This window comes from Tinamus guttatus, unplaced genomic scaffold (assembly GCF_059628265.1).
Source record: "Tinamus guttatus ecotype Peru unplaced genomic scaffold, ASM5962826v1 Tinamus_guttatus_pri_ptg000197l, whole genome shotgun sequence".
NCBI classification, from domain to species: domain Eukaryota; kingdom Metazoa; phylum Chordata; class Aves; order Tinamiformes; family Tinamidae; genus Tinamus; species Tinamus guttatus.
In genome coordinates this window covers 5,862,301-6,006,479 of record NW_028288731.1, presented here as the reverse complement: position 1 = coordinate 6,006,479, position 144,179 = coordinate 5,862,301, and the positions used below count along the sequence as shown (strand labels likewise).

General features: G+C 44.0%; 2 protein-coding genes across 2 annotated transcripts; both read left to right on the top strand.

Moving 5' to 3' along the window:
• Nucleotides 1-48,474: 48,474 nt before the first annotated feature.
• Nucleotides 48,475-119,942, top strand: TMEFF2 (transmembrane protein with EGF like and two follistatin like domains 2). Its single transcript, XM_088523794.1, has 11 exons — nt 48,475-48,649; nt 49,568-49,677; nt 52,533-52,662; nt 54,720-54,746; nt 96,431-96,527; nt 104,023-104,171; nt 104,897-104,956; nt 116,399-116,522; nt 117,252-117,410; nt 119,326-119,412; nt 119,817-119,942. Exons 1-11 carry the CDS (start codon nt 48,475-48,477, stop codon nt 119,911-119,913), a joined length of 1,215 nt encoding a protein of 404 aa, XP_088379920.1. The 3' UTR covers nt 119,914-119,942.
• A 4,751-nt stretch (nt 119,943-124,693) lies between these two features.
• On the top strand, nt 124,694-128,281 carry CAVIN2 (caveolae associated protein 2). Its single transcript, XM_088523793.1, has 2 exons — nt 124,694-125,056; nt 127,437-128,281. Exons 1-2 carry the CDS (start codon nt 124,694-124,696, stop codon nt 128,220-128,222), a joined length of 1,149 nt encoding a protein of 382 aa, XP_088379919.1. The 3' UTR covers nt 128,223-128,281.
• Nucleotides 128,282-144,179: the final 15,898 nt, after the last annotated feature.

Sequence of the window (144,179 nt, the reverse complement as noted above, 5' to 3'; positions counted from 1 at the left end):
ACTACCTGCGTATGCTCCTTGCTTTTTAAATAGCCCTCCCATAAGATGCCGTTGCTGGATGCTCTTATTAAACAGTACACAGCTAATGCTACTCTTTTTATATAGTCACTCTTTTTTTTCAAGACCTTATTATTATCATTATTGAATTTTGTTTATGATGACAGTGTCAACCAAGACAGCCAGCCAACCAAATCTGTGCAAAGTAGGGTAAAGGCAGGACTGGAATACAGAAGCAGGCAATAATTTAAAAAATGTGGAACAAAAGTGGCTTTGGATATTCATTATTAAAAGAATTGTCCTGCTTAGTTTTGGGAGAGTGTCAGCATCAGCTTCCACTTAATTTGTCTCCTGACTTTCCACAAATACAGTCATCTGCAAGCAGGAGGAAGAGTATGGCCCCGCATCTTCTGCAACGTCACCCCAGCAGTCAGTGATTAGCAGACAATTATTCTGCAATATTTGCTTTGACGTAAGTTCAGTACAATAAACTACCACAAGGTTAAAGACATCAGGGGTGTGATGGACCTGTCAAATCGTATAAGGAATTTGGGTAATACTGTACTCAACCCATCTCATGTGTTGGCAGTAAACCTGCCATTTCTGCAGCAGGAAGTTTAGTGGGCTGGAGGCTAACTTGGGTGAAATTTAAACTCTTGCTGTATGTTTGTTCCTGTTATTTTGAATATTCTTGACCAGTCAGTGATAGGAAAACTTAAATGACTTAATATGTATTGTCTTGGAAAATAAATTCTCACCCCATTAGTATTCTGAGCTTTGTCCATTCCGAACTGGGATGAACGGCAAAACCTTCCACTTTTCATGGCATAGAAACCTTGCAGTGTTTTCCTGGCAGCTGAAATGAAGGAGGTGTCTAAAGAGGAAGATTGAGATCTGTTATTCTGCTGTGGGATAATCTTTTCAGGTGAGCGAATGCTGCAATGAAGCCACGTCAGTGGCAGCGCATGGGCCGTGACCGTGCCGTGCACAAGGAGTCTGAGTCCCCAGGTTGTCACTCAGAGCCCTTTATCAGCTCTTTCGTTTCGGGGAGTGGAAAGGGACAGTAAAGAGCAAATTATCTCTCTCTAAATTGCTGAGCTGTCATAGCAAAAGTGCTGCCCAGGCGAGCCAAGAGGCAGATATCTCCAAAAGATAGGGTGTTTTTTCCTATTTTGAAAATTGTTTGACAATCTCTGCAGAGCTATGCTGTTCTCTGTCTGACGTTGCTCAAGATGCCAGCCTTGCTTGAGCTGTTTCATGTAGTCTTTGGGACAAAATGAAGTGAATCGAGTTCAAATCGAAACATAACTTTCTGTAACTTGGTGCAGAGTTTCTTCCTGATTTAACTGCAGTAGAAATTGTTGCTAAAAGGCAAAAATTTCTGAGGGCTTCTTTCCAGTAAGACTATCTTGGGTGCTTGGCACATCAGCGAGTCATTGCATGCACGTGCCAAGACGACTGCTGCAATCACGTTGGGAATGCAAACGTCCCTCAAATATCCTGTGCGTCTCCAGAATTGCAGAAGAGCAATAAAAATGTGGCCCAGAGGGGAGTCATTCAATACCTACCTATCTATGAGAGCACTCCTGTAGAATTTACAGTCAGTGTTGCTGTTTCTCTGCCGTTTTCTCAACTTTCTCATCTTCTCGCAAACTAACTGCGAGTAGCCATTGAGAACTGCTGTGGTTAGAAGGAATTCTTTGGAGAAGCAACTGCATTATACAAGCCAATATAATATAAAGACCTCTAACACAAACATTTGTGAGCTTTATGCTGAAATTTGTCTGAAAAAAGCTGATACCTGATTTTCGAACGGATCGTTTTATTTAGTTAATTACGTATTTATTTCTTTTTCTGTTGGAAGAAGGTGAATCTCTGTCCTCTTTCCTTTTGCCCTGTGTACTACTATTCTTTTTTCGTCTTCTACGCTTTCCTTTATTTAAAGGAAATCTGTCTGTCAGTGCTTTTAAATCAATATCATTAAAAAGTTCTGTTTGAAGGTAGGTGGTGTCAAGAGTCTTGCCTGCCATGTGCCACAATTACATCATGCGCTAAGTGAGCGAAACCTTCAAAGATATTGAAGGCTTCTGGGTTGGTTGTTTTTTTGTTGTTGTTGTTGCTTCCATTTTGCTAGATGACATCCAGTGATAATGGACCTTACATGATACCTTAACATGACGGGAAATTAATTGAGAGAGCATTTCTCCACTGCCCTAATATTATCGCCCATCCTAGTGCGGCGATTAGCAGGAATCCGTATCCCCACGGGTGTTTGGAGGGAATCTGTTTCGGATGAGGTTATATGCTTAGCTCCTTCCATCAGCGGGGTGTCAAGTCATCATCAGAAAGAAATGCTGGGTGCATTTATATTTTTGCTGCTTTTTTTTTTGCGTTGAGATGATTTGCAGTGAACCTTTGGGGAGAGAAGAGTGCCGGTGACCACTTAAGGCTTCTCTCTGAAGGTACTTAGGAGACCCATTACATGTTAACACAGATGTATCTGGTCTAATGTCCATTATAAAGCAGCGTAAGGCAATTATGCTTCCTGATCTGTTGGGTTGGAGCAGGAGAGTGATAAAATGTTCATCTTCCAGTGGATATTTTTTAAACTGTGTTGGCTGAACTCGATGCTGCCCGACACAAAGTAGGATTTCTTCAATCCGTAGTGACAAACTTGCCTGCCTAAGTTCGTAACCATGACAGCTTAAAATAATTTACTTTTTTTCAGAGCCTGCTTGTTTCATAGTCCTGATTTATTTATTGCTTTATTTTAATATGCTAAGCCAATTTATAAAAGTCTGTCTTTGGGGGGAAAAAAATTGCTTAATTTTCCCACTGCAGTGGGCTAATGGGACTCTGAGCACACACAGGATGCACTTTGATCGTATGAAATTGCAGCTTTTTCTAGATCTGCTCTTCAGAGAAGAATCGTGGCTTAACTGTCACCCTGAAGATGTCCCTTTCCCCCTCGCCGCTTTCTTCCGTGTGGCATTTTCTCTCTGGGTGAAACCCCATTTCCTCTCTTTAGGTTCCCTTGTGGTCTTTCCTTTTGATTCCTGCAGTAGTAGAAGGAGATATTTTGACAAGTAATTTGTAAAACGCCCATGAGGAGAGCTTGCTTTCACTCCCCTGCCGTGGAGGAAGAGGAGTGATGCTGTTGTGATCCTTCCACCCAAGATTCAGAATCTGTAGGGCCGGCATAAATGTAAGTAAAAGAGAAGAGCCAGCACAGTGGAACTAGTTAAATAAGCTCTAGAAGAGCAGAGTTTAAGAAGTCATCTGAGTGAATTGACATGACAAAGTGTGGGACTAATGGGAGACCAAGTAGCTCCAGGACATGAACCTCAGCCATGGGTGCATTGCTCGAGTCAGACCTTTCCACTAAGATCCCTTGGAAAGAAGAGCAAACCTGTGTTTTGTCCTAAGGATGCAAAATACCTAAATTCCCATGTTCTTTATTTGCAATGTATTTATGAGGTTCCGAATTTGTTGCTTTCAGAATTGCCTCTTGCTCTGTCAGCTCTTTTTTACAGGGTTTTCCTAGGGGGAAACCCAGCTTTGTATCCACGCTTGCATGTTGCAGGATGAATAGGACCTGCCTCACTCCAATCGACATGTAGGGAATATCGGCAAATAACCATGGAATATAATTGGCTTCAGTTTCTCCTGTTGTGTCACTAAATGCTGCCTCATCCTCATAGAACCTGATTTAAGAAACAAGGACATGTTTTAAATTCCAACAATTAAGTCACTGCCTTAAAGAGTTTTGGTAGAGCTCAAATCTCATTGCTGAAGGAAAACTCCCGTTCTTTCAGTATAATCAGCATTTTCAATGGTGGTTGTGGTGCTCACTTTGCCATTTTGTCTTAAGATGTGAAAACAGTGACAATTTTGATAGGGACATCTGGCTTGCAAGTAATATCCACTGAGTTTTATGCCTAACACTATCTGACCTGCAAGGGGTAGTTACTACAGTGCTTCTAATAAAAGTAATAAAAAAGAAGAGGGGAAATGCCCTTTTAGTCCTTTTTCATAATAGGGTCTATTATTGCCTTTATTGTTTAAGCATTAAACATATGTTTGAATGTGATCTTCCAGATTTCATGGCTTTTGGGTTAAGAACACGAAGAGCGTGCCCCCGTCCTGATTAGCTAGTCTTGTACAGTATGCAAAGAAAAAAAAAAGGCAGAAACGGTAATTTCTCAGTTCATTACGTGCATATTCATCTTAATGGGGCATCAAAGTTAAAAACCCTAATGCCTTCCTCCCATTTAATACTCCAGAGAGCATCCACAGTAACCGCACGAAAGCAGAAAGGTGGACGGAGAAGAGGGGGCGCTACTGCTGGTCCTTACCTCTAAATAAGATTACAGGTAATATTTTAAATCTGGAGTTTGTGAACATTTAGTGGCACTGAAAATGCACAGGATAAGGATTCACAGGACCTGAATACAGAGAGCCCGTATTACGGTGGCAAACCCTGGGTGCCTGGGAGCAGACCGAGTTTCTCCTCCAGATTGCTGAAGTTTGTGTTTTCTTTCAGTTGTCATCACCTGTTTTTAGGAATTATGAAAGCCCACCTGGTTCTTTCTCCAGTACATCTTCTTTACTCAGGGCATAAAAGGAGAAATTCTATATAGAACTATACTCCATGGCTGTGTTTTGTTCAAAACGTGAATTTTGTGAATGTAATTCTGCAAGACATTCATGTAAGAATATAACTTGAGTAAAATAAAAGAAAATTCCACATAATTGAGAAAAACATTTATGGAACAGTAGAGGAATGAAAGAAATGGAGAGGTTTAGGACAGGAAATTCTGAGGTGGCTGCAAGGAGGGGAGGCCCTCCCGAAACAGGGCAGGGGAAGGAAGTTCTCCTTTGGAAAAAGAAAAGTTCCCCTTCCAAAAGGAGAAATCAAGCTGCCAGCTCTAAATTCCTAAAACAATTGCTTATGATGGTGCAGTTTTCATGGAGCAACCCTTCAGAGCAGACTGGAACCAATTCTACTGGTTTCCTTTGCTTCCTGGTGGAAGGATCCCTGGGTGAAACCCAGCTCGCTCTGCCATGGAGGAGGTCAGTCTAGACCTACGTATCAGTGCCTTGGTCCATTATATTTGCTGCGTAGCTACAGGAATAAATGTATTCCATCCCATCCCTCCATCAGTGCAATTAGGGCAAGAGGTGCTTCTAACTCCATGTTTGCTAGAGAAATCAAAGCATAAAAGAAAGAAACTCTGTATGTTGGGTTTTTACCTGCTGGGTTTAGTGTTTAAGTGTGACTTTCCACTTCCCTTTTTTTGTCTGACTATGGTTTTGGAGATGAAAAGGGTGAATTGTCCTTGTTCCAAGGACCCTTCTCCAAGATAATCAATTTTTTCAAGCCGCTGCGTATTTCTGATAATGATTTTAGACAGTATGAGACGTACAGATGTGCTTGCTTCACACTCATGTTTGATTCACGCAGAACTTTAAAGCTTAAATATTTGCAGAAGTTTCTTCTTTACTTTGATGTTGCTACAGGACTAATCATGCTGGTCTTCAGGTTTGCCTTTGTGTTGCGAGATGTAAAATGTGTAGTTTTTTTTGAGGCTGTTTAACCCAAGTCAGCACTAATTATGCACAGCCTGAATCAATATGGTCTGGGGAGAGTTTTGGGAGGAAGTGAAGGGCACGATGTTGAATAAAACAGGAGCTGGACCTCTAACTTTGTGCATCTACATAAGGCGCTGGTTTGCTGAGAAGCAAATATTTAGAGCTGGAAATATTTAGAGCTGGAATACCTAGGAGCTGGTGCTGGTCGGAGACAGCGGCCTTGGCCTCTTTCGAGGGATTCCTAAAGCATTTCTCCAACCAAACACTTTAATTATCATCTTTTCATTCTAACTGTCGGCTTAATTCAATTCCCAATAAAAAGAGGGAAAATGCTGTTTTTCAGAAAGTGCTGCTCTTGGCCAATGTATTGTTCTTCCCTTAATTTCAACCTACCTCTCTCTCCTAATCAGAATTCAGTTTATTTTCTCTGAGTTTCCCATAGACAAAAGATGAGTTTTCCCATTCTCTAGACTAAATTGGATTTAAAAAAACAGAACACCCTGCCTTTTTTTTTTTTTGTCTAATAGGATTTATTATACTATTTTGTATAATCACCATAATTAGGAATCATGTACCACTATTTTAACAAAGCTTTCAATCAGAAACACCAAAAATGTTATACTGCTTATTTGTTATGAAAGGAACCTAGTTGTTTGAGCCATAATCTCTACTTAGACATAGCAATAGTTCAGGCTGCCTTTTTCTTTCTTTCTTTCTTTCTTTCTTTCTTTCTTTCTTTCTTTCTTTCTTTCTTTCTTTCTTTCTTTCTTTCTTTCTTTCTTTCTTTCTTTCTTTCTTTCTTTCTTTCTTTCTTTCTTTCTTTCTGTCTTTCTTTCTGTCTTTCTTTCTGTCTTTCTGTCTTTCTTTCTGTCTTTCTTTCTGTCTTTCTTTCTGTCTTTCTGTCTTTCTTTCTGTCTTTCTTTCTGTCTTTCTGTCTTTCTGTCTGTCTTTCTGTCTTTCTGTCTTTCTGTCTGTCTTTCTGTCTTTCTTTCTGTCTTTCTGTCTTTCTGTCTTTCTGTCTTTCTTTTTCCCTACAAGCGATGTATTGGTTGCCCATACTAAATTAGAACCTCTCGCTTCTTACAGAGATTTAAATAAGATCATTGCTCGGTGCAATGAGTAAAAGCAGGTTGGCTGAGATTGTAAACATGTTAGTGCTTATTCCAAAATGCTTCACAGCCAGCTGTTTTCACCAGGTGTGATGCCATTAAGAAAGGTATTTGGGCTGATGACAGAGGTTTCAGCTTATTTCAGCTGTGCCACTAGCAGCCACAGTTTTCAGAGCTTGCAAGGGCAGCTTTTGAATGGTAAACAAAATATGTATATGCCATTCATAAACAGTGATTCCCTTATATGCAGTTATTCCTTTTATTTTTAGAGATGGATGGCTCGCACATACACCTATTTCAGAATGTCTATACCCTTTATATGCATTACAGCATCAATACAAATTTTAAAATATAGTTATGGTACAATATCATGAATCTGCTTTGCAGTTATTCCTGTTTTTATTGTTTTACTTTCCCATGTATGATGACCGAGGTCATGAAATTCAGAAACCTTTCCAGAGCTCATGTGGCTCTTAAGCAAAGATCTTCCATATATCTCTGATTTCATTCCAGCTAGTAGGTAAGCTTTGATTCTAAGTAGATTGAATTAGAACAAGACAAGAAAGAAAAAGAAAAAAAAAAAGAGGGGAAAAAAAAAGACCTAAAATGGAAAAGGATGGTCTTAAACTAGTACTCTTCTAAGATAGTTGAAATAACTTCTGCCCTTTGGTAGCCACAGTTGTGTAAAGTAGTTTTCACCTCTAGGTCGGTAGCAGAATTAGTTCTGCGCTTTGCTTCTATTGGAAATTGATATTCAGAAAATTGGGTTCATGGTCTCATATTAAAAATGCACTTATTTTTCTGCTGAAGATCTATCCTGAGTTTCATGGCTCTATGGTTTAATTAATGAATGTAGAAAGCTAGATATGAGTGGTTATCCTTCAATGAACAGACCCACTGGTAACGAGGCAGATAACTTGTATGTCATTTTTCTTGTTTATTAGATTTATGAAAACCTTGCCGATCATCTTCAGATAGGTAGTTTAAAACCTGAAAAGCTTAGGATCTCTGAATATGGAAAGTAAATTTCTCCATTTGTATATATATTTATATATATTTGTTTCAGAATCCTTTTTTTTTTTTTTTTTTTTTTGGTTTGGCAAGATTGATAGGACTTTTAATTTCAAAAATTAAGTCATAGGAATTTAGACTAAATTAAATTTAGTCATAGGACTAAAGGCCCACTGTACCTTCACACACGCTATTTTAAGCCAAGTCTGCAATGAGTTTGTGCCTTGCAAACCAAGTAGTGGAATATCATTAAAAAGAAGTATTATGAGAGAGCATCAGCTTGCTTAGATAAAGAGCTCTTTCAACTCTTACAACGACAGAAGCGTTTGCAAGTTGAGTTGTCTTTATCCATGTGATCCTAATGGAAATCCAAAATGGACATCAGAAATTGTGAAGAACAAAACGTGATGGATTAGAAACAGGCAGCAAGAAGTGACACAGAGCTTACAGTTCATGTAAGCTATGGGGAGGAAACGAGTGGGCTTGTGTTTATTCTGTGAGCAAACTCCAACTCCCTTAATGTATCCAGTAGGAGGGGGATTTGGTGGTTGTTATATCACACCGTTTTGTGCTTTATAAAGAAATGGAGAGGACACAGAGATGAGCAATAAAACAAAACAAGAAAAAAATAAAAAGGAGGAAGAGGAGGGAAAAAAATAAGTTTAAATATTTATCACCTAGATATTTATCACCTAGAGAGTGACAGTTCTGGTTCTGATTCAAGAAAGCACTTAAGTAAATGTTTAAGTGCTGCTCTGAAGGCAGCGGCTTTCTTGAGTTGAAAAGAAAAGGAACGGGTGGCAGCCCAAGTATCCAGCATGATGTCTACAGTGTCCCTGATGCAGGCAAGGAGTTACTTGGAAGATGTAAATATTAAAAGAGCTCTGCTTCATCTATGCAGAATAGGAGTTTTGCCATTTCCAGGGAAGCGTTTCTTGGCATATTTAAAGGTAACAAAATGTGATAGTAGTAAACATTTTGTTGGGAATAGTTCCAACTTGGCAGAGAATTCGATTCACTGACCCCAGAGTCAGTTTCTTGTTTTTTTGTGCTTTTGGTACATTTCTGTTTGTTTTTAAAAAAATATGGATGATAAACATGGAATTCGCAGATATGTCAACCCACTCCTCTCCAGTGTGAACTTTCCTGTAATGACCGTTGAAGTCGATTGAGTGAAACCCTCCCTCTTTCCTTCCTCCCTCCTATTATCCTTAATATATTATTATCCATTTTAACTCTCCTGCCAAGGGAATCTTATGTGCTCTGATCTCTGCTGTAAAAGGAATGAAAAAAGCACAGGTAAGCCCTCAAAGCCTGGAGAAGAAAACTACACCAGGTTCATGCATAATGTAGCCATCACATCATCTCTTCTTTTAATATTACTGAATTCATGTGATATTCACTGCTCAAGACAGAAGTGATAGAGACATATCTATTCTTATGGTTATTATTTCTACCTTAATGAATTCTCTTTCTGTTAGCAGAGAAAAATTCAGGAGACGGGGGATTCCTCCTATATCAGGTTCTCTTGATTATGAAGTATTTTTGCCTAATTACCAATAAATTATAAGAATATGGTTGTCCTAGAAAATAATTTTTAAAATTATAAAATTACATACCACGTTATAATGCTTTTTAATATTTCAACTTTCACTAAGTAGCATTTCATATTAAAAAAAAAAAGGCAACTGGAAACAAATTTAATTACAAAGCCAGTTCGCTTCAGTGGCATAAAAAATTAATCTTATGTAACTTTAAAATGTATTTCTACTGCAGCAAGTCCCAAGGCAGGATAATATTGAAAACTATGAAGTTGGCTGATTTTTGTCACGTGGGAAGAGTTGACACAAACTTTGCGGAGCACTTACTGCTCTAAGCAACGTTTGCTGAGGTATCGTTGCATGCGGTTCCTATGGACAGATGAGGTATGAAGAATTAATAGGGGAGAATCTACAAGGAGATCAGGGCTGTGGCTTTAAAACGAAGGAGTCGGGCAGGAGGGGAACTGAGGAGCCTCTTACACAGGGGAAAACACAGGGCAAAGAAGGGGAGAAATGATTTCTTTATGGAAAGATCAGGTGAACGTAACAGCAGCCTTGTAAAATACTCATTCCAGAGCGGAGCAGATATGCAGGTATTTACAAAACACGCAATTTTTTTGAGTTCTTCGTGGTGGTCTTACCTAGAAACAACCAACTCCAAGATTTCTCAGTGGAAAATGTCACAACCCCATTCCAAAGAGACAAAGGCTCCAAACTAGCTTTTTTTTTTTTTTTTTCCCCAAAAAAAGCTAGAGATTGGTGTTCAGTGGTCCAGTTCTGATAGAGTTTTTGTAGGGCTTTGGATAAGATGTTGAACTTGGTACTGTGCTAGCAATGTTTATGAAGCGCTATCAGAATATACAGACTATCAGGATATATCTAAATATCAGAATTTGCAGGTTTCCAGGAAAGTCACTGTAAGCAGGAAGCAACTGCTATTCCAAACTCACACCAAGGGAAGAGTCACTAATCTGGGTCTTAAGTGACTTAAGGGAACTGATGCCAATTCAGAGACGCCTGTGGGCACCACCTCAGAAAAGAGGCCTCAGTGATTCTGAGGTTAATAAAATAAATTGCTTTTACCAGAATTCACCACAAAACTCCCTGTCCATGCCGTCCAACAGCCTTTCCGCATCCCTTCAATGTCTACAGAGCAGCAATTTGGAGAAAAAAGCTCTTTGGTGCTTTGGAGGAAGGGATGTGCATCCCTGGCATCGGGGAGGTGGCAGCTCCTTGCTGGCCCACAAAGAGCGAGCGGATGTCGGTAATTATTAACTGCTAAGAGCGAGAAAAACCATTAGGTTTCTTTATGGCTAATTGTGGGATGAACTTACTTTGGCAGGAGATTGTCACATCTGCTGTGGAGAAAGATGACACATAGGGAAATGGGGTAAATGCAGTTGCTGTTCCTTTATCCCTGGGTGATGGAGTTGTTTAGAAATAATAATAATATTTTTTATGCTAGCGCTGGCGTTTGGGTGCCCACTTGTGTTTCTGGGTCGTGGAAAAGTGACCCTGCTGCAACATTATTCTGGCAACAAAGTGAACCCAGGAAATGGTTTAGTGTTTAGAATAAATGCAAAAAGCCTAAAATACTAAGAGAGAGGGAGCTATGGAGCACTGAGAGGTGTTAGGTAGAGGCTATGGAGGGGAAAAATGCATCCCAGAAGTAGCATCTTTGTGCACACTGTGACTTTTGGTTTATATTTCTAGCTTCTGGTTGGTGTTTCTTCAAAAACTCATGTCTTTTCCATCCCCGTATCCAGAAATGTTCTGGGATTGAACATAGCTCCATTGCTTTTGTCAGCACCATGATGACGTTTGGAAAAGAGAAGGAATGTGGACAATGCAATATGAAAATGTTGGGTTTTTTTTTTTTTCAGTCTTTAACCTGTTACCAGTTTCCAGCTCTTCTGTATATTAAATCTAATTGCTAATTATTTCTACATTTATGTCCTGAGCTCCAGCATTGTAGCGGGTTTTCCCTAGAGTTCTTCTCAATTCGAGGGAATACTCTGTTTTATTCAGCTCCGTGAAGCTGATCTGTAGCTCTTGGTTCTTTATACTGCAAGAGGAACAATACCTTAATGGGCCAAATTTTGCATCCATGTGCCCTTTAGTGAATTAGGGGAATAAAAGAGAGGAAAGAAGGGGGAAAGGTTTGAAGAGAGAAATTTTATCCTTATTTTCTCTGAACTGTTACAATCTATACACAGGATTTGGATTTTTATGTTTTTATTTAGATGTGGAAAGAAAATGATAATCTTATAACATTAATCATCACATGTTTTGAGAACCAAGTTATAGAGTAGATTCATGTTATCTCTTAAAGAGGAGGTAAGTGAGAACACACACAATTGGTATATCCCATTTTTTTAATGATGATTCTGATACAGTTGTGCTTAAAACTAGATTTACAGTCCTCAATCCAGCAGAATTCAGGTTAATGGGAATTTTGGCTAAGACAAGAGCAGTATTATTATCAGAACATTGTTCTGTAATGTAATTACTTCTCAAAACTCTCCGTGAAGAGCACAGGCAGTACTTTCAGAAATACCTGTTGATGACAAGATATGTCTATTTTTTATGATTAAAGTATGGAGGTTTTTTTTTTTTTCCTGATACGTGGTGCTTTATAAACTATATATAACATATGAAGGCTAATGACAGAAAATCCAAGCAAACTTGGGAATTCTTTGCCAAGTTGCTTGGGAGATGTGACCAATCTTTTATTTAGATCTCCTCCAGCAAGAGTCGTGTCTTCAAACACGTGTCTTTGTCATGTCAGTCCCTCTTTTCAGTACCAATTGCCTGATGTGTCAGGCGGTTTGTGTTGCCCAAAGTCACGTTTGCACAATCCTCTTGTCAGCTTGACTGGGATAAATGCAGAAAGTGACAGGCGGGTTAATGGTCCCGTAACGGTGTCATCACAGCACTTGAGGAAATGGCATCAACATGCAATCGTGGTGTATAATGTCCTAATGGCATCAACATGCAATCGTGGCGTATAATGTCCTATCGCGGCCCGTTTGCCATCAGTGCCGTTTCGGAGAGTCAATGGGTGTCCCGTGGTTCAGGATGTGGAGCTGGCCATTCTGTGGAGCTGAGCAAAAATCAGAGCTTCACTTTTTCTGCCAGTTTTAGTTTAGTTTCAGTTCAGAAAATGGAAGCAAGCTAGAAAAAAAAAGGGAAAAAAGAGGAGAAGAGGGAATGGAAGAGGGAGAGGGAAGAGAGACAAGAGAAGAACGAAGCCAAGACCATCCCAATCCCCAGACCACTTTTATCCAGGCACCAGAAGCATCTTTGCAATTATAATAGCAGTTGCTTGGTAGAATTTGTATTTTTGCAACTTCCCATGCCCCCAGTGTCCTTGGCTTCAGTGTGCACTTACCAGCCAGCAAAGGAGTCTCTTATAAGCTCTCGTTCTCTGTCTTAAAAAAATCCACAATAGAGTGCTTTGGTATACTCTAACTTTTGTGAATAGCAAGGTATTGCTGTGAAAATGCATTCTAAAATGAAATTGTGTTGCATTGTATAGGAGTCATGATATAACATTTGCTGGAGGAAGCAATTATTTGCTCAACAATGTCCACAACATTCAGTTCTTCAGCTTATTGGGCAACCTTGTAAGTGCAGAGGAGTATGTTTCTTCATCAAATAATTTCATTTTAATTTTAATCTTCTTTCACCAGCATGAAAACTATAGAAAACTGCAGTCTCATCATGATCATAAGAAAGGTGGACTTTTCTCGTTTGATTTATTGCGGACAAATATATTTCCTGCTTCTTTTCAAAATGGTTATCTCTAGATGTAGATGGCCAACCAAATTAGACTCCTATTGCAATCACGCATACATTGGTACACAGGATTGAGAGAAGACAAGCTGCACAAGTTATTTTGTGGCAGAGCAGCATTATCGCATGATTCCTTAAATGATGCTTTGACACTCAGGCGTGTGTACAGCAGAGCTGAGGAGTCTGCTTTCTCTCTTGCTTCTTTTATGTCACTTTGGCAACCCAAAATGTATCCTAATTAAATCTTGTCGGAGTGATCTTGGGCAACCCTGCGCTTGCTTTCGCACGGCGGGTTCAGGCGAGTGCGATACCGTTCTTGTTTTTCCTTCTGTCAGAAAGGTGGAAGGAAAGTGCAAGCAGTTATACAAATGTTTCTCTCTTAGTGAAATAATGGCTTTCTAACAGGATCCATGTGGAACTTGCCTTCGGCAGAGTCAGCTGGACATTTTAATAGTCTCTCGGTTGAGCTCTGATAAACTGAGACCAAAAAAAAAATCAATATTTATGTTAAGTGAGTGATGGCCAGCAAGTAGACGGGGAAATGTCCAAAGTTAAATGTAATTGACCTGTATAATACACAGGTGGAAAAACAGAACTGTGGAAACTGTTTTTCAGGGTCTCAGACTCAGAGCAGGGAATACATGACTGTGGGCCAAACTCGTAGCTCTGTATTTATATGTCTCACCTTTCTTGATGAACTGTCCTATTGCTGTTTTGAATTTACCAAATTCAGACCGTGTGGGAGCCTCAGCACAGAGTTATTTTCCTTTCCATGTTACTGCATTAACCATCACATACCAAAACCCCTTTCAAGGACTTTTTTAACTCAAGCTCAGCTTGCTCAGCTCAAATATATTCAACAAAGAAATTATCTTCTTTAATCCATTCATATAAATAATTTTCTTATAGGGTAATCTGCCAAAGCAGTAAACATACATATAATTTATAGGTTATATTTATACACGTGTTTGGTTCATGTTTCCATATCCAGAATTTCCCTTCATTTAAGAACCCTATTTACAAAGCTTAGTTTCCATTTAGATTGTTAAATGTATGAATTTTCCAAGTTCATTCTTGCTTGTTCAATCTATGAGAAGACGTTACAGTCAGTGTGCATAGGAATGCCTGGGAGAAAGCAAAAGCATCCTGTTGTTTTATGTTTTGACCTAATTCTCTCAGATATATCTCCTGAAAAGAAGCCCAACAAAACCTTTTAAGTCAAACTATTCAAAACCAAGGATGGAAAAGTGCTTGGTATTGACACTTTACTGAAGTGTATACATTGCCCTCTCTAAAAATAGATGATAGACCAAAAATTGGCAGGGTGCTCCCTGAGGTCTAAACAGCGTAATGTCCTGTAGCCTGTAATTGCACGGATAGTTGTCACTGCATCAAGGATGCACACTATGCCAACTCGTGTAAATGTGTTGTCTTGCTTTTTGGGTGTGATGGGTGAGTTCAGGCTGAGACTTTCTCTTTTCTTCCCTGAATTCATTAGAGGAGGCCACCTGATTCTTCATGAATTACATAATAGTGTCTGCCATGAAGTACGCAAGTGCTTCATTATTATAGCACACACCTAATTTGACGGGTTCCTTGACAAATTTGTTAAATGAGTTTCTCTTTACCCCCTGTAGGCTATTCTGAGCTCATAGGAGGTCGGCTGCCCATCCAGGAGGAGCACCTCATTTGCCATCTCACTCACGCCTCTCAACATTTCTGAGATGAATTATTTATCAAAGATACTTCTGTCAAAAGTTTGGACAATAGATGTCTTCTTTAATTATGCCCAATTTTTCTTTTTTTTTTCCCCAGAGCAGCACGTGGCAAGTTTCTTGAGGAGCATAAGCATGCTTAGTTTTCAGGGGAACAAAGTGAAGGAAAATGTTGTTCTCCTTGCTTGCCTTCACCTCTTTGAAAGACCAGTGTGAGGTTTTCTGGTATTTAAGTGTTCAGAATAAGACTTAGGTGACATCGACTGCATGCTATCTCTCAGCGAAGGAGTCAAACAGCCTGCGTTTACAGGCAACAGCAGGTAAAAATACCACAACACGAGCATTTTAAGTCTATTTTTAGATTAATTTAATCTACAGTAATTAAAACTGCCCGTGGCTATTTGCACGAGGGATATGTTGTTTAAAGGAATGCTTCTTTTTGGACCTAAATGTAAAAATGGAAATAAATGCATATTCGAAGAAGCCCCACCATTGAGGTGCTCCCACAAACATCCTTAAATACCTCTGTGACAAACCAGCACCATGGCACATGCTTTGTAACCACTGCAGAGAGATTATTTGGGCCCAAAACACTGCAAACCTGGAACTTGAGGCACTGCATAGCTATTGATTTGGAAATGACAATTGCAAAAAATACACCATGGTAAAACACCAACAGCACTTGCATTCAGGGTCTAATTTATCAGAATAAACCCAACATTTCTCACTTAGGTCTAAAATATGCCTTTAGGTTTTGACTTAAGCTTATTTCTTTTCAGGAAATTGAAACTATGTAAATGCTTGATATTCCTTGGCTGAATAAATAAGAAAGGCAGACTGGAGAGGAAGGGAGAAAAAAACACATAACCGAAAGATGAAGACTGAGGGGAAGGAAAAGAAAACAGCTAGATGAGGAGAGCTGTAGTTTTTTCTCTGCTGAATACATTGAGAGACCGATCTCTGAAAATCTGAAGATGCGTGTGTGGAGGGTGCTTGTCTTTTAATATATTAGAATTATTTCTTCTTTCCAAGTTTTCACCTGCAAAGTTCCAGCACTAACTTACTCGTGCCACTTATGTCCCCCAGTTGCCTCTGGTTGTGTGCAAGCTTTGCATTAGCCCCAGGTGGGCTGCGAGGGCTTAAAAACAAGCAGCAGCCGCTGAGGTCAGGCTGCTCCTGTTGAGTTAAGTGGAAGAAAAAAGATTTTGCAAGAGCAAAGAGCAGCTTTTCTCTCTCTGCAAAAGGGTAAGCAGCTGGGTGTTGTATGAACTAAGAAAGAACAAAATAAGCAGCACCAAAATTGCATGTATGCCCTTTTATATTGGCTGAGATCCTGCTTTGCTTGCCCATTTGGGTCAGTGCTGCATAGGTGTGTAAAGGGGAAAGAAACGATGGGATGGGTCTTCCCTGTCCTCATTTGCTGCCTCCTTTTTCAGAATGTTATCTTATTTCCTTTTCCAATAAATTAAAAAAAAATGTGGAAGCTTGTGGGTACTGGGATGCTTGAAATATGGTTACAAAATGGGACCAAAACATCCTTCACCATTTTTTATTTCTAAAAGCTGCTTGGTCAAAGTCACTGTGTCCTGGAGCACAGACTCGAACCCAGGTTTCAAGAGCTACAGAGGTGACTGCTGCCCCTCTGCCACCTCCACGATGCGACACCAGCCCCAGCTGCTCTACCTGGGCGTGCAGCTTCATTAAGCTCCGTTATAGTCCACCCTGTCGCCGCATAAATGTATTACAGCATGCAATGAAAAGGTTTTGTGCTTTTTAATTAAAGAGCACGCATTTACTTCTTGGGAACTGTAAAACTGTAAGTAGAAAGGCCAACGTAAAAACACTGAGAAGTAATTAATTACAAATGGTCTTGCCAGCACATAAGGAGAGGTTTTCATTTTCATGTTAATATACCAAGGATATGATTAAAATGCATCAGAGGCGGGGGGGGGGAACTGTCTTAAGTGGTTCATTTGAACTGTATTGGATATGAATAGCATTTTCACACTTTTTCGAAGGAATAGAGTTACCTGTCATTTAAAATGTGTGCCCCTCAATGTCTGTCTCTGAAACACGGGATAGCATGTTCTGGTAAATCATCATTTGGTGCACACAATATGAGGGGGTTTGCTGCTACATTTCTTTTAAATCCCAACAACAGTGATTGTCCTTTGAAATACAGGAATATCTGTTTATGCCCCAGTGTCCTTTTCCTCTCGGGGGTTGGAAACAGGTGAGAAAACCTCTATGCTTTTATATTCTAGACCCAAATTTTGCATGGGGCCCGAATTCAGTCAAAATATAGAAATGACTGAATAGGATGTTTGCTTCGTTTTACAGTAGCATCTCTGAGAAGTCACATTTTGAAGACTACTTTAAACAACTCAGTCTCTTGGTGGGAAAATCTAAGGCTGAAAGTAGTACATTAATTAGTGGAGCAGCAAGTCAATAAATGTATCGCTGCGCTCTCATCTACTGTCCAAATAAACGAGTTCAGTATTTTATATCTACACTTCCCCTTCTCCCAGGATGAAGAATTTTAGGCGTTTGGTGTCATTTGCGGTTTTACAAAGGACGAAGTAGAAATTGTTGCTTTCTGTGAATACAACAAGTTGATATACTATGAATTTTTTTCTCCAAATGGCTTACATTGGCACAGCCAGATGAAATAATTTATTTTAGATATGTCTTTGCAAGTAGCTCCCATTGAAAAGGCTGACTGCTAAGGCTGTTTGAAATGAATCTTCCTTTAGAAATGTGCTTAAAGCTTTAAGTTTAGCCCTGGACGTCCATCTTCACAAGCTTTTGGACTTCAAGAAATGAGCTTAACTAGCCTCCAGAACTACATGAAAGGTACTACAGTGTCCAGAACGTCCAGTGAAAAAGCCTCTAATATCTCAGAGTGCCCACTTTGTCTCTGGATTTAACTTTAAAACTGGTGGAATTTTTAAATAAGAAAGTTCTTCCAAAGTGTAATCACAAGCTGCTCTATCACAGGGCTCTGAACCGCCGGGGACAGATTTGGTTTCTTACATCTGTCTTTGCAGCGAGATACCCGGCTTGAGGGAATGATGTATTGCTGCTGTCTGAAGGAGCTGCAGTCTCTCTTGCAGCATTGTTAGAGGCTGAGTCTAAAGGGATTAGTAGATTTTAAGCTTAAGCTTTTTAGTGCATCATTTGGATAATTTACAGTACTTCTTTTAGTGGCTGCGGAAATGCTGGTCTGCCTTGGCATATGGGAACACCGGTACTCTTCTGTAGAGTTGTAATTGCTTTACAACTAGGATTTTTAACCCTCTTCTAGCCCCTTCTCCTTTCTATGCTTTTCAGAGTGAGGTCCCCAGCTGTTGGACTCTGCTACAGCCACATTCTTTGGGGTGATACAAATGCCCTCGAGATCTGGATGCGAACAAGGGGGTGTGCTGGAGATTAATGGCAAATGTTTTCCTTCCTCCCATCCATGCCTTTGGGACTGAAGGCGTCAGGAAAGCGGAGAGGACTTGCCAAGATGTGGCCTTGTCTGCATGGAGGTGGCGGTTGTCAGGGTTTTATACTGTTTTAATTTGCTTGGAGGAAAAGAAAGAGAGTAGATGAGCTTCCCTTCATATATCACAGCAGCTCTAAAGTCAGCCCGTTCTCTACCAAAGTTGTTAAGAGGGAATGGTGGATTTAGTTTTTCATTGGCTTTCATTCAGTTTTTGGTGTAGGTGTTCTCAAGATCCATACAGCAGAATCTACCCGTGTTTTCTCTAAATAGGGAATTTCCACACAATATATGAAAACGACCATCCCAGATTTTGTTGTTAGCAGCTGTTCTCTCAAATCAGCTCAAAAAACCCAGTCTCTCAAAACTGAATGTTTTCCAGTTTTTCTCTTGTCCCGGCACTTAATCTTTCACATGTTCATAGTGTGCTTTTCATGCCCTACGCCACCTGGGCCCTTATAGGGGGTTATGAAGATGGTATTTTGGATCTTGTTTTTCTCTGGAAATGTTACAAATTTTTGTACAAGAACATTCGTATCAAATGGCTGCATCTTTCCTTATCGTAATAGGCTGTTGGTGGGTTTCATTTCCTCTTCATAGTCTGCAATGAAAATACAGTTTATCATGATATGCTTTATCGGGAATCACATTAAAAGACTTTAATACATTTTTTTCCAGGAGCAAAAATACTATTTATAAGGTTTTGGTGAATGGGTTTCAGGGTAGGGCTGCCCTTATATCAAGGAGGGGAAACAAGGCTCTTGATCAGTTGATGGATTATTTCCAAATTGCCTTTGTCCTTAACGTTACAGTTGCTAATAATGATTCATAATGCTTAGCCATTTCTCCTCCTTTAGGAATACATTTTTATAAATTGCTGTATTTGGTTCTTCTTTGCCTAAAAATGATTGGATTTGTTTCTATTTTGTTCTGCACCAGGTAGAACAGCATCTTATGTGGAATAACCTTGATGGCTCAAGTGCACAGATGATTGTGAGTGTATTTGTATAAACAGAGGAGGCTTCAATGTAGTTAATTATTACATTATTTCCTATTAGGAAATATTACCTTGATACTCAAAACAGTGTCATAAATAATAGTTTCAATGGATAGTAGAGACTGTTTTCTATTGGGTTTTTATCAGCTAAAATAACAAAAGTGCTCGGGCACATAAGCACTTAAATGCACGATTGAATCCTGTATTTTTTTTCTTTAAGGCTAGACAAGCTAATCCCTTATTTTTAAGGATGTTCTCAACTGTTGTAGATACCGAACAGTGAGTTTTTAACACTAGAATAAATACTGAAGCCTTGAAGATGTGGGTGCTATCTTGACAGATGCACCCGATCACCCCAAATAATTTTCTGTCCACTTTTAATAATTTGACAGGTTGATGAGGAGGGTGGGACTGTTTTGTCTCAGTTACTGTGCCCAGCTATTCTAATTAATCTCCACTTAATTTTAAAAAATTACTTACTGTATCTGATAATGAGTTAATCTGTAATTCAATTAACAGCGCCGTTTGTGAGCATTTAATGTGAACAAAACCACCTGCTGAGCTGCTTATACCTGGGAAAGGACATCTCCTCTGGCATGCCAGGCTGGGCACCACCGGCTTAAGGAGCTGTCCACCAAGAGAGACTGTTGCCACCTGCCTCAAATCCCATGGGAATTTTACTCCTATGTACTGTAGCAGTAGCCACTAGCTGATTCTTAAGGCAAGAGCTTTAAAATGGAGTGAAACGGGTGATGAGACTTTCTCTGCTTTACTCCCAATTTAAGGCTGCAGCCTGGGACTGTATACATTCAGAACGCTAAGAAAGGTTTCAAGGTGGCATGTGGACATGCACTAGCCAACTTCAATCATTAGTTGCAGATAAATGCGCTGTTAAATTTAGGATTTTTTTTTTCTAATTTTTCCTAGAGCAGGAGAGATTGCAAAGTTAAATCAGCTTTATTCAATTAAGGAAACTGAGTCTCATGGTTGAACTGAAAATCTCAGGAATGAGAACATTCAGCAAAGGCATGTGCATAACCTAAATGTTGTTCTTTGCCAACACCATGCATTAACTACATGTGTGTGGTTAAAGGAGTTTGGTTTGGGTTGGGTTAGCTGCAGTTTTGACTCATGCAAGCAGCATTTTTGTTGGTGTTGTATGTTTTGGGGGGGGGCTTTTTTGTCACTCGTTTCCATCTCTATAGGGCAGAGTTGAGGCCACTTGGATGCCCATCACCTGTTATTAGGTGTAATTGTAAGAGACTTCCCCAGTGTTTACATAATATAATATATTGCATCTTAACTTCATTGGCTCTAAGGTGCTTTGGATCAGGCCCAGCATACATGTGTTGCTGAAGCTGTTAAATGCTTTGGGATACTTGAGATAAAAGGCACGGTGATAGGTGGATCTGGAGCATCCTTGGACATGTTGGTAGGATAAGCTGTGCTCCCTTAAGGACGAGTCTATCCTGCAATGCATGAGGTTGTTCAACATGTGAAGCTTTGTACAAAATAACCATATTAAAATGAGGATGACCACAATGCTGAATATTACTCACCCAAGTGTTACCAAAGCATAGCCATTTTTGGACAGTAGAACAAATGTGTGTGGGGAGGAAGGGTTTTATATAAAAATGAGATAATGCCAAAATGGCCATTGACTTTATCAGAGATGGAAAGCATCAAAAAGGAACTTGAGGGAGAGGGCATTTCCTCCAAAGACTTGGCCCTCGGCTACCACAGCAAATATAATCTACTTACAAAAGGGGCTTTTTTTTTGTGCCAGTAAAGCAATTTATTTAGAATAACAGACGTATCAATCTGAGGTAATTACAAACTGCAGGAGGAAAATTAAAGCAAGTGCCTCAGAGGCCCTTGTTGTGGAAGGAATTTTCCAGGAGAGGCGCGCTGGGTGGAAAAACACAATCCGTATTGTTTCTGTCCGCCGTCAAGATGAGTTGCCACATTAATGTGGGCTAATGTACGTTTATGCACTCCTGCTAAACATACCCAGAGCCCTTTGAAGTAAATAAAGACTCTCGCTGTTGCAGCTAGTCCTGTTGCACAAAGCACAGCGCTAATCGAGCGAGTTATCAGGGCAATTAGGGGATAGAAACCACCAGGGGCATCCGGCATTATGATTTGTGTCTGCTTGCTTTCTAAGAGCCTGAGATGCAAATAGGTAATAAAAAAAGAAGCAATATACTGCTAACAAAATATATTATTATGATTTTAGGTTGAAATTAGTACGTGGCAGACACCTGGGTGGCACATGCTGGTAGAAACCGCCAGCTTCTTTCCTCCTCCCTCCCGTCCCGCGTGATGTGGTATTAAAGCACCTAACCCTTTTTCCTTGCCAGGAAGACAAGAATGGGGCCTCTGTGCTCTCCCAGATGTTTCTCTCGGCCGCGCAGTGCAGCGAGGGAGCCGGGAAGCGGGCGCCTCCGTGCGAAATGCCGAGGCCGGTGCCGAGGCCGGGGGAGGCGCCGGGTGCCACAGAGGGAGAACGGGCTCATTTTGCACCTCGCCAGCCGGCTGGTCCCCAAACGGTGCCTTCCCTCGTGCGCCCCAAACCCCGCTGGGAACCGCGTCCAGTTAAGGGGGTCCACGCAAACTCAATAGCGGTGCGTGTCGGCACTTACTGCATGCAGGAATAGAAGGGCAATGCGGGCTGAACTAAGAAAGCTTACATTTGTTTATTTATTTTTAAGCAACGCTTAACTACCAGGAGAAACTCATTCAAACGTCCTTAAAGCAGCCTGTTCCTCAGACTGAGCCTGTGCAGCACTGGAGTGGAAAGATGCTGATTTAGATCTTGCATCCTAATGGGAAGATTAACTTGGGTCAAAGGAGGCTGCTGTTGGAGAGAATTGCTGTGAAGGCTGTGTCACTCTTCTTCGTTAATATTCCCAGAATTTGGGTTTCTAAGAGAATATGCCATTATTATATAGTCATAGTAAAAGTTTGAAATGGAGACTGCATCAGTTAATGACTGGATTTTATTTTATTTTTTGAAATATTAGTGAGTGGAGATATGAAGTCCTCTTTTGAAGACCTAGAGCAAAGCAGCTGTGCAAGCAAAGAAGGATCTGGCCACTGGTGCTGTTAACTTCAAGTCTGGCTTATCCAAGAAGGTAGTAGAAATAGTATCAATAGTTCAAACCCTCTGCATATGGAGGGATTTCTTTCCTAAAAATAAATAATTTCAAATAATATTAATTTAAAATTAAGCTAAAATTAAAAAAATAAATTAATAACTAATTTCAAAGATGGAATACCTCACGCAGACATATCGACAGGTCTCCCTATATTTGAATACACTTTATTTTCTCCAAATTGCTTGCTCATCTCCAAAGGATTTAAGCTAGGCTCGTGGTTTGGGGGTGAGTGTTCCTGGAAACGTGGTGTTCAGACCTACTTGTCAGAGTGTTCAAATAAAGTGGATTTTCTCAGTCTTTTGGTAGTGAATGAATTGGTGCTTTTGATCATAAGGGACGGTGAAGGCGTTACAAAATTTTCATAACTGGGATACCACAGTGCATCATCAGTAACTTCTCTCAGCATCTCTTCCACTATTTGAGAATGTTAAATTAATGTTTATTAATTTATAAATAATAATCTGAATTGCAGGCTGTTCGGAAAGAGAAAAGACTTTCCACTTAACAATATTTTCCTCCTAGAAGTCTTTTTGTTTGTTTGTTTTTGAGGGAGAAAGGTGAAAAATGCTTGTGTTACTTGTATTGGAGCGAATTACCTGTTTTGCTGTGGATTTGGTGGGTGCACAGATGCTAAAAAAGAAACCATGCTAGAGCAATGCTAAGAATTCATATTTTTTCCATTATACATGTAGTTTCATCTACCATATCAGCAAATTATTAGTATATTGTTACTGTGAATGTATGTAACAGAAGATTTTTATTCTAAACAAAGCTGTGATTTCTCAAGAGCTGTGAAACTACCTGTTAGACAAGGTTAATGTGGGAACCTCAATTTTGCTGCCTTGTGGAGGCATTTCATAGCTGCCTCCATGCTTCACTTTTATCCCCCAAAGCAAACAAGCACCTGGAGAAAGCCAAGGAGTCATCCCTGATGATCTGGAGTCCCTCACTGGGTGCACTGAGGTCCTGATTTGGCAAAACATTGAAGCAGGGGTAAAAATCTGCTTGTTTTGGGCTGGCTGCAGGCTGATTTAGGAAAGGCCCCAGCTGGGTGAACTCGTTGTGCCCATGCTTGGTTTCAGTAGGTGGTTCTTCCTTCAGCTCGGATCCTAAAGCATGTGGAGCGCTGATTAAACTCGCCTGCGGAAGGGAAGATTAATTTTAGTTGATGGTATCTTTAGCAGCTTCTGTCTCCTCTGTACCTTCCTGCACTCCTTTGAACAACGCACTAGAAGAATGTGGTTTTATACCCCTGAGGAAAATGAGTTTTAGTTTCTGTGGAAACATTACCCTAGTGCTCAGGCAGAACCTGGAGCAGCTGGTGTGATCAGCGGTGTGTTCACACACGCTGCTCCGTGTGATCAGGGTCGGGTCCTATTCCCCCCTAATAAGGGAGCACAAGTAAATAAAGGAATTACCGCATTCTACAAATTGCTGATAGCTAAAAGCTACTGTATGAAGCATCGTGTCAGTGTTTTATTATACAATCTATATGATTACCTGTACCGCGCTGCGCTGTTGCGGAGGCTGATGCACCCTCCAAGCTCTCTGCTTTGATGCAACAGAAATGCAGGATAGGCACAACTACCCCCTGGTATGGACAGAATAAAATCCTGCCCCTGAAGAGGATTGTGGATAGACTCATTCATTCATTTATTTATTTATTTATTTTTATTCAACCACCAATTTCCTTGACCTTGTTCTAGCTGGAGCAGCTTGCAAGGTAGCTCATTACTCACTTTCTAGTAGTATGCAAATAAGTAAGGGCTTCCCCTCATCTTTGACTTTTAAATGAGTTGTGAGTGAGTGTTGGTACAAAAAAAAGGGCCTGGAGAAGACAGAAATTGAGATTCATTTCTCCAACTCAAGAAATGATGACCCTTTTTGGGCAGTTATAGGTGACATGATGATAACCTCAGCTGACCTGCTTTCCTATCTCCTGTTAACATCCTAAGAAAAATAGTGCCTCCTGAAAGCTTAAAAATCTCTTTAATCAAGCTGTCACTGCTAGTTACAGTAGCTGATCCGTTGCTTAGATTAACCTCTGTAGCTGCTGCAACCTGCACATCTTTTAAAACAGGGCCTTTCTCATTGGAGTGTGTTTTGATGACACGGTCATAGGATGCTTTAAGAGATCTCTTCATCAAGCATGGTCTACTAAGTTGTTGACTTTGATTATTTCCTGGAAAAACATGTATATGAACAGCAATGGGAGATGATGTTGCCGTCCTGGTTTGCTAGGAAGGAGGTTGGCTGTGAAGGACTTGGCTGAGTGGTAACGGTCTCCAGAGGCCATGCGGGTTTCCTGAGGTCGGAGGTCCCCTCTCTCCCCCAGTTTGTGCTTAGGGACAGCCTGGATGCACAAGGGCAGCCATATCCTCAGGTTTGGGAAACTTTAACAGGAGACTTAAGCTGCCCACTGGTTTCTGGCCTTATTTCTTCAGGCCTTCCTGCGTAATATTCCTGAACAGACAGCACAGGATTTGCAAGGCAATGCCAAAGGACATCGGAGAGGCTGGTCCCAAACAAAGACAGATGAATGTATGATAGATACCAAAAGGTCAAATTCTACGCTGACATTTACAGAGATGTCTCTGTAGGTCTTGGTATTTTTTCTATTATCCCTGTGCTTACATTTTATATTCATGTTCTCTAGATCTACAATTCACCGTACTTGTCTTCAAGCAGACCTCTTATTTTAACCATCTCTTTGTAGCCGTTCTTCCCCGTGCTTATCAATTAAACTAAAAACTCTCTCTGCGTAGAATCTAATATATTTATACCACATAGTTTTTTCTTAGGGATGGTGCCAAGCGCCACAAATGTAATATAATGTGTTTATAGAAGACCAGCTAAAACCCCACTTTTCTCACCAGGCATAAAAAGACGAAGGATCCCGAAGCTTGGGCTGGATGGTAGCATTTTACAACAACTTCCTTGGAGCACTTAGTTCGCCTACAGGCAAACAGCAAAGACGGAGGTTAGTTACGAAAAATGGTGAATAATGTTGTTTTGCAGATACTACAGTGTTGCACGAAGTCTCAAAGCATTCTCAGTCTAGCAACGTTAATCACATTATGATTAGTAAGTGCAAATTAAGTAGTTGAGTAGTAGGGAAATCATTAAACTGTGTAGAAGTTGATATTAGGAGCATTAAGTGCCTGAGAAACAAGTCTCATATTAGAGGAGCAAATGGATTCTCTAATCGGAGACCTGTCTTGCATAGTTTAGCCTCAAAAAGCAGCTCTTCACTTGTAGGAGAGGCAGAACCTCTAAATGCTGAGAATGGAGCAGGAACTTCCCTTGCCTGTCCGTGCAAGGGGAAGGCAACTGTGGAAGAGATTAGAAATAAATAAAAGAATATTGAAGTGTCGGTGATGACAAAGTATGATCCGATTCTACTTTTGGGCTCCTTAAATAGGATGAAAAACTGAATTTGTATGTGGAAAGTAACTTGCCCATACTTATTTCTTTTCTTCTTACCGTGCTTTTCAAAAGTGTATGATGCCAAATAACTCCTTCCACTGTTGTGTTCTCCTTTAGAGGTGAGATTTGATCAGAACTAAGCTACTTAATGTTAGTTAAAATTTATCCTCTTTCATTCAAACTCTAGAAAAAGGCTGCAAGAAGCTTTTGAGGGATGCAAATAGGCACGTGATCTTTGCCACAAAAGCAGCCTAACTTTCATTTACTGCTTTATTTTTAGAGATAGTCTGAGATGTTATTGAATTAGCTCTGCTGACTGCTGCTTCCTGAATCTTTTATCTTTGCTATTCCCATGCCCACTATTTTTGCCTGTTTCATGGCCAGGTTATCCTCAAATAGGATTTTATTTGGCATCATCCCCCAAATAGTGCAAAAGAAAGAGGGGGACTGGTATCACATTCCATGTGAAACAAAAAAGTATAATGTAACAAAGGAAAAAAAAATAGTGTACCTGAAAGGACTTCACATTGAAGAGATGGAGGAATATTCCTGCCGAGAATTAGATTTGCTAACAAAACATTACGGTTGTGATAGTGGGACACAAAAGCACTGATGGTTTTACAAGCATAAGCATCTGTGCAGGAGATGTTAGGGGATCTCGCTGCTCGGCCAATTCCCAAATTTGGAGCAGACACCGCTGGGAAATAGTTTTCCGGCGAGAATGGGGCTCATCTGGCCTGTCTGAATAAGCGCAGTTGCTTTGCTGTCTCTCTCGTTGGTCTCCCTGTGTGTCCAGTAGCAATTTCACCAGCACTGAGGGTGTTTATGGAGTAGATATGTGCTAGATATTGGTTGTTTCAATTGCAGGACGTTGCTCCTTGCCAAAGCTTACCATAGCAGATGTCTCATTTCACAATACAGTCCTGAATTCTCCCTGACATCTGAATTTTCAGCATGTAAATACTCTCCAGCCTTCCTGTGAAGGCAAACTGAATTAATGCGCTCTGCTGTGAGTGGAGGAAAGGAGAACTGAGCCTTTTCTAATTTTATTTTTGGTGATTGGATAAACCATAGCAAAGCCCCAGATTTTGGATGTCGATGCTACTGCTTTTTATTATGACTATTTGATTTTTTAGTAGCCTGCTTTGCATGTTTTTGTGCTTTCACAGCACTTTTCCCAGTCCTGAGAGGTGGCTGCGTGTGATGAGAGGCAGGTGTAGTGCGTAGGAGGACCGTGGAAGAGCCTCCAGCACTTTATTTATGAGAACATCCTTTATCTCTGTCTCCCTACAGTGGAAGTGACGTGGCAAAACTGTCTTTTCAGAAGTGGATCCAGCAATGTTACCAACCTGTTCTTCTCATCTCCAATGTGTCCTTCTCCATCCATTGCAAGCCATTTATTTTGGACTCTGAGGAAAGTTGAGAAATGAACTTTTCTAGCGACTTGATTTCAATGGACATTCTTTTACTTCAAGTTAATTGCTAGGCAGAGCGTGATTGCTTTTATATAAACTGATCTATAGTGCTGTGAAACTAGTGCAGAGGCAAAGGATGCTCCTTAGTGGCAGCACAGTTGCTCCTTTATACGAATGGTATGGATTATTAGATGTGACTTTCAGATTGCAGTTCTCTTCCGCGAAGACCCATTTATGCCAATCCTCAGAGCAACTAAATATACGACAGATTAGGCACAGAACTACAATGTTTTTTTGTTCTGAAATGTAATATCTAGAGTCATCAGAAGTTTGCCAAGTACTGCTTTAGCTCTTATATATCTATAGAGAGGTTATCTCAACTGTCTCGACAGCACCATGGCCTTACTGAGACGTACCTAGAAGCTGAGTCCAGACCTGGACTGTCCTTTCCATAAGGTTATTCTGTTCTGCGTTTGGGTCCATCTGTGTCCGCACTGAAATCAGTGGCACGACTCCCGATGAGCAGAACGAGTGTTGGACTCGCAGAGCCGTCTGTTTGCTGAGGACACACGTTCTGGAGATGGAGAGAAGTGGAAAAGCATCAGATGTGCTGTCGGCAACGTGCGGTTGGCTGCGTGACCGCTGCTGCGTGGGGAGCCGCAGCGAGGAGCACCAGGCCCTTGGCTTGCTGTGGGTCAGGCATTGCTCTTCTGAGCTCAGCCCTGTAAAGACTGGAATAGACTTTCCAAGACAAATGTGCAGAAAGAAGCACAGTAACTAGGATCAGCTGTAGCCATGAATTTTATGAATGGTTTGTTGGAAAGAGCACTAAATGGTCCCATCAGTCCAAGTAGGAGGTCTGCATTGTTCCTGTTCCAAGCCTGCAGATGGGTAATCCGCTATGTAAGTGGTTTTCATGGCCAATGTTTCAAGCATTCTTATTTGCCTTGGATCAGCTTTCTTTAAAAACAGAAAATCTTTTTTTTTCTTTTTTTTGGAGGGTATCAGGAAGTTTTTATTTTCATTGGAAAATTCGTGTGGAACCAAAGAAAAAATATTGCCTAAGGAATTTTTTTTTTTTTTTGCACCTCTCCTTTTGTGAGTGATAAAACGAAGAAGGAAACTAGTTACTGAAAATCCATCAGTAAAATCCATTGCCCTGACTCATGGCAACAGTCTGGTTAGAAACATTCAACCTTACTGCACTCAGTCGTGCTTCTGTCATTGATTTTGGCTTTCTTTTGTAATTCAGCAAGGTGCTTCCACTGAAACTCGGATGACTCCGAAGCTGATGAAGAGGCCTCGTGTGCACGTTCAACACACACAGGCGTGTGTGCACCTTGCTCGCTGCAACAGAATTGCATCGTGAGATCTGGGGGATTTTTTCCCTTTTCCGCCCGCCCAGAGGGAAGCAAAACTGCTGTCACTTCTAAATATCTGTATGTAAATCAGTTTGGAGTGTTCTCATAATTAACATTTTAAATTTATTCTTGTGAATTAATTTTCTCACCTATGCCCACCAAACGCCGGGGCTGAGGTGGATGGGTGACATTCGTAGCGCTGCAATTTCCATGGGTGCGATTCTCCGCTGTGAGAGAATCCGTGTCCGTGGAAGTCGAGGATGCGCCGGATGTGCCATGAGCGTTTTCCCCTAAAACCTGCAGGTGGGCTGGGTTCTTGGTTGGGTTTGTTTTTGACAAAAAGGCTAATATTTTTGCCTTGTGGTTTGTCCCACATCATCGTTGGTAAAGTTTAGAGGTTGCTGCCCCTCTCAACTGTGGCCTCCAAATGCGAAAATGCAGCATTGCCATGGTAACCGGCGGCTCCTGCCATCCCGAAAAGCAAAGGGCCAGCGATTCGCTCCCAACGATAACATCTCATGTTTAACTGCCTCGAGCAGTGCTGACAGGGTCAATCCTTGTTGCAATAGTTTGTTATTCTTGGGCAAACAAAGGAAAAAGTACCTGCTAAAACAGACTGTAAGGGATGCAATCGGAAATTTTTAACTGATTTTTTTCTTCCTTCCTCCCTCCCTCCCTGCTTCCTTCCCTTCCTCCTTCCTTCCTTCCTTTTTTTGGATACACTTGGATGGATATCAGTTTGATTTTTTTTGTTGTTGTTTTTTTATCGATACAGATTCTGATGTACAGACATGCAGAGCTTGGGATGGACTCAGTAAATCATAGTAATAGCACTTTATGCTAAATATTCATTATGGAGCCTGGCGCTGTGGTGGAATGTAAGTAATCTACACTCCTGAAGCCTATTGCCCATACTGCATACAAGCTAGGCATAAATATACCTTTACCCAGGGATCACTACTAGTGTGACTTTCTCAAAGGCACAAATTATAGCTAATTTTGGTATGAAACTCCATCAGTCTTCGGGAGAGAAGAAGGTCAAACCAGGCATGCAAGCTATAGGTGTCTTGACATGTTTGTGGAGGTGAGGAAAAAGGAGTAAGGGAGAATGACCGGATCATATCTTGAACTTTAGGGCTTCTTGTAAAGAGGAAGTCATTAAAAATGAATATTTAGCTGTCTCTCTGAATGTGTCAGTGTAGTACAAGGCAGTAGAAAAATAATTTTGCTCTTTGGATCTTATTTAAAAGTGAGTCATTTTCCAAGACTACGGGATAAGCAAAACACCAGGGTTTGTCTTGGGCATCCTAGGGGGCTTCTGGACCTCTAACCTGGGGCTTCTGTGTTTCTGTGCTTTAGACTTTTCTCTGCTTTAGACTAGGCAGATTTCTTTCCCCTTCCTCACATGCCTGGGTTAAAACAAAAAGGAAAATAAAGATAATGAAAGGACTTTTAGAAAATGCTAAAAAAAAAAAAAAAGTTTTCCTGTCCATATTAAACAAGTAATAATTTATGGACTTTTAACTGGACTGGGCCTTTTTACATAGCAGTAAACATTGATGCTAATATCTGACCATTGGTTTATGTTTTAAAGTAGTGCCCATTTAATTGTAGGCCCCATTTAGAAGGGAATCTCTTCACAGAGCACACGTGCATTACTGGAAGGGATGTTGTGGTGTAGGAGAGAGGCGATGGTAGCCATCCAGCTGGTGGTCCTACCTGAGCTTAATGGATGCTAATGCATCTGGTGTCACGTGTGATGATAAATTAGCAGCACTAATAGGTCCATATGCCATAACAGGCGACCACTGCTCCAGTAAGTTCCTCTTTTGTATGAAAAATAGCTTGCGTATGGGGGAAGAGGTTGACAGGTAAATTGCTCCATGCTGCCCTCCTTGATGAACTACGCCTTCAGCAAAAGAACTATTAAGTCCAAGCCTGTTAAAGGAACTGCAGGAGGGGGAAATAGAGAAGAGAATCTCGCTTTAGGTTGCATGTGTCTGCCCCGAATGAGCGGAGGGAAGTAGCTTTGCCCTCCCAAAACCCTACGTGGAGAGAGAGGGCCTTCCGTGCTCTTTTTAAGAAACTATTCTCTTAACTACAGTTATTGCCTGATTCTGCTGGTTTTTCAAGCATGTCAGAAGTGCTTTTTCTTAACGCAGAATTACAGCGGGGAGAGGGGAATATTTTATGACGCTTCAAAAAGTAAAAATACAAGAAGATTAGTTGTCCTGCGCAGGCAAAGCTGATGGCAATACAGTTTCCGTGGCTACTGGAGAGAGGTGGGGGGGGGGGGGGAAGAAAAAAAAAGTGAATGTTTGCATTGTTTTGCATAGGAAATTTGTCTGACAGGCAGAAAAACTGGTGGAAAGTGGCGGTTGCGTGGTTTAGCTGTTTAAGAAAGCAGTGGAAGAATATGCCTTTAAAAAACAAGGCTTTTCTGCTTGTTTTGCCAGTCGAGGAGGTTGTTTTCTTCTGACTCAAAATAGAAATCGGTCTGAGTTCATTCTGTTGGAAGGAGAGCTCAGATTAGTTTACGTTTGGGCTCTGTCTCCCCTGGCGCACTACCCGGGAGAAGCAATGTCGTGGCAGTGGAGTCCAAGATGGATCTGCGAGGAGCCTGGTGAGGTCTTGATGTGCTGCCTTGGTCTAGCACTTAGTCACACTAATGTGTCTATCCGAAGTGCAGATGTGACATCTACAGGACCATGTCAGTTGTAGGTAATAACAACTATTCATCTCCAAAACGAGCGAGCGTCCCTGCATGCTGATGATTTGAGCCTATATTGTGAGAGCAAATGCTAAAGGCTTGGGGTGGTGTTAGCAAAGGTGACATGACTGCGGGTGGCTCTACTGGCTGTGGGGAGTATCAGTTGGGTAATATGAGTAACTACGAAAAAAAAAGGGGGGCCAATTCTTGAATAGATGTTTATTGCTTGCAGTTTTCCTGTGTTTGCAAATTATCTTTAAAGCCTATACCTAGCAGTGCAGTCTATATGCAATACATATACACCCAGCAACAAGAGTTTTGCGGTAGTTAGCAGATGAATTAAAACAGTGATAGGAAAGTTATCTTTTTCTGAACGATCTCTTTAGTATCTGTGTGCAGGGGGACACAAGTCCCCAGCATAAATAAATAGCATGAATGTAAAACTCGGCCTTCATCGCTGCAAAGATGCTGTAGCACTTCTCTCTTCATGCGTAAAAGAGAGAAAATGGACAATTGCAAGCCAACTTCTGCCTAAAATCGCCTCTTCTAGGGTCATGGAGAAAATCCAATTAACTTCAGCAAGTGCTAGGTCAGGCCCGTGTTTTGTCCAGTATGTTATGGGTAGAGTCTATCCCAGTACTACTCAACAAGTGGGGCAAAGCAATTATCAGTGGCAAACAGCAGGGCTATATTTAAAAAAAAAAAAAAAAAAGCCTCTACTAACATCAGGACTAAATACGGTCCCTTTTTTGCTGGTGCAGAAACATATGGCATCCTTCAAGCCTTCACTGTGTTCCTTTCTTGCAGAGCTGATCAAAAAATTTTGTAAGGTTGTTTGGGGGGAAAAATGCATATGGTACTTGAAGTATTTCATCTCTCCAGTTTATCATACCTAGTAAGTGATAGGCGGAAATGCAGAGGGAAATGGAAGAATATGCATGTTGGGTTTTTTTTTTCTTTCCCGGCAACTTAAGCAATGCATTAGCACTGATCAGATATCTCCAATGTGAGCACATTTATTCTCTCCTGGGGCCAATGAAATGGAACCCTTAAATCAGCTTGAGGATTGGGAAACCGGTAACTGAAAACTCTGCAAGCAGCATAACTATTTATTTATTTATTTTTATTACTATTGATATTACAATAGTGCTGAGGCCACAACACATTAGATACGATGCAAACAGATGCCTGGGGGCAGACGCAGCTCCTGGGTACGCTCTGCACTGGCTTGGGTACCAAATAGCATTTTGTTACAATAATGTGAAGTCTCCTAGCGTTTTCTGCTTGGATCCAAGGTTTCTTGGTGTGAATCAGGGATGCCAACTCAATGATGGTTTGCCAGGCAAAACGGTGTGCAAAGAATGGTGTCCATCTTGGATCAAACAGAAGAATTCAGGGGAAAACACATTTAAAACATTTAAAAAGAAATTTTGCTGTGTTCCTGGTTATGCCAAAAACTACATAATTGTTCAACTTTATTTGTGAATATAAAGATGGAAGTGTTATCCCTGTGGTCATTTTTGGAAGGAAAATGCAGAAAATATTTGTCAACCATAAACAACTAATTCTAATGGGAAGTGAAGACTCAGAACTGATGGAGACATGAGCATGAGATAGGAGCTTATCAATAAATTGCAGGGGATTCTGCCTCAGGCAGCAGATAGAAATAACTAATTTCACACAGTCGTTGCTCGCTAGAACAAACTGATTTAAAGAGAAAAAAAGACTTTGACATGAAGATGTCTTAGCAGTGTTTCCTTGGCTGTCTGGCTTTCAAGGAGGGCTGTCCTTCTTCGGCCTTCACTTGCACTGGATTTCAGGAGTTTGCTCGTGACAGCCTCCTTCAGGCTAATGGAGCTGCTAGACACCAATATTCAGAATATCCTGAGAAGAGTTTTTGGATTGGCAGCTTATCTCTCTGCGATCTTTCTCTCTAAAAGCTGCTTTTCATGGAAGCAAAGAAATGCTGTCGAGGTACAGAGGATCCCATTTTATCCTCTGTTTTATTTATCTATTTATTTATCCTCTCTTTTAAAAGTCTCTCAAGCTGTGTGAGACACTTGCAGTCATTAAATAGTATTTAAGGTTCTATTTTAATAGACTTAAATGTCTCGCTAAAATGGTAACTTATGTATCCATTCTTTTGGCTTCCATATGAGTAAGGCCAAGATTGTGGTGTTCTCCATTGATTTTCTTGGGAAAGAGCGCAGATTGGATGCAGCTGGAGAATGAGAGCTACAGTGCTGCATCCGGAGCAGAACTGCATCCTGGAGATACCTGTATGATAAAAAAAACCTTGGAGATATGGAGGGGGAAAAAAAAATAAGGCTTACTATTTAAAATAGCATAATTTTATGTTGTGGGGTCCTAGCCAGGGATCAACAGTATCATGACGCTGCAGAACTGGAAGACCTTGTTCATCTTTCCAACCCCTTCTCCAAAACGAACAGCTTCTCATTGCAGAAATCTTTATCTAGTCTCTTTTTAAGCTCTTTCCTGGGCACCTTTCACCCGTGAGGGTTGCATCCATCACACGCTGGAGGTGGCATGAGGCGTCCAATGGCTGTGGCCGTCGGGGAGCAGCGCGAGCCCGACGTGGCCCACGGGCGCCCACCCGGGCCGAGGGCTCTGATCTCCCTCGGCTTTGAAATATTCAATTAAAAGAGGCGTAAAGGCTTGATAAGACCTGCTGAAAGAGGCCGAGTGTTTCAAAGGAGAGAACTTGTCACGCTGGGCTGAGGGGTGTGGGAATCTACATAGGAGGGCAGAGGGAAAAAGATTTTCAGTTATGAAATATTCAGGACTCTCGGCTCAGCTGGAGGAGGATAGGAGGCTGCTGCTGCCAGAAGAGAAGGCTTGCGAGAAGAGTATTTCAAATTTAAACATGTCTGTATTATTCATCCTAGCTCGGAAGACATCAGGCAGAGACTCTGTGTTTGGGGACGCTTATTTTCATTTTGAAAACCCTTGTATTAAGTGACGCCGCTGTAGCCCCCTTCCCACCAGGTTGTTCTTGGGTGGGAGCAGAGCTGCTTCATGTCACAAAGGTGAATACATATCCCATATCAACGGTTGCTTTTGTGCTCCTTTAATTCCTTCCTCGAGGAAGGAAATTGGGAATGATACTCAGCCTTTAGTTACTCTTGTCACAAATTTGAAGTTCAGAATTCCCTCCGTGCTGGTAACGAACCATTTAGAGACTTGCAGCTTTTTGAGCACGCTGACAATTCCCTGAAACGACAAGAATTGCGAATTTACAATCAGCGTGTTCCTCCATTTGAATATCCGGTCTCCTGGTATTGCTTCCCTATCCTCAAAACGGTTATTTGTCGGTTCCTTGCAGCAGGAGCTGCTCTGATGTTCTGTAAAGGACATGTAATGAATTAACGTGAAAGAGGAATGAGGACTAACTGGCAAATCCCTCCGGAGCTGCTAGTGAGAGGATCCAGGAATGCAGCACAGAGATGTTTAGGAAGAGCTTGAGTACGAGGATGGTGGCTGCAATACACTTGCCTGTGTGTGCAAGATATTTGAGGGTTTTTTTCCTAGCATCTTTGCAAATTTCCTGAAAGAGCAGTAGGAAAAAATACTGATACTTCTTCCGTTTTTTTTTCCACTAGAAGCTGCAAGCAAAGGACTTTTTATCCATCTTTTCACTCGACATCTACATCTAGGAGTTCACACGTGTTGACTTGTCACGGACACCCAGCAGGACGCAGAGGAAGGTGACAGCCGGTCACGTTCTCAAGCTCAAGGTGGAATTTGGTGGCTGCTCTTATTGACGTCAGTGTTTCTGTGCACAATCCGGCATGGAAGGTCTCCCTTATCGCATCAGTCTGGCACAGGAGAGCAGGTTTGTGCTGGGATTGTGCCTAGCTGTTGCCCAGGATGAAGAAGGCTCTGCTCTGGGCTGATGGAATTGGCTTAGCTCCACCAAAGCAAGTAGATATGTTGATCTAGATGCTCTGACTTTAAGAAATTACGAGTCCGCTCCCAAATCCAGCATCATCAGTAGACTTGGGCTTAGGACATACGTCCCCGAGAGCACAATTTCATAACGCACAGTGATTTCCATAATGGTAGATTCCCCGTAAAGGAGCAGCTTGTTCTGTTTCCGTTAGAACCACCCTTGTGTTAAGTGTGTTTTAGTAATAGCAAGTTAGAAAGGTCTTTGCAGCATTCCAGTCTATTCCATAGCATCTTAAAATCTCTCTCTCTCTAATTGAACAATATCCAATTCACTCCTTGTGTGGAAATAGAATAAAGTAATTTATCTCCATCATGTTTTTCAGCCCACTATGGAAAGTGGTTTTTACTGAGTGGCTCTAGTCCATACAGTAAAACATTCACATTGAGCATTCAAGCAAATTATTTCAAATTTCTCAAGCTTAACCCTTGTGTTCCTCTCAAAATAGAGAAGATACTCTTTGAATAAAATATCAAACACTTGTAACAGCATGTTAGATTAATATAGTTGCTATCATGCAGTTTTGCTTTGATAGCTTTTGATGTAATCCTGTGTAACTTTCCCAGAAATTTTTGCTATGGCCTTACCCCCAATTTCAGGTGACTCAGCAAATATGCAGTTAGCAATATAAATTCCACCAGAATAGTCAGTATATTGTTACCAGGATATCGTTAGCAGGTACAGTTTGATCAGTATATTGTTATCAAATCTAAAGATATTCTTTAAAATGAAGTGAGGCTGGCAACATGCAACATTTGGGTGAAGTTATATGCAAACCTGCCGAATTTCTGGCTGCCTTGGTATTAGTTATTTAGCCTACCTTGCAACTGTTGGAAAGAACCTCTGTAACCTCTATAAATCAGGGAATTAAGTCTAGCAATAGCAAGGGGTCTTTCAAATAACTGTCTATCCCTAATTTGTCTTCAGAATCTTCTTCCCTCCTCTTTGGTTCTACAAGCTTCATATTAGAGTTAGCTTAGGATGCTATCGACCTCTCAGCACTTAACTGAAGTTCATAAGCCAGACTCTTTTCTAAAAAGAGATTTAATTAAGTAATGTTAAATTAAGCAACGCGGAATATTTGGAAGCGCTCATTTGTATATGAATGCTCAAAAGCAAAGGATGTGATCCGGAGAAGGTGCCACCTAATTTCAAATGGGACATGGGCAGCAGAAGTCACGAATGGAGCAGGGCAGAAGCTCTAAAGTTAAAGTTACTCCTTAAGTGCCTGATCCTTCAAAACTTAGGTCTCCCAAGCAACATCCAGCTGAGCAATCCCGTTAAATATAGCACTCAGTTTTAGCCTGTGGTTTTGGCTGTGACTGTGGGATTCTCATCCAGCCTCCTCCTCTCTGTCTGTCTCAAGAGTTTTCCTGCTTTTTCTCCCGGCTCCCGCCAGCCTTCCCCCATCCTCACTCTGCGCCCTGTGCCAGGAGGGGCTTGCTCCCCGGAGCTGGAAAAGGTTTATTTTAAACCATGGGTACTCTCATTCTAATCACTCCTATGCTTATTAATAGCATTCATTCTATATTTGTTTCCTTATCTCTTTAATAAAGCGAACCTGTTGCTGAGCAAATCTGGGGCAGTTTTGCTGATATAGCCAAGAATGGATAAGATGACTGAATCATGGGACAATTAACACGCGATAAGCCAGGAGGCCCAGCCGAGCCAATCTCAAGGAGAAGGCGGCAGGTAGTTTTTTACATAAGCCCGGACTGATCATTTGCCTTGTGGCCGTTTGGCAAGGGGGAAGGCGACGCTGTAGTTCCCATGCAGGACTCAAGCCTGTGCTCGTCAGCGTGGCAGGTTGACCTAGACAGCAGAGGATGCGGCGGTCCCTTCTGGCCTTCGCCCCTTGCCAAGGGAGCCTACCCAAAGCAGATGGTTACCCATCTCGGTCGCTTTAATTTGCCCTCAGCAGCTCTGTGTGAGTGCTCTCTCGTTAAACCTCACTGGTGCTGCAAGGCTCCCGGTTGCTGGTGCTTTTTTGTCACTTCCATGCCATAACCCAGAATCTGCCAACACAAAGATGCTCTTTAAATAATCCCACACATTAGCAGTTTTAAAATAACATCCCTCGCTCACCCCCGACTAGGTGGAAGGGATGGTGACAGACAGGGGAAGGGGAGGAAGGGAGGCAGGCGCATTACTTGGGGGAAAAGAGACTAGCTAAAAAGTAATCAATGCTAAAAGTTCCCCCAAATCCATATGTTTGCATTAACTAATAAAACAGGTCTACCTGCCCTTTCCCAGCGAGGTGCCTTGGGGCACGTCAGGGTTCTGCATGTGGCAGGAGGCAGCGAGGTGCCCAATGCCACCCCAGGCAGCCCCAGACGTCAGGTTATGGTGGCAGATCCCATGGCTCCGATGGGCTCACCTGCGCGGCCGCTGCATCCTCCCTTTAATTCGTATGGGAATAGGAATTGGCAGCCTATGGTTTGTCATCGGCAGGGCAAATCCTGCAGCCTTTAAGAGTGCAGTAATGGTTTGTGTGAGACCAGACTACAGCCACAGAGGCAATTTGCTCCAAAGGGAGTTTTGCTGCTCTTCACAATGACTTTTTTCCCCTAAAAGGACTCTTTCCAGGACTCTCTTCCCCTAAAATAAGTCCCCTCTTAGCAGAGTTGATCTGCAGCGATAACCTAGCGGGGAAAGAGCGGGTGCCAGAGGGAAAACCAGCCTGGAGACAGCGGTGGAGGAGCCTTAAACCTCACTTTAAACCTTACTTTAATTTCCTTAGCAGAGCAAGGGTCTCCTGCGCTCAGCCGCTGCCTGCAATTAAGTGTTTTAAAACGTCTTCTCATCCCTTGGTACTCTAAATATTTAGAGAGCTTGTTGTATGATTATATTCTGGCATGCCTCTTGTGGTATGGGCTGATGAGGATTTTGAAAAATCCATAATGCCAAGAAGTTGGGGAAAACTAAATCGGTCTATGGGGTTTTATGTGTTTCCATGCTTATTTGCTGCCGTGTTTCCTGTAGCACTCTGTGCCAGTTAGTATACAGCTAGTATATTGCATAATCCCCTTTTCCTGAAATAATTACACTGCTAATAGTAATTTTTGTTATTTAGACTGCATTAGCCCAGGTGTGCTACGTACTTCCCAAAGAGAGTTAGAAGCTTCGTCTCTGACTTGGATAAAATCTAATAAAGATGTAGGCAGAGAAGCACCACAGCAGGGGAAAGCATCATGCAGAACGATGCCATAAAGATGCCGTGTATAGCAGAATCCAACTCAAAATGCCATGAAGCATATAGCGAGGTCCATACCGGTGACTTGGGGTTTTGTCCCCGGCAATTTTGAACAAAATTCACATTCTGTTTTTTAAACAAGCTCTCAGAAGCAGGGGGAATAGTAGCATCTTCCCGATAGCACGACAGCTGCTCGCAGAGCTAGTCCTTACAGGGAAAGCAGCCTCTGCCCAGGGAACTGCAAATGGTCCTATACAGCAAAGCCAAAAACCTGCCTCTCCCGAGCACCCCGTGAGCAAGGAGAAGGGATCCAGAGGCAGCCGCTTTCCAGCCGACTCGGAGAAAACAGCTGCTACGGAACGAGCGCCGCCAGAGCCAGGTTTCTGACGTGCCCTCTAGGTAGCAAGCCAGAACTTAGCAGCACAGCATCTGCAATTTGCAAGCAGAGGTTCGCGTGTACGGGGATGGAGCCAGCAAAACAAACGACAACAACAACCCAAACGGGCCCAACGCTGCTTGCACAGCACGGGCGAGGACTCGAGTTTGCCTTCCAGGAGGCGGCAGGAGCAGGGTGGCTTTTCTCACCTCTGTGTGACCATGTAGGCAGCAGCTGTCACGTCTGCATGACTTTTGGGGAAGAAGTGGCCGCTTTTCAGCAACCAACTTTCACCAGATGTCCTGGAGGAGCGAGCGTTTCCGCGCTGCGGCTGGAGCCATCCTTCATGAGCAGGCGCCGGGCACGTCAGCGGTCCCTCTAGCCCTGGCAGTCGTCCCTTGTTTTGCTACCCAGCATCTCTTTTTGGCTGGTTTGGGCTCATTAGTTGGACCAAGTAATAGGCAGTATTACCCAGGTATAACCCCGGGAGTGTTGTCTTCTTTTAAGATCCCCCTAGCTATCTGCACACTGTGTAGTCCATTGAACTCTATAGATATGGATGATCACGGGTAGTTTTTATTCTAAATGTGGCTTTTTAGTGAAAGGCATGGGAGTGATGTGGCCATATGGGAGGGACTGTGGAGTTATTTTGATATGGGAGTTACTTTTCTTTATCCTGTGCCTAGAAGCAAGATGACCTGTGGCAAGATCTAAAGAGGATCTGTGGGGAACCACCTGGTTTCAGTCTCTGTCCTGGGCTGCCTGTTACACACAACATGGATAAATCTATTGCTTTGTGTAAATGAAGCTCATGGGGTTATGCAAAAGTGGCCTCTGATAGCACCCAACTTTCTTGCCTTTGCCTTTGAGGTACCCCGTTAATGCCCCACACTGTCTATCATATGTGCACATGTCCACCCACATACATATCAACTGCAATGGGTCTCTCCATACAGACTAAAGCCACCATCCTCATTTTGTCCGTGAGAAGGTCCAACTTTGAGGAGGATTTTACCCATGGCTGGGATCACTCATCGAGCCCTCCTCTGAGATCCTTTGGTGCTATTAAAAATGAGCTTAGTTAGGAGATTTGTAGGGTCTCTGACCTTTTGCTATTTGTCTACTTTAATGAAACTTGCAGGAATTTAATTATCTGTGCGAAATCTGTCATTCTCTGGCTGAAAACAGCCAATGAAATAAATAATGGATGAGAGAGGAAAGAATTACACGCTCGTAATCAATGTGATCACACAAGTTGTGTTTCCATTGGAAACAAGGCTAAGGACTATCCCCTTCACTGTGCCACGAAGCAGGTTTACACCTTGGATTTCAACACTGAAGACGTGGCATAGGTATCCGTGCTAAAATGTATAATAATTGAAGATGTTTAACACCTATACAAAGCAAGCATAACAGCTCCATACCTGTTGTTTGCTTGAAGTCTCTGTATAGAGTGTTTTTCCCTAAAGTTTTCGCTGGGCACTTGCAATGAGATTACGTAGCTCAGGTGTGCCCAGCAGTCCAAGGTTGCGCGTGCATACGTGTTACAGTGGGGTTAAATGGTTTTCCAGGACGAGTTCATTTCTTGTGGATGTTCCTTGAGTTGCGCACAAACCAGCCAACAGCAATTCCATCCATAGCTTAACAGTGAGGGTGACAGAGCCCTGGAACAGGCTGCCCAGAGAGGTTGTGGAGTCTCCTTCTCTGGAGATCTTCAAAACCCGCTTGGATGCAGTCCTGTGCCACATGCTCTAGGTGACCCTGCGTGTGCAGGGGGTTGGACTAGATGATCTCTAGAGGTCCCTTCCAACCTTAAGCATTCTATGATTCTATGATTCTATGATTCTATGCGCTGGTGGAAGTACCAGATTGAAGTGACTTTGAGTTTTTTGGCTATAGAATGAAGATCTCATTATCATTCTAGGAGCCAGGCAATGTACAGGCTGTTTTGAGCTGTAAAATTGTGGATATTACCCAGGAAGACCCTCATACCATCGCTCCCCAGTTGCTGGTGTGCCCACTGTTACATGATCAATAACACTGAGGAAAATCTATAATCGTCTTTTCTTTGCCAAAATGCACATTTTATAAGTCGGGCAAGAGGAAGACAAACCACTCCTTCCCGTTTCTCAGCAAACATGAAGTGAGAGAGGGTGATTTCTTCTGTGTTTCGAAGATGTTGCTGCTTTTTCTTTTTTATAAAATACAGCTTAGCCTGTTAGAAGGAATGATAAATTATTAAACCTAAATTACAACTCTCTAAACAAATATACAATGTGTATTTTGGTCACGGTACGTTTTTGCCCTGTTCCTTCACTTACTTAGTAATTAACAAAATTCTGTAATGTGCTAAGGGTCTCCTAGGTATTAGAAACAGAGAGAGTCTGTCGTAATTGCCACTGAAAACCCCAAGCTGGCTATTTACTTAATGCCGCTGTGTCTTCAAGCTTTGTCACTGTCTACAGCAGTGCTGTAATTTTGCTTTCATTTTTGTACGTTTTCCAGCAACCTCCCTTCTGAGCTGTGTGATGGTCTTTAATGAGCGTGCTGGGTACCCAACGCCCTGGAGCGCCTTCTCTTGGGGCAGGGTTGGTGGGCCACGTTGTGCCCTTGGCCATGTCCCGTCTCGAGAGGCTCGCACGGCTGGCATAACTTTTCAAGCTATGTCAACTCCATAGGTGCTTTCTGCTTCCATAGGGGCTTTCTGCTTCCATTGGTGACCCAACTTAGACAACAAGTGCACGTGTTGGCTTTAGGCAACACATAGACACGTAGAGGGTCCAAAGACTGAGCTGGAGATGCTCAGAGCAAGGCATGGGAAGTGAAACCACCTTCGTAATCTCTTTCAAGTCGTGTTTTGTGTGGAATTCATGTCTTCTGGTTCCTTGGAAAGCAATGGAGTTATGTTGTTGTTGTCATTTCCTTTTCCTTTTCTTTTTTCTTTCCCTCCTAGTGGCTCTGTATCTGTTCAGCGCTGGATTTGGGAAGTACCAGGATAAATGAAATGGTTTTGCTTGCCGTTAAGTAGGCTTTTCTAAATCTTCTATGCTGCACGGTTCACGTTTGTTTTAGATTAAGTTTATTTTTCAGGTTATCCACACTGATTCAGCAATCCCTTCTAAAGCCCAGCTGATGTAATAAATAATTGCTGGGGAAATCAGGAAGTAGCCTCCGCATGGAAGGATCTTCCTTTTAAGACACACGCCAGATGTTTGGAATGGGAGATTGAATCAGGGCACGGAACCCTAAAATTAGAAACGCGATAAATGAAATTCGGCATTTCCTCACATCAAATTTCCATTCAAAAATTCCCATTAACTTCACTACTGCCAGAGCCATTCCGTAGGGAGAGCCGTGAATTCATTTGATAGTCCATATTTGCTGAAAAAAGAACCTCGTCTCTTACACCTCAAGGTGAGCTCTGCTTTAATAGTTTCTAATGCTCTAATAAAAAGAAATGAGCACTAGATACTCCAAAGTTCAGAGGGAGATAATAGTATGTAAATCAAGGCATGACTATATTAGTCACGAAGGCTAATGAAAGAAATCCTGGCTCCACTAAAATAATGATTAACTCTCATTGATTTCCCTGGGATCAGAATGTCATCCAACTTTCTACCTATGCTAATACCAGTCTCAACCTCCTCATATGAGAGGAAGTTTGAAATAAATATAAATTATGCTCTGGTGGAAAAGCAGAAGCTGCTTTTTTTTTCCCCACATGAATCACAAAGCTCATGGGACACCTATTAATATGTAGAAGGCTACAGTTCAAGTTCAATAGTTCTTTCTTAAACCAGCAGAGTTTCATGCAGACTCTTCAAGAGTTGAGCGATCCTGATTTTCTGTAAAAAGCAAAAGTGCAGAAACCAACAGAAAAAAAGGCCATTTGATCCTAGCTCAGCCCAGCATCTCAGCCAATGTCCATCCCTTTACTAAGAGGCTTAAATATGAATAATAATAATATTTACACGAAATGGGACCCAAGCGCCAAAGGGAAGCCCTGGCACTGGAGATGTCCCCTGTGCCTATTATATTATATTATATTATATTAGTCTACTATATTATATTTTTATTCTATTATGTAATACTGCAGTATGCTACATGCCCCCACTATTGCCCGGTGGGAAAAAGTACATATATAAGCCTGCCTTTCTCACTCCTGTTATAATGGGAAGCAGCAGCTCGACATCTTCGCCTCTCTAACTACCTTTATCAGGCAAGATTGAGAGAAAACGGTATCATTAGCCTAATAATGAGTGTGTGAGCTTTTAGCGATTACGTTTTCCCTTTACTTTGCTCCCAGAAAGTGCCAGGTGCCTATAGGGAAAGAGATTATGGAAAGTAAGTAACATTTTCTCACTAGCCTAATGAGCATAGATACATACAGAGAAAGAGTTCCCTTGGCTAATTGTTTAGTTAGCAATCACTCCCCTTGTGCCTGCCATGAAATGAAGATGTGGAAGGAATATAATAAATATAGGCTGGAAAATCTATCCAGGTTGGGTGGCGTAGGCCTCAGGACTTGCTATGTAGCAAAATAACATTTAACAGCATCTCCAGAAACAAAAATAATTAAAATTTGAGTAAATTTTCAAGCAGAATTTCCAGTCCATACATGACCTGGCCAACTGTCTGAATAAAGTTACACTGTCCAAAACCTCTCGCTTGCTTTAGAAGTGATCGAGTAGCTGGAAGACTGCAAAGAATTGTTTTTCCTGTTGTTAGCCATCTTTGCTCAATTCCCCAAAACCTGGCTTTGAGATGAAAATCACTACTGAGGTTGAGATTGCTCTGTCCCTGTAATTGCAATTAAAGAGTCCCTCCTCTTTACTCAGGCAGCAGCAAAAATTCACTTGGAAATGCAAACTGGGGGCTCCCTCCCGGACCCCCTCCCTTCGGGGCCACTGGCTCATAACACTTGAGAAAATCAGCTTTAAGCAGAGGCAGCTGCAGTGTTTAGTTTAAGAAACTCTACCTTATTAACTACATAACCCTGCCGCCAACACCCCTTTCTGCACAGATTTACCGATTTACTTTCTCCAACATTTCCAGGCTGCTCGAGCAACACTTCCCTCACTTGAGGTTTTAAGGAGGAATTGCAAGCGTGCTCCTCTTGCATTTTTTTTTGCCTTGAAGTGCCAAAAATAACTAAGCTAGGAGCTTCGTTTCTGAGCAGCTCTGCATAGAAGACACCCCATTTTTTCGCGCAGTCACTGTTTTCTCCCCTTCTCTCCCCAAACGCATCTCCTGGTGCAGCCCGAGCAGCGATCCCTGCACCGCCTCGGAACGGTGTCGGTGCTCGGGAAGCCGCAGGCTCCACGTCGTGGGAGCCATCTGCTGGCACCGGCTCCGCCGCCGGCACGCGGGACGCGGCCGCGGGCCCGGCGAGAGCCCCGCGGCGAGGGAGCACCCACGGCAGGACGCGCCGCCTCTCCTTCCTCGCCCGCTTCGCGTCTGCGTCGGGCCTTTGGGCAAGGCGAAGGAGGCTTAAATTAAAGAAAAAGGGTATAAAGTTGGATTTGGGGGATTTGTTTACAGTGCCCGGCCCGCCGCACATCGAAGCAAGCGTGTGGAATAAGCAGGTAAAGCTCTAGATGGCTCTAAACACACGTTAAATGCTCTGCCAACCCCCGGCTTGCGTGGGAGGGAGGCTGCCCGGGAGGGACGAGCGGCTCCTGAGCCTACGGCAGGTACCAAGTTCTGTGATTCTCCTTCAATTCGGGTCTCCCGATGCCATCAGCTGTGAGAGGCAGCTCTGCTTTCACATGCGGGGCAATGGGTACCCAAGATACTTCCTATTTATGCATGTCTGCAGCCACAGATCTACACAAAATCACTCCGCGCTATCGCTTTCGGGGCAGATCAGAGTGATCTTTTAGGCCTTTAATCCCCCATTCTTTAAATGGAAGCTATTAAGCTTTCCATCTAAGGCAGCAAGGGTCTCTTTATTATTACAGAGCTTCATCTCATGTACTTTAAAAGTCAATTTTTTAAAGTTGCCATTTATATGTATCACGCGACTTCAATGTTTTAGATAGTGAAGCACATTAATTTGCATTTTTTACAGTTTTGAGTTGATATGCCTTCAAATCATTTCTAAATATTAGTTGCTTTTGCCTGACTGATTGTAAAAAAGTGTTTCTATCGCATGCGAGCAATGACATTTCTGAATAAAAAATTAATTACGCGATGAGGAGTGAAATGTTTCCTGCTTTCAACAACGCTTCTCCATACTGCTGTTTTGTGTCATTTTGCAGGGAACTTGAATCGACGCCTATGGCACCGGAGCGGCCCGAGCAGACGGGAGGTTGGAGCGGCTTAACCAGGCGCTATACGTGGCTGCGTATTGATGCTGTATGTTAACGGGGGGAGCCTCGGAGCGGGGCTTGCAGACAGGGTGCTGAATGCAGAATGAGCGTTTGCTGTTTCACGGTGCATGGAATAGGTGGATCGAATGATGCCAGCAGGTGCCAGGGCTAGGAAAGTATCTGCTCCCCGCGTACGCGGGGCTCGCGGCTGCCGTATGTTCGTGGGCTTCATGGGAAATTCATGGGAAGAAAATCCATCGGGAGCCACCCAGACGCTGCCTCTTGTCCCTGAGCTGGCCCGGTCCCAGATGCCTGCAAGGTTGTAAGGGAAACAGAGCTGCAACCTTCCTTCCACGTCCTGCTCTGGTTCTTCCTCCCCCTGCCAAAGATAGGGCATTGGGCCAGGTGGACCCTTGGTGGGCTCCATGCTGATGTTACGGCCTGTTTTCGTCCTGCCACATTACATGGTCACGTCAGGGGAGCCGAGTGAGATGTGTCAGCGCAGTGTCCTCCGTGGGTGTCCCATAGGGATGCCCAGCTCGCAGGAAAGGGCACTTCTCCCACACACTATCCGATCTGCTCAACTGCAGGTTGAGCTTTACGCTCTGCCTCTCTTCCACTGAAACAAGTGGCTGTATGTCCACATCCATGGTTGGACCCCTCTCCAACCCAACAGGTGGGCACATCTTCTTGGTCTTTCACTCTTCGTCGTTCCTTGCTTACAAATAGCTAAGGGCAAGGTGTCCAAAGACAGAGAAGGGAAATGTTGGGAATGTAAGAGGAGGATGTCCCATTGCATCAGAGAGAGGAGACATCCCACCTGGCCCAGGAAGCCAAGTCACATGGGGAGCAGGTCATGGGCTTTCACCCAGCAGGTCCCAGCGAGGCATCCTCATGCAGTCGTGAAGGTTCCTCCTCCCCGCTTTTACGTCTGACTCTTTTTAGAGCTGCCAAGTCTCTTAATCCGCTGTCTATCTGGGGAGACAGAGGTGGCAGCAAAATGTCTAGAGCTCTAAAGGTGCCCGTAGGTGCAAGGCTTCCCGTAAATCAGTCACAAAGCACGAGTGAGAAGTTGCTTCACCCTGGTCGCCGAGCAGAGCTATGAATTTCTTCTCCCTCTAAGATGTTTTGTTGCTCTTCAGGAATAAACACTGCCGAGTAACCATGACTTTATGTGAATTATACACTTCTACAAGCTGCGGGAAATGCTAAAAACTCCAAAGTGGACTATAAACGGATGCATAAATCTTTAGCAACCAAGCGTTTCAATACACCTGCTTATAACTGAAGGTGAAAGGATCGCGGGGCGTATTCTCAATTTCCACGTCCTTTATGCCGGTCTTGCCGACATCGGTTTCGGGTGCGGCGCGCGCGGCGACACTCGGCTCTGCCTCTTGGCGTGCGCTGGAGCAGCCGGGAGCAACACAGCGTTTTTGGCACAACAGGTCACCGAGCAGGGCAACGTTTCAGGCGACGGAAGGAGGTGTGAGACACGTTGCTGCAAGGCAAGTCATCTCGCAAGAAAAGCTGAGACCTTTCTTCATCTTTATACGGGAGCAGCCTGGCTCCGAAACAGTTAATTACAGACCAAAACGCAGCCCCCTTTTCTCATAAGCAGCCAGGATTTGTGCCGGGGTTGCTCACCAGTTCAAATGAGGAGTAAAAGCCGTATTTGCCTTGCAAATAAGGGTGGTATTGGCTGGGATGTTACTCAGGGAATATTTTCTTGTGGATGTATTTTTTTTTTTATGGTTAGAGTTGCTGTCCAGCTGCAAACAGCTGGATTTTACCTGGGCACTGTCATCTTGGAGCCAAACACATAGCTACCTAGAGGGAACCGCTCCAGGGGAGCAGCGTCTTCGGTACCAGCTCTTGACAAGGAGATGGGGACCTCAGTGTGTCCTCAAGGAGACACTGGTGCCAACTTGTACATCCCAGGAGCATCAAGGTGCCGGAGCAGTAGCAGAGCCACTGCAAAGCGCAGGTTTTGTGTGGGTTGGAGATGGGATGGGAGCATCGAGGGGTATGGGAATACAGGTGCAAACTGACCCAAGCATTGAAGTATAACTGGAAGAAAGGTGTTAACAGGAGGCTCCTTGTGCAGGGCGTTAGCAAGGCAGGAGAAGGGATGCTGTGGAGCTAGGAATAATGTGGGGGAAAAAAAAAAAAAGGATTATATCTCATTCTCTGTAATTCAGCAGAAATTGCAGAAGGAAATGGGGAAATGGGACATCCCTCTTGCAAAGTCAGAAACGGGCAGAAAAAAAAACCCCACAGGGCTGTGTCTGAGTGGCTGGCAGAAACGCGGGTAAAGTGTAACACGGGCGAGGGCATCAGTCAGCACCGCGTAGGGCAGCCCGGGGAGCGCACGGGCCGGGGCCGTCGCGGTGTTCGATGATGCTCTGTGAGCGCCAGATACATCTCAGGGCTGACTTATGGTGACAGCGGAGACGGATCAGAAAGGGCCCGGGAGACCGGGAGAAGCGGAGACCTCGCGGCTCCTGTGCTTGTGCTGGTGCAGCCCGTCGCGGAGGCTGCGGAGCGATGCCCTTTGGGTGCGGCAGCGCCTCTGGGGTAGAATTCAATGGGAAAGGTCGGGGCGGTAGCTCAGGGAGCAGAGGTAGATGTGGTGGCAAAAAGCAGGAGCGCCGCTCGGGCTGCATGGAATATGAAACATCCCCCCACCCCCGCAGGTGCAGACAGTGCTGCCCCATGTTTTAGGGGAGAGCTAGGCGGGAGCCTCCAACGATCCCTGTCCCCCACGGACACCCCCCCGCCACGTGAAGGGACTTGTGGACAAAGTTATGCGGGAAAGGGCGCTGAATCCCGCGCAGCCCAGTGCCCCCGGGCCCTGCCCCGCGGAGGAGCCGCCCGCGGCCCCGTGATGCTGCATTTTCCCCGCCGCCGCCGCCGCCGCAGCGCGACGCTCCCGCCGCCCCCCGGGTCCCCCCCGCGCGCGGCGCTGCGCGGCCGCGGGAGAGGCGGCGCGCGCGCGGGAGCCCCGCCGGGGCCCCGCCCGCCGCGCGGCCAATGGGCGGCGGGCGCGGGCGTCACGTGGGGCGGCGGCGGCGCGCGCGCCCGCGCCGCTTGTCCCGCGCGCGGCGCGATGCGGGCGGCAGCGCAGAGCGGCGGCGGAGGCTGCGCGGCAGCAGCAGCAGCAGCGACGGCAGCAGCAGCGGCAGCAACGGCGGCGGCGGCGGCTCCTCCGCGCTCCGCCCGCCGCGCCCCGCGCCCCATGGCAGCCGCTGCCGCCCCCGCGCTGTCGCCGCCGCCGCCCGGGGTGCGCGGCGCGCCGCGGAGCTGAGCCCGCGCAGCCATGGTGGCCGGCGAGCGCCGGCCGCGCGGCGGGGCGCGGGGCGGCGGCGGCGGCGGCTGCTGCCCGGCGCTGCCGCTGCTGCTGCCGCTGCTGCTGCTGCTGCGCCCGCCGCGCCTCGCCGCCTTCCCTACCTCCCTGAGCGACTGCCAGACGCCCACGGGCTGGAACTGCTCCGGTAACTGCCCCTCGCCGCCGCGCTTCCCGGGGTCCCCCCGCGCGGAGCCCTGGGGATGCTGCGGGGAAAAGGGCGTTTTTGGGGTGCGCGGGGGTGCCGCCTCCCGCGCGGTGCTCGAGGAGGGAGTTTATTTTTATTGCCTGCGCCGTGGGCTCCCCGTTGCAAACGCGTCGTGGTCGGAGCGCTGGGATGCGTAACGTAGGATCCATAGGTTTTTACCCCTTGCACGCCCAGGGTCTAATGTTTTGTGAAATTCCCCGTTGCTGGAGCGGGGTGTCAGCTGCGGAAAGCTGGAATTCCTGCTCACGCCTTGCGAGTTGCATCCTGCCCGTGCCCACGAGTGGGATCCTCGATCGGATCTGTTGGCTTTCCCGTAGAAAATGCAGAGCTGGGTTCGTGCCACGGCTTGCCAGGGCGCTGGCAGCTCTCCCGCTAACTTAGAGGTGATCCATCCTCACGGGATCGCGCAGCCCGCTCAGCCTCGCCGCGGGCGGCTTTGTTGCATCCCGGCTGGAGGAATTCCGGCTTGGGCTTCTTGTCCGGCACCTCGCGACCGGGCGGCGGATGTTAATGACATCTCCGGCTCGGGGCGATGAAACAGCGAAATCGCCCGGTGACTTTTGAGGAAACGGAGCCCGTGAGATGGAAGGAAGTGTGAGAGGTTGCGGGGAATGAGGATTAATAGAAAGAGCTGGAGAAAAGCAAGGGAAGAAAAAAAAAAAAAGAGAGAGAGAGAGGAAAAAAAGTGGGAAACTGAGGACAGGGAAGGACAAAAGAAAATCCAGGCTGTGTTGTTCCACCAACAAGGTTATTGTGCTGTGCACTAAACTGCAATCATCCCATATTGTTCCCCTTGCTGGACCACGGCTGACGTGTTGTTTTTTTCCTTTTTTTTTCTCCCCTCTCTTTGCATTTGAGGTTATGATGACAGAGAAAATGATCTCTTTCTCTGCGACACCAATACCTGTAAATTTGATGGGGAGTGTTTAAGGATTGGAGACAGTGTGACTTGTGTCTGTCAGTTCAAGGTAAGAAGATGGAGATTCTGTTCTTTAATTCGCTAACAAGCCGGCAAATCGAGGCGTTCTCCCTACAGCCTACGGCTCGGCAATTGATCCCTCTCCATGCGGAGAAGTGCAAGGGAGAGACCTGGCAGCACGTATAAGAGCTGGCAGGAGAACCAACTGGTGTCAAGAAGACATAAGTTTCTCTGGGAAAATGCAGATGCTCTGGTTTTAAATGGTCCTCTGGGTCTGCAGGCTGTGCATGTCGGATTTCTGCTTCCCTGCCCTTTTATCAAGGATTTAAAGCCCTTTCTAAATGCACTTCTGATACAGATCGTGGCTCCCCGTCCTCGGAGTTGTGATCTAGTTAAAGAAATGGATCTGTAATGTGCTTATGCAACGTCTCCGGGAAGGCTGCGGAGGGGCCGTGCTCGGGAGGGAGCCCTTATCTGTGCCGCTGAGCAGATTAAAAAGAAATCCTCCCCAACTATAAACTTCCCTCTGCTTTGGCTATTACTGAGTAGTGGGGTTTTTTCCTTCCCTCCTTATTCGTCCTCTGACAGCTCAGTCTGAACCTGGGGCGTTTTTGCGCTCACACGGTTTCATTCCGAGCGATTCCCGTCCCTGTGTCTGAGCCCGGCGCGGAGCAGCTGCGCTTTACATAATGACCTGAATAAAAACCCAACAAATTAAAAGGGTTTCAGGCGTGTTCCAGCACGGGCTGCCTGCGCGTTCCTGCCCCAGTGGTTTTCTGCGTTTTCACGCAGATCAGTGAAGTTGTTGGACATGAAGCGCCGATTTGAATGTTTGCAGGCCAAATAGTGCGTGGTTTGAGCCCATGCACATCTGGAATGATTAATTTATGACCGGGCTGTGATAGGCCGTTCACTTTGATGCTGGACAAGTCTCGCTGGTGCTTGTAGAGCTGAATGCACCTTAGGAGAACAACCCTAAGTGATAAAATTCCTAAGTTCATAATAATGAAGGGGTTTTTTTTTCTTTTAAAAAGAAAATTGTTTGCTACAGGTACTGCAATGGCGGTGGCTCCCACGTCAAGGAAGTCATCGTATTGACTATGTTTTTTTTTGGTTTGATTGTTTTTTTTTTAATTCCATTTTCTAGTTTGCCTGTGATCAAACCTCAGTGCTTCGTATGGTTTTTAGCAGAGCAGCCACGAGCGTTTGCCTTGACTCTGCAGGCTCGGTGACACGGGGTTGGGCTTTTTTCCCTAAGAAAGAGCTGCAGTGGAGTGAACGCTTGTGACTCGCCCCAGTTTTTGGTGGCGAGCGAGGGCTGGACGGTGTGCCCCAAGTGCCGAGATCTCGGAGCATCTGCAGGGATGGTCTGATGATCCTTGATGATCTGATGATCATCAGATGAGGATGATCTGATGATCCTTGTCGTTGGTGCCGGTTTGGTGTTGGTTAAAGCCTGGAAGGAGCAAATCCAGACTCAGTGCAGGGAGGGCAATGACAGCTCCAGACAAGAGTGGCAGCCCTTGGTGACTTAGGGTAAACCAAGCCCCATAAAACCCTCTGGGTGTATTGCCTCGTCTTTGGGAGAGCAGCGTTATCTCCATGCAAAGGCAGGCAGGTCTGTGAGGGGGTATCTGGAACAGATTCGAATAAATTAGGTAATTGGAGTTAAGAACGTGCCAATGTGACCGAGCGAATGAATTTGGCACTGGTGGGCCCGACCACTGGTAATCAGCAGTGAATGGGCCCAAACCTGTAGAAGTCTCTGTAGCCTTGGTTCAGTGGCCGTTGGCTCAAGCCTTGAGCTCTTGCCTTGATTTTGGGTGTTTTGGAGCCATGGGCAAGGCCATGACCTTGCAGGATCCCACCTCCTCTCTGTGGGGACAGCATTTCTTGTGACTTTGTGACTTTTATGTTAAAGCTCTCAGCTGCTGTAGTGCTCTTGAAGCCCAAATGTCACTTGGCCACCTTGCAGCTCTGTATTAAACTTCTGGACTAAGTTTTCATGCCTGTTGGTTCACAACAAGTATTTTGGGGAGTAGTTAATCCTCTCCCAAGGGCAGCAAGAGGTCGAGCTTTCACAATGCCTCCAGGAGGAGGAAGAGGAGTTACCCAAGTCATTTCCTTGAGGAAAGAAAACGTCTCTTTTAAGAGGCCTTGCTGTTTGCAAAGTCTTTTGGGGGCAAACAAACACTTCTGCACCCTCCATAGCACGAAAACACTTTTTAGTCATGCATGTAACTTCTCTGAATTGAGGAGTTCTTTGCCAGGTGAGGAAGGTTATTATTTCTGTTATTGCTGGTTTTCCTTCCCATTTTAAAGCCTACCAGAGCTGGGCAGCAGCCCTGTAAGACTTGAGAAAATATAACGCATGAGGAAAATGTCATTTGATTTGGCCCAATCCAAATGTCACTCTGACCAACTATGAATAATTTCTTGGCAGCTGCTCGCCATGGACGCCTGCAATTAACAGAGTTAATCATTGCCGTAGTCACTCGTATCAAGGCTTTTTTGGTATTTATGACCTGGGGATTTCCGTTCTGTGCTCCATCTTGTGCTTTCCTGAACGTACCTAAGGTGCTTGGTACAAAAGGCACCTAAATAGGTAGTGTGGCTAATTTTGATTTGGGCTTAAGCAGAGGTGAGCGTTAGTAAATAATAATTGTGATCACTGCATTTGTTATAATGAAACAATGAGGCATGCCAGGAGTAAAGTAATCAGGAGATAATCATATCCCTGGCATAATTACCACGTGCAGGGTGCATCCAAGGATCCCTCAGCCTCGGAGCGTGATCGTCTTATGCTAACTGCACCCCGCAGGTTGCCCAATTTCCCCCCTAAAACAGGGTTATTTGCATTCAAACGCCCGTTAACGCTGCCGTTCCTTCGTCCCTGTCCACCAGTGCAACAGTGACTACGTGCCCGTGTGTGGCTCTAATGGGGACACCTACCAGAACGAGTGCTACTTGAAGCAAGCGGCCTGCAAGCAGCAGAGCGAGATCCTCCTGGTCTCCGAAGGGTCGTGTGCCACAGGTATGTGCAACGGCAGCCCCCAAAATGCACCAATAAAACAGCCTTGCATGCTGCTTCTGCAAGAGCCGGGAGCAGATTAAGCGAGCAGATGTCTGGTAAACGTGCGTGCAGATTACTGCAGACCTCCCTGTCATCTAGAGCGGGCGGAATTGGGGTATTATTGCCTCTAATTCCCTTTTCTGAGGGTGTTCGTTACGTGTTTGGGAGCAGATTCCTGGCTGGGGTACTGCAGTGTGACCCCAGTGAGCCACACGGATTTGTTCCAGCTGAGCGTCTGGCCCAAAATGAACAGATCTGTGCTTATTCCTGGGCTTTTGGGGAAGAATTTGGGGAAGGGTACGTTAAAGCCAACTTATTATTTCTTAAGACATCTCTGCACATGGTGAACATTAAGAAAAAGCTAGAAAAGTGACTGAACAAAAGCTGTCAGGAAAAGCACCTCGCTGGCGTGCAGGAATTCTTGATGTGTCTCTTGTGCTCGGTATCCATCCGAGCTGGGACGTTTCAAGTTAGCTTGAAAAGAGTGGAAAGGAGCAAGTCTTTGTTCTTGAGAGAGTTCTTTAAGTTGAAAGCGTTTGCTTTTTCCAGGTGAGGATGGAGGAGTCAATAAAAAGTGCATTACAGAAACCTAGTGCAGTGCCATAATTTGGTGTTTCTTACACCTAAGAGGAAAGAAACTTCTTTCACTGGAAATTTGTTTTTCTCTAAAGCTTTTACCCAACTGTTTTCAAGAGGAGAAAAAACTATGCTGCAATTTTTTTCCTCTTTTTTTTTCTTTTTTTTTCTTCTATAAACTGGTATTAAATAGAGCTCAGGCTGACAAAACACAGTGTACCATAGGAATTCTTTAGCTGCTCAAACTTTATGATGAAGAGAGTAATTTCAGTGCATTGCTACATCTTCTCTTAAACCTGCTTGTTACCAGCAATGGCCACATTGGGAGGATTCTCTCAGAAAGGCAGTGTGGATTTCTGACACAGAAAAGAAGAAAGTTGTTTTGTTCTCTTTTCCAGCCCCCTCTTGGCTCTATTTGATGTTGTCCTACTGTATACATCTGTTTTAAGACTTGAGCAGTTGGAAGACCAGTGCAGTGCAGTGGTGGAGCTCTCCTACTTTTAGGTAGTCAAACATTTTGAATCAGTCTGTCTTTTCTGGCAGAAAAGGTTTGAAATCCAGTTAAATCAAGTTTTTCATTTGTTTTTTGTTCTTTTTTTTTCCAGCAATGATGGCATTTACAAACCAGTTCAGATCCGCCAGATCTTACTGTCAATACATTAGACGTAGTATTTATGTGCCAACTGAATTAATTGCACATCAGCCTTTCCACGCTCTTTCTATGACTCTTAATAAGTGGATAACCCTTTCCCAAAGGGAAGAACAGGCAACCTTGCCTCCAAAAGAAACCTCTCTTAGTGGCTAGCAGGTTGCATTTCATTACATGCATGCATTGCTTTGCTTTGTCTTGGTTAGGAAGCTTTGAGATGCAGTTCTTGGTGTTGTGATTTCATGAAGTTCTTTCTGAAATAGTGGATCTGCTTGGTTCCACCCAGCAAAACAGAGTGAATTGAGAATTAGTAATTTCAGCAGTTGATTTAAACCAGTTGTTATGTTCTGGTGAGAGGCCAGTGTTTTGTGCAAATCATGGCATTAATTTCCAATTGGTCTGTCATCAACTAAATGTATTTAAAAATACAGTTTGATGATGATGGGGTAGTAATGGCCAAGTGAAGTAACTACACAACAGTTAGCTACAAAGCTCCTGGAGCTGCTTTATCAGCCAAAATGAACAGCAAAATGAGGCAGAGGCTCATGAGAATGTTACAGCTCTCCAGGGCCCAGGTTATTTTAGTCTTACACAGGGAGCTTAAAGAAAAAGAACCGGGCATCAAAAAGATGGGCTGAGTGAACCATGTTCAGACTGGAGCTCTATAATTTGCCCAGGGATAGCATCAAACAGAAGATGCATCATAATGCATTTAACCGAACCGTGTTGCTTTACATATTTACAGGAGCTTCTGTGGCACACGCATATAAATTTGTTTCTTTTCTCTCTTCAGATGCAGGCTCAGGATCTGGGGATGGAGGTAAGAGCCAGATTTTCGTATTTTTTGTGCCTGTGTGTACACACATTGTCTTTCACAATTTCAGACCGTGAGCGGTGATATGCTTTGCAGTTTAGCTGTTACACTCCATATTGTCTCTTGTTTCACTTTTTTTTTCGAAAAAGTGACATTTTGCATTTTAGTCAAGTTGGAACCTAACAATGACATGCTGTTTGCTAGGGAAATTCAGAAAACTGTGCTGCTTCTGATAGGATTTCAAATTATTCATGAGTTGTGCTAGGAGCTCTATCTCCATCTGCTGTTACTGTTGCGCTCGTTTGTTTTTAGGTACAGAATAAGATTTCTTTTGTTTTTAAAACGTGGACCAAACCTGGGGCATCTCCTCACTAGAGAGCTCAAACTGAGTGTTTTGTGAAGAGAGTTCTTTAAAATACGTGAAGAAGGATGTGGTTTTAGAAGAACAGCAGCAAAAAATGAAAGGCCAGGCCTTGCTGGGATGATTGAGTGACCCTCTCTTCTGCCTATGGTTCCCTGTAAGTTGCTGGGCTGGAGACCTTGGTCCATCTTACAGCTGATCCTGGTCTAGAGCTGGGCTAGGCCAAAGAGAGAGTCACGATTCAGTGGTTAACAGAAACTCCAGCAACTCCATGTAGGTTTTTAGTAGGTTTTTCACACGCATGGTCTATAAATCACTTTTCAAGTGGGCAAAGCTGCATGAAATTCATCAGGTTATACCTAGGAAAACAGATGAAATTGGAGATTTGTGGTATAAATGTGGCGAGGAGGAGGCAAACTTGGCCACTTCCTAAGTGTAATGAATTCCAGGCTCAAAGAGCGTAGGCATTTGAGAGCGTTTCCAAACCATTTCATTTGAAAAGCTGAGCTTGACAAAAGGCGAGGCCAAGAGGACCTTGGGGACAGCCTAGCAGACAGTGAGGAAGCAGATTTGTGAAGGAGATGGAATCACGTTGGGGCGTGTTTTTAAAGGTCTGCAAAGCTGCCTTGTATTCTACAAGATTTAGTAGGCAACTCATGGTGTTCGCAACGTAGAAAAGCGTATTAATGTGCCATGCGAAATGAAACCCGTCCAAGTAAATGTTGTCACTTCATCATTCTTTGCCAGACGTGGTGGTCTTGTATAAGTTGCAATAAATTTTGGATGTCATTGCAATAACTCTCCTAAAATCCACTCCAACACTCTCTGTGAAAAGTCTGAGTCTTAGGTAATGTCATCTGTTTTCTGGTTTTATTAAGAGCTTTTCCAATTGGAACATACCAAGTTTTTTTGCTTTTAGATGGTTTCTCCCATGGCCAAAGTTCACCTCTTTATTTTTGCTTTTCCCTGAAATCTTTTTCAGGTGAGATTGTAATTAGCGGATGGTTCAGAAAATATTGGAAAGAGATGGGATGGATATTTGCAAACACCCAATGTGGTCACATAATCCTTGTTTTCTTAGGAAAGTAGTTTAAGGAGGAATAGCTACTCTTTGCTCCTCCTACCTACGATTGCAGAGAAGTCCTCCCAATTCAATACTCGGGTACTGGAGTTTTTTGCTTTGCTTTCAGGGATGCCGAAATCAGAGACGTCTCAGCTGCTTAGCAGTTAATGATTTTAGGGGCTTTCCAGGTTCATTTAATATTGTGTGTTATTGCTGCATAAAACAAAAGTCCCCTTATTTATGGAGTGATGGGAGATTCTTAGTGTCATCTGGATATCTGGCAAATGAGTAAGGATACTGGTATTGAAATTTCTTACCACAGAAGACATTTTCCCATTAATTGAGGACTGAAAATGCAGAATCGAAAGCTATTTCTGTGTTTGGATTGCAGAAACCATGGGTTTGGCATAGATTAAAGAACCCTTTCCCAGAAGGATACCAAGGAATAAATGTGAAAGAGTTTGCATAGAGAGTAATGTAGAAATTGTTTTTATCTACATCATTCTTTAGGCAAGTGGAGGGTTGGTTTGGTGGGTGGTTTTTTTTTTTTTTTTTTTTTTTTTTTTTTTTTGGAATCTAAATGATTCATGTGTTGGTGTTGAGAGGCTTTGTAATGAGCCCTTGCTCGTTTTCTAGCTTTCTACAAGCAGCAACAAAGTCAAGATTCAATATTTTGTTGTAGTTCTTAATGTGCTAAGAACATCTCTTCTTGGTTACCTTTCTACATTCAATTCTTTTTCCTCTCTTCATTACCTGTATTCTTTGCTCTGGTGACTGGCTTTCTTTCATATTCTGATTGATTTGTTATGGGTGGCTCTCTACTAGCTGCTTCTGTGATCTCCAGTATCTACATCAAATTATTGAGAGCCTCACTCCATTGCTGCTAAAGTGCTACTGACTTCAATGGGAGTTGTAATGGGCCTCAGGAACACAGATCTTATGCTACTTTGTTTTTTATGTTAACTTTTTTGTGATTTGGACTAATGCATGATGAAAAAAACGCATCTTAATTCATCGATATCATTGTCACTGTTTATGTGCTGGTCCTTCAATTCTTGGTGGATCACAGAATCACAGAATGCTCAAGGTTGGAAGGGACCTCTAGAGATCATCTAGTCCAACCCCCTGCACACGCAGGGTCACCTAGAGCACGTGGCACAGGACTGCGTCCAAGCGGGTTTGAAGATCTCCAAAGAAGGAGACTCCACAACCTCTCTGGGCAGCCTGTTCCAGTGCTCCGTCACCCTCACTGGTAAAAAATTTTTCCTTAAGTTCCTGTGGGACTTTTGATGCTTCAGTTTGTCAACACGTCAACACGCAACTCTAATGATACATTTGGAATTCTAGTCTGCCTTTCCTGCCTGCTTGGAGATGTGTGTGTAAACACACACACACATTATAAATCTATTTATAACAGCAGTCGTCTTGAAATACTAACCCAGGAAAGCAGGGAAGAAAAGATAAAAGATTTGAAGCCTAAGTTATTTTTAAGCCAAAGTGGAATGCTGTAGGTTATGGTCGTGAACTATTGTTCTTAGCCATAATTAGGCATGTTCTTGTATCTTTATTTTGTTGTTGTTTTAGCTCAACAGCCAAACAGGTACTTTGATCCAGTTGCCTCTATTCTAGTTTTATATGAATAACTGTTAAATTTAGCAGCTTTGCTACTTTTCCACCAATTTCCCTTTTGGCTTTATTACTGGGTTGATTGATAGGCAGGGCTATGCAGAACACAATGAATATTGCTGTAAACACTGTCCAAGCGATAACACTTGAGCCAAAATACTCCATAAAACCTGGAGCATATATTGGTTTGAATGAAGCAGGGTGTAGGACGCAATATTAACATGTACATGCACATCTATGCTCAGGATTTGGGAAAGATAAAGAAGGGGAACTTGTGTCTTCCCTGAAAGAAAGGGAATGCCCCTAAAGAAAGGGAAGTTGTGTTTTGGGCTGCAGATCCAGCCCTTTTTCTCTTTTTGGCTGAATGCAGTGGATAATATGGGGCTCTGCTGTGTGAGTTTACTTTTTGCTGACCCCATGTGCTGTTACCAACTGCAAAAGGAAAGCTTCTCATCACTCTAATTTCATTTGTGAGGTAAAATTTAAGGCAGCGTCAAAAGGTACAGAACAAACTGTAAGCAATGTGTGCTGACTGGGTAAGTACCTCTGGAGGGAATGTTTAAATCTTAAATAATTGACCTGACTCTGGACGGTCAAATATATGTCTCCTTCGCTAAACAGGTTTTTACCTTGTTAACCTCTGCATGGCACAGAGCCCAAACCAATAAGCTCTTTGAAATGCTGGGTTTATTAGCTCAAGCTCTTCGTTGTCCTAACGCGATTATGCGGCTGCTGCTTCAGTGCTGGGACACATCCAACCTCTGCAAGGAGACTCTAGCTCAAAAAAAGAGGTTAACATCACTTTGTGGGCTTTGAGGAATTAGGAGAGGATGTAGTTCCCTTGGTTTTGTTGCCAGGGTGAGGAGCATTTGGGTGTTCACCAGCGCTCAGCTTTTGGGCATCTGCCTCTGTGCTGGCTGGGGGGCAGCAACGTTGCGTCCAACATCAGATAGGGAGGTATGGAAATGTCTGGAACACCTGGCTTTGAGCTTTCCGTCAGGCTCTCGTTTGAGCTGAGCACTGAGCCAGTTGACTCTATCCGACCAAGATGTTCCCCAGAGCTTCTGTGGACTTGAAGCTTTTCAGAACTATCTGCAAGTATCAGTTCTGAAGATGCTGGGCTTCGCGGTTAGTTGTCCAAGTTCTGACCGTGTTGTCTTGTTCTGCTTCTGAAATGAAAGGACAAAATTCAAAATCTCATAAAGGTGTGATGGGTTTTATTCCTGTTCCTACTTGATTATTGGCCAACCAAAGCCTTTGGTTAGTCACCTTCTTGATGTGAATGCACAGCTTCCATCACATAAACTATCAGCACTGAGAAACAGGGGAAAGTCATGACCAATGGTGAACAATTTGAGGCTCACTTTCAGCTATTCTGCAAAACCCAAGAAAATTGATAGAAGATAACATAAAATTCCTCAGCCTTTTGCAGGCAGAAACTGAGGAATGACTTCCATTCATAGCCTCTTTCTTCAGTTATCCAATCCCTTCCTTTTTTTCAGCATTTCTCTCAAGTAGCTCAAAGCTATGGAAGACTATGAATGGAAATGTGCTCGTGTGTGTAGAGATATATATATATATGCATATATATATAAATATTAAACATGCTCTGGTTTTCTTTGAAAATCAAAAATGCTTGCCTACATCAAAACTGAGCAAAAAAAAAATCCAAAATATGCTGCCTAATCATGTGCAATCTGTAAATCCATAGATAACAAAGTCATCAAATCGACAAACAAATCCCATGATACTCCAGCAAACAGATTAAAAAGAGGGCATCTTACCATAAATACTCATTTATTGGTCTGTTATTGTAAACACAGCAAGAAAGAAAGGGCATGGACCGGATTTGTCTGCTGTGTCTCTGCAAACCTGGATTAATTTTTGGTTTGACAACTGTGGAGTCATTGGAGAGCAGCTCAGATGACTGAGGGGAAGATCTAGCCCATCCCTTTGCTTTCTTATGCAGAGGATTTTCTCACAGGAAATAAAAGTGTTAAATACCATTGATTTTATAGTTCAGTCTGAATGTGGATGTCTTGCATAAGTGGGGCCTGAGGCAGCCTTGAGAGGAGCAGAAGTTCTTTAGATCCTTGTGAGCTTTGCTTGCATATTCTGTGGGTTGTGATTGAAGTAGCTGATTTATTATGCCCTTGCTTTGGATTGTTCCTGTCATGGCCCAGGATTTGCAAGATGCTGTCATGGGATCTAAGAAATAACAAATGAGATGAATAAAGCCAACTCTTTCCAAAGGTCCATGTGCCAGCTTTTCTTTGACTTTTACTTCTCAGACTTCAGTTGCATCTGGCAAACTTAATATATTCTTCATTGGGTCTTTAAATTACCTTTTATCTAAGAGGCTTTCTTGCCTTTCGGAGTGTGGGATATAAAACCAGAAACTTTGCATGCTATCTTCCAAGTTGGTTCGACTTTATCTTCAGGAAGGGTAGGATTGGGCTCCACGTGCTCGGCAAACTTGAGATAGCTATCTGCTTTATGGAAATGCACATACAGGACAACTTTAATGAATGTGTTACAAAAGGATATAAAGAATAGTGATGGTGTTACGAGAATACAGAACAACTCATAATTGAATTCAGATGAGTAAAAATTTGATGGTACTGCAGTACCAGTCCGTAAGATTTTGCCACAACCTTCTCAATATTAGGTCTTACAGCCCAGGTTTTTGAATAGTATTGTAGAAGATGCTCAGTTATCATTTAAAGCAAACACTTAAAATATTGCTAATCCTCATTGTCCAGGAGAATATTTGCACACAAGTCAGATTCAAGAAGGGGAAGGCCTCCAAACTGTATTTTGAATATACCATGAGCTAGCCTCATTAGTGACAGTGCCTATTAAAACACATGAAAAAAAGCAGTTTCTGAATCAAGGCTGTTTTTACCTTGGTAGCTTCAGATAACTTGCAGGCAGGAGTTTAAGAAAAGAGCTGGTTGAGTACCTTTAATGTTGATTTTCAGCATTTTCCTGGAACATCGGAACATTCTAAAGGTCTGTCAGAAGTAGGTATGTCAGTATTAAAACAGGAAAAAAAAATCTAGATATTTATAGGTCTGTCAATCTGACACTGATTGAGGTAAAACAGAACATGCAGACCCGGACTTGCCTAATAAAGAAATAAATGAGACCTAATGCTGAGCAATATGGGCTGAGGTAATAGATTTTGTCAACTAATTGAAATGTTATTTATGAAGCTCGAAGTTGGCATGATCAAGACAGCAATATTGATGTAGCGTGCTTAGATGTTGGTGAAGCACTTGGTATGTCATTACATGACATTATGATTAAGGAACAGGAATCATGCGGAATTAAAACGGTGCACAATTAGTGGAGTAAACTGCCTTTCACAATGTAATTATAAGTGGATTTATCATTATTAGATGGGCAGCCCGGGGATCAGCCTGATGCTGTGTGTTTGCTTGTTTGGCCTGGATGAGAACATGAATTCTTCCGTGATGGAGGTCTCAGTGGATAGGGCTGGAGAAGTCGGAAATGAACAGGTCACTGGAAGAATCTGATCTGATTTCCTAGGAACATTTGGCGCAAGGAACAGCCAGGTCACAGCCTCAGAAGAAGACAGTGTAAGGAGATGCCAAGGTGGACAGTAAAGCTGGACAAATTAAGAATAAAATCTTAGAGGAGTATCCATAAATGAAGGCAATGGTGCATTGAAATCACTAATTAAAAGTTGTGATGGATTCTCTGTTGCTTGCAATTTTTATGTCTAAATTGCTGTGTTCAAATAGGATGGGTTTGAAAATCTCAAGGCCTGTGTTACATGGGAGATTGCGATAAATGCTCAGAGTGGTCCCTTAATTCTAGGTTCAGTAGATGAGATTACTCATAAAACAGGCAGAGATTGTCCTGCAGGATTTCTGTGCTGTAAACAGGATTGATTTTGTAAATCTACTTGTTTGTTTCAAAAGCCACAAGAGTTTTTCTCAGTAGCTCATCCAATTCTGTGGGTGTTTGTTTGGTTTGGTTTGGTTGCATTTTTTTTAACGTATAAAGATAATAGAAGAAATACAGACTTCAGCAAGGAGTAGAAAGCCTGGTGCATGATAGCATGCTGTGTTGTCCTGTGTTTAAAATCACTGTATTCCGAGCCAGAACTTCTTTATGGTGTCTGGAGCAGGAGAACCTCAACAGTTCCTGATCTGGCTTCTTGGGCTTGTTGGCCGCCGTGGTGCTGCCATTCCCAGCCTGGTTAGTGGTGTGTCCCTCCAGGACATGCTTTGAAGCCGTCCCCGTTTGGAAGTGTTACTGTACGTGGTGGGCTTGGGAGGTGGGAAGGAAAATCCCAGCGCGGGCTGGGAGTAACTGCGTTGGCTCATTCGTGTCCTCCACCAGAAGGAGTCGGATAGAGGCATCTTCATGTGTGGCACAACAGCATGAACGAATAGCTTACTCTTTTCTCGTGTACCATACCTGAGATTTTCATCAGGAAAGCAGGGAGCCTGCTACATGAATCACAAGGCTGACGCAGGACAAGCCTGTGCTGTAATTTATTTAGACAAATTTTGAAGGAAATGGATGGACTCGGGTTTGTTTAGAGTAGTGGCCTTTTGAAAAATGGGTTGTCCTGCGTGTACAATTTTTCAAGCTGTTTACATCTAATTAGCTGTTCAGATTGGCTGAAATTAAGCGATGTCACTTGTAATGTATTCAGAGGTGAAGATATGATGAAATAGGCTCTTTTATAATCTCTTCAGTAAGTGGCTTGGAGCACTGGCATAGCATGAACTGAGCACATAAGGAAGATCAATCTGTTGTGTGGAATCAAATATAATCAAGCTGATTCACAAATATAGTAAACAGCATATAGTGTCTGTCTTGCACAGATTCAAAGAGTAAGCAATTTTTTCCAGCATCCTTTTGACTCCCTCCCGGTAGATCTGTGTGGCTGGGGCATTTTCTTGGGGTGGCTACTCTTACACCTTGGCATCTTTGCCTGTTTTGCTATTGATTCCTGTGTGCTAGCTATTCCTCCCCAGAGACAAGTCATTTGAGCAGCTTGAATCCTAAAAACCGCCTGCTGCAATGTCAGGTTTCTAATTCTGCAGTTCAGCTGACAGCTCTGGAAAGTCCCCATCAAAGGCAGAGAAGATAACACTCCTCAGCAGACTTTGCTCAGCCACCATACGGCCCCAATTCCATTTTATTGCTCCAAAGCCTAGGGGCTTTCACATGTTTTTGAGCAAAAAAAAAAATATTCTACTATTAATACATAAGCCTCTCAACAATTTAGCTGTGCTTATTGCTGCATTGGTGCATCTAGACCGTGACCAGTGAGCAGCTCCCTCCTTGCAGCAGCGGTTTAGTTCTCATGCTTGCAGACCTTATGCTTGCACAACTTATGCTGCTGTGGGGCTGGGGGCTCTAACCTCCACAGTGGTAGTGAAGGGGCCCATTGGCATCGTCCACAGTCGTCCTTGTCATAAAAAACCCTCTTTTGACCCAGTTGCCTCGTGCATTGCTCATGGTTGGTGTCCAGTTGGACGTTCCCCAGAAGGAGCTGAGGGCGCTCAACAAGGTCCTGGATTAAGCCCTGCGACCCCCAGCTCCATCCTTGCTAGCAGAGCTGTTTCTGCTTCCTTCTGGATTTTTCATTATTACTGTTATTTTATTTTCTCCTTCCTGCCAACAGTGGTGTTGGCCGTCGCCTTGCTGGGACAGGGGTGGCCTGGAGATTTTGGAGCTTTTGCCAAGCAGGGTTCCCTGTTGTCAGCAGAGGGAGCTCCCAACTTGCCTATATTGTGGGTCCGGCAGAAACACACTTGGGCATTTTCTCTTTTTTTTATTTAGCATGGAAATGATAAGTTGTGTCTGGCTAGTAATAATGTGGGACACATCACATTTGATGTCATCAGCCTCAATACCGTAGCTTTCTTCTAAAGGCAAGGGGAGCAAATGCCTGTGCAACTCTCTATAGGGGACAAGCAGTGGCAGTGTTTTCAAAACCAGAAAAACAACCATTTTTTTTCCCAGCGTTTTCCAGCCAGCACAGTAAATCTGTATCTGATCTGGTTAATGTTGCATGCAGACACCGGTTGGAAGGCTGAGGGGATTCTAGCACCTCTGACATAAAGTTCTCTCTCCTGGATGTCTTTAGTTAGATGATGAATATGTGCATTTTGGATGAAACTTTCCATATTTTGCTCAGGAGGAGCTTGCTGTTTTTTTTTTCCTTTAAAATTTGAGAACAAGGCCCTCGGCTACCCTCCCCCTGCATTTGAAGCACCTCCTCGCGGTCTCGTCTGCTGCTCCGCTCCACAGCTGGTGAAAAAAGCGTTTCACAGGGCAGCCGGGTTGTCCCTGTTGAAGCCACATCTTATTTTGCAAGGTCGTTTGCACTGAGAAGAGTCTGCATTTTGTTACAGTCCCAAGCCAGGGCCGCGAGAGACTAAAAATATATGTATATTCTTAATTGGGAAGCAATGCTGAGAAAATCCATCAGTAATTTAAGCATCAAATCCTATTCTTTCATTTCAGCTTAATTTGTAGGAAGCAGAGACTTTTCTTTCTCCTAATAAAGGAGTTTAACGTTTGCTAGGGATGGGAAAAATGGGGCTACAAACACAATCTGAAGCTCGTTTTTTCCCCGTTAAAGTGCTGTACGCTCAAGGCGAGGGCCTCAGAAAGTTGCCTGATATTTCTGTGTCCAAGAGCGTGGTGGAGCTGATGATATGTGGTTAATTTGAGGGGATGTAGCGGGAACATGGGACCCTCAGCAGACTGTGCTGTGGCAGCAGGCGAGCGGCACGGGGAGCTGTCAGCTTGCACAGGGTGCTAAGGTCAGGTTAAATTAGTGCCCAGCATCTGAGCAGCCACAGGAGCTGCTGGCACATACGGTACAAGTGTCACCGTGTAAATCCCTGCAAATTCCAGCCTTAAATTAATGGCGCCGAGAAGTCATTTTGCCCTGTCACTTGTAAAATGGCCATATCTCGGAGAAGAGCATTGCTTCTTGTTTTTTTTCTTTTAGGAGTTAGTGTCACTTTGGGCTTTGTCTCTAAGGGGTTCAGCTGGCTCAGCTTGATGGCTTAGCCAAACTTTGAAATGTGATGATGGGTCCAGGAATCTTCACTTTAATCATCTTCCGTGAGGGGAAAAAAATGTTATTAATATACCATTGTCACATGGAGATGATATAAGTGTACTCGCATGAGTGTGTGTGTGTGTGTATATACGTGTATATATATATAAATATATATATGCGCGTGTGTGTGTGTGTATAAAGAAGTGAAGGAGAACATGTCACAGGCCACCCTGGCCTGATAACAGTAATATTGTTGCCTCAGGCATCGGGACACTTGGAAATGCTGCTTAAGGGACCGGTGTTGGATACATCCAAGTGAGGAGGTGAAGGAATAAATGTATGTATAGTGAAGGGGTAGGCTGAAGCCCAGCAGAAGGACCAAGCAGTGCTCCTGTAGTATGCAACATATACTATGGTTGCGTTGTCTGGAAAGACTTAGTGCCTGAGAATGTCCTAAAGGGCAACAATCCACAAAATTAAAGAGCATCTCTTGGTTGAAGGTTATTGGTTGCCCAAGGTGGCTGTAATTCAGCTCTTAGCAGTGGCAGCTGAATATGCCGACAGTGGATAAAATAAAGGCTCAGCAAATGTAATATTTCAGTAGATGGTTTGTGTAAAACTTAGTCTTTTGTTGGCCAGAAGGATTTTGGGAGTGAAGTTTAAATTTCATTCTTTCTCCCTTCAAATACATTTAAAATAATAATCCTCCACTAAATTGGGTTTCTTCAAAGCTCAAAAGCCCTCTGATTGAAAGAAGGGTGACATTTGTGCCCTTTGAGAGCTGTTGTAATCCCCAATTCACCAGATGATAGTTCATAGGAGGATTAGCTTTGTACCCCAGAGGTGCTCTTCCAGTATCATCCTAGAGCCAACACTGTCAGTGAGGGAGAAGGAAAAAAAAATACACATACACGTATACATATATGTATATATATTGCATATACATACATATATATATATATATGTATATATATATATGCAAGTAACCCTCAGAGAGTGAAAACCTTGCTTTCTCCTTTGGCTTGTCTTGCAAAAACACAAGACATAATTTTCAATCCTTAAAACCTCCCACTGAATGAAAGCAAGTCAGTCGGTGCTCTAAAATACCTGGCTACTGGCACCTCATTTCAGACCCATTCTGCATATGAAAAGCTGCACCACTTTTTTTGCGCTCAGAATAGCAATCACCTGAAAAAATTAAAGCTTTTGAGGCAGCCACGTTGTTTATCCTTGCTGGTAGAAAGAGCAGAAAGGTCGGAGGAGCTTGTGCTCAATGGAAAACAACCCCAACCGATACTTGGAAAGCAGAAACGTGGACTAAGCTGTGCTCAAATGTGGCAGCTGTGATGGAGTTTTTCACCTGTTTCAGCTGATTCTTTTCAGCCACATCTGGTCTTTGACTTGGCTTAATTGAGAAGTCGGCCTTGCTAATGAATTTGTACGAGTTTATTGGCCCTGGCAGTTTTCAGCACAACACGGTCAGTATGTTGTGTGAAAAATGTATATCACAACCAAAGCGTTTGAGGAAAAATGAGTTTTAATACAGTGTCTGCTCATTTCTGTGGGAGAAGGCAGTACCCCCTGCGTGCCCCGCTCGGGTGCTGCAGTCAGGACAGCACCTTTGCCTGCACATGCATCAAACACTTGCATTGGTAATTAGAGGGCAATAAGCCTCCATGAAACTGAACCGAGATGTATTGAAATCAGGTCGTAATTCTCCTTAATGCCGACTGCACGTGAGCCATGTCACAAGGTAACCAGCGTAACGTTATTGCTTGCCATTATAAAAAGGCCCATTTAAATAGCTCTGTCACCCGGGGCTGCTTAACCTTTGGTAGATGCAAGCATTGCAGGAGAGTCTAATACATATTTTGTGTGCATTATTGGGCATAAATGGGCATAAATGCATGCACACAGTGGTTCCCCCCCCCCCCCATCCTACGTAAATATTCGGGGCGGATCAGAGCAGGGTCAGCGTGTTTCCGAATCGTGGCACTGGTGATGCCGGGAGCAGCTGTTACCAAAGAAGGTGAAAGAAGCTTCATCCTTGAGCTAGCCTAGTGGGAAAGGGCTTGTTAAAACCCATCGACGAGTGCCTGGCTTGGCAAAAATGGGAGTGTGGACATGAAATGAATGTTCTCCTAGAAAGGAATGTAAATCTCGCTTGGGTTTTGGAGAACATCCCCTTGCTTTGTGTGTACGTAGCTGCATGTGTGCTAAGGAGCTGCATGTGTCCTAATTACATTTATACGTAGTGCTGTCAATGGTTGGGTGGCTGACCGTGGTGTGTTCCCATAACCTGACATAACCGGCTGCAGTATTCCCTACTTTTTTTTAATAATAAAAACGAATAGCTAGTAGTCTTGGTAGCCATAGTGGTTTTGTTATAGGGTAATGTATAGGAAAAGTGACCTTAGGTGGAGATCTAAACTTCCTCGGCTTCAGTTTTAGAAAAGAATCCAGTCACGTTGCCGTCTTGAAATGTGATAGCTAAATTGTCCTCCCTGCAATTAATCCATCTACCCAATCACTGGAGCATTTAGGCATTTATTGCTCTCCTAATCATGTAATTGGGGAAAGAAGCAGGACAAACAAATCTGAAACTTGGATCCCTCCAGTCTGATGTCTCAGGAAATGCCTTCATTTCTCAGTACGTGCCCAGCAAGAAAAGCGCCCGATGCTTTCTGTTTAAAGTTACTTAAAGGGCTGATCCTTCTCATGCTTTGTTCTTTGGCATCTCTCTACCTGTCTATACTAACCTGATCCTTTCTTTACATACTAAAAAAAAAAAGAAAAGCTTTTTAAAAAAAGCATCAAAATGAGTAGTCCGTTTATTTTTAAATCCAGAGAATGCAGGATTTTTTTTTTTGAAGTCCAGTGCTAGACATAGATTATGCAAACTTGTGTTGTTAAAATAAGAAATCATTCAAATGCTCTAAAATCTGCAGGAAGAGGCTCTGAGGAGTCAAAAGCCAAGGAGATGATCTGTAGTCAAGGGGAGACGGGAATTCTAAAGGGATTCCAGCTTGTAGAGAAGAAGTAATACATCAGGAGGTAACAAATGGAGTTAATTGATTCTCCAAGTAGCACTGTTACGGGGGAAGGAGGATTATACATATGTATTGTTATTGAGATAATGTGGATGAATAAAGGATTGCAGATCCATGGGTAGCTGCGCTTGGTCTGGGCTAGAACTGGGTGAGGAAGGAGGAGAGCCAGGAGCAAAGACTCCGCTTGAACCTTCGTTTTCATTGTGAGGTGGAAAATCTTAAGCAAATTTGAAGTCAGAAAGTTTTTGGAGCAGCCATACCCTTTCCATTAGAGGAAACTTTTGCAGACTCTTCCTTGTAGGCACTGTATGTCTCCCCTTAAAAGGTCCAGCCCAACAGAGCCTTTTTGCTTTTCCCAGCTTCAGTAATCACCAGAGCAAAATATAAAAAGCTCACAGCTTCAACAGCCTTTTCTGCTAGAGCACAGATGTGATTCTTGGTGACTCAAACATTTCATAGAACTTAGTTATACTCCATATAATTATTCCAAAGAATTATCTTTCCAAAATTAGAAGGAAAAAAACATGTAATTACAACTGCAATATTAACATACTTAATGCCTGTCTAATGTCTGAGCATCAAGTCAGAGGCTGTGTTTTTAAGCAGCATACACACTGCAAGTGAAATGACTTGGGCAAAGCAGTTTCTAGAAGGAAGATGCTAAATATATGAGTGCCATGAATATTTATGCCATCATCACCAGTGGACCTTAAAAAGAAACTGAAGAAAGTGTGTAATGCTGTAAAGCTCTCTGATTACCCTTTCTGTACCCTCCTCCCCGTATTGATTCCACCGTTGGGTGGAAGGATGTCAACGGGGCTGGCCGGACACCGAAGCCCGTGTGCCTGGTGCTAGAGCTGTCCTCTGGCATCTAGGTTGTCAGCCTAATTTCTCCCTTCTTGACAGAAGGATTTGCTTTTTAAGTGCCTGAATTGTTCCACGTGCTGGCCCTGAAACCACCATGGACAACGAGAGCCGGAGATGGATCAGATCAGTCATATGTATTAGCAACAGCAGAGGAAGGAGAGACGCTGTTGAAAGCCCTAGAGAAACATTTCAGTTTAAGGGATTAATTAAGTGGAAACGCTAGAGCCTTAGATAAAGTCAGGTTGCATAAAATGTGCCTAATTTGTGGGTATTTTTTAAAATACAGCACCTGGTTCAAATCCTTTTTTTTCTTTTTTCTGGAGAACTTTATTTATTATTTTATACTTGATAGTAGACAATTTAGCTTCATTTATTTCAAAAATTAATTTTCAGCTTGCTCAGCCTGACAAACTCTTGCTGTACTTCTGTTCGTGAGAGCGGTAAAGAGCAGAAGGGAAGGCAGTCTCTTCATATATATATCAGAAAATATAACTTGTGGCACAGGGTTACATGTATGTGACACGACGTGTTCATGCGAGTCAAACCTGCTATTTTTATGGCGTGTATTAAATGTGGAGTAGTGACTGCTCTTGGTAATAGCAGTGTCAGAACTCCTGCAAATGTGCCATGTAATTTTATTTTAAGAATGAAAGGTCTTGGATGATAGCCCTGTGTTTCCAGCAAATTTATTCCATTTGTCTAGGGTCAGCTATGCCCATAGGTCATCACCTCCTTCTTGTTTGATTTCTTCCTTACATGACATTTGATTTCATCTCAGAATATGAGCAGAGAAACCTAGATGACTCTGGAGCTGTAAAATCATGTGCAGCTCAAGAGATTCTCTGATTTGTACATGTGGTGCCCCAGACCTTCTGCTGATGTTGACTGAAGTTCGTGGAGCTGGATTGAAGAATGGCAGCAGAGGGACAGCCTAACTCAAGAGGTGTGTGTGGTCCATAGCACCCTTTGCTGTGCAATTACCCTTCCCAAAAGCTGAGCATGGCAAATAGTTTGTTGATGCCTGACTTGAAGTGTTTGGAAGGCACCTCTTCTGGCCGGAAAAGGGAGATTTCTGAGAAATTCTTAGAAGTCATGCCATGCTTTGCCAAGGAAACATCTGTGCCTCTTGAAAATGTGGGTTTTGGAGCTCCTCATTAGGAGGAGGTGAGTAACTCCAGGGACAGATGGACACTTGAGCAATGGAGACCACCATGGCCATCAAACTCCTGTAGGTCCTCACCAGCTGGCGCCCGTCAGACCTTGGAGGTTTCAAGCCAACCAAGGTCAAGTCCGAGTCCAAGACGGACCCAGTGGCAGCAGAAGTTGGCAACATAAAGATGATTTCAATGAAAACATGATTGAGGGGATTTTTAAATTTACCTCTGAAGTGTTCCTCATCTCTTACGTATTTGCCTTGCATCCACACCCATATCAGAAAAGCAATTTAAATGCAACTTTTTAAGATTTCAAGGAATTACTTTGTTGTAATTACAGCTAATCCAATTAAAGGTGATTTGTAATGACTGTGGAATTAATTCCAGAAACACTGGATTTAATGAGTTTATTTCAATTTGTTTTGATAAAAGAGAAAATGCCTAGGTAGAGTATTTAGCTCCCTTAGTTCATGCTGCGCTCAGTACTCCCCAACTAGGGAGAGCCACGTCGTCCCCACTGAACTCACAAAGACAAATATCAAACTCTCTTCCTACGAAGAGTATGTCTGTCCTGCAGCCTTGGGCTTTCTTGATTTTCGTATAATGGAAATCAGATGTGACATCTGAGGTCAGAACTGGGCGTGGTGTGCTGGAAAGTGCAGAAGAATCTCCTTTTTAGTAGATTTTTTTCTCATCTTTGGCATGAGCTTGCTAAAGCGGTGTTTGACAGGAACGTGCTTTAAATACCGCCTGCCTTTTCTCCCACTCAGTAGGTTTCATTCGAGAACAGAGCTTGAAGCCACCCATGTGGGTCCGTGCTAACTATAGCCCTCACCACAGACGGATGGAGAGCCCACCACAAATATTACTGCCAGAGCCAGGTGGAAATTTGGGCCGGGGAAGCAAAGCAGATACCACCAGAGATGGTCTGTTCCAGAGACGAGCTCAGATGCTGTGGCAGGCGTGCCCTCCTTATGGCTTTACGTAACTCTGCCCCTTCCTTCATCTTCTCTCATCAAACCTGTGCTGTCGCTTCATGTTGACGGCCCATCTGCTCCTGTCCCACCTTGCACCGCACGTGGCTCAGCCTCACACGCGTCCTCCCCATCGCCAAGCAAACCAGGCTCCCGTTGGAAGCCAAAAGCTCTAACCAAGGTGCTCCTAATGTTGTGCTTTAAGTAGGCCCGTTATCATAGCAATGTCTTCCTGAAAGCATTTAGACTTCATTAGCCCATTAGAGGGATTAACATAGTTTTGCTGATAACTTCTGGCACATTCAAAAACTTGCAATAATGTGAGGTGTTGAAGCTACTCCGAAGCGTGCTTTCATTTAGAGGAGTCTTGTACCACCTAGGAAATACATAAAGAGGGGAAAAAGAAATAAAAAAGTGCAATTAAAATGCCACATTATCTTGTTGTAAAATTAGTATGCCTTGAAATTAAAATATATGGTGCTATCATTAGAACTTTTCCAGTACAATCTTTGCAATTTTATTAGCAGAGCTGAAAAGCTTTTTTTTTTTAAAAAAAAAAAAGTGAATCTCAAATCTGAATGTAATAATTGTCTTTTTAATTAAAGTCGGAGTAGCTGTATCCTAGAGTTAGTTGCTGATATGAAGAGGTAGCAGCTCATCACTGCTCTGCTCACGGCGGATGCAGAAGTTGCAGACGTGGGGCAGGGACTGGTGGGGGACACTTTAGGAACCATAATCCGGATGCCACTATATGGGCCCAGCTCTTTGATATACGGGCCGAGCTGAACGCCGACGGTGCAAATTCCCATCCGTCAGCCCGAGCTCGGGAGCGTGGCAGGGAGAGAGGGATGTCTCGGCACTAATGATCTAATACGCTGCGTTTGTATCAAAACTGTCACAGCAAGGACACGGGTGGGTAGGAACGTGTTGGCTCGGAGCGGCGCTTCTGGCATTGGCTTGCAAAGCACAGCCTCAAAAATGCACTTATATTAAATTCACAGGGGTCTTTCAAGAATGTAACGAGTTAGATGTTTATTCTGATGCTAAACCAACTCTGACACTCGTCTTTGTGTTGAAATGTGGTCGTGTGTGGGTGTGTAATGATATGTATGCATGCACACACGGGAATCTCTGCATGCTGTGTACAGACGGAGAGTGTGTGTCAGGCTCTGGGTGCATATTTATGTATTTGTTCTCCCGCTGACACAGCAAAGTGGTGATTAGGCACCAAGGATGGTAGATTTCCGCAGCAACTTTGTGAGGGCAATCCATAATCATCGGATACAGTAGCTCATATGAAAGTTACTGTGCGGCTTTGGTGCAAATGTGCAATATTTGAAAATTATCTCCGGTTCTAAGCGCAAGTGTCGTTTTTAGTGAATCAATTTTCCAGGCGGATTCCTTGAAATCTATAGCAAAACTCCAGCGATATATCTGAGAAACATCAGCAAATTCTGCATGTGAGAGATTTCAGGTGGAGCCATGGTGCTATGTGGACCGTGTAGGACCTTCCTACTCTGGAGGTCTCCGTTAGGCACTCTTGAAGCTGTGGCTGGGGTGTCTTTTCCTCCGTCGAGGGTCCTTAAACATGCAGCATTGTCACGATAGTCACGGCTATCACGAGGGCAAACTCTCTGCTCAAAAAATACCAGTGCTTAGAGCCTCTGCAGAGGAGGCAGCATGTGAGCAAGGAAAACGTAGTAGCTGTCCTTCCATTTTACCGCTAAGGAACTCAAAGGCAAGAGATTAATGGATGTGCCCAAGGTCATATTGGAAATCTGCAGCAGAGCCAGGCACTGAATCCAGATATTCTGCATCCCAGCTCAGTGCTGCAGCTTTCCTTCTGCTGGTGCTTAAAAGCAATCCTGCTGCCGGAGAGCGGAGCAGCTCACAGAAAGAAGCGGCAGTGCGGGAATGAGGAAAGGTCGTTCGTCCTGTTTCATCACTTCGTTGTCCAAAGACCTAATTACTCCTGGAATTACTTCCATGGCTTTCAATCAGTGCCTGTCTCTGTGAGGTCATTCCCCACCTCACCAGTTTAAGATGCTTTCCAAAGATTTTTTTTCCCCTCTCTTAATTAAAAAATAATGCTCCCGATCAAATCTTCTGCGCAGGTTTTCCATGTTTTTCATGCACGCGGCCCATTGCCAGCAGAACCAAGCACCTGGATGCTTCCTGACATCCGATGATGGCTATAAAGAAGTGAGGCACTTTTACCTGTAATATACCGAGCTTTCTGCAGATTTAAGATGACTTATAAATTACACCATGGAACTTCCTCACCTGCAATTGAAATGTAATCACCATGATAGGGGGAAGAGCAGGTTATTTAAGAATGCAGAATTTCTGCACCATTCCTTGCCTCGTGGCGCATTTGAACATCAGGAATATGACTTCCATATCACTGTGTTATAAAATAATGTGTTTGAACTCTTTTATTCTCCTTTGGTTTCAGAATCTTTAGGGTACATTTATATTTTCAAGCTTTTTCTCTGCCATCTTCAAGCTGGGCAAGATTCCCCCCCCTGTTTTTCCACCCCCAGTGCAAGGAAATCTTTGTGCGTCTTCTTGGTACTTGAGGCCCACACAAAAGCAGCAGATATTGTGACAATAAATGCTTTTTGGCAAATTATGAACACCTAGAAGAAACTGAAAATCAAAAGTAATGCATTTATCTCCAGTGGGATAGCCCTCTCAGCCCCTAGAATAGTGGGATTTTTCCCAAGAGGTGCCCTGACATAAACTATGCAACTCTTCCAATTTGATTACATTGACTCATGTTCTGGATGAGTAATTTTGGGTGATACTCTATGTGCAGAGCATCAGCTCTTCTGCACCTGGCTGCCTGAACCATCCTGGTGAACATGGGGAAGATGTTGCTCCTTCTAACGCTGGAAATACTGGGATTTCATGAAAGGACCAAGCCATAACTAAACAGTTTAATCCTGTAATTCTTCATAAATCTCAAACCACTTCTGTCTTGCTGTGGGCATAGCCGGATTTAGATACCTTCATGCAATAGCCTGTTCCTCTGATCGGAGCCAAGGACTCTGTTTTGCCAGACACTCAACACAGAAGAGAGTGAGTCTTACGCGTCCAGAAGTTCCTAACCTAAGTAGGCCAACTCTCAGCTAATGGCTTGAAAATAATTTTTACAAAGCTGTAATTAGGTTAGATTGTACCTTACCCTCCTTTCTTTCCCCCTTCTCTGAATGGAACCAGTGACCTAAAAGCTCTGCTAGGCTCCATCCTTTTTTTTTTGCCATTATTAACACCGTTTATTTGTTATTTTGCTTGCAGCTGAGGAGAGCAAGTTATCTTTTTGTTCTCTTTAGATGCAGTTTGTACGATAATGTATTTATTTGGAATTAAATGACAATAGCAGTGTTCATTCCCGGTCCCTTTGCAATTAATCAGCTTCCCCAAAATATTACATACAGTAATGAGCTCGCTTGAGCAGTGACCTAACCAGCACAGTAAGACTGCCCTCTTTCACAGCCTTGCCAAAAATATACCCTCGTTTTCTCTTTGGCCCTTGCTCCTCTCCCTGCCTTGCCTAATTTGCAGCCTCTCTTGGTCTTTGCCTGTGCAGTCTGCTGAAGATCATTCTTGTATTGCTAACTGATCTCTGTATAGGTGCGTAATTGCAAATTCAACACAGGAGAAGCCCGAAGTGGGTAAAAAACCCCACATTCTTCAGAAGAAAAGATGGAGAGTGTGCCACTTCTTCATCACACCTTGCACAGGTATAGCCAGAGATATACAGGGTAAAATCTCCAAAGAAAAATGACTGTTTTCTTGGATTTTATTTTGTTTAATGTTTAAACATCAGCTTCTCTCGAAGATGGAGAAGGCAAAGGACAAATGTGTTCAGTGGAGACCAAGTAGAAAGTATCCATTCTGTATCTTTAGGGCCATGTGAGCAATCACCAAGCTTAATTTTATTGTCTTCCCTGGACAAAAAAGCAACAGGGGATGAGTTTTACAAGGCCAAACTCTCCACCCAGTTCCCCTTAACATAGGAAACACTAAAAAAAGAGAAAACCTCAGCAAATGAAAAAAAGAAAGATTTTTTTTTTGCAGATAATCTACATATGGGAGACCTGCATATGTCTTTTTACAGTTACTAGCAAGTTCCCAGGGCTGAGAGAGATTTTAACCGATTTTGGACTTAACATGTATTTTGAGGGAATAAATGATACTGTCTTTCAGCATTTGAAATTCCACAGCACCAAGCGTGAGCCTGGACAGCCCTGGGTGAGCTCAGAATTGTCCTTGCATTAAGCACAGTTAGTAAATCTCTTTAAGGGGTCTGTAGCATTCTGCTGCCGTACATACAAAGGATCACTTTTATTTTTCCCTTTTTTTTACTTTTGGGACAAGAGCAGTAATACCAATTTTGAAGCTTTTGGACTTCTCTTCCCTAGCTTAGTCCTTTTACTCAACATGACCTTTATGATCCCATAGCTCATTAGAGCCAGAGATTAGTGATTTGTCTTTTAAAATATCAGAATCATCATTTTTAGGTGCTCTTCCGTATCTGTGTGTTTATATCACACTCTTTTCCTTGGCATTTCAGGTGTGAAGCACTGGTTTTTAGCTCCAACAGTTCTGAGAGGGGAAGAGCAAAATGCGAGTGAAATGTCAGCATTATTATGGCTTGAAGAAAAATATTGCAGCGTTAGTAGTAAGAGGGGTATGTCTTCCAGTGGTGAAGGTTAGTTCCTTTATCAGAAGAGTGCCGTTATTCCCATTTTACAAATAAGCAACATGTAGTTAAATAATAGTCTTGGTCTCCTACACCAGTGGCGCAGAGGTTTCATGCTTTCTCCACGCTGTTTTTGGGAGGTTCATAGTCAACTGGGAAGTGTTTTTTTCCCCTCCGTGTTCATTTGTGAAACATCAGTCTGTGCATCAGTTTGAGCTGTGCATGTAGCAGGCAACATTCCAGCTCATATATTAAGAAGTGTGGCATTTTATGAGTGTTCAGCGCAGTAATTCTTGTAGCCTAGAGGGGTGATATTTAAGATAAGAGCTTAACCTAAGGAGTGGTAAAACAGACCTTCTCTCCCATTTAGAAATTATTATTTTTTTAACGAGAGCCAAACTTTGTATTATTTGTAGAGCAAAGTGCATGAAAGTTTATTAAGCAAAATAAATAAGGGAAAAGCAAACAAATTAATCACACGGAACTACAAAAGAAGGAATAAAACAGCTAGGTAAACTGCATTTGTGGCACCGTACAAACGTGTACTGTCTGCCTAAGTAGGAAATCAGCATTTTTTAGCAATGCTGTGTGATGCTACAAACTAGAGATATGTAAATATTCCAGAGCAGCAATATATGTGAATATAAGAAGTTAAATGCACCAAACCAATTTCAAAATTAGCCAGTCACCTCCTAATAATCATTTCTAAGCATCTTATTAGTCTAAAGCTCTTTATTTGGTGTTTTAATACCTTGTTCAGTGATGAGATGTTGATTGTAAGACTGTAAATGTGCTATCTGTCCCACGTATGTGCAGCAATGGGTGTCCCTTGCTGCCAAATTTTGTGATTTTGTGGTGACTTGTGTGATTAAAGCACAAGCTCAAGGGCTTCCACATGAGACTTGTTGAAGATCTTGACTTTGTCTAGTTCTTTTTAAAAAAACTCCCTTGGCCCTCAGCAGTAGAAAGCAAGCTGCATCCTGGTAAGTGAGGGAAAACTCAGCACCCCATTTCCAAGGCAGCTTCATGACTCCTGCATCATCCCTCATCAAATCTGAAGTCCTCTCGTTTTTTTTTGCCAAGTCTCACCATTCTTAATGCTTTTTTATCTTACTTTTCCCAATGATGTTTATTTTACCCCATGGCCACCACAAGTCATCCAAGGTAACTGCCAACAGTGGAGGCATGCAAAGGCCTATTTCAAAAATGGAAGTAGGTAAGGAAATACAGATCCAGATATCTGAAATACAGATATCTGAAATACAGACTCAGTCCAAATGTCTTAAGCCAACAGAAGTCTTTTAATAGTGGACCAGGCTCCTGAGTGCAGATGTTCCGCTCTCTTCTTCTCTAAATATGAACCTTGATGAAGGATTTTTACATTGATGCGCTTCAGGAAATAAAATGCATTTACATTAGTGCACTTCAGGAAAAAAGCGACAGGTTCCCTCTCATAGAGCACAAATAATGAAGGAGCTGCTTGTCATTACATCTAGCAGTGCTTTGCTCCGGAGCGTACAAAGAAGTCGAGGAGACAAAAGGATGGAGCCTGAACAGCAAATTGCCCCAATTAGCAGAAGGCATCTAATCTGGCTGAGCTGGGTACGGGAGATGGGAGCTCAAGCGTCACCGTTTGGAGGGAACTGTTACATAATAAGCACGAGGGAAATGAAATATTTGCCTGGCGGAACACTGTGCTTGGGAAATTACCTCATGTGTCATGACAGAGACGCTGTGGAGCCTGCGGTGCTAAGCCTCTCGCTTTAAAGGGTTGCTGGCTTTTTTAACGGAGATCACAGGGAACGTGTTACTTTGGGATTCCGCGTTTGTGCGCTCCCTTCATCACGCGCTGATGTGCACACGGGGCTTTGTTAGCGGCACCGCGCTGCCGATAGCCCGGGGTGATGAGCACTGGCTCTCCAGGCGCTACGGAGAAGTTGGCCTCACGCCGTTTCAACCCCGCCGTCAAGAAAGGCGGTTCTTTGATCTGGCTTTTTTTCACATTTTATTCTTTGCTCTAGCACGCGTAGAGCTTTTGCTCACCGCCCCGGCTTTCCTTCGGTAGAAGATGCAACCCACATTTCAGCAGGGGGGGAAGGAATATTTCTTTTTCCAGCGAGTTTCAGCCAAACTGAGATTGTGACAAAAGTCACGAGCTGTTCTAGACGCTGAAACCTTCCAGTAGCAATCTCTGAATCACCTTCCAGCCCATGGAAAGCAGTGACTAGCGTGGCTTGTCCTGTTGTAGAAGTTGGGTAGGAACCAGTTGAGTTCGTAATGTTAGATTTTTGCTAGCCCCCTTTGACAGGTGGGACAGGAGCATGAAAAGTCCTATTTAATGCCATCAAAATCATTATTCATTGATTTTAGCAAGGAATAATATTTCCATGTGCATTTTCTTCTCTCTTTCTCTTTTTTTTAAATCTACATCAGAGAATTCTATAACGGGCTTTTAAAACCTTACAAAAATGCTGTAAATTTTTCCAGAGAGGTGATAAGCGTAATGTAAAAATTGAAAAAAAAAAAAAAAAAAGGAAAAATTGAATCTCTTGAGGTTTACTGTGTTTGGATCTCGTCTCAGGAAATAAACTGGCCTGCACGACCCTCCAAATCTTCCACGATGGGAACCAACTGAGCAGCTCGGCACAGCGCTGCCAGAGCCCAGATGGCTCATTGATTCCAGTCCTTTCTGCTTCCTGACACATCTCCTCTCTCCACTCCCCTGATATCCCCTTATAGCCATCACGTCTCTCTCAATCTCTGTTCTAGGCCACAAACAGGCCACGGTCTCGTATGGTATTTCCTCTCATCCCCAGCCATTATTTTCCAGCACTTGGATGCTTGGAAATTCCGAAATTACAGCTTCGCTGCGCGTGGCTGTCCAGAACAGGGTGTGCTGCTCCGATAGTGCTGCTCGTACTTTTCCATTTCTCCTGGTGATGAAAGTGTCGTCTGAGGAACCCTACAGTTTTGGTGTCCTTTCTCGCACTTAACGCGGTAGCCAGATGACTTGCGGTCATCCCATGACTTTCTAAGTTCTCCTGCGGTGTTACTGTCCTCATGGTGTTTTCCATGCTTAGGGCAAGCTTTGATCTTTACTGCCCCACCTATGTACAAGTCTAAAATCTGGTTATCACTGGAAGTGATGGGTGCTCGAAGTGACCTTCTCATTGACCTTGTGGGGAGAAGTTGTGTCCAGATAGCACCTAGCTAGATTATTTGAGTCCAGCCACCACTTTGGCTCCTGTGTCAGTCACCCTTGAGGAATTTCGGAAGGTGCAGGATTGGACACGGGTGAATTTTGTCATGGATACTCCCGAATGGGTAAAATGAACAGGGCGGAGGTATTACTGTTTTCTCCAGTCAAGAAACCAATGATATTTAATGACCTGGATGGCATCGGCCTTGTTCTACATTAATGCACATTGTAAGTACCCTGCATGGTGCTAGGATCCAGCTGTACCCAATGTATATTCATTTGTGCTAAGCTTTTTCCCTTCTCTCCCAGAGCTCATCTCTGTATATTTGTGGCAACTATTATCCTAAAAAAAATCCTCATGGAAGGTTATTGCAGTTGTAAGTTAATTTGATGAAGCAGCACTCTTAAGGCAATTATTCATGATAACAATGCTCATAGAAAGGAAGCAAATACATGTTGAAAAAATTATTATAAAGCTGGTAAGAGCAATATTGCTCACATTGTTGCTTAACGGCATTCAATTGCTCCACGTTGCTTGTTACATTGAAATCAATGGCCTTGTTCACGACCATCTTTTTTTCCTGTTTGTGTAAATACAATCTATGCTAATGAATATGATATTCGAGCACGTCCAAGCTGGTTTGTCTTTTAGGTCATGAGTAAAAATTTATTTATAACCTCATCATAAGCAGATCAACATCCAGGCATGGTTTTTTTGCTCTCTGCCTTTATTAAGAGAAGAGAATCACTTTCATCCAGTAATATTTATGCTGATGGAATAGAAATCATGTAGTGCTGGGAGGCTCATAGCACGAGATTATTTGCCGTGTCACTAATGTTTTCAGCAGTGCTGCAAGCTGACCCTTTAGAAATCAGTCGATGCTTTCACTAAATGGTAGCATTTAATTTTTGAGTGCTTTTTGCAAAATCCACACAGTTGATGAAAGCAGATTAAAGAAGCATGAAATTAGTGGGGCTTACATCTCTTTATGGTTTGTGAGCTGAACTATTATTGTTCTCCAGACCTGATGCTGAATCTCGATAAACGAAGGCCAGAGTTTCTTACGTTTAGATTTTCTAAATAAAAGAGCTTTAAAATTACCTTCTTCACACCAGCTGAACACCAAATCTGGAAGCAAATCTCATGTACATTTGTGTATGAAATTACCCTCAGTGATTTTCTTTAAGCTGTAACAAAAAAAAAGAGCAAATCGTTGAATGAACTTAGACTTTAGCGTGAAATTTAAGGACCAGTGGTGATTATTAGGGTCCGGGGGAAGCATTCCCTGGGGCCATGTTATTGCCTTGATGTCTAATGATGGGCTGGCACTGACTACATCTGGAAGTCGACTGACGCAGCAGACTGTTAAACTCCCCTTAAAATCCTGGTCTAATCTGTGGGTCTGAACTTAACCCTGCTATGCAAAACCTGAGTCAGGGTTAAGGAAAACACACCCTTTTAGACCATCTAGAAAAGATCCATCCTACCTGCTGATCAGATGAGTATATTGCAAGACTGTTTTGTTATGTGGAGTCCTCTAGACTATAGTCTTTATTTAGTATAAATAGACTATAATACGCTGGAGTAGAACTAGGCTATTTATCATGACAGTATCCTCACTGTGTAAAGGTGCTTTTGACTCAAAAAGAAGACCCAGGAAGTTGCAATTCTGAAAGGAGAAAGGTGAATGAGTGGAGAGAATCCTTATATAGAGGCTGCAAAATGCAAGCTATAAAAATGGGTCATGGTCACCCCTCAGTGAGGAAGGTCTCCGTCCATGCACTGTTGGCTCTGCTTCTCTTCTTGAGTTTGAGTCACGTTGGTAGCTCTGCAGGAGAGATGTAAGGAAGGGTTATGGGCTTTATAGGTCTTCTGTAAAAGGGTTTTGTACGGAACAAAATGGGGGATGTATGGCTTAACATATCTGCCAGATCTGCCACCCCCAGATCATTTTACAGTTTGTGAATAAAGAGACCTGTCTTCTCCTGCCCTCCTGTAATCGTTATCTTTTTAGGCTGCGTTCTTTCACGTCTTCATTTTCAGTGGATAAACACAAGCGGCAAGTCCCGCTGGCATCTCTGCACTGGGAAAATACAGAGCACAGAACTGGAGCCCAGATATTTCTTATGTACAAAAAATGCCAGCTGAATTGCTGCTTATGCCCATTCACTTATTCTTAACACAACAGAAGAATAAACATGCTGTAATGGAAAGGGAGTTTGTTAAGAAAGGGAAGATGCCACTTATTTGCAGAGTGCCTACAACCATTCTAAAGATGTGTGGTTATAGTCATCTAAGTAAGGAAAGAAAGTGGGAGTTCTTTCATTGAAGGAATCTGAAAAAAATATGCTTAAAGTGGCCATTTTAGCACTGCAAGCCATTTTTAATTGAAGAAAAGATATTAATTTTTCGTTCAATTTTATTTTCTTATGCTTTCATTTTTTTCAGCCAGCCAGCAATCACATTACTTGTCGTCTGCACTGCTTTTGGTGTCTGGGTTCAAGTTTGGGCTTGACAATTCAGTCTTCAATCCCTTCCCACTTCTGTTTGGTCCCATCTAGCTGCAAAATGTTTCAGCCATCAAAGGTTTTATCCAGATCCAGAGAACCTCACGTCCTTCTGCCTTCAACAAGAGCTTAGAGTCATGAACCAGTTTTGATTAATATTAACATCAGGTGTTAGGTTCTTGGTTCAGATTACAGAAGAGACCTCAGGAGCATTGCCTGCATGCTTAAGCCTCTTTACATATTTCAAGGCTCTAAGCAAATTTAACTGTGTGCCCATATTGGTGCTCTGGAGATGCAGGACCGCTTTAAGGAAGACCAAGAAGTGACCTCTGAAGAAATCTCATGACTCAGACAGGGCACTGTGATATTATGCAATTTCACAGTGAAATAAATCAGAATGGATCATTTTAATCAAATAAAGATCAGAGTACTAAGACCAAAAGATAGCTTTTTCATCTACAGGATATGAATTCCTAGATGAAAAATTCTTTATAGATATTCACAAATGAGAATATCCAACTAACTTCCAGCTAACATGAGAGCAAAGGCCAGATTTACTGTTTCACCTGCAAGCAATTAAACAAGTCAAAACTCAAAGAACGATCTGCCAGGAACCTAAAATGTGTCAAAATTTGACATTTCTCGCAAACTTCATGTGACTGTAAGTCCCACTAAATTCTCATTAGGAATGCAAGTCTGATGTTGGAATCAAGAAAAAAACAACCGTTGGCAAGTGACTGTATAGTGTGCTAAGTTTTAAAAGGAACAGAGTGAAACTATTGCATGGCTTGCTTAATATTTAATAAAATCTGAACACAAAAGGATCCTGTAGGTCGACTCTCACTTCAGCCAGCAGTGGTTGACATCTCCGTAGCTGCCAGCGAAACTCCCCTATTTATGTCACCTGCAAATTTGCCCTGACTTCCAGAGCCTAATGTATTTTGACTTTATTTATTTGATGGAGTGTTCGGATTTTTTTTGAGGCTAAGCTACAGGAGTTGTTGTGATCTCTTTATCTAATATCCTGCATTAAGAAAAGCTGAATGCAAAACTTTCTGAAAGGTCAGTGATCATATCTCATTTACTTAATCATACCAGCACGCGAAGGTACGTGAGATTGTACGACTGCACATGCATGAACTGTGCAAGAAATGGCACTTGGGGTTGGGAAGGTGCTGTATTCTAGTAGATGAAAACCCAAAACGCACGGAGATTGACATAAAAACCTCTGCTGAGTTTGTTAGCTCAAACCCTATGTTTCTAAGGCTTAGTGATAGACAGTTTTTGTATTCAGTAGTGATTCTGTTGCATACATTAGCCATGTAGTAATATCTGATGCTTTAGTCTGCATAAGAAGTATTGAGGATCTTAGTGTGACACCGTACAGGCCTTTGGGATTTCTAGCTTTCCCTTTTCTCTTTCTTTTAAGAGTCTTTTGTTACCAAAATTAAATTCTGCAGTTGATTTATAATAATTTGCTTGACTAATAAACAATTAAAAGCATGGGTCACCACTCGTCTGGGTGAACAGAAGTGCTGGATTAAAATAAATGGATTGGCCAAGATAGATCCAAGCAAAGGTAAGTAAGGCAAACTAAACTAAACTGAAGTAAAATAAAATAAAATAAAATAAAATAAAATATAAAATAAAATAAAATATATGATTCATTTGTCAGTCTTTTTCAGATAAAGATATATTCTCTCAAATTCATATCTGAAGTTATGGCAGTTTACACCAAGGATATACAGAGCATGTTGTGTTAATGACCATACTAAACTGTACAAACTGTGTATGATTTTCTAATAGTCAAGTCTAACTTGCAAGAGATGTTTGCTGTGTTGCTCAGGGCTATGTTGTTACCACTAGCTAATTAATTATACCCCTGCTTTGATGGATTAATAAAGAATAAGTTGATATATTTGCCAGGGTCCTTGTGTTCATGAAAAAAATCCCACATATCTCTTCCTACTATAGTCTAAAGCAGTCCAGTATGGTAGTTGTGTATTTAATCTTAGATCCTTCTTTTTTATAGCCTGGAATATATTTATATATTACACATTGCCGTATGTAAAGGTGCTTTTGGGTCAAAGTGCTGAGTTTTATGGCGGTGTTTTGTAGTTTTGAAGTACATTTGGGAGGTGAATCAAAGTGTATCGATGACGCGCTGCGTGCAATCTTCCTCGCAGTTTTAGGGGACCAGACCCTGCGACCCACCTGATCCCTTCCAGTCCCATTTTCCTGAGAGAACCACATGTTTGCGACGGTGGGGTTGGCGGTAGGGGATTCTCTCACTGGATCTAATATCAAGCTGCTGCTATTAAATGATTTTAAAGGCCACTGTAAGGCGAGAGGTGCTGACTTTCAGACACAACATCATTAACTTGTGGTCATTAAAAAAAAATCCCATGATACTTTTTGAAAAAGTAGAGTAGTTAACCTTGGTGGCTTGGCCAGACTCCAGCTTTTGAAATTGCATCCTGCCTAACTAAAATTGCATTGCTCACATGCATTCGGATGGGGTGTTCTTCACCTTTTACCCCGAACTGCTGAGCAGTTCTGTTCAATACTTTCTACATTTCGACCCAGAAATGTCTTTATTCAGCATTGCTTGTTTTGAATGATAGTTCATAAAGTGCTTTGAAATCCTCCTGGCTGCAAGTTGCTGTCTCCTATAAATGTAAATACTCTTTGTTGCCAACTGGGAAATCACCCAGGAGTTGACATCAAAAGATGGGTGCCTTGTCCTGTTGTGATATGGCTTGAAGAGCTCCAGAAAACAGAGGCAGAGCACAGTTGTGACACAGCCGCAGTCTACAAGGGTGCCTGAGGAAGACTGCACCTCCGCCGGAGCCGTGGAGCTGGCCCAATCCAAACGCTGATCCATAGGACGCCCTTTGGGAACACCGATGCTCCGAGGCAGGCAGGAGCATCGTGCTGGTGATGATGCTGCCAGGGTGTTTTGAGAGGCCGTTTGTCGCTGGAGACTGTGACCATCTGCTAATATTTTGCATGATATTAATAATATGGCCCTGGTAGACCTGCTGGCTCATATGAAATACAGCTTTTGTGCTCAGCTGGGGGAAGCCTTTGCTGCTTTGCACCGAAATCTCTCAGGGGACTTTGGAGTAGACTGTGCTCTAAATATAGTGGTGGTTGTTTTCTAAGCAAATTGTACACATTTTGACAGAAGTCTTCCATCCATGCATCAAAGAAAGCACACTTCAAGAGGCTTTATCTGTGTAGATAAGGCAATGTGATACAGGAATTAGGAGAGGAATAAACCTGGAATTAGCACTAAATCCACAGTAATATTCTGCTGTGAGCTACTTCGACCTATAGTTCTTTTCAAGTCATGCTATGTGCACCGCAAGCCTGCTGTATGTGCTTGAAATAAAACATCAAGGAAAGTTTCGGGCACCTGAAGGAGAAGATCGTCTGTTTATTGTTCTCGGAGTAATATCCAGCCTGAGAGTCGAAATCTGCCCACATCCCCAGTAAGTAAACAGACAACTCAAGGGTGAAAGTGAAAGAGGAAAGAAAAGATTTGCCTAGGGAGAAGAGTAATAAAATCGGAAGCTTTGTGGTTTGCCCAAGTGTGAATTCAGGATTATTTTCCCGGCAGATAACTCTCTGCCCTTCTCCTTGAATTTTCCTTGCGAGGCCCCAGCAGACAGCATCGGTGCAAGCAATACCAGCCTTAGCACTGCTTTCCCTGGCATCTGGGCCTTGATCCCAAGTGGACCGAAGACCAGGAAGCTTTTCGGGAGACTGAGGACATAGCAAGCCTGAGCTCTCCAACTGCACCCTTATTCTCACAGTCTCTTCGCAGAGCTATTAAAAACATTTTTCATCCTAAAATGTCCTCAGAGTCATGTTCATAGGCTACGGAAAATTTCTTGCCTATGTCTATCAGGAATCTGTGGACATAAGCTGTCCAGGATTTGATTTACCCAAGCCGTGTGAGCTGCTTGATGCATTCCCATTGCCCCTGCTCTGGAATATTGGCCACCACCTGATCCGGGCGCAGGGTTTCTGGAGCAGGGAAACCTCGCGTCCGTCATGTGGCTTTCTGCTGAGGCTGGAGCAGGTGCGGGAATGTCAGAGCTTTGACAACCAACCAACAAAGCTCTTCAACCTTCTGGCAGCGGGACTGCAAATCCGGTTCCAGATCATGTTCCAAAGCACACAGTGGCCGCCAGATTTTATTCACTCAGCCAAACCCCGTTCGTTAATACAATGACTTTCCTTCTTTACCCAAGGAAATGCAGAATCCACCCTTCTTTATTTATATGACTTGCTCAGATTGAGCCCACAAGGCTTATTTACTCAGGTACATCCTTAAGCTCTTGAAATGCCTGTTAGAGATGGGGTTATTTTTGAATACCATAATTAACATGGGGTCCTGGCTGCCTTAGTAGCCACTTGGATTCCGAGCCATGCAGGACTGCTGTCCTGACAGCACTGCCACAATAGTCCTGGATGAATTTGCTATAAATCTGTTAAGCTGTTGGCAGTACCCTGAATTGCCAGAGAAATAGGAAATTTGAGCACATGGACTTCATAGGTGAGCATGGTAAGGCAGTGGTTTTGAAAGGTGGAGATATGTGGTGTGGTTTAGATGGGCAAGGCACAAATCTGGCAGTAGCTACTGTTGCTCCTCCTGAACCTGGTGATGGAGCCCCTGGTAGACCTGGCCTGTCCCCCACCTACTTCTCTCAGGTATTTTACAACCAAAGGCATGCAGATACAGTTTGCTTGAAGCCTTATACAACATGGAACTCTCCCAAAAAGAGCTCCACTTCTAATCCAGGAGTGTGCCATTGCCATAGGAACTTCTTCTCACCTGTGTGTGAAACTTTGATTTAGGTCCCTTGTATAAAATGTGGGCAGCGATGCTCTCTCTCTAGCAAATGCTCCATGTAGATAGATGCAAATATTTTTTGATGCTCACTGGGGGGCAGTGGAAATAGGAAACAGGCGGGCAAAAAGATGTATAAATTAGGAACCAGTGAAACACTATGCCTGGCCCTCATGGCCATCGTCTGTCCCCTTCCAATGCACTCAGCATCAAGAGCGGCATGGAAGACAAAATATGAAAGAGGTTTGGCCTATGGCACGTGTGCAGCACCGAACAGTAGGCTGAAATATTTTGTAGATGCGGAAGGATGTCTACTGGGATGGTGCCAGTTGCAGAAGATAAATAAAAAATAGAAGTTATGTGATCAAAGGCTCCTTAGGAATAAATCACTGAGCTGTGGTCAAGCCTCTGGACTCTCAAGCCAAAGCAGCAAAACTAAAGGAGGTGAAAGCAGGCTTTTTGCACAAACTACAGGAAATTGAACATCTCCTAAAAGGACCACCATCATTTTTCCATTAGTTAACAGTACCTGTGATGTGATTTAGAGCCCAGCTGGTTTGTCCATTTACAACTGAAATGTGGATCGTGGTAGGATGAAGGAGAAATATCTCCCAAAGATGTGGTGTTCATGACCTGGCAAGGGTTTTGCAGATGATTATAACAGCTTTTCAACTCCTTAATGGCCTTGGAGGTTTTTTGAAATGATTCTGCACCAAATATTAGAGAAGCATTCGTAAAGGAGGTTTTACCTTGACATGGTGAAAGGGCAGAAATGATTCATTTATGCGCGTGCTTAGGCTGTCATGTTTTGGAAGGCTCAGAAATGGGGTGATTCGAAGTAAAGGGAAGGTTATTTCTGCATCAGATGCCATGTTTGAATAAGGTTTAGCTCAGAGCAAGAAAAACAAAATGTGGGATCTGTCACCAGAGATAGTGACCATGAACCAGGAAGGACGTGCCATAGGAAACCGGGAAGGATATAGAGATGCCCATGACCAAAGGCTAAGATGAAACCCTGTGATAACCAAACTGAGCAACCTGTGTAAATCTATTTATGCTATAAATAAAAAATAATAGTTAAAAATATATATTCCTGAGGAAAAATAGACACTATGTAAAGGGGAAAAAAATCCTCAATCAAGAAAATAGAAACACAGTGCTGAATATTTTTGACTCAACAATGCAAGCATGGTATAACAGTTTTATGGAACTTTTAAATTTTTGTTTTGTCAGGGTATAAATAGAAATGTTTCTCTGCCAGATTTGGGGGGAAAAAAGTAGTCTGGGAAATCGCGACTGCCATTTTGATATTCAGTTACTTTGGAAGTTGTCATCTACGTGTAGTTGACTTTCATGCTAAAGCAAAACTTTTGTTAACCTGGAAATTTTAGACTTTTTTTTTCTTTCCAGTTTATGCATGCCGTTGTTCAGCGAGCACATCCTGAGTCTATTTATAATTCTCCATTTCCTTTAACAATGAAAGAAAAGCTTGAAAAACACTCTTGAGCGTTTTTTGCTGTTGTTCTGAAGCATAGCCTTAGTTTCCTATGCCAGAAAAGCATCTCAAAGAATGATTGTTGCCTGGTAGAGACCCCTGTCTTGTGCATGCATGGATGTGCACAAATACCCAGGTTTGCAGTTTTATTCGTTTTTCAACACTGTAAACATTTGAGTCGTGCTTCCGGTGCTCAGTCATTATAATTTTATCCCCTTTTTGGCCATATTGTCCCAACCAAAGCAGAGTGACCTCGCACTGTAGGACAGACATTTTCACTGATAGACTGTAAGCCAGGGTGAAAAACAGGGCTGTTCAGCTATAAAGCCAAGAGTAAAACTGAGTGTATTTAAGCACAATACGTGTCTATGCCTTATAGGTCATATACTGCAGGGAGTATTTTACTAACCTGACCACAAGACCCCAGACGCTACTTGAGACGGCAGGGAAGGTCTAATGCACACTGTTCTTTAGCGTAATTATCAGCAAATGCAGCGGGATCAATCATGCTTGATGCACAGAGCCATTATATTTTACCCCCTGAAAATTCGTGTACCACTTAGGGGGTGCAAAGTGCATGGATTTTGTTTTAGCAGCAAATGCTGTTCTCCGAAATGTTGGAGAGCACAGTTCCACGCTGCTGGAGAGCAAGACCATCTGCGGGCACGGCGCATCCACGTTGCTGCCCAGACACGGGCAGTCACCTCTGGTCCGGATGGCCGAGGTTTTGTGCCCTGCTGTGATTTAAGGCAGCAAAGCAAAGACTGTTGGCCTCAGAGCCCGGGCGAGTCCTGTTAAGCAAAAGATTGTGCCTGGGGGGTTTTGCACAAATGAGCTCACATATGTGGCACTAAATCAAAGCGAGGGTTTATTCCTCACACCATCCGTCACTCCGTTAGCAGGGCTCCATTCACACTCAGAACAGGAAAGCAACATAAACATGTTTACAAAACGAGAGGCAAATAATCGTGCTATGGGAAGATATATATTTATATATATATATACATATGTATGTGTGTATGGGTTTTTTTCCAAATGTATTCACAAGTTAATTCAGGTAGGAAATTATTCTGATGGGTAGAGAATAAAGTTTACTCCCGTGGGATACCTGTGCTTTATTTAGGACTTAAATGAAGCACAAAAGCTTATGAAAGGCAGAAAAATCCACCCTCATGGGACAGAACCCTCTGAACTTAAAATGCTGCTAAGCCAGTGCTATCTTCCCCCCCAGTGCTGGTTTCCCCCAAAGCTAAATAGAGAGAGAAGTGCAACGTGCTCAGAAACATCGTATGTGATATTTTTAATTGGACTGTGTCTCCTTAAAATATTTCATGTGTTCCTGGCTGGAAATCTCCCGCCTGGCTGCAATAGCTAATTGCAGCAGTGACCAGGCATTCACAGGGCACACGTGTGCTTATTGGATGTGACAGATGGATATGTCTGGACCCCTGATTCATCATTCTAAATATCCTTTCGGAAAGGCAGCTCCCAACATGCACGGAGGTGAAATCCAGGCTCATCCACCAGGTCCTAGGCATAGCCCAAAGCTCTCCATTTGCAGGGCTTAGAATTTCCTGTCCTCCGGTGTTTAAGAAATCCTAGAAGTTGGAAGGATTTTCTTCCTAATATATTATATATTTTCTTCCTAATATATAACTTTATTTTTTATATATAAATTAAATCAATTTCTGCCTCAGAAACAGTGGGTATGCAGTACAATTGTCAAGGAAAAGAAGGTGATCAGGAATAGTCAGCATGGATTCACCAAGGGGAAGTCGCCTTCTACGATGGGCTGACTGGCTGGGTGGACAGTGGAAGAGCTGTGGATGTTGTCTACCTTGACTTCAGCAAGGCTCTTGACAGTCTCCCATAATGTCCTCATGGGGAAGCTCAGGAAGGGGGGGTTAGATGAGTGGACAGTGGCGTGGACTGAGACCTGGCTGGATGGCAGAGCTCAGAGGGTGGTGATAAATGGGGCCGAGTCTGGTAGGAGGCCTGTGGCCAGTGGTGTCCCACAGGGCTCAGTACTGGGCCCGGTGCTGTTCAACTTGTTCATCGATGACTTGGATGAGGGCACCCTCAGCAAGTTTGCGGCTGACACCAACCTGGACGGAGCGGCCGACACTCCCAAGGGCTGTGCTGCCCTTCAGAGGGACCTGGACAGGATGGAGACTTGGGCAGAGAGGAACCTGGGCAGGAATAACCCCAGGCACCAGCACAGATTAGGGGTTGACCTGCTGGAAAGCAGCTCCGCAGAGAGGGATTTGGGAGTCCTGGTTGACACCAAGTTGCCCATGAGGCAGCAAATTGCCCTCGTGGCCAGGAAGGCCCATGGGCTCCTGGCTGCAGCAGGAGGAGCGTTGGCAGCGGGCGAGGGAGGGGATCCTGCCCCTCTGCTCAGCTCTGGGGAGGCACCTGGAGCATTGGGGGCAGCTCTGGGCTCCCCAGGACAAGAGGGACGTGGAGCTGCTAGAGAGGGGCCAGCGCAGGGACAGGAAGATGGTGAACGGACTGGAGCAGCCATCGTGTGAGGAAAGACTGAGCGAGCGGGGCCTGTTTAGCGTGGAGAAGACTGAGAGGGGCTCTGATCAATATGTACGAATACCTGAGGGGAAAATGTAAAGAGAACGGGGCCAAACTCTCCTTGGTGGTGACCAGTGACAGGACAAGGGGTAACGGGTACAAACTGAAACCCCGGCAGTTCCATCTCCATGTGAGGAAGAACTTCTTTGCTGTGAGGGTGCCAGAGCCCTGGCACAGGCTGCCCAGAGAGGCTGTGGAGGCTCCTTCTCTGGAGATCTTCAAACCTGCCCGGCTGCCACCCTGTGCCCCTGCTCTGGGTGTCCCTGCTGGAGCAGGGGGTTGGACTGGATGGTCTCTAAAGGCGCCTTCCAACCCCAACCCTTCTGTGATTCTATGATTATCCTTCTTTCTATAGCAGTCTTTTTAAGGTTCTTTTTTAACATATAGCAGGTGACTAGTCCCCTTTCAATCTTTTGTTTTCCAAAGTACAAAATTTCCGTTCTTCCAAGTTCACTCCAGAAGCTTCATTTTCTAATTCTTGCCATTCTTGCAGCTCTCCGCTGCATTTTCCCAAGGTGGCTGCATTTTTCTACCCAGAACCTTACCAGGATCAAGCAGACACAGGATAACCGTGTTTCAAACCTGCCAAAAGCGGAGAGGATGGACAGACACTGAATTAGGCAAAACATTCATTTCTTTCTTTCCAAGCTCAGGATGAAGTGAAGGGTGGAGTTTCTTCTCCCTTAGAGATTTTTCTACCAGTTTTCCACTGATTTTGACCTTTCTTATCTCCAGGACAGAGGTATTGACAACTTCCACCGTATTGATGCACTTTGGTCCTAGATAACTAATGATTAGGGTCCTTTCTCTCTTCTGGACTCCACATACTAGTTTTCACCTTGGGATGGTTCAAGCATTTTCTTTTTGGATGTCTTTTAGTCACATGTACCTAAAAATTAGTCTTCCATGTCCTCGATTTTTTAAGTCTGAGTTTTCCCTCAATAACTCTTCTTTCTTTAGAGTTCAATTTAAAAAAAATGGCATTATCTTTTTGAGGCCAAATTAGTAATGCCAACTGCCTTTAATGCTTTTATCTGCAGCAAGCTGCCTATGGCTTACATGGAAAAGCCACTCGCTGCAGTGCAAAAACTCCGTGGAAATGGTGCTGTCTTGGTACCCTGGCCCCATCACAGCTTTTTAAGCACTGCTTTCATGCAGAGACTGATGGTCAATACAGGCAAAGGACGTGTTATTGGCACGGAGTTGCCTCCTTTCATTTTGTCTAATGAACTTGCCCCAAAAATTCAATTTTAAAACAGGAAAAAAAGAAAAAAAAAGCCTCTGTTATGCACAATCTACAGTAATGGATTTCTTTATCAAAGGCAGAAAATAGCTGTGTTGCTAAATATAATTAATGCATCTGGAGTTGGGAGAACATTATGCCGAATGTCCATGATACATTCGCTGTCCCCTTGGGCAGTAGCATATGATCAATTTTGCTACTCTGTCCTCACCTAATTATTGCTGTCGCTAATGAAGGGGAATAGAGAAAACCATGTCTTAGTAGGTTAATAAGCCATCCAGAAAATTATATTAGCATGATAGGTCCTTAATGATGATGGGTTCTCATAGTACGAGATCACCTGAAAGGTGTTTTTAGGCAAGGATGGCAGGGGAAATGGATGCAGTTTTAGAGATCTTCTTGCAAGTGGACTCACCTGATTTTTGCGAATTCTGGCCCGAACATCTATGCAGGAGCTTGCACAGACATTGCCATCATCCCTGATCTATTTTCTTACAGAGACATCTAGAAGGGCAGCAGATATAGGCAGACAGAGCAGGTTTTACCCCAAATTAAGCTGACTCGCAGTCCTCCCTTTTAATTTGCTAACAACACTTCTGCAATGGTAATGCAATCAGTGATATGGCTGAAGTGCCTCAATCAATATTAATGAGGGAGAGCATATTTGCAAAGCGGAGTAGTTGCCACCCATTTGCTTTGCAGACGTCTGCAGAGTTGACGTTTCCAATAAATATCGTATTTTCTCCTGTAGGAGTTAGAAACTTTCCCATTGATGTTTCCACCTGTGACTTCTTGCCGGGGAGGACTTGCTAGACGTGGTTTTCAGTTGCCAGTTTTGGCACCTGCCTGTTGTGCTGCTGAAGTCGGAGCAAGCGGCGCCCTCCGGAGACCTCATTACGGAGTGTGAGCCGGTTCAGCGGCTTCTCCACTCCTGAACTCCAGGCCAGCTCCTGCTCCTGGTTTCAAATGTGCAACCTGCACTAGCACCATGGAAATAAGGAGAAAATAGTGTAAAATGGAAGAAAAGTGGAGTGAGAGGGAAAAAAAAAAAAAAAAAAACACGAAAGGCCACTTCTCCTGTAGGGTTCAGCAGAAGGTGGCCCCAGCTCATTTCACTGTAGAGCCACTTTACACCACCCTGATTATGTAAATGGGACATAAGATAAATTGGACTTTCCCTGGCTCTGACACTCCCTTGCGTTGCCAGAGTGATTTACAGAAGCCGTCGTGTAAATTAGAAGCAGGACTAGTGTCTGCAGCCTGCGTTTGGGGATGTAAAACCAGCCATTTCCCAAGATAATTGAGGCGCAGCCAAGACCAGGAGTAGCCTCCTAAAATTGGTTAATACCCAGATTTGGGGTTTCTTCAGTGGCTTAAATGGAGTGGCGTATTATCTCCTCAATAGTCTGCCCAAAAGATAGATTTGATGCCTGCAAGCAGAGACATGAAATTGCTATAGGCTTCCACTCTTATAGCCTGCCACCTGTTTGATTTATGTGATAAGTGATCTCAGATGACCCTCCAAGGCACCGAACCATTAGAGAATTATGTTGCACAGCGATAAGAAATCTTCAGAGATACCTAAATCTTCTTTTACCACTGGGAGTTTCATCTGTTCTGGAATAAAGAACATTTTTATGTATGATGTTGCTATCTTGCCAGCCGTACTAATATTCAAAAGGAAACACAGCCTTAAATCAATAGCAGAGTGACAAAGACCTTAAAACTAAAGTAGTCACCAAGTGGATGCTTGCTCGGTGGCTCTTTTAAGTTTTATTTTCGTGCCTTTCACTCTGTTCCTTGAAGGATGAGTAGCTGCAAGGGTTCAAATTCAAGTGTCCTCTTAATCTTTCCACCAGGCTGGGAGCTGGCTGAAAGCCCTGGAAAGTCACATCACCCGTTTCTGTCTCCCTTATTTTAGGCTGTGTGAAATCAGGGATGGGCTCCTCCCTTATGTTTTCACTGAATTTCTCTAAATTCAGCCAGCCCTTGACATGCAGGACGTACAAGAGGAAGACGAGGGGTGCTGAGGCCGTGGATATCCAGTCCACTTGGCTCTTGGGCACTGTGTGCTTCGTGCCAGCCGGAACAGATGCCACAAAACCTGAGCAGCATTGCAGACGTGCTCGAAAACACCCTGCAAGAAAGCCATTCCTATTAAAATTAAGGCAGGAAGAAAGACAAATGATCCCCACGTGCTGCTCAAAGCCACTTGTGAGAGGAAGAGCTTGGCAAAATTAAATGAAGCTCCTCTTCCTCTGGCAAACTCTTGTCATCGTGCACGTTCTCAGACGTGGGATGCCGGCATCCCGCGTGCCCCGGGCGAGCGTGGCGCAGGGTGCAGCGATTGCGGCTGCTTCGTGTCGGCTTGCAGGGGGGTTTTACTCAATGAGCCGTTCCTTTAGAAATGCCATTAGAGGTATCAGCTCGGAGAAGCCGGCCTCGGCTAATCGCATTGAATTCCCTATCAAACGCACTGCGGGAGCAGCGGGGATGTGCATTAGGCAGAAACAAGCAAACACTGTTGATTTGGAATAAATAAAGTTTGGGTAAGAATGTGTTCCCTCTCGGCCCCAGTGGTACGAACACAGACGGGTCCCTGCGGAGGCTCCTGGCCTGGCCTCAGACCCCGCTGTCCCGAGACGTCCCTGCTTCCCACCTATAAAAACAGATTTGCAGGTGGATGGCTGCAATTCTGCTCCGCTAAAACCATCCACGTTCAGCCAGGATGAACGAGCCGCTCAAGGCGGTATGTGCACATATATCCGCACACCTATATATAGACACACACGTATATGGTTAAGGCACTGTTACTAGTAAAGAGGAGGTGAAGGGAAATTTGCACATCCCTAATTCTCACGCTATTTAAGCATCCCTTTGCTCAAAGCAAACCCGAGGCACCTCCTAGGCTCTTTTTTCTCATACTAACTGCACTGTATCCTGGGAACCCTCAGCACATTTGACCTAGCTGAGCTCTGCTTCAGAGCTGTTTTTTTTTTCCCAGTTTGACCTACCCTTGACATTAGCCAGGCCTGAAAAATCTCCACTCGGGCCTGTAGAAATAATTAGATTTTTTAAAAGATAAACTCGATAGTTTCTGGTATTTATCTTCCTCCCAAACTTTATTTTCCACAGCCATCAAGCTTAGACATGCCTTTCAAAATAAATACACATCGAAACTGATGTTCTTTTATATTGGGATAATCCAGCAACTGTGTTTTTAAGAAAAAAAAAAAATCACTAAAAGCACGAGAGCTGCAAAATGCTGTAAATTGAATCTGCCTGGCATCAAAGCCATGTCAGGGTGTATCTCCATGGTCTTTAGCAAGAAGATAAGACCTCGGACCTTCCCTGCACCGTTGGTGCTGATGATGCTGCAGAGCAAAAGCCCAGGGCAGGTTTTCCATTTCCCCACCTCTTTTTTTTGTTTCTTTGGTTTTTTTTTGTTTTTTTTTTTTTTTGTTCGTGAAGTTTGTGGGTATAAAGCTGAAAAAACTAGCACTCTACAAAGAGAGAGAAACAGCAACTGTCCTTTTTTTTTCTCTGTAGTATCATCAGAAAGCTTATCACAGGTGAACATTTCCCTTTTAGTTTCATCAAAATTCAAGCCATGCCCTGATGAGGAGCTGCTGCAGCACAGCTCATAGCGAAGCACACCAGCAGGTCATTGGATTTTATTAGGTTGAGCAAAAAAATAACTTCTGAGACAAGCTGTCTACCTTAGGTATCTCCGCAGTCCATATTAATGCAGTCTTTAAGCCTAGCCCGGTCTTAACGTGCTTGTTCTCATATTCTGCGGTGGTAGGAAGTGCTTCCCATTTTACCAGGTGTGGAATATGACGGAGGTTAAATAACTTGCCCAGGGTCAGAGGTGGTTGGTCTGGGTGGTTTAATTTTCCTGTAGACATCAGCGGGATACTGCTAGCAAGAATGTCTTGCTAGAAAGCACCCATGCAAACACGTCATGAGGTGCTTGTAGGCGGCTGCATAAATGCAGATGTTTCCTTGGGATCTTTGAGCAAATCCCCTTTTCCGTGTTCCTACCTTAGTGGTCGCTTCCTCTCATTCAGTTGTCACAAGCGATGTCTCAGTCCTCTTAAATCCATATTCTTGTTTTCCTCTCATGCTGTTGACAACATTTAAGGGTCAGGTGCAAACCTTACAAAATTGCAGAGACTTGTGTTGAGTTTCCGGGATTTCAAAATTGACCTTAGATAAAGGCTCGAGGTGAAACATTCCCAGTTCTCCAAGGGCATGTGTGGACCACATGGGATGGCAGCGCCAGGGCTGCCTAATTTGGGGTGGTTTCTAGAGGTAGAGCGGGAGCAACGCGGTGGCCGTGGTGTGGGCTTTCCCTGCCTATGGGAGATCATCCCCAGCTCTGCATGGCTCGAAACCTTCCTTGCCAGGGATAACTAGTTCTGGGGGCTCATTGCAGTACTTGTAAGAGAGAAACATGTTTTGCCTTCAGAGCAGGCCAGATTGCACCACACGACAGGCAATTTCAAAGCATTTCCCAGGAAAACATCCCCTTGGGTCCCTCTCAAGGGCTTCACCCGTAGAGGCCCCGAAGCAGCGTGAGATACCATCAATACACCTCAATTATGTTCCTGGGAAACAAAGCAGCGCAGCTCAGTGCTGACCCGACCTGCCAAAATTGCAGCTTCCTGGAGCTGTTGCTGAAATGGCTAAAGAATAGAGAGAGACTTTCCCGGTTTCCCTTTTAACACCACAATTCGAGACATTTATCACAGACCAGGAAGGGAATAGCTCTGATAGCTCTGTTGGTCCCAATCAGAAATACCGTCTCTTGGCCGAGCGTTGGCTTGGGGAGCGATGCATTAAGCGAACGTGGGAAATATAGATTTTTCTGGAGAGAGAAGTGTTTTTGCTACCGTCCAGTGTTTACTAATGTGTATTTTTCTGCTTTCCATCAAACAGTCAATGAAGGCTCAGGTGAAACCAATCAAAAAGAGACATCGACCTGTGACATTTGCCAGTTTGGGGCAGAGTGTGATGAAGATGCAGAGGATGTTTGGTACAGTACCTTGGTCTACTCTTTTATTTTCTATGAATGTCCTATTATTTGGAGATGCTGTGGTTCAGAAAGCATTAAAAATAGGGGATATCAGATTTGCCACGCCTGGAGATTCATCACGCGGTGATTGAGGTGGTTATTAATCTGTAAAAATGAATAAAAATCTGTTTTATAATCTTGAGACATGCACAATTTAGCAAAGTCTAGAAGAACAGAGTTATCCATTTTGTTGCTGTTATAACTTACACTGTTCCATCTGAAGGTTTTACGGCTCTATTCTTTGGTAAAAGTAGAAGTGGGAGAAATAATTGACCTAGAAAGGCTTCTCTGACTAAAACACACATTATTATCATCATCATCTTTTTATGTTAAACTTGGCATTAAAAATTTTGGAAATCCCTCTTGCCTTTATCAAGGTTGCTTTAGTTGAAGAGTGAGATCGAGCTGTCAAATAGTGCCCCGTGTCAGGCCCCGACCTCCTCCGGGCAGGACGGCCACGCACGGCCGGCCAGGCATGAAACTATGAACATTTCTCCCGTGCAGGGAGGAAGGCTGCGGATGCGATCATCAAATTGGGGCTCCTTTTGTTTTTGTCCTGCCAAGCTTTTAATAACCCCTGATTCTGGTGGGAGTCAAAACTTCTTATTGAGCCGAGATGGGGATGCTTAGCTAATTTGGGGTGGAAACAGGGCTGCTTTGGCTGTCTCCCCAAAGCGATGAGCCCGGTGGCATCCAAATGGGTGCCATAGCCACGCTGAGCTCCGCTGTAATAGCAGGTTTTCAGGGCATGGGCAGGCACACATATATTATTATCCCATTCCACTGTCTCATGTCACGAGAGTGGATGCAATTTGGCGTTCCATTAGTGAAGCCCTGTCTCTAGGTTAAAAACAAGGACTATCCGGTTGAGCGTCTTTAACATCTTGCTCCTTTCATATGCGAAAGCTCCTCATCGCTAAGAGGCTCACGCGTTGCTGGCGTTATTCCCACCTTTAATGCACTTTGCACCAGCGGGCTCATGAATATTTGATTTAGCAGGGCAGCGGCCCTGCTCTTTAGCACTGGGTTGCAATCTATGGGTAAAGCAGACGTTCGGTGTTGCCTGCACTGAGTTTTATTTCCAAGTTCGCTGAAGAATAATTGATTTTGTGGGACGGGTCTACTCGACATAACACCCCAAGAGATGTGCTTAAAAGGGGTGTGTTGAGCAGTTGCATCTCTCAAAGACCTTGCAAAAAGGCATCTATGAAATACTGCCTGCATAAATGGTGCTCAGCAAATCGTGATCATGCATGACCATGTCAGAGCCTTCAGATCTTTGTTTCATAGTTTATTGCTAATGTCTTGGTATGTGCTACTTTAGGGTACCAACCCCTATATTTTTTAGTATAAATACTCTAATGAGCAACACGCACCGCACGAGAGCAGGAAAACTGCATTCTCATGCAAACGAGCTCTATTACCCCGGGAAGATATTTGCACAAATCATGCAGCTGCCATCAGCCACTACCCCCCCCTAAAATCAATATTGTGCAAGCAATCAATATTTATCTTGATTAGAGCATAGGAAAGAAAACATATAAAAGGAACGAGTGCTTTTGCCAGCTCCTCAATCCGCATGGCAATTAGGGCGGTCAGTTTTGGGTCCCTTCCCGCTCCCATCGGCTGCTCTCAGCCAGAGCATCTGCAAACAAGATGATAGACTCCCATAAGATACTAAAAGGTAGCTTGAAAGCTCCCATATATTACACGGGTAGTGGCTGCCCCTTGTTCTGCAAACAAGTATGACCTGCTTGCTCCAGATACAGAAGCAACCCGCTCTTATATTTAATATCTGCAATGACCTGTGCCTTATTGAGGCAAAGGAATATATTCCTATTTAATAATAGTGCAGGAAAGGATGTATGGAGCAAAGTCAAGGGGCTATGGCACCCACCAATATCTGCCATGAGATGACCAGTAAATATATACATATATATACACACACATACACACACGCACACACATATATATATACTTTTTTAACATAAGCCAAGACCACCTAGAATTACTTTATTGCCATTACTCTACTCTGATAACACTCTGATAAATAATTCAGCCCACCCCAAAGAAACTGAGTGTGTTTTCTCTATGTATCTAGGAAGTCTGGCATGTAGACTATAGATCATGTCTTTAAATGTTCTTAAATAAATGCAAAACCACGTTCCCTCTGTATTATTCACCCAGGTAGGTGTTGCAAATACCTTATATGATAGATAAATCCGGAAGCCAGATGCTAGTTTCTAGCTTATCCAGAAGCTGGAATGTTGGCTTTCAGGTTCAGAAAATAAGCTTCCAGCCTGTGGAAGTTAATGACAGGTATTCCGCCGGCTCCGGTGAGACAAAAATTCCTTCCCAATAGCTAAGTGTGGAGCAACTCCGCATCAGCCAGCGGAGCCATGAGGCGGCAGGAGGCAGGGCAGGCTCTAGCAGCGAGTAAATGCAGAGCCATTCACAGAGAGCAAAGGGATAACTCGGAAATGCTGGTGATAAAAGCACGATTTGGCTTCCCGACTGCTTGCGTCGCTGCAGAGGAAATATTGATTTGTGAAAAGCCAAAAATAGTTGATGAGAATTTTTTTTTTCGGTTTTCTTGTCTCATCATGGCTCTATCCTCCTGTAGCAGCAAAACACAAACATCTAAAATTGTGAAATTTAAAGGGGAAAAGTTTATGAGAGAGGTACAGGCTGTCGTTTGTCCTTACAATTGCTAGCCTTACATTTGCCATAAATAAATGAATGAATAAAAGCACGGCACGGATTTTACAAACAGAAGCCTCTGTACATGAGACATTACAGCATGAAGGAGCAAGTGGGTGGCAATGCAGTTTGCACTTTTTTCCCCCCGTTTTTCCATTTTTTCCCCTGTTATTTGAAAGGAATCTCCCCTCGCACCCCAACCCTGCACGTGCCTTCACGACGGCCGATTTAGTCCCAATAAAACGCCAACGAGTCTAATGGGCAATCAAGAAAGGGGTGACATTTACTGCTTGGCTTTTTATGATGCTGTGAACCGAGCAAGATTTGGAGCTGTACGGTGCCTTCGGGGGGCAGGAGATCTCCGGCAATGAATCGTGTTTATACCTTTTCCAATTTCCCACCAGCGTTTTAGCAATGAATAGACGACGTTGTTATTGAGTTTTATGTAAGCGTGTTTACGAAAACAGGAATACGGCTTCGTAATTTGGAATTAGATGCGTTGGCTAAATAGATCGGCGAAGAGATAACTACGCAAAGCCCGGGGAAAGCACTTCCACTTTATTATCAAATGTCTTAATAGAATGTCTCATCTCCTCCACCCGACTTTATGTTAACCATTAAATTAAAACTACATCCATCAGAGAAGGTCAGAGGCTCCTTCGTGCACCCACGTTGGAACATCAAGGCCACAGAAAAAAAGAAAAAACACCTGATTATTCAGCGCTTACTTCCGCTGTGATGCTTTGGGGTCCTTCAAATCATTGTCATTCTGCACTGCATAGTAATAAAAATCTCTATGCAGAATGCGGCTGGTTCCTCGCATGGTCTCTGTGATTTCTAATTGTTTGAGGAACCGTCTGCTATTGAAATGCCACGCAGAAGCGTTGCCTCGCCCGAAGGGAATCCAGCATTTCTCCTCTCGCTCCCGGCGAAGATAAACATTTGAACAGTGGAAATAGGTAAAACATCCCCAAGAAGCCTCTGTATGGAAGCAGGCATTGCAAGAGCCCTTAGCGCTGAAGCTGAACGCCAAAGGACAAAAAAAAGGAGAAGTAAATAAATAAATAACCCCCAAACTGAGGCACTCAGAATAAGCCATCTTTTGTCTTCTCTTGTGATCTGAGAGCAAAAGCGAAGCACATGCAGATCCAGGAAAGAAATAGCACCAGCTATTTTTGTGCTGCTGTTATAAAATATGTATAGTTTATTGTTCAGCACTGCAGCTAAAGTCATGCGTCGGCCTCAAAAAACGAAGCGAAGTTTGTTTTGAAGAAAGCACACACACATCTCTCTCTTTTAAGCCTTTTCATGATGTTCTTGAGAACATCTTGAGGTGACAGGATTGCAGTCTCCTGGGAAGCAGAGACAAGTCTTGAGGTATGCGGCATAGAAAGTGGAAGCAAAATGGTGTGTGTGTAGTAAAAATATGTTTTTAGGATACAGTTTTATGTATATAAATACGGATGTATATGCAGATGTTGTTCAACATCTCTGCAAAGTGATAGAGGAGGCATTTGGGGCTGAGTACTGGTCTCTCTATGCAGGACATATCTCTACAGAGTGGCTTCAAATGGATGTTTAACATCCCATCTGGAGGGGAGGACACTTGGAGAGGACAGCATTGACACCCAAACAGAAAATTGACTTCTGTATTACTGTTTTCTAATCAGAGGAAAGTCAGAAATCTCTCCCGTAGACATATCCTGAATGTACAACAACTGTGGTTTTATTTCTGCTCTGCTTTATGGAAAAGGAAAGGCTTTGGGTTTTTTCTTTTTATACAGCAAAATGTTTTTGCATTGCCTTTTTTAATTTTTCCTGGAGAAAATATACGACGTATTTAAAGTGATTGCAGAGCATCACTTTCACTGCAAAATAGCGTTCACTGAGACATGGTGGCATCTCACAGCTGACCAAATTAGCATATGCACTCAAATATCAGAGCTCTGACTAGTAAAAATAACACTATATTTGCATTTTCACATTTTTTATCTCCTGCCTCCCTGTCTGTTTGGTTTTATGCCTTTATTCCTGACTGACAATTCTCTTTGTGGCAGATTTATTGCCGTGCTGCCGGTTGGACCCTGTAATCAAGTAGGCACTTGGCTGAAGACATTAGTCATTTCATTAAGTACTTTTTCTGCAGAGATCCAAGACACCATTTCCTGTTGCTCTGCTTCCAAAAGCGAATGACCCATGGCCCGCAGAGCTGGGCTATGAATCTTTAATAAACAGAGGTTTCCAAACTGCAGCGGGTTCATTAAAATACGTGGCATAGGGAAGAGCTGCCATTGTCCTCTCCTTCTGACCAAGCATCCCTGCGTCTGTCCTAGTAAAACCAGTTCTTCTTATCATCTGTGTGTCAAAAATGATCCTGTAATGACTATATGCATGAATTAAGGAGATCGATAGCGTTCTTCTGCACTTTAGAGGCACAGACCCAGCCTGTCTTTTTACTGAGACACCTCCTTATGATCCTTGTTCCCATAGGGTGGTCGGGCAGTGCAACCAGGCTGTGCCACAGCACGTGCCTATGATCTACAGCCATGCAAAATGCATCGAGCAGGTCAAGGAGGTGCCTGGGTTGCTGGTTCGATAGTGTTTATTTTACTCTGTGTTTTTTTTTTACTTTTTGTGTTCGCCAAATTAGCTATGTGAACGGCTGGGTGTTCAGTGGCAGGAAACAGAGGAAGATGAAGCCTGTGGTAGGAGTAGAATTCATCTGAGACCATCCTAATGACCTGGAAGAAGAGGCAGAAGAAAGCAAGCCTCGCTTAATGATTGTTTACAGTGACAGCCCAAATTTTAATCAATTAACATCTGAGCCCATTACTTGCAAGAGGCGATGGGCCCCTGGGACCGCATGCAGTAGTTTTGCCTTCTCAGGGGATTTCAGTTGGCATCTTTGAAGCACTCGTCTCTCCCAGATGCTTTCAGAGCAACTTTTCGAACTGCAATAGGCATATATAAACCTTCTCTGTGTATTTAGTGCATGCCCTTGGGTACAGACCCTTCCCGAGACCCCCCAGGAGCCCTCATTGACCCTCTGAGAGGTTCTTGAGCCCCAGGAAAGCAGAGTCAGCCTTTACGTTGCCAAGCTTTCCTCAATGCTCTACTTAGGAACGCAGAAGCGGATGGATTTATTGATATAGCGATAATTGGAAGTCATAGCCAGGGTGATAAAACGGCCAAACGATCAAATTGCTTAAAATTAGAGATGTGCTCAAGTGCCTCAGGGAGCGGGCGAGCGCTCTGCTTGGCGGAGCATGCGATGAGGCGGCCGGCCGCTGCGCCACACGAGGGACAGCTGGGTGACACCAGCCCCGCCTGACACTCTTTTTGGTGAAAAGAACATAAATTGATTTTTTTTTATTATTTTTTTGAATCTTTACTTTTGCAGTGGGCTGTAGATAGGAGCAGGACAGATGTCCTGCTTCTGGGTGCAGATGTCAGGGCCAAGACCCGCTTCAGAGTCTTGAAGGCCTGGGGTCTTAGGTCTTGAAGAGGCTCTCACTTGGGCTCCCCACGTTCCACCTCGCGTAGTGTCCACACTGCAGCCCAAGCAAGGGCTTCACAGCTTGATTCGCCTGCTTTGATGCAAGAACATCCAGCTTGTACAGGTTTTAGCATGGGGTTCGGGAAAGCTTTGTGCTTTTCTCATTTGCTGTGGGAGGCTGGAAGAGTCTTTTAGGGACGATTTTTTTAAAATAAAGATATCAAAAGGTACAAATAAATGCCTAATAGGCTCAGAAACAGTCTTTGAAATCAGCAGGCGATAAGCCTAGGAGAAGATCAGAAATCTCCCCCAAAGTGGTTGCTTACATCTCTAAGCATCTAAACATCTTTAAAAATATGTCTCTCAGAATAGGTTCTAGCTGACATTACTCTGAACATTGGCTCCTGGCTTCTCCAGGCATTTTTTAAATTGCTTCCATGCATATTAGAGTACCCTTTTGGTTTATTTTTTTCATTGACCTGGTATTTTCTTGATTTGAGACTAATATACATTAACCTACACTCTTTTTTTTTTTTTTGGTAGCAAAAAGATTGAGAAATGAAGCTGCTTATGAACTGTTTTATTATAAGAGGAAAAAAAAAGAAGAAGAGCATATGGCTGATTGTGCCCCATCTGAAATGCAAATGACAAAAAAAAAATCTGATTGCTTAAAAAAGGCCAGATTTTTATCTTACATTGCAGTGGAAACTGTTACACAGGGACACGGTCTCTTTTTTTTTTTTTTTTTTCCTACTAGTTATAAAACCATTTCATTGAATTTATAACCACAACTTCCCACCTTTGGCCTCACTTGTAGCTGAAGCTTTCTGTTTTGGGTGGCTGGCCGGGGACATGGGATTCACCCAAGTCTAAAACCGTTGTTGCATTGGATGGACGGCACCTCAACAGAGGCAAATTTTGTGGCTCCTTTGATTTCAGCATAGCAAAACAGCTTGAATTATCTGCAGATTTGCTTGCATGCTCTTCGTTTTATAAAAAGAGCTACATTTGAAAATGCTCTGCTTGAGTTTTCCATGGATAATTCTCTGTCTTTCCCTTGGCTTACTTTTCTGTCTGCCGCCTCTCCCAGTGTTTCATTTGCATCCAGAAATACAAATGACCTTTTGACAGAGCTTTCCAGTTCCCTTCTGATTTGCATTGTACAGAAAGGAAGCAAAAACACTTTTATTTTTGAGATTTATTTATGATACCATGAAAAAAACTTCCTCATATTAGCCTCTCTTCTCCTTGCCTTTCCAGGTGTGTGTGCAACATTGACTGTTCTCAAACCAACTTCAATCCTCTCTGTGCTTCCGATGGGAAATCTTATGATAATGCGTGTCAAATCAAAGAGGCCTCGTGCCAGAAACAGGAGAAAATTGAAGTCATGTCTTTGGGTCGATGTCAAGGTAATGCTCATAACAAAACTCATTTCAAAGAATGTTTTCAATTTTTTGTTCAGAAAAAAAGAAAAAAAGGGGAACAGAGCTGGCTGCTGCTTTGGCACTTCTTACGTTTCCGTTAGATCTTGTGATTTACATTGCAGAATGCAGATATCCAGCCAGGCAAAAGCAGTGCTGGTAACACGCTCTTCCCACAGCTTGCATTTTGTTCTGAAATCCCATGTTCTGAAATAAAAATGAAGAAAATCTGAGGCTATTGAGGCTCAGACTCGTAGTAGCCTTTTTTTCTCCTTAGCTTCTGACCTATAAATGCTCAGTACATCTACTTACAGGCCATACTATACCTATACATATTACTTTATTCGTGTTTTTTTTTAAGTTAACTTCCTTACCTAACCATCCTCGTTTCACATATTAAAATTCCGCAATTACTTCAAATAGAGCAGAAATCAACAAAACAACAGCTTCTTTATGCCAGTGCATTTATCCTAGCGACAATCCTTTAGCACATGTTGTTTTGGGGGAAAAAAAAAATAAAAGTGTTTCCTTAATGGACAAGGTTTCATGTTTCCTTCCAAAAAGCTTGATCCTGCTGTTCTCACCTGTCAGGCCCCAGGGATGATGCTGCGTGTGGAGGCAAGACTGTGTTTGCCCAGGCAGCAGTGACTAGGCTATATTCCCTAGCAAGTACAGGGCTCCCAAGGTAATTCCATGCATTTCTTTTAACACAGATAATACAACAACAACCACAAAATCTGAAGATGGGCATTACGCGCGGACAGATTACGCAGGTATGGTCTCTATTCTGTGGGAATTGCAATTCGCATGAACTGTGGAAGTCACTTTCTGCCTCCTAAGATGAGATGTCCTCACTTTCTAGTATATTTTTGGTATATTTTAACTATAGACAAGCACGTTGTGTTCTCATTGCTGTCTCTTTAGCTAGAAACAATCCTTCTTAGCAAATGGGCCTCTCTATTTTTATCAATCTGCAGTGTCGCAATATTCTGCAATGTGCAATATTCTGGACATAAAACACTTGTTTTGATAGTGGGAAGGATAAATGTTGTAAACTAATTGCCAGAATTAGGAGACATTAAAGTTATTGAATTACAGTGCATAAAAGGGCTGTCTCTTTTTGAGAGAATACACAGACATAAGAAAGTGCAAATGCAAAGCACAGTGCAGCACAGCTGTGGCACTATGAAACGTTGCCATAATAGATAATATTACCTGTCTGTGTTTGACTATAAAGTTAATAAGGTTCTTAAAATGGCTTTTTTAAGGTGATAAATGGCTTTAATTTATTTAGAAGCTACAGCAAAATATAATGGCTCAATAGTCCTATATGGCATTTGAAATTAAAAACATGTAAATGCTGGTGAGGTTTTCTTTACTGAATTTTCTTTCAGGATTTTTTTTTCTTCTTTACACCATTACATTTATCTAGGAGGTTTGATTCAGGAATAAGCGTGTGGGGCTCAAATTGCTGGCCAAGAAGAAAAGCCTTTGCTTTCTTGATCACAAAGGTCCTGACGCTACCCAGCCCCAAGGCAACTAAGGCCCCTAGACCCACGGGAGGAATGTAAAATCCTGAATCATCTGACTTACCTAGCAGACCTCTGTTTAGTATGGAAAGGCGTTATGCTTTGAAAACAAATTCCTAGAGGCTCCCGATACAATTCAAGGAGGATCTGGGGGGTCTTGAGGGCAGTTAGTGTGACTGTATAACCTGGGCTGAGCTCATGTCATCACTGCTTTGCAGTTTTGCTGGCATTTTTGCATCATGTAGTGCCTTCGGAATCTAGGCAATCAGGGAGTTTTCATCTTGTTTATTCATTTGCCTATTTATTCTTATTCTTCAATACTTATAATCCCTCCTTAAGATCTGGATAGCAGCAATTATACCCCGTACTGATTTTATCCTTTTTCATTATTGAATTACAGAGATTTTTTCCAAGCCATTTTGAGCACTATAAAGAATAAGCCAGTATAGATGAGTCATATTTCACTGTTATATATTCATGAAAATTGTCAGTAAAGACACTGACAAATTTGATAGAGCTATTCAATAATATGATCTTCCAAGCCAGACAGAACTCCCTGTATAATCACTGATTAGATCAAGTCTCAGAAGCTGAACACCAGCCACACGGTGAAGCTGATGGAAAGACATTGAGTAGTTTTCAGCCATGGTAGTCTCCCCTGGTGAAAAATGCACATCCACAAGTGGTTGGTCTGAGCCATATTCCTGGATTCCTTGCTAGCACATTCTCACCTGCTGGCAAACTCAAACAGAACATTCTCAGATGGATTCTCTCCCCACTGGTTTCCCTTGTGAGTTCAAGTCTAGTCCACACTCTAAGCTCTTTTCCAGGCTGTCTCAGATTCCCAGGTTTACCTCAAGTGCTTGGATGTGTCGGAACGTGATCTTCCTTTGGCTGGGCCGAGTCTGTAAAGAAGACCCAAGAACTGATGCAAATCTTCCAATTCAAGGATAAAAAGAGTTTTTGACCATGCATTTTGACCAAAACATGTATGAATATAATGTTTATGTATGAAGAAAATAAGAGTATCTTAATTTTTTTTACCAAAACAAGACACTCTGCATCATTGAGTTATAACCCCTTCAAATGGGAGAACAAACCGTGCCCATCAAAGAAAATATTGAGAATTGACAGCGCTCCACTGATCCAGGACCCACTGAATTCAGTCAGTCGTCTTCGCTGACCCTAACTGTCCCTGAATAGGCCCCAAGAGTCAGAATGGCTATGGCACTGAATTTGGATATGAACAATGACTATTTCTTTTCGATTTCGGGAATAATATGTTAGGAGTTTGGAAGAGATTCCTTCTCCAGATTATAACATTTTCAAAGTAGGTCAAATTTTGAGTCTAAACCACTTGACATTGTCCCTTTAGTTTTATATCTACTACCATGTCAGCCATTTCCTAAACTGGTGAAAAATAATAAAGTCCGACAGCTTAGCTCTGGGATATAAACTATCATGTAACTTTGCTCTGTCTTTTTGAACCAGGCTTTCTTTTCTTCTTAATGGAATTAGCAAGTGATACATAGAGCTGAACATCAAGCTACCATCGTAACTAGAGAGAAATCCTTTCTCATCTGCAGCTTTATAAAAAACATGAGGAAAATTGTATCCTTGCATATGCAGATTTCCTTGGCTTTCAATTTCACAGACGCTAAGTCAGAGGTTGTCACACTAAACAAGTACATTGTTTAAGAAATATTTCTGCTTTTCCATCAAATCACTTCAAATTGGAAAAAAAAAAGTAGTATTTTGACAGCTGTAAGACTGGGTGAATGCTGTTTAGCTAAGAATTCCACATGCACTCACACATTAATGCACACACATTCCTAGCATTTAAGAGCATCAATACAAATTATGCCTTTCTTAAAAATAGAAAGCTTTTAAATGTTGGTTTAATTGTTAGTTGCTTTTGCAAGTACAAGATTTTATTAAAATTTACATAGAGTTTATGTTTAACAGTTGAAGTCCACAAAAGGCAATGGAAGTCACAGAATCACAGAAGGGCTGAGGTTGGAAGGGGCCTCTAGGGATCATCCAGTCCAGCCCCTGCTCCAGCAGGGACACCCAGAGCAGGGGCACAGGGTGGCAGCCAGGCGGGTTTGAAGATCTGCAGAGAAGGAGCCTCCACAGCCTCTCTGGGCAGCCTGTGCCAGGGCTCTGGCACCCTCACAGCAAAGAAGTTCTTCCTCACATGCAGATGGAACTGCCTGGGGTTCAGCTTGCACCCATTACCCCTTGTCCTGTCACCACCGAGTAGAATTTGGTCCCGTTCTCTTTACATTCTACCCTCAGGTACTTGTACATGTTGATCAGATCCTCTCTCAGTCTTCTCTTCTCCAGACTAAACAAGCCCCGCTCGCTCAGTCTTTCCTCACACGATGGCTGCTCCAGTCCCTTCACCATCTTCCTGTCCCTGCGCTGGCCCCTCTCTAGCAGCTCCACGTCCCTCTTGTCCTGGGGAGCCCAGAGCTGCCCCCAGTGCTCCAGGTGCCTCCCCAGAGCTGAGCAGAGGGGCAGGATCCCCTCCCTCGCCCGCTGCCAACGCTCCTCCTGCTGCAGCCAGGAGCCCATGGGCCTTCCTGGCCACGAGGGCACGTTGCTGCCTCATGGGCAACTTGGTGTCAACCAGGACCCCCAAATCCGTCTCTGTGGAGCTGCTTTCCAGCAGGTCAACCCCAAATCTGTCCTGGTGCCTGGGGTTATTCCTGCCCAGGTGCAGGACCCTGCACTTGTCCTTACAACACAAACAAAAATCCCAATTCAGGTTGTATCTCAGGCCAAGGAATTTTGTTTCTTTTGGCCTGTGACTTGAGGAAAGCAATCAGGCCATCTGCTCCTGGGAGGTATGAACGTACTGTGCCCCATGTCCTTTAAGATCATTCAGAAACGTGGATGGCAATATATATCACTGAAGTCTAGGGTGTATAACCTCAAGATAATAAACAAGAGAAGAGCTGGTCTGGATGTGTAACATAATTTCACAATAGAAGCAGGTGAAGAAGGCATTTTGGTCCTCTTTTGGCCACCTAATCCCGACAGAAGTAAAAATAAAAAGTAAAACAGAATTGATCCATTCAAACTGAGACATTGAAGAGGTCTGGTAGTCCACTAAGAAGATGCAGGATGGAGCCACCAGTATAACTGGAAAGCAAATTTGTGGATCATACAGTATTTATGATGCAAGGAGACAAGAGACTAAGCAAGTGAACAGAAGAGCAAACTAAGGGCAGAGAATAATCTAAAGTGACAGTTGCTCAGGTACATGGCAGGAAGAAGCAAGGGAAAATGTGATTCCCATAGGGTGGAGTTGTGACAAACAGCAAATGCAGAAGGGATGTGAGCATATATTCTGATAGAGGAGACCAAGGATGAAATCAATCTTGGAGGAAACGTCTTTGGGTGATATGCTCTTCAATCACCTGTCTTGACACAGGCCTACTATAAATGGTGCTAGTTCTTCGAGTGATCTTAGGTCATTGAGGCTTTCAATTATTTGCATTACAACCGTATCTGACTGAGGAGGGAAACCATCGTGTTATTTTTGCACCTGAACTGCAGGACTTTTCTAGTACGAATTCATGAATCAGTCATTAGATCATTTGCTGTGGATCCAATGCTTCCTTTGCCTTACGTGGAAATTAGATCACATCGTTCTGATTTTCTAGATGTGGGAGCTGCAAGTGTCAGATATTTCAAATATTCTGTATTGACTCCAGGTAACAATGCCGGAGCAGCCTGGCCACCATGGCCACAATTTGGTGCGGCAGCTGACTGCCACCCACAACACTAGCTTGAAGTAGTTAGTGGCTATTAAGAAGCACCACAGTGTATTCTTGTGCCTAGCAGCTCTATTTTAGGTCTTGCTTCTGAAAATATGCTACAAGGAATTACAGAGTCTTCCCAAGGATCTGAGGATTAAAGTTAGAATCATGTTTTGGAACATCCATTTTTCAGGAAACATCAGCATCTTAATATCCGTGTTTGATCTAGTTTGATCGTTTTCTGAAATGAAAATAAATATTTTGAAATATTCATAAAAAGAATTTCTTCAAAATTTTGTTTCATGGGACAATTTGGCATTCTTAGTGAAACATTAGATATCAGAACATTAGTAGATGAAAGCAGGTGACAGTTGAAAGAAATGAGTTTTACACTGAGGAAAGTTGCTGCCTGGAAGTGACTGAAACATCATAGTTTCTTGAAGGAGTATTGCCATGTCAAATGATAACACGAACACAAGATAATCTGATCACACCAACATGTAGACATGTAGAAACCTGAACCTGAAGATAAATAAGGCTTTACCCTAGAATGAAGAACTATATAGGCATCTGTGGGAACAAAAAGCAATATGCTTGGAGAAGAAAAGAAGGAATTTATTTATTTATTTATTCTTAATAGAGCTTAAGAATTAGACTATGTGGAAGAGAGAAGCAATTTTTGCCAAGTTGAATAGATGGTTCCACTTCTTCCCAAATATCTGCTAAAAGCCGTATCTTGCATCAATGATGTCAGCAGTGCAACATACTTGTTCTCTTTCTTAAAGAAAATTTATTCTAAGAAATGTGCCTCAATTCATGCAAAATAATGTGTTCGTTGGTGAACCCTCTAGGAACAAAAATCTTTTATTCAAGAAAAAGTGGAAATGCTCATAGGAAGCAGGAAATGCAACACTGAATATCAGTTACACTTCCTCAAAAGCTTCTTTCCTTAAACCATTTCTTTGCTATCAGGAAGTATTTATGTAATATTCCATAATCAGTGGCAGTGGCTTTCCTAATTTTATCCACACGGAATTGGAAGGCTCTGCTGCAATAACCAGCCTTGCCCGCTTTCGGCAGCGTTACATAACAGTGAAATAAATTTCAAAATGAAAAAAAAAATAAAACCCTCCCAATTGTTTTAATCTTCCTCTTCTATTTGGCCCGTGGTTTAAAGCCATGTCAGGTTTGCATCAAAAACACCTCCTCCCCTGGGTATTTCATTTACAATTTCATTTAATAATGGCAGTGCGCTTCCACCTAGCTGTGATGGGAAAGGATTAAATAAAAATATAATTCCAAAAATCAAGAAGCCTAAGACCAGCCTGTCTCTGTGCTCTGCAAATGAAGTAGCTGTGGAAGGGCTTGTGATTAGTCTGTAATATTGAAACTGATAAACTATTAGCATTTTGTCAGCCGGAATATCTGCTGAACATTTTCTGCAGATTGCCTCGACAAGAACTGCGACTGTTTTTAGACACATCTGGCACTGCAGATTTTTCTTTCCGTGCTGCATTTCAGTGATTTAAGGGGCCTCGGCTGGGCAGAAGGCTGTCAGCTGCTGGATTTAAAATACTGCTACGAGAGTGAATAAGATTCAAAGAGGCAGGAGGTAAAATTCTGGCCTCGCTGAGGCCAGTGGGACCGCTGCGAGGAATCAAAAGTGAACACAACGTTAGGGCAAAAGTTGGGCTGAGTTCCTTGATGTTGGGCTGAGTTCCTTGATGTTGTGTGATGTGGGCCAGCAAAGACCAAGTTCTGCTAACGACGTGCTGGCCGCCCTGCAAATGGGTGCGAGACCCAAGGGCTGCTTGGTGCCACTCATCGATCCCCTCGGTCCCTTCTTGCTGCCATTTCGTCGTCCTCGAGGAGGAAAGAGAATATCCAAGGTGGGCAACCAGCCACCCTCCTTGCCATCCCGTGGGCCCATGAGGTGAAGGAAAAAGCCCCTCTGGCCCATACCACGCTTACTCTGAGAGCGAGGAGAGCAGGAGGTGTCATTAATCTCGCACGCTGTCCCCCAGGCAATGATCTTATTCCCACCATGCATCAATGTTCTTGACACCCGTCTTGAAAGTGAGGTCACGCGTATCCATCTACCATTAGGAAAGTGTCGGAATGGTACAAATGTCCCTTCACTATTTTTAGGGTCCTATTGAAGGTATTTATCAGTTTTCTGGCACCTCGTGCTATTTGTCATGCTCGATGCTCTCTACCCATCTGGGGGAGGGAGGAAATGAAGCCCTCCAGAAACCGCATGGCAGATGGATGAAACTCCAGAAGGAGCAAAATCGCAGCAGGGCTAAAAGCAGGAACGTCCCCATTGCTGCTCTTCGGACGTCACCTGCTGTCCTCTCCTCCCAGTGGGGACACCTCGAGGGGATGCTCCATCACCAGCTCCATCACCAGATTTTCCTAGCACTCCTGGCTTTTAGAAAGCAGTGTATTCAGTTGAAATTTTGCCCGCACACCATTGTATCTCTGAGGTCTGTTTGCAAATATCGACATGTATCACAGGTTGTCTCTAGCCATTTCATATGGAGGTTTTGCTCTCCCTGTCCTGCTTGGTATCAAAGCTGTGGCTGTAAATCAAAATACATGCCCACAAACACTATCGATAGCCTACGTTGCTAAGTTATAATTAGCTATTTTAGGGTCTTTTTTCAAGGATTTTAAGGAGGATCTTTCTCAGAAAGCACTACTCCAGTTAAAACGTTGCTTTACTCCAGTTAAAACGTTGCTTTGGAGTCAGAGCAGTTTGCTCAAAGAGAAAGAGAAAAGTGGGACCTTCATATGCAAATGTATGGCATTTCAAAATGTCATATAGCAGCATCTCCATATAAATAAACCACTCTCCAAGTTCTGCCCAGGCAAGGCAGCTTTGATTCTGAAACTGGAGGAGTAGAAGCAGCAAGATACCACCAGGTCGACTCTTGTGATTTTTCTTTCCCTTAACTGCCACTTAACTATGCTAACTAATATTGCCATATCCCTGCAGCTTAGGATTCCTCCACATTGCGGGTCGGAGTGAAAAGGAACATCATCTCCAAAAGCAAAGGGGAGCTGCGTTAGCCCAAAGAAGAATTCCATCTATTCTAGGAATGGAGTCTATGGAGATCTGTTCCATCCTGGATAAAATAAGAAAGCACAAACTGTAAGGCCCCCTTTGGCCAGAGCTTGGATAAATCCACAGTAGGGCCCCGCATCAATAAATCACAGCATAAAAGTAATTCCCAGTCTGGAGATAACACCCTTGCAATGGGAGCCTTATAAAACTCCATCTCTCTCAAATAATCTCACATAATCTCAAATAAACCATCCTCTCAAATAATGAAGACACAGTCACAGACCTTGCAAATACAAGTACATTTGGACTTCAGAAATCCAGAGAGAGCTTCAGCATATAGCCCACATATGTATATTTATGCTGACAAGCATGAAGTATTCTGTTCTCTGAACATCTGGAGATTATTAGGGTCTTAATTCATTAGTTTCTATTATTAATGATAGCAGCGGGCTGAATAATTACACTACACTGCTGCAAGAGACCGAGCATGATACTTTTTTTCTTTTCTCCAAGTGTATTAGGACATCTTGCCGTCATCATGAACATAAAAAGCACTAGATTATTTTCAAAAAGGAAAGTGGCTGCTGGCTTATTCCAGGAAACTCATTTGCATGGGGACATTTAAAATTAATAAATGACTGCTGCGTTGAGCAAGCTCATTTTGTGCCTGAGAAAAGACGTGAATGTAAAGTAATTCATGAGGTTCCGTCTCTTTCTTCTTCTTGGTAGAGTAGCTAATGTGGGGGTGGCATTTTTTATGCTGTACATGTGGAAAAAACTAGCTCACCAAGTCTCCCATCATGCAGACAAGAAGCAGAAGGTTTTTAGTTATTATTTTCAGAAGCTTATCAGTTATTAGGCCTATCAGTTAAGGGCCTGTCAGTTATTAATTTCATAAGTCCCAGCGTTATATCCTGTAGAATGGCAAAAATGCTAACTAAAAATGCTAAATTTATAGGCTGTGGCCTCCTGCGTTGCTTGCCTGAAATCACCTAGAAAGTTTTCCGGATTCAAATTTAGGAAGAGCAGAAGTACCAGGATTGATTGCGAAGAGCCTGGCAGCCAGTTCTTGACTATAAGAAACTTGGTTTTGTCTAGATTTTTATCTAGTTTGTCCAAAATAGATTATAGGAACCGATGTCTGGAAGACATCTTCTTCTGGGTACTCCCGGCAATACTTCATATCATCCTCATCAAGGGCACTAATGGATTTATTCATTTGCCAGCGGAGCTGCTTGAGCTTTTCAGTTGTGTAACAGAAGCTCCAAGCTCCATGGGATGGGAGATGGAGACCTATTAGGGCTGCAGCAAGCATTTGGCTGCCTTTAATAATCTGCTAAATACTATAATTATGTCATTATAATAATATAAACATATAAGTAATATATAAAATACAAATTGTCTATATTAAATATGTATTAAATATATAAATTACATATTTATGATAAATATAACTATACTATAATAAATATATTAAAATATAAATGCATATAAATATGTATTAAATATAAAACAAAATACATTGTAAAGAGGTTTTTCACATTTTTGAACGCAGGACAGGGACAGCCCTATTTATTAAGGAATTTGGATTGGCTGGGCAGCAGGTCTTCAAATTGGAGGCTGCTCCAGTGAGCAAGAAGATAGGCTGCTGCAGTCTACACAAAGTCATATCTGGCCTCACTGCATTTCAAAATGATCTGTTTTGACTGGTGTATCTTACATTATAGACCATCATGTCATGTTCTGGCAGTAACAAAAGATGTGTACAATATGAAATGTCATGTTAGGATAAATAAATGCAAAAAAAAAAAGGTTGCAAAAATGCAAAAAAAAAAAAAAAACGATGGCTTCATCGCACTGACATCCTCTATCAGGAAAATGCTTCAAGAAAAAGTTTCTGAATAAGGCTGATCTGGAGGGTACATTTTAAAGTAAAAAGGGAAAAGCACATTGAGAAATGTGTCAGGATTTACATTTGTTCAGAGACAGGAAAGACTGACCCTGTCAGTCCAGTTTTTGTCTTTAGGCTTTAGAGCTTCTGCTTTATGTCTGTATCAACTTATAGCCATCCGAAAAAGGCATGAATTTGTCTTTTTGCTGAAAATAAAGCTTTCACACATAGCGGTCAGGTACAATGCAGCATATCCAGTGTTTGAAATGGGGCTACTAAATTCAACATTACTGAAACTTGACTAACTTTGAATCTTAATAAATAAATAAATCCCAATTGATTGGGATTTATTGGCAATAAAAGTGCTCAGCAGTATTTCTTTCAGGAATGGAAGCAGTCAGTTCATCATGAGAGAGCTTTCAAAACACATCTAAAGCATGTTTTGGGGGCATCCAAAATGTGCCAAAAGGGCAGGGGAAATTCTTAGTCTGAACTGGGGTATGTTCTTGCTGTGTTCTGGCTCTTGAAATGGCAGATCAACCCCAAGAGTTTTCCACCTCTTGGCCTTCGTGCTCAATTCCTGCCTGGTTTATAGAGGAGTCATCGGTTAAAGCATGGGACAACTGACAATTTATGTCCAAATGTCATGATTTCCTCCTGGCCAGATGTAAGAGTTCTTACACAAAGTCTTAGCAAGTTCTTTGAAATCTTAGTAGATCTTGGACCATTTCGTTATTGATTTAGTGAAGTATTTTCCATGATGAAGGAGAAGTTAGTAGTGTCAAAGGGGATGGGTTCCCCTCTCATTCTTGTTTCTTGGGAGCTCATCCCTATCCATTTTAACGTAAGGACAACAGAAACCACTTTATTCGTGTATGTTCTTTGAGGCCCGTAGACTTCTTGGGCAGTGCAAGAATTTCATTATGAGTATCCAAATCTCAGATCTGCCACACGCACTTTTCCTGAAGGTAGGATAATATCTCTAGGGCTAGCAAAACTACCCCAGAGACAGAAACAAACTGCAGTCGTTGCATTCAGGGACTTCATCTGGAAATCCTTCTTCTTACTGATATGCACACTCTTTCTTCACATATCTGTCATGAAGCTTTTTATTTTGGTTAGTCTTGGCTAGACTTGTCCTGCTGGTACAGATCAGGCTGGAGCAGAGAAGGCCTCACACAGTGATATCGAGAAAGGTCAACAGGACTAGGGAGAAGGTGTCTTAGGAGGTTCCTGAAGGGAACGTGGTCACAGATGGGCATGACTCAAGCAGAGTCATGGGGTTTGTTTGTTTTTTCATCTTTGGCCCAGAAAAAATCCCTAGGATTAATAAAAAAGGGGAGTTCTGTTTTACCTAATGGAAAATTCAACCCTCCCCCCAAAAAGTGTTACCATTTTCAGTGTCAGAAATACTGGTTAAGCTGAAGAGTTTGGTTTAGCCATACGCTGTGCTGCTCCACACTCCTGCTTCTCTGGTTTAGCCCCCAGATTATCACCGTGAACATATTGTATTGAGTCAATGAACATATTGCAACACTTATATTACATGCAAATGGGCAGCGTCTGCCTTGCCTTGCCCGCATGTGTACAGGAGAACAGAAATGATGAGGCACTTTTCAGATGCTATTCTGTAATCAGGCCTTGAATAGTCAAATTAGGTGTTGTGGGGTTTTTTCTTTTTTTTTTTTTTTCTGGTGCCTCATTTGCAGCAACTTGACAGGAATCAGGTACGCAAAGGAATGACAGAAAGGCTCCCAGAGCTTTGCATCCACACTGCATTGTTTGATTCCTGCCTGAACACCTGCTTTAAGGTGCAAAATCGTACTCTTTCTTCGCATAAATTAGATCTTTCACATCTTGCTCCTTTGATTTTCCACTCTTAAAAAGAAGAAATAAATAAAATGAGCTCTTTCTGCTGCTTCCCTTTGCCAGGTTAATGTTCTTTTCACCTGTCTCCACAGAGAATGCGAATAAACTGGAGGAGAGTGCGAGAGGCATCTACATCCCTTGTCCAGAGCACTACAACGGCTTCTGCATGCACGGGAAGTGCGAGCACTCCACCAATATGCTGGAACCGTCTTGCAGGTGACTCTCTCCCATTCCCGTTTTGCACCTGTAGCTGCGAAGTGTTGCAAATGCAGAATGTTGATGGCTTCTAAAAGCGCTCGCTTAACCTGCGGTTGCGTTTAGGTGCTTCTGAAAACACAAAGTGCCAGGTGTTGCCAGGTAGGCAACCAGGTAGGCTGAAGCAGTGAGATGCCACCTAGCAGCATGTCCCCACCATGACATGGCTGATGCTTGTAGGGCAAAGAGGGGAGGAATGAAATGAAGGAGAAGGATGGAAGACTGAAGGCCACGATGCCACCAACCCTTCTGAGAGAAGACCCAGTCAGTTTGGCTATGTCTCTTACGGTTGCTGCTACTGTTCACCTGAAAGACCTTGCTCATAGCTTCATCCCACTTGGCCTTTCCAGCAGAAGCAAGACAAGGGCTACTTGGGCCCAAGACAACGTGGGGCCACTGCTTTTGGCTGCCCACGATGGGGAATCGCAGAGGTGACACAGTGGCCTCAGGAAGGCGAAGCAGTGAGCAGGCAGCACGGCGATGCTGGAGAGATGCACCATCCACAGAGGGTTGGGCTTTATAGCACCCAGACTAAGTGTAAATGATGCATCCACTCGCAGGAACGCCTGATCACACTGTATATGGAGCTCAGATGATTGCTCATCACCTCCTTCGAGGATTTCTTCCATAGGTCTTAAAAAAAAAAAACATAGCTAGAAGGTAACTGGAACAAATGGTTCTTCCTTTCAGATGTGATGCCGGCTATACTGGGCAACACTGTGAAAAAAAAGACTACAGCGTTTTATACGTGGTTCCAGGTCCGGTACGGTTTCAGTATGTCTTAATAGCAGCCGTGATTGGGACGATCCAGATTGCTATCATCTGCGTTGTGGTCCTCTGCATTACCAGGTCAGTAGCGCGGCTGCTTTTTCTTGTTTTTTCTTTCTTTACGAATTGCTTACACAGATTTCTGCAGGGACAGAAATATTTCTGCTGATAACAAATACCATTTAGTTGGCACACACAAAAGAAAAGAAGAAAGTATTGCCTGGCCCTACTGGCCAGTGTTGCTTTATTATTATAACTGTATTTGTGCTTAACAGTTTAATCAAACTTAGGTGGCAACAATACCTACTGCAAATGAAGTTTCCTCTTCTGTATTCAGGTGCTTGGACAAATATTGTTGATCTCAATAAGGGGAATATAAACACAGCAGCTGGATCAGCACTTGCTTAATAAAACTAATCATATCTTCATCCAGTTTCCTCAAGGGCGATTCCCGGAGCCCTCATCAGGCAAAGCATGCAAACTTTTAAGCCTGTTTGCATTCCCGTTGATTAAACGATTTCATTAGGCTTGTGTGTGTGTGTGTGTGTGTGTGTGTGTGTGTGTGCATATATATACATATATATGCATATACATATAAATATATGTTCTAAGGGTACTACATGTTTAAGTCCTTCCCTGGATGATGGCACATCTAGCCATGTATGCTTTTTTGTTGTTGTTTTTTAATGGAAATTTGGAATGGAAATGCCAGCCCCAAGGTAGTTGAGAATAAGAGGGATAAACACAGTCCTTTCCCTCCTGCAAGTGCCACTCTCCTTCCCTGCTAAGCTGATTTTCTTGTCTGCAGAGGCTTCTGAATTCCACCTTCTTCAGGCTTCTCTCAGAAATCACAGGCTAGGCACACTCAGCACTGATAAACCCTTCTTTTGGAAATAAACTGCTTTCAAGAATTCAGGAAAATAAAAACCAGATACCAGACTTCCATAGAAAATAAAATCTCTAGGAAATTCCGATGCCTATGTTGCCCTATGTGGCTGGAGGACAAGTACAACCCCTGGTAGCCTCTTGCTCAGCTGATATTCTTTAAGATCACTGAGATGTTAATGTAAATTGCACGGCTGTCTTACCTTTTCCCTTGCACTTTGTAACCAAGTTTATTTATGATTTGAGGCTCTTTTTTCCTGTAGTGCACATAATTGCATCCATGTGATGATGCATTTGCAAAAGTACACACATAAGCAGCCTAAGAAAAATCCATGGGACAGACAGGGCTTGTGCCTGAGTAATTGAGTATTTGAAGACATCTGGAGAACCTGTCTCTGCTGCTTTGAACCTCGTCCCTTTAGCGTTCTATCGTTATGGTTCTTGCTATTAAAATCATACCAGTAATAGTGCAAATATTCGTGGTGTCCTCCACAGCTTGGAAGCTCTTAGCAGCAAGGTCTTCCAGGGCCGTTGCTCCATGAACACATTAATCTGAATAAATTTGTCTTACTTTCTGGAAAATAACCCCGCAGTTGCTTTCCGAAAGTGACCAGAGCTTGGAGCGCGCTGCCGGCGTCCACACACAAACTCGCTGCTCTCTAATGACCCCAGCACCAACCATTTCCATGGAAACTAATAGGGATCAGTGCTGCTTAGCCTTTGGGCAAGGTTGGACGTGGAAACATTTACTCCAAAGCCCGAAGCCCAGCAAGTGAGCCCTGCATCGCCCACCCACAGCTTGTCCAAAATGATGCTCTTCTTGAAGAGCAACTTGAATTGCATTTGAGCTGCAGCTGGGAACGATGGTATGTTTAACTATAGGATCTTAAATTTCTTCTGATGTGTGTGGTTTTTTTGGGTTTTTTTTGTTTTTGAGGAGGGGTCATGTTGCAAGAAGCATCCTTGTCGTTAGCCAGGTCTTCTCCTTGTTTCATTGACAAGTGCCAGGAAGATCCCTCCGTAGCACTGCCCGCCTTCCCTTGCTCCCTGCGCCAAAGCAGAGACCTGTTAAGAACTGTGTCCTCTTGCAACTCTGTTTTCTTTGTTCTAGGAAATGCCCCAGGAGCAACAGAATCCACAGACAGAAGCAGAACACGGGGCACTACAGCTCAGACAACACAACAAGAGCATCGACAAGGTTAATTTAAAGAGCGCATGTTTCCACAATGGCAAAACTAACTGCAGAGAGCTTGGACTACAAAATACAGTATTTTAGACAAAAGATTAAGACAAGATCTACACATGTTGCCTTGCATTTGTGGTAATCTACACCAATGAGAACATGTACTACAGCTATATTTGATTATGTATGGATATATTTGAAATAGTATACATTGTCTTGATGTTTTTCTGTAATGTAAATAAACTATTTATATCACACAATATAGTTTTTTCTTTTTCATGTATTTGTTATATATAATAAATACTCAGTGATGAGAAAAATATTGGCTTTCTTAAATTTGCTGTATCTCATAGCTGTGTATAGTCTTGGGATATTGTACATGGACACTAACAAATCTCTTTTTTTTTTTCTTTTTCCAGTTCTAGTGGCAATTTTGAGTCTACTGAACTCAGTAGTAGGGTTTTGAGTTGGTCCAAGATCAGCGACAATTATGGATGTGGGAAAGGTGAAGAATAATTTAACCTTCATTGAGGAGGGATAAAATATTTCAGACTCGGAGTCAACTACATTTCATCAGCCTTCTTCTCCCATATCATCATTCACTCCCCCATAGCTTAGGAAACCTTTGCTTTCTAAATTCAGGCCTCACTGAAGGGGGAATGGAAATTCTCAGCAAGTGCCATAGGAGGGCCGGGGTTCTGTTTCCATTTGGGAAGGAATTAGGTAACTGTGAACCGTAAGCAAACCTGTTGCAGAGGCTTTGCTTCCTGGGCACCGGAGCGAATGAAGATTGCTTCTTTCTCTTGATTGAAAATTATTAGGTTAAAAAAGTTAATAACGTAATAACAGCTGAAATGTCAGCACTGTTTGTACCTCATGAGCATGCTGATACCATTTATTTTTTCAAAGAGCGAGTGAAAACCACTCACAATACACCTTGTGAATGACTTTTGGGGTGACCCAACTCCATTAAATGTGATGGGACTCGAATATTGGCTGCACCTCAGGAAAATAAGGGCATGTGTTTTGTCACATCCTCGTGACGGACAAGATGCCACGCTATTCCCAGCCGAAAACCTCCTACACCCATTCCTTGAGAAGATACTATTGTTGTGGCCTGCGTTATGACTTTTGAAGACGACAGGGCTGCACCGAAAGGCCGCGTGTGATTGATAACTTCACTCGTGTCATGTAGCAGCCACTCCTTTTCCAAAGGACCGACGACAAAAGTCAGGATTATTTGTCACTGTCGCCATCACGCGGCAAGTTCTCTTTGGTGGCTCCATGGCCACATGTGGTTCCGTGTGCTGCCTTGGCAGTGGCCATTGGCCATCAAAGCTGGCCCGTAGACATGGGTAAAGTCCTGCCACGGCTCTACCATGCTCTTTGCTTTGCCTCCCGCCCCACGCCTGCTCTACGGTGGATCCATTGCATGCTGCCCACCCGATCCCCTCTCCGGTCGTGTTCCTGGGTTTCTTGGCTTTTTAATGGCAATAAAGGAAGATTAGCAAGAGCTGCAGGCACCTGGTCTGTGCTGATTGCCACGGGGCATGCGCGTGGCCTCCCGTCCGGGTCCCTCGTAGCCCCTAGGGGACATTACCCCTGCAGGACGGGGATGGAGATGTGTTGAGCAAAGCCCGGCCTCGAGGCTCCTGTGGCAGCGATGCAAGTGCTTTTTTGCATGGGGTGCATGGAATTTGTTTGGGTTTCTGCGCAGTTAACAGCTTGGTCACAGCAGGAGGGCCGCTGCAAACAAAGATCCACCGAAAAACGAGAACCACAAAAAAGCAGGATTTGTGTCGAGGGCCTTTAAAGGGCGTCACTGGGCTTTGTGAACCCTCTTCAAGGGTGTCCCGAGGTCTTTGGGCATGTGGGAGCAGCGAGGAGAAATGGGTTTTATTATGGTGGTTGTAAATCAGAACCCTGCCGCGCATCTCCTAAACCTCTGCGCTGCCACCGCAGCCAATAAGCAGAGCACTTGCAGAGAAATTCGTACACTTTTTCTTGAACATAAAGACAAGTGAAAGCAAGGACCGTAGCTAGCTAGACCTGAATGGAGACGGGCACAAAGAAGACAAGGGATTAAGGACGACAACGTTTTTTAGCTTAAGTGTTCCATCATTATTAATTCATTTGGTGCTCTTTATGACAATACCGATCATTCGGAATTCATTTGGTGGTTATGTGGATGTCATTGCTATTTGGGTGGATAGTCCAAAGTAATTCTGCATTAATGCACTATTAAAAAATTTTACCAGCCAGTGCCTTCATTACTCCGCCAGCACGGCATCGTCTTGCTCGCCTCATCCTTTCAGCTCAGATCTCGGTGTTTATTTTGCTTTTATCTTTATTATGGGGGTTTTCAAATGCGGTGCTTCTATTTAAAAATTCTCCTTATGCTACATTAGCGTTGCTTTCTTTGAGAGCATCAAAACGATGCAAATAAAGGAGGGGTTTCACAGTGATTTTTCATTTTGCTACTGAAAAAAAAAAGAAAAAAAGAACTCAAGATGTTAGCACTTTAGGAGCTGCATTTTGGTTATAGCAACCATCACTTGTTGCTTAGCAACAGCTATAGCATCACTTACTTACAGTAGGTTCGGTGCAAACGCGTGGGTAAAAGTGCACGTTGCATCTGCCCTCCCCATGCCCAGCTGTTTTCCAAGAGCCGGCTTGGAAAAACAGGGCACCAAAAAGCCAAGTGGCTGCTGGTGTCCATAGAGCGTGTGTATACACACATATATATGTACATATATAGCTATCATATATGAATATTTTACATCCTGGATCCACGAGGTTGGCGGGGCTGGAAGGCCCAAGTCCACCCCAAGCACCGCAGAGCAAGGAGCTTGTTTAGCAGAGGTGGGTGACGTTAATGAGCAGAGCAACGCTCGAGCACATTCGCGATGCTACCCCGACCACAGCAAAACCGTGACGAGCACTCATCTCAAATTCACCGTAGTTACTAATGGAGATGACGTGCAAGTATTTGCTGAACCCGCTCGGTGGAGAAAATCTAATTATCTGCTTTTTAATCTGGCCCTTAACGTCTCAAATCACCTGGCAACCTCCTGCATCATCCCTGAGGCAAGTGGCTTGAGCTCAGCCTGGCCAGAGGCAGTGGCTACTTTCTTTTTTTTGTTGTTTTTTTTTTTTATTTTAAACTCTTCATTTTTATACAGCCAGTGACCTAGGGATGATTCAGGTGGGGAGGGACATTTACCTGTTTTCCTGTCCTCTTGAGCTGCTCTGGCTCTGCAGAACTATCCCTGGGGCCACCTGGTCCTTGGCAGGTCCCAGTTGTTATCCATGAGCCCCGTCCTGACAGGGCACTTCCATAGGAGCCCAGGGATGCGCATCCAGGGGCTGCTCCCACATCCTTTTCATGCCATCTTGTCCCATTGCCGCCGCTAACCAGAACTCGGGTTGACGTCGTTCCTCCTTGCAGACATGGGAGGTACCGAGGTACTCACAGAGAAATCTAAACAGCAGCTTTTAGAGGATAATGATCTACTCGAGCGAGTACCAGCCTGGACATGTCGTATCCGTAGTGCTCCGCTTTGCTCCGCGCCACCATCTCCCGCCGCGTTCCCAGGCAGTGACAGGCGCCTCGCTCCAGAGCTCCATCCCTTACGGCTCAGCTGGAGGAGCCTTGAGCCAAGACCCTCCCTCGCATTCGTCCAGAAACACCAGCAATGAAGGGGGGAAACAAATCCTGCCTCCCCGTGCAATCCTCAACATGAAATGAGGAAAAAAAAAAAAAAAAGGCGGGTTTCTTTCAAGCAAACCTGGTAAAAATCAAACTTCCAGAAAAAAAAATCTTTGCGTTGGAAAAGGCTTTTTTCCCACCAAAAATTTAAAAAATGCATAAATAAGTAAGTAAAGGTGGAATAAAACTGCATGGAGTGGACGTGGGCGGGGCTGGGCTGTTCCGGCCACAGGAACGGGGCAGAGGAAGGGAAAGGAAGGAAAAGTGGGTGCGGACACAGGCAAATCCTGGCGTCCCTTAAAAATATGTGCATCCCAGCCAGGGCAAGAGCAAAACCAGCGCAGTTTCACTTAGCTCTCTCCCCTGCATACTTTACAGGCTTAGCATACTTTCCTCCTCATCGGCCCCGGCAGGCTTCGTGGGTTTCGTTTTAAGTGAATTTACTCACTCAATATATTTTTCAAGCTCTCATGACTCAAGAGTGAGAGAGAGAGAAGTTGCAGTCTGGAAGAAAACAATAGCAAAACATAAAATAAAAGAAAAATCAGGGAGTAGCAGGAACCCTGCAGGCTATGCAGGGGCTGGGGAAGGGTCACTCCTTTGCATTACTCTTATGCCATTCAAAACCCTATTTTAATGGTCAGCCTGTGCAGAAAAGCAGGAAGGGGTAGTGAAAGGGTCTCGCGTCCATAATCGCAAATCGCTTTCTCCAGGCGTCGGCACCAACACTTGGCGCGCTATAAGCCAGATTTTCCACAGGATTCTGCTGGGAAAAAAAAAAAAAAAAAAGCCCTGCAGTTCGCTCCCGCTGCTGGCCGGATTTGGCGGTATCTCCTGCCATCTGCTGCTGGTTACAAGATCGCCCGCTGCCTCTTAGGGCACCGCAGTTTTCACCTTTCCCAGGGAATCGCAGGGCCAGGAGCGAGCAGGAGCTGCGGGGCCGGGTCCTGCCTCCGCGGGCAGATCCCAGGGCCCTTCCCGCTCGTTGGGAAGAGCGGCCGGCGCTGACTCCCGACCCAGGCACCCTCTGCGCGCTCCCCATGCGCCAAGGCCGCGTTGCCGCATTCCTGCACCAGTGCCAGGCCACGGCTGCACGCTGGCCTAGGGACCAACAGCAACGCGGGGAGCCCCTCGTGGGTAAAAACAAGCCCCGAAATCCAGCCGGAGCCAACTAGGGAGCAAGAAGCTCGCGGTGGTTCCCTTGGCTAGGGAAGCGCCGAAGGATTCGTGCGGCCCTCGGGCTTCGCCGCCTCCGGATGCGCCACGAGGCCCTGCGGGGTGATGCCGGGGGACCCTGCGTGGGCGGCACCGACCACCCGCCCAGGGCAAGCGCTCGCCCGCGGGATGCCCCGTGCGGGGGGAGAAACAGCGCGCGGCCGGCTGCTGCTTTGCTAAAAACGGGGAATCCATAAAAAACAACAAGTAATAAAAATAAAAACACGGGGGTGGCGGAGTGGGGCCGAGTCGGCAGCGGGACGGGGGAAGCGAGTGAGGAAGAGGGCGGGCGGGAGGAAGGGCGGGGCGGGGGCGGCGCGCGCTTAAGAGCCGCTGCGCGGGGCCGCGCGGGGTTGCGCGCGGAGCGGGGCCATGGGGGAGGCAGCGACGGCGGCGGGTGGCGGCGCCGTGAGCGCCGTGACGGTGCTGGCGCTGCTGGAGAAGCTGGTGTCCATGCTGGAGGCGCTGGAGGGGCAGCAGCGGCACATGGAGCAGCGGCAGCGCGGCCTCGAGGGCGCCGTGCGCGGCATCCAGGGCGACCTCGGCCGCCTCTGCCGCAGCCACGGGGCCACGGGCGCCGCCGTCGAGAAGCTGCTCGAGAAGTCGCGCAAGGTGTGCGCGCACACGCGCGCCGTGCGCGAGCGCCTCGAGCGGCAGTGCGCGCAGGTGCGCCGCCTCGAGCAGCACCACGCGCAGCTGCTGCGCCGCGACCGCTTCAAGGTGCTCATCTTCCAGGTGAGAGCGCAGCGCCCGCGCAAGCCCCGTGCGATCGCGCGCAAGCCCCGCGCGCCCCTGCGAGGCCCCCGCGCAGCGCCCGCGCAACCCGGTGCGCCCCCGCGCAGCCGGGCGCGGCCCGGGCGCCGCCCTCCCCCACCCCCTCCTTTCCCGCATATTTTCCCCTTTTTAAGCCATGTTGCAGCGGAAGCCCTAAGGAAAGCTGGGATGTGGGTGCGTGCGCTGGAAAAAACAGGCAAAAAAAAAAAAATCCGGAAAACGCCGAAAAAGAAACCCCACAACTCCCTCCTCCACCCCGCAGCTTTGCATCCTGCTGTTTCCCATCGCAAAAGAGCAGCTCGGCTCCCCAGGGACGAAGGGAACCCCCCTGCCCGCCCTTGTCCCCAAGTGCAGGGACTGGGCAGTTCAAGGCACACGGTGCTGTAAGTAATGGCAAAGGCCTCCAAGAAGAATTTGCAGGAGGAGCAGCATCCAAATTGCTCAGTTTCTCCAAACATAGCAGCTGCAGGACGTTAGGGCTCGCTGAGAGCTGCGCTTCAGCCCAGGCCTCCCCTGTGCCGTCCGGCATCGATCCTCCGGCTTGGGCACGAGCCCAGCAAAAAACAATTCCTGGAAGGAGAAGCTGGAGCGGGGAAGCCGTCCTGACGCCAGGTCTGTACAAAAGCAGAGAAACCTGGATGTATTTGCCATTTGATCCCCCTTTGTGTATGTTTAAGGGGTGATTTCGTGGTTTCACGCGCTGCCTGCAGCGGTTTGAGGATGTAAAAGTTACTGCGAGCGAGGCAGAGAGTTAGCAAAACACTGAAGTAGCTGTTTTGTAAAATCCTTATTAAGCTTTGGCTTCATTCCTGCTGTTTTGCTCTGTCCGCATGACCAGGTTTGGGGAGAGCTGTTTGTGTGAGCTGCAGAAGCAGCATACAAGTGTGCTCTCCAGTTTTGAGCTGTTCTCAGCAGCACTTATTTGGACAGAAATCCCCATTCGTTGGCACCCACCTTTGCAAATACCACTAGTTTTAGCGGGTGGTTTTGCACACAGACACTCGGACCCCATAAATTTCAGAGAAGCTGGTTATGCCCAAACTCACCTGAGAAACACAAGTGGTGCTTCTGAGCTCAAATGTAGGGAAAAAAAAAAAAAAAAGGTGTATTGCACCTTTCTTAGGATTTTGGATTAGATCAAGGAGGAAAGATCAAAGTTCTAGCTTTTTTTGACTTTTTTTTTTTTTTTTTCTTCCACCTTCCTTGGAAATATATTACTTGCAGCAGCTGGCATTTCAATGTGTTTATTTTTCCAGTCTTCCTAGCAAGAATACCAGGCCCTGGAAAAAGTATCAAAACACAAGCATCGTATAAGCTTGCTACAGTGAGTGCCACCTATAGCCCCTTAAAACAACTTACCAGTAACTATGCTCGAGACAGGAGAGGCTGTTGGGCCACAGAGCCTCTCCACCTTTGTATTTCCAAACCACTGTGCTTAATTGATTTTGCTTTGCATTTGATAGCTCCCATGCCAGCAGCTATTCCCATTTCACAAGCAGGCTAATAAAAGCCCAGAAGCTGATGTTTCCCAAGGCCATGCAAATAGTTTAAGCAGGGTTTTGATTTCCTGAATGCCAGGCCTATCTGACAACCTAAGATCATCTAGAGTCTGCTTCTAATTGCTTCATTAGCTCATTCTTATGTAGACTAGGTTTTTTTTTTTCAAATTTTTGATACATTTCATTTTATAGCCTTGTGGGGTATCGAACAACAGACTTAAATCCAAGGGAAACAGGGACCTTCAAAAACCCCCACTTGGGAGCCTGATCTTCTCCATACCAAACTCCCAGTTTTAACAACAACAATAACATTTTTTTCTGAAATTAGGTGCAAATGCTAATGACCTCCCTCCACAGCACCCCTCAGTGGGGAATTAATATTCCCAACCTTTCCCTGGAGAAACAGAAAGCTCTGGAAGGTTATGTGGCTTCTTTGGGTTGATGCAGTAGAAGGGTGGCAAGACCTCTTTAGCCAAGCCTGAGGCATAGAACTATCCCAGCATCTCCCTGCAGATAAATTTATGGTTTTAGAGCCAAACTCTTTAATAACTGTCTCCAATTTAAATGACAAAGAACAGGCTTTCTGTTCTGTAGACCTTCCAAGTTGCTCTGAAAGAGAAATCTCACAGTTGGCAACTCATTAGTCCTAAATTGTACCAGCTAATGGTTCAGTGAGTTTTGAGGGGCTTGTTACTGGTTAAATATATTGAAACAACAAGAAATGTTCAGCATCCTTCATCGTGCTGTTTAGGAAAAAAAATAGTAATTGTTCAGGGCTGTGCTTTGTTTATTAAATTTGTGTCCTGTGAAGTATGAAACTCAAATGTCGTCAATTCTTTCAGGAGGAAAATGAGATCCCTGCCAGTGTTTTCTCAAAGGAGCCCATTCCCAGCGTTACAGAAGGAAAGGAAGAGCCTGTGGATGAGAACAAAACCCTGGAAGAAACCTTGCATACAGTGGAGCTGTCATCTGATGATGAGATGCCTCACGATGAAGGTGATATGGAAGACAGTGCGGAAGAGAAGGTCGAAGAGTCGCGGGCCGAGAAGATTAAAAGGTCTGGCCTCAAGAAGGTAGACAGCCTCAAGAAAGCATTCTCCCGCCAGAACATCGAGAAGAAGATGAACAAGATCAGCACAAAGATCGTCTCGCCCGAGCGCAGAGAAAAGATCAGGAAGTCCCTCACTGGGCATCACCAGAAGTCCTCCTCTTCCAAGGCCTCGTCGCTCAAAGCATCTCCCCTCACGCTTAACGCGAAGACGGGCCAGGAGGGAGAGGGCGCTGCGGAAACCGAGGAGCGGCCAGCGGAATCCACCAGCAACGAGCAAGCCGAGAACGAGGAGGAGATGTCCTTCTCCGACATGCGTTCCGACGTGACGCCTAGCGCGTCCCTGTCGGAAGAGAGCAAAGGCATGGCCGACTCTTTGGAGAAAGAAACCAGAATGGAAGAGAAAGCTCGGATCAACAGCAACATCGAGCTGTCCATCGTCGAGGATGACGAAGAGTATGGGATGCCTCTAGAAGTTTCTAGCCACAAAGCGTCCGAGGAGAGAAATGAGCCTGTCCGTGGTGAGATGGAAGAATCCGATGATGAAACAACCCAAGCAGCTGTCCTCCGGATAGACTAAATGGCCTAACGAATCTCAGCCTTCCCTCTGGTTCCAGATACCCACGGTTTAGGCTAGCAATAACCAGCGTATGATTCTGCCGCACACGTGCCAGCAGTAATTCAGTTCCTTCCGTGGTTTTCTCTGTAACGATAGCTTGCTGCATTGTATCGCGTGCAGAGCGAGCAAAGCCAACGGCACGAGCTGCTCCACTCCCGCCATGGATTTTAGGCCAATTCTCTGGCATTGCATAATTTAGAGCAGGCTGGTGAGCTGGGCCAGATAAATATATGGGGTATAGTCAAAAAACAAAGATTTTTGCTCTCTCTCCTTTTTCGCTATCACACCATTTCATAGCACTATGAGTAGTTCTGTTCGTAAACGTAGAAATACCAAAGAGAATGCTTTACTTTAGGTTGCCTTGCTATGCTCCGAGTACACTAACAGATTCAGCAGCTACATACACCCTATTGCTCGTTTGGGGCGTTATGCTGTAGTATTAGAGGAGCATTTAAAAAGTGAAACTGAAAAGTTGGTCCCATTGATGCCAACGAGGATGATAATTGCCAGTAGTCTCTTGGTGTTCATCTGGAAGAAATGACAGGGTTTATATGGAACCAGAAGGATGTTATGTTGTTAGCAGAGTTATGCAGATATATTACTGACTAGTGTGGATGTGTAACTAGCTACTGTACCTTTAATGGGTCAGAAAGCAGGGAGGGGGGAAAAAAAGAATTTTATAGAATCACGGAGACAGTCTGAAGGAAGTCTGAAGTGCAATGAAATGTTAAAAAAGCCTACAATATTAAATCTGTACTTAGAGCTTAAAGAGTATATACTCAGATAACACTAGTTGTTCATTCTTACTCCTTATAGCAATATAGTATCCGACATTGCACCTGCACAACTTTGTATCTCAGAATATTTTGAAAAAATAACATAATTTGTCTTTTTATAGATTATTTCTATGCAAAGCTATATCTACACGGAAGAATTATATAAATACAGGGATGTAAAGACTTTTTTAAAAAAAATAAAGGTGAAAATGCACATTAGGCATTCCCTCTAAAGGGAAAAAACATGGATGTGATGGCAAGAATGAGCTTACATAAAGGTGAGCCACAAGATTTGATTATCTGCTAATAACATGCATCAAAATGTGCTCTCAGAATTACACGTCCAACAGTTTTCACAATTCATGGAAATGAGAGGTTGCAGAGTAATTTTGTTCCCTGTGTATGCTCATTCCAGCCACCTGCAAAGGCAAAGGGGAGGGAAGAAAGGGAAGCACCCATAACAGTTACTTTGCATCCTTGTTTGTTTATGCAGTAGGGCTTTTTTATAGCATATATAGGCATATATAATTCTACCAATACTTTAACACTGCACTAAAAGATTGCATCTTTCGAGTTGCACTTAGAATCACAAATTATAGGGGAAATAAAAGCTACAGCAAGAAGTATCATTAAGAAATGATTAACAGACATTACTCCGCAGGAGTATTATCTATAACCAGTAAATCACACTGGAAATCAGTCAGTAAGAGCTTAGTGTAAGCAAGTGCTATAAAGAGTTAAGCTCTTTGGTATGTAGCACCATAGAGGAGGTATTGTTTGTTAAGAAAAATGGCATAACTCGTGCAGCTATATTTTTATTTGAATTAACTACAGTGGGTTTTGATCATTTTTACTTGTAACTAACTACAGATATGACAAATAAAAACATAACACGAAACATGTCCTGTCAGTTTTTGAGAGAAGCGGTTTTGGGAGCTGGCAGAGATTAAATGCAAAGGTCAAACATTTACAGCTCCAGTTCATGTCCCTGTTGTAGCTGTTGCATTTTCTTTCTCATCCTTGGTTGGAAATGCAAGTGCCAGGTCTCGGGCTCGGCTCTCCAGGCACTCTGCAAAACCTGCTGCCTCCATCTGCATTTTGTGTTGGACACCAGCATCTTTCTATCCCTTTACACACTCCTAAAAGCGTTATGGTATTTGATTGTATATTCTGTTTCATCACACAGATGAAGTCCTGTCTTCCAGAGCTCCACGCAGACTTTAGGAGACTTAATGTAGCTGACAGAGCAAAGCACGTGTGTTTCAACCTCCATAGAGGAGCTTTTGGCCTTCCTGTGGCCGTGCAGTGCCAGGCAGGGACAGGCATTTCATTCTGGGATACCTGTGCTCTGCCCACCTGCCTAAGCTCTAATTCCAGCAGTAGCCCTGGAATATCCCCTTCATGCCACCTGGGAGATGCTGAGATGAGACTTTTGTGCAGCATTTTCGGAGCATGAGCCAGCTGTCTGGTAAAGCCACAGGCAATGCTGGCACGGGGCATCTTCAGGAATAATTCACATCGCTGCTTGGGGACGCACCGAGTACACAGGGAGCAGCTGTAGGGTGAGAATTAGACCTTTCCTCCTCGAAGGTTATGCGTTCACAAGAGCTGCTGCCTTCTTGGGGTGATGGGTCTGCCTACATAACCCCTTTAAAACACTGTGTGTTTACCCTTCTTGATCCTGTTAAAGGCCACAGCGCCTGTGCATTGGCTGCACACATAGGTGTGACCTGCAAAAGATAAGGTCTCAGAGGTTAAAATATACCCGTGTGCCCTTTACACTGGCACAACGAAGGCCATTTTTCATGCAATTTTTGGCTGCAATGCCAACGAGTTACCTGATGGATTGATGATGTTTTAAAGAAAGTTAAGTGCAGAATTACTCAAATAATGACAATTTGTTAGAGTGCCAACCATTCACCAAGGGGTTTGGTCCAAGCCTGAAAGTCAGTGAAAACTCTCGTGCTGACTCAAAGGACCGTCTGGGCCACGGGGGCGGTTTTAAGCCATCCATGCAGCTTCCATGCCCATCTGTAAGAGCTGTGTGAGGCCATGAGATCTCTCTGCAGAGTTCCCTAATCCGACCTGCTTAGCTCATCAACAGAATAAAAAGTTTCACTGCCATCAGCATTGCAGATGCAACACTGCTGGCGAGAGGCGAGCTCTAAATTCTGCTTTGCAGGGCACATCATTAGCAAAAATTTCAAGCTACGTTCTGACCCCCGGGGTCTTCACCAGCAATAACTGCGCGCCGTGGAGCAAACGCAGCTCAGATTTCTGCTAACAAAGTTGAGCTCTTGCTCGGGGGGATCCCGAGGAAGCTGCCAGGTCGTTGCCTTGCTCTGCTGTGTGCAAGGAGGAGGCTGGGCACCAGGGCAAAGGAGGCGGCCCCCGTTCCCAGGAGGAATTTTCCTAGGCAACTAAACAACTCCCAGACACGGCTGCCAAGACAGCCCGGAGCGCTGCTGACTCAGCACACAGGCATCTCCTACACCCCGATCCACGATCCGCGGCGTTCCCGAACAACGGAAAAAGCGCCCTGACCCCCTCCCAGCGCTTCAGACCGACGGTGCCGATGTTTTGTTTCAGCGACTGCTCTAGCACCGCTATCAACCCCAAGGTTTTAATCAGCTTTTGGCAGCCGCTTCCATTATCTCCCTTCCTTTTTTTTGGTCTTTAGGGTATTTTTTCCTGCCCTTCATTCTTCCAAGTCACGTGCCCAAGGCTGAAGTGCACAGGAATTCAAACCAGGAACCCAATTGCATGTTGAGAACTGATAATCAATGCCATGTTTGTTTTTTCTTACATGATTATCCCTTTTAATGAAGCACATTTTGGTTATGGAGGATAAATTTGCTTTGGGTTAAGGTGGGGGCTGCTCTTTATTTTCCTCTCAAATCAGAGATAGGAATTACAGTATGACCACTGGCACTAACCTCTTTTTCCATAGCAACACTAAAGAGAACATAAACTATGAGTCATATTTCTCTCTGGAGGACTTTTTTTTTCCTAATTATGATCATTGCACAGGTCTCAAAATACATGAGCTGATGCACAGCTCTGCTCCAGCAGCTTTGACTCCCCTCCTTCCGCAGACTGAGCCGAGCTCTTCCCTGTCGCTGCACAGCTCCCAAAGGCTCCTCGGCAATGTTTCCCTTGTGAAGCAGGATGGTTTCCTCTCTTTCAGTAACCTCAAGTGAGTAAATTGGGGTCTGACAGCATTGATGGATCCAAACTGGAACCCATATTATACTTGGTTGCAGCAAGGTTGCCCCTAACGCAGCTACTCTGCCATCAACAGCCTTAGCTTTGCCCACATTTTTTTCTCTCCGAGAGCATAGCTGAAATATTCAGCTCAAAATAAACTACAGCTAAACATCAGTAATAACTGCAATCCACTTCCTTAAGTAAGAGGCGGTTTTTGGAACAACTTTTAGTCCTACAGCGCCTTGGAATATCTCAGCAGATGATCACACCAGATGATTATCACAGGAAATTATAGGACGTTTTGTGGCTGTTTCCTACGTTTTCCTTGCAACACAATCTGCTGCGCACTTGTGCGGAGCGCTCCGAACACCCGCAGTGTTGGCTACAGGAGCAGAACAAGGATGGGAGATGAGCAAAACCAGGGATTACCCACTCGCCATCGGCAGCCACGAGGCAGCACGGAGACGACGCTCATGTCACTCGTAGAGGAGAAAAGGAAGAGGACAATGCACGTAAAAACTGGCAAAGGAGACATGCACGTGGCTCCTATTTGTTAGGACAGACCCAGCAGATTTCTCTGGTTTTGCAAACAGGCTTTCAGGAAAGTGAATGCAGCTCTCCCCCTTCCCTGGGACTCATGATCCAGCTTTGCCAAGAAACCTGCTATTTTGGGACACGATGTTTACGTCGTGCCGAGGAGCCGCTCCACTCCTGTGTATCTGCAGAGAACCTGCTGTTCTGCCTGGCCTTCCTCAGGCTCCCGCCTCAGCTTCGCACCAACCGGGCGGATTTTGCGTGATGTGGGCACACAACTGTCTGATTTCAATTCTCAGTCACACATAGAACCATAAAAGTTGGAAAAGACCTTCAAGATCAGCGAGTCCAGCCATGAACCCTTCACACCATTTGTGCTAAACTGTGTCCCTAAGTGTCTCATCTACACGTTTCTTGAGCAGTGATTCCACCACTTCCCTTATCTTTTACTCCCAGCTTTCCATCAGTCTTCACTTGCTTTCTCACAGGAGGATGGTTCTCTAGATGGACCTCACCTCATTGAGATCAGGAACAACTTCCTCTTGCTCGGCTCCTGCCATTTCCTAGATGGTTATTGTATTTCATTTGGTGAGTTTTGCCATCTCTCCCCAAATAGCATTTTCACTCATCTATGCAGCTGGCCCACTACTGCACAGCTACTCGACCTCCTTCCAGCATTCGGCTTGACCAAGCACATGATAAGATAGGCAAGAACCCAAAGAACTCAAAATGTTCCTTCCAAGAGCTGATATCAATAGTTAGATCTTGTCCTCAGTAAGAAATCGTCCTCTTTTCCTGACCACTATAAATTGCCTTGCTACAACACCCCAAATGCTGTCATTCCACATACTTGCTTTAAGAGACCTTCCTCTGAACACAGGCCAACACACACACCTGCAAGACACTCCTTTGGATTCAAGGCAAACCACTCGGATACTGTTCGGAGGAAGATGATACATAACATCTTAATTCCCATTCAAACAGCCCCAGTTTATCTTCAAGGAGGACTAACTCAAATATTAGCTTTTGAATTTGATAAGGGACACATTAAATAAACACGGATGCCTTTATCATAAGAAGCTGAGTCTCAACCAGATAAGTACAGTTCTGCCTACAAGTGTAAGCATTACTATGCAGCCTTTGCTTGTGGTGGCATTTTTTCCTACGCACTGCATTTCTTTTTCTTTCAGGAATGTATAAGCATATCCAATACAGTAGCTTACAGGGAGATTTTGATCATATTGTAGTAGATAACAAATGAGATATTTCTTATGCTCGTGCAACTATGCACAGTATTGCAGCCACTCTTTAGAAACTGGGAATAACTTTGGGTCTGGGACACCATTTTGTTACTCCATTACCATGCAGGGATGAAAGAAATGACATGTTTCATTGCTTTCTTTTGGCAAAGTAGTGAATTATTCCCCTGTAAAGCAGGAGGCAGCAAAAGCAGAAATAACATGAATACTCAGCAATATAGACAGTTGTAAAAAATGGGACAAACAGTAAAGTCAGTGTAAAATTCAGTAATAACTTGACACTTGCAGTTTTGCAAAAACTCTCACTTAATACTCTCAGCTAATCAGCCTTCCAAAAGCTGAATAGTTCCTTGAAATTAATGGGGCTTCCTGTGGCCTAACCTGCTTCTCAGCATGCTAGAAACACTGTAGTGATTTAGAAGGATATTTTGAAGCAGATCTACAGCAGCTCCCAAGCAGCTTCTTGCTGATAAACAAAAAAAGAAATAAAATAAAATATTAAAAAAGAGAGGTAGGAAAAGATCAACCTTGGCTGAAACCAATTCAAGTTTCCACAGGCTTTTGCTCACTTCCTTACCCTGCACTAAGGAAACTCTTGCCAGAGAGAAATTTTCACTTCCTCAACATGCTTTCACACCTTTTCAAACTAGGTTTTTATCCCAACATTTTTAAAATTGGAGGCATATTGTAAAAAAGCCAGAAAAATTGCCACGCAGATGCACTGAACGTAGTCTCACTTTCGAATTTTTGGCTTGAAGTTCCTCTTCAAAGACCTCAGCCTTCAGCTGCTCCGATTTGGAGCTAAAACACCGAGAGAAACTGCATCACTCGCGCTGGCCACAAACACCAACAGCTCTGCCTTCCACTTAGAAGCTAACGTATTTTTTCCATGAAACTTGAGGGGAAAAAAATGCAGAGCTTCAGCCCGTCACCAAGGAACCCCCCCTTTCCCGGCAGCCTCCCTTGCAACCACCTCATGGCACGACGGGGTCGGAACCGTCGCTGGGGCTCTCGGATGCTGCCACGTCCAGGGATAAATAGCGGAAACAGCAGCCGGTTCCCCCATGGGGCCCGGCTCCGGCTCTCCGACGTCGGATGTGCCCATGGCCGGCGCTGGCTGCATCCGTGTCCAATGCAAGGAGCTCCGACGCGGGCCGCCTGCCACGGAAAAGAGGCACGTTGCTTCAGCACAGCCAGCGCTGGTTTAGAGCTCCGCTGGGAGAAGGGAAGGGAGGGATAGGCACCATCTTTTCCCGGAGGCTTCGGACAGGCTGTTCAGCAGCACATGCCAATAAAGCCCTGAGCATCCAAAGCAGATTTTGCTCCACGAACCGCTAAACAGGCTCCCTGCAGCCTGAGCAGCTCTGGCTCCCGGCTCCCCTCTGGCACCATCTCCCCGGGAGCAAGATGGATTTTGCTGAAGGGCGAAGCAGCTCCGCTCCCATGGGAGCAGTTCCGAAGCCTGAAAGCACAGCAAGGCAGCCAAATTATAAACCTGCTCATGCCTGTGGAAAACCAGGTTCAGAATACATTAGAGCAACATAGGCATTTAATAACTTACGTGGGTTTTTAATAAATTGGTGCTTACAAGTCCTTTTAAAAGGCACCATTTTGTGTGTGCAGGGCAAGTTCCCAAGGAGCAGACAGCTCGTTTGTGCCACGCAGAAGCCTCCCCGCAATTTCTAACCGGTCTGGATGAGCTTTCCCAGCTGGACACGTCAAACAGCCGGCACCAGCAGAAAGGAAACGCCTGGAAAGCAAAGAGCAGATCAGAGAGGCAGCAACAGCCGCTGAGCAACCACCACAGCTGCGAGAGACATCAAGGGAGCGGAGAAAAGCTAAGCACAATTTCAAACTTTACATGTCATTAAATGCATTATACAAATAAATAGGGCATTACATGGCGATGAAAACAGTTGGTTTCCTTTCCTGCTTGTTAGTCATGGAGCCTGCAACATCACCTGTGGGTAGTTGTGCCAGTCGTGCTGCTGAAGGGCCTGAATGCAGAGTAAAAATAAATCAGCTTCTTCCCTCAGCTCCGAGGGAAATTTTCATGTATCAGTGGTTGTGAGGATGTATATATCTGTTTTTCAGCAAACTGTCATAGCAGTATTAAAGCCTAGAGCTATTACTACAGGAGTGCTCTGTGATTCAAAGACATGCCGTGCTTGTAAATCTTTTCCCTCCGATTTATGCATTTTCTAGAAGGAAAAGCAGCAGCACCAGAGCAGCAGAGCCAGCGCAGCTAGGAATGAATTCCTGTTGCGTGGTCCAATGCAGAGGAATGCAATGAACAACGTGGGGACAAGGCCTGTCACCTCCTCCAGGTCAGCTCTGCTCAGGGCATGCCGGCCAGGCACTTTGGAGCAATACATGGAGTTATCCATTAGGATGCGGTGCCTAACAGGTGCCTTATTTGCTCTTTCTCCAAGTTTTCGTTTGCCTCTACTAAAGCACTGTTCGTTAAACCAATTGGTGCGTGTTTGGAAGTGAGGAAAATTAGACCACCCCAAGCAGTGTGGTCTCGTCTTCCTAATTGTCCAGGCAGGAGCTCAGACCAGTGTTCCCGATCTCTCTCAATTTGAGCAGGATTCTTGCGGATGACAAACTCTGGCAGAGGCTTCTAACATCTCTAACACCAGAATATTTCCCACCAGGTAATACTGGAGAACCTCATAGCAGTCGCTTTATCGCAGTCGCTGTGTTTTTTCAGCTGCTCCGTGGAAGGGAGTCTGGCTGTTTTATCTTGGTTAGCTGCGTTTCAGCTGGAGACGAGAACAGCCTGGGCACACACGGCGGGCATCGCGCCAGGGAGCTGAAAGCCGCGTGGATGATGAGATGCAGAGCGGCGCTCAGGAGAGGGTGGTCCCTGAGACAAGCTGCCAAGGATCCCCTCAGGACACATTCCTGATTCCCTCCGTCAGGATGCCAGAGACCTTCGGTTTCCACAGATGAGCAGCGTTAAGCAGCTTTCTGGAAGCACTCAGCGAATCTATCATTTTCATGATATAGAGAAGAGGAAAACAAAAACAGTTGCAATGTTAATTCTCCTCTAAAACAGAGCCAGAGGTTGGAACCCACGCTGTCTCCCACTGTCAAGGATTCCCAGTGCTCTTAGGCGTTGATATTGTATGAGGCGATGGGCCCAAAATAGAAGATAGGTGGTGTTGAGCAATGTCATGGCCAAACTTCACACTCCTATTGCTTGCAGAGATGACCTGGTGGTGCATAACTCTTGTAGCTCTGGCCTGCCAGGCCCCACGAGACTGCTGTCTTGGGTTTTAATGTCAATGAGTGACATGGGTATTTCATTAGGCAACCTTAGAGACCATCCTCTTCTCCTTGCCACTAATCCTCCCACCCAGAACACTCCAACCAGCCAAAACTCGCCATTTCTAAAATACGTTTTTCTTCTTGTGATGAGACCAGCTACCCAAAGTGGAAATATCAGTGAATGTGACTCTGATTCCCTGATGTGAGAGCAGGATCCGAATCTAAGACTAAGCAAAGAAAACGCACGTGTCATCTGTCCTGCCCTACAAAAGAGTGTTCTGATATACGGGGGCCCATGATGCTCCTTACAACACAGCTCCTTTTGTGCGTTTGAAACATTGCGCTTTCAAGGACAGATAATATTTTTCCCCATTCACAATACACCAAATAAAACAGCTTTGAACAAAATTGCCCAGCGTAACAGAAAGTTGCAGAGCCGTTGTTACAGCTTCAAACATCCACGCCGTTTCCTCCTCCGTCTCAGGGCGACTGAAGACACCTTTATGCTGTAATGATCGAACGACTACAATGCACGCAAAGCACAAAAGCGAAGAAAAACATCCAGGGTGTTATTAAGTGCCAGCAGAACAATCTTACAGCACTTAAAGTATGCAGTTATTTTTACCTGGGGTTCTGGTGATTAACAAGCTGTGAATGTCAGATCCATCTAACTCGACCTGAAAGTACAGGCGAGGGAACTCGGGAACAGGTCCTTAGCACCACTTTCTGAAACAACACCAAAGTAAGAATTATTATTATTGCTACTTCCATTATTGTACTGCAGTTCAGCTGAAAGGCTGCCCTTCAATAGCACAGAGGTGAATCAAATGCCTCATGAGAGGAAGAACCCGGCTTTACACCCCAGCTTAGTTTATAAGTTTAGCACCTCACAAGACGGAACTCTTAATAATCACCGTTCTTGGTATTCTTGACATACGCAGGTGCTTCTAATTCACAGCTGCAGCTTCTCTGCTCACGAAGGAGAGCACCTGAGTTTTATGAATATCAATTCAGATAAGAAAGTGGTGCAAAGTGCTCGACATGCCTCGCCAGGCACCACCAGCAGACACTCGCCCCCCGAGCAAATCCCCTTCCCAAAAGGGCCAAAAGCCTCTGCTGCAGGAAAAAACATGTGGCTGGGGGTCACTTTTGAGCACAAAGCCCCTTACCCACCGCAATATTAGTTACACTCGATGGCTCCCCATTAGGTGACAAAATCTTCCATGGAACAGGGTCTCTCTTCATTACAACACTGGAGTTATCTTGCAATAATTAGTGGCACTTTTTTTTGGCCTTCCCCAGCCTGTGTTTTCACATTGTCTAAGCAACAACTACTGCTCTGCTATGGTCTGCTGCCCTGCTTGGAACAAGGCGACGCGGCCGCTGGCGGCTGCAGCGCTTGGAATTTGTCCCTGCGATGTGATTTACCTGCGTGGGATGCTACCCAGCACAGACAAAAACCCAAGGACAAATTAAAGTTCATTCTCCAGAACTTCCCCTCAGCTCAGAGCATCTCCCTTTCCCCTCCTGTTATGGGTCTTCAAGGTCACTTATCCAACGTGGAGCTTGGGTTTAAAGCAGCTTGAGCAACAGGAAAGTTTCATCCCAGCTGAGGGCAGGTCTGTGCTATAAGCTCAGGACACCTCAGGTCACTAAAACCTTAAATAAAGCAATTTTGGGGGAACTGCAAACTTTAGCAGGAATCACTGTATGTTCAGCAGCATAAAATCACAGCACAGTCCTTTTGCAGGCAAGCAGCACCTCAGCTGCAATAGAGCTTATATTGGAAAGGGGCACCGCATTTAGGAAGCCTTTAAAGGACATATTATATAAAAAAATTGCAATTATCTTGAAGTGTGTGCACAAGATGGACTGCGAAGCAGCTCCTCCCCTCAGGCAAATGCTCCTCGTATCGCGGTGTTAAGGCCATGGTCTGCGTACAAGTCTCAGACGCACACGTCGGAGCTGTCAGGCCCCTTCTCCATGGAGGGAATTTAGTACCAGCAAAAGAGGCTGAAAACACTGCAGAAATTTTTTATTTTATTTTATTTATTGATTTGATTTGATTTTTTAGAATTTTTTTTTTCTAAATTTGTTAGAAACGTGTCCTTTTGAGCTCACTCTGGCCCAGCTGCTGGCCAGTCTCTTGTAGGCCCTGGAGATGTTTCCTCCAGCTTCTCCCAAGACCTGGGACAGGACACCCCGCTTTGATCCCTGCTTCTCCATCCCACCCGAGGAAGGAGGCAGCGCTGGGCAGGCTCCCATTCCCGCTGGCTCATCTTCTCCGGAGCCTTTTCCAAGGCTTACCGCATGGGATGACGATGACAAAGAGGGAAGGCACGAAGACGCCAATGGTTCTTCTAGGCATTTCTATGCAGCGGCAGCTTTCCCCTCATTAATTCTCTTGATAATACCACCCTGCTGAGGCAGCAGCTTTCAGGCGTTGGGCATTTTCTGGCTGCGTTCCAAATTTGGGCTGAAAGCAATTAAAAGCGCTCGTGTGGCGCTGAGTTCCCAAGGTCCCTGTCCCCGCGCGGCGACTTGAGGCTGGCAGGGTGACACCGGAGCGTGCTCAGGACGTCAGGGCCTTGGGTTTTTGTGAGGACAGTCTGCTCGCCGTGTGGCACCGAGTCGCCTAAGGAACCCAAAGAAAGCCTTGAGCACCTGGTGACAAACATGAAGAGGTTTCCTTCCCCCCTAGCCTTGATCATCCAGATCACAGGGATTTCACAGGGGCTGCAGCAACAGTAGCGCTGGAGAGCACCCATGATGTTTGTCAGGAATCATAAAATTAATATCAGAAAAGTTATGGCACTGCAAAAAGACGTGCATTACTAAATGTGAGCAATCCCCATGGCACAACCAGCACAACAAGCCCAGCAGCCCACGGACCTCCGCTGAAATCCTGCGTTTGGGCCAACCAAGAGCCACGAATGCCGGAGAAATAGGAAACACGACACAATAAAACCCATCAAATTACCTCAGCCTCCTGCATAAAAAAGACTGAAAAAAAAAGGTTAACAGCTGTCAGGTATGAGAAGGGCTTTCCGAAACCAGGAAAAAACAATCTTTGGCTCTGCAGAGTGGACCTGAAAGCAATTTTCAGAGTAGTTTTTGCAGTTTTTCACAGTCCTAATACTGGCATTCTATGAATAATCTTCCTCGTTTTTTTTTTTTGTTTTTTTTTTTTCTTCTTTTTCCTAGGCCATTATTTTCTCCATAATGCAGAGATAAATATTTTTTACATGAAAGCACCTGCAAAGTTCCATCCACTCTGGAAATCTTCAATTGCTGCCGAGCTCCAGGAGGCTGGGAACTACACAGCTCTTGAAGATTTTACCATATCAAACACCCCTCCCGCACCTCCCTCTGCATTCAGAGCTATGTTCTGACCTGCATTATCAGTGCACGCTGTCCCCAGGGCTGCTTGGAAATTTCACGGCAGCGGGAGGGACGGATCTCCCAACGCACAGCACCCATCTTCAGTGAGGCATGCACCATCGTGAATGTTGCAAGCAAGAAATCCACCTTTTGAATGCTCCGACCACCACATTTCGAGGTTGGGCTGCAGGAAGCTTGTGCCTGGAAACCACAAGGCTCTCTTCACTGAAGACTTACTTAAAAGAAACACAGAACGCAGCTTAAATGGAGAGGTTTTCCTACTGTCATTCTCAAAATCCAGCAAGGACAAGCAGCTGTGGCTAGCTACAATTATAAAAGAATGAGAAAAATCAGTTTTGCCCCAAACTCTAAATATTTTATGCAAAATGTCTCAAACATATAATTTGTGAATGGAAATTCCCACAACTTTACCCAGAATTCAAACCCCAACAAGAACACAAATATTTCAGAAATTCTGCCATGAGGATGCACAGCCGACAGCAGGTGCCTGGAAACATAATTAAAGCTCAAAACTAAGAGAGCTTTAACAAGGCTACCAGCATGTGCATAGCAGTGAAAATAAGTGATTCTACTTGCTTTTATAAATTGTTTCTTGCATGAGCAGTTGAGTTTGGTGCATTCATCACAGGCTTCTGCTGCTTTAGCTGTTTCCAGGCTCATACATCTCAATGTTCGCTGTCCTCGGGGCTCCAGGATGCACCGGGATGAGCACTGGGATGAGCGGCGGGATGAGCGCCGGGCAGGCAGGGCTGCAGGAGCCTCCTGAACATCCTCTGCCAGCCACAGGAGGGCAAAGCGAGGCAGGGAAACGCAGCCAGGGAAACACAGGGCATTTCCAGGCATCCTCCGGAGACGGGTTGCAGGTAGCCCCGGGCACAGAAAATCACATCCCAAGACCTCAACAGCGCCCAAAGAGTTTGCCCTTTCCGAGCACCGATTTCACACGTGGCTTCCTTGGCCATCGTGAACGCTGCGGTTGTTCCTAACGCCCCTCCATCACACGCAATTCTGCGATTTAAGGGAATATTCGTCATTCACCGCTGGGCATCGCCGCAGCAATCAGGGAAGGCCTTGGCAACCATCCAGCCACATCCACAGGTGGTAGCAGGAATTCCTTCTCAGCATCATGTGCAGATGTGCATAAATCCGAGCCCAGGGAGCTCTCTAAATGCATCAGAATGACAAACACATCACGGGCAGCGCAGGGGCTGGAAGGTTCTTCCAGCAGCTCTTCATCGCTGGGCGACAGCACGAAGCAAATGGGCCCTTCTGCAGGTTTTTGGGTTCCCAAACACGCTGCAAACTTGTGCTAGGCCTCAGCCTTTAACTCTGCCCATAGACTTGCTCTGTTTTTTGCTAGATAACAAAGATAAGCTGTGATATTTTGTAACCAAATTTCTGTGTTTAACTACACACTTTTGTTGTTGTTATGTAAATCTTGCTTTTCCCCTAAAAATACAAGGCTGAGCCGCCCAGATTTGCTGCAGGATCTGTGGCAGGGGATGGAAAAACATGTTTATTTTATGCATTGGTCACCTTACCTTAAAACCCTTCTGCACTGGGTGCGTTTCCTTCCCCGCTTGGACACAACCTCTTTTCTCCCTATCAAACCTAAAGATCTTCAGACCTCGAGGCCTTGTTTTATACATGCCCCATTTGCAGCCTTGTGCAGGAACTCGTGCCCGGCTTGCTCCCTCCCTTGAGCTTTCCACCTGAGAACTGAAATTGCAGGTTCCAGGTGCATTTCAAAAGGACTTTGAAAGACGCTCAGCCCGTCCGTGTGTCTTTCAACCCCGTCGCTCACCCGGGAACCAAACAGCTGCCACATGAAAGGGAAAGCCCAGGAGTCAAAGCAGAAGAGAAGAAAACGGTACAAACAGACCTGAGCAAAAGGCAGCTCATGATTAAGTCATGAGATTGTAATTAGGGCGCAAGAACATCCTAACGGGGCTTTTCTTCGAGGTCTCCACCTTGGGAAGGCGTCGCGCTCTGCTGTAAGCATGCACAGGGCTGGAAGGACATCACAGCACCTGATGGCATTAGAGGACGTCCATGCCATAGGCAACCACTAACCAAGGCTGGATTTCGGAGCGTTTGAGAAAGACAAAAGCAGCACAAAAGAACATTCTTCCAAAACAAACGGAGGGTGAGAGAAATCCTGCAAAAAAAAATTCCTCTTGCTGCTTTGGGATGCTTGACTGACTAAGCCAATTCACTGCTTGCATGTAATTAGTTTTGGCTGCTAGGTGGCAATATTTGCAATTTGCAGTTTGGTCATTAAGGCGCTAGACCAATTTGCACCGACTTTTGGGGAAACTTGCTATTGAGAGGTTTTGCTTTTTGTTGCATCTTTGTTGAAAACTAGCTTGCAAGCAAAGCAGAGAGCTGAGAACACCCTAGTGCCGCAAGTTTATAACAGCCCAGGCTCAACCATCAGGCATTTTGAATGAGCATTTTAAAAAATGCTTCCTTAAGCCCAGCTCAGGTTAACCCACCTGGCAGCTCCGTCCCGCAGCGTTTGCAAACTCCAGCAGAGACCCCATGGAAATTTTCCCAACCTCTGGGCAAGTAATGAAACACCTTGAATAAACCTGCATTGACCATCTGGGCAGCCAGCAGGAGGAAAATTCGTAACAGAAATGTTTGTGAATAATAGAACTCAACATATTGTGAATAACAAAGCTCAAAAGAAAAGCCTCCCAAGTAAAGCAGAGGAAATGCTTTACTCTGAATAAAGAGGAAATGGTTTACTGAAGTGGCACTTATTTATTTATTTTGCCATTTCCATTGAAACGATGCTTTTACTGACAGGATCTCATTTTTAATTAGCCAGACCAGCAGCATCTCTGAAAGCATCTGAAAAAACAGCCCTTGGCTGCAAGAGAAGCTGATTTTCATCAGAAGATGAAAGGCTGCAGACAGCAGCAGCATCTTTCCAGCTGCTGTTTCAAAAGGCAGGCGTGAAACCATCAGGCTGCACCGCGTGAGCGATCAAGAGACACAGGAAGGTAAACGCAGGTCCTGCTTCCCACAGGTCCTTCTTCCTTGTCTGCAATCAGATCACACACATCACCTGGAAGGGGAAGAGGTGTCTGCCCAAATTGCCTATAAAAATCTTCACCCTTCCGAGCACAAGATGTGGCCAAGGGACCTCGCAGCATCTCGGAAGAGCTCCAGGGGCGGCCCTGAATGGCTCCTTTCCATGGTCCCATCACTCCTGCAAGGAAGGGCTTTGCAGAAATGGTTCAGTGACTCCAGCCAAGTTACCCGAAACTCGGAAATTCTGCCTTTTTTTAAAGGTATTTTGACACCTGGCACTCAGGTGGAGCTTGCTTTCCCAATTTAAGCAATGTACAGCCTTGTACATTGTGTGCTCCCCAGGCAATCAGTCGTCTGGGAAAAGATACGGGTCTGGAAAAATCCGGGTGGTTGGGATTTCAAAGTTTAGCTTTGAATTTCATTAAATT

Bases quoted from the DNA above. Each gene is read 5' to 3' on its own strand.
- CAVIN2 (XM_088523793.1), top strand. From the start codon at position 124,694: ATGGGGGAGGCAGCGACGGCGGCGGGTGGCGGCGCCGTGAGCGCCGTG. The intron at 125,057-127,436 runs GTGAGAGCGCAG...CAATTCTTTCAG, and splicing joins TCAAGGTGCTCATCTTCCAG to GAGGAAAATGAGATCCCTGC.
- TMEFF2 (XM_088523794.1), top strand. From the start codon at position 48,475: ATGGTGGCCGGCGAGCGCCGGCCGCGCGGCGGGGCGCGGGGCGGCGGC. The intron at 96,528-104,022 runs GTACAGTACCTT...TTGCCTTTCCAG, and splicing joins GAAGATGCAGAGGATGTTTG to GTGTGTGTGCAACATTGACT. The intron at 116,523-117,251 runs GTGACTCTCTCC...TCTTCCTTTCAG, and splicing joins ATGCTGGAACCGTCTTGCAG to ATGTGATGCCGGCTATACTG.